The 121,896-nt window shown below is 40.7% G+C and overlaps 4 protein-coding genes across 7 annotated transcripts in view; 3 read left to right on the forward strand and 1 right to left on the reverse strand.

The window, feature by feature from the left end:
• The window catches only part of RASGRF2 (Ras protein specific guanine nucleotide releasing factor 2), a 240,674-nt gene extending 235,987 nt beyond the window's left edge, over nt 1-4,687 (forward strand). For both annotated transcript variants that reach the window (XM_039220115.1, XM_039220116.1), the window contains exon 27: nt 232-4,687. In XM_039220115.1, the coding sequence (XP_039076046.1) occupies nt 232-324 (93 nt within the window). In that variant the 3' untranslated portion in view covers nt 325-4,687. The remainder of the gene's footprint in view (nt 1-231) is intronic.
• A 3,258-nt stretch (nt 4,688-7,945) lies between these two features.
• CKMT2 (creatine kinase, mitochondrial 2) lies at nt 7,946-33,551 on the forward strand. Its single transcript, XM_039220113.1, has 10 exons — nt 7,946-7,971; nt 21,840-22,011; nt 23,324-23,522; nt 24,820-24,915; nt 25,379-25,600; nt 27,447-27,532; nt 28,400-28,523; nt 29,152-29,286; nt 30,666-30,791; nt 33,330-33,551. The coding sequence occupies exons 2-10, from the start codon at nt 21,860-21,862 to the stop codon at nt 33,447-33,449; spliced, it is 1,260 nt and encodes a 419-aa protein (XP_039076044.1). The 5' UTR covers nt 7,946-7,971; nt 21,840-21,859; the 3' UTR covers nt 33,450-33,551.
• Nucleotides 33,552-57,105: 23,554 nt separating this feature from the next.
• Nucleotides 57,106-63,474, forward strand: ZCCHC9 (zinc finger CCHC-type containing 9). 2 transcript variants are annotated; one of them, XM_039220111.1, is made up of 6 exons: nt 57,106-57,180; nt 58,292-58,701; nt 59,321-59,471; nt 59,700-59,792; nt 61,546-61,614; nt 62,880-63,474. In XM_039220111.1, exons 2-6 carry the CDS (start codon nt 58,318-58,320, stop codon nt 62,996-62,998), a joined length of 816 nt encoding a protein of 271 aa, XP_039076042.1. In that variant the 5' UTR covers nt 57,106-57,180; nt 58,292-58,317; the 3' UTR covers nt 62,999-63,474. The 2 variants fall into 2 exon arrangements, with proteins under 2 accessions (XP_039076042.1, XP_039076043.1); XM_039220112.1 differs by lacking the exon at nt 57,106-57,180 and adding an exon at nt 57,187-57,474.
• On the reverse strand, nt 62,284-115,685 carry ACOT12 (acyl-CoA thioesterase 12). Of its 2 annotated transcripts, XM_039220110.1 has the most exons (16): nt 115,559-115,685; nt 110,610-110,679; nt 104,432-104,492; nt 100,840-100,941; nt 89,582-89,717; nt 81,104-81,260; nt 78,990-79,109; nt 77,981-78,131; nt 77,356-77,411; nt 76,979-77,042; nt 76,206-76,289; nt 71,134-71,267; nt 68,300-68,428; nt 66,349-66,475; nt 65,936-66,088; nt 62,284-62,611 (listed from the first exon to the last, which is right to left on the reverse strand). In XM_039220110.1, the coding sequence occupies exons 1-15, from the start codon at nt 115,683-115,685 to the stop codon at nt 65,939-65,941; spliced, it is 1,668 nt and encodes a 555-aa protein (XP_039076041.1). In that variant the 3' UTR covers nt 62,284-62,611; nt 65,936-65,938. The 2 variants fall into 2 exon arrangements, with proteins under 2 accessions (XP_039076041.1, XP_039076040.1); XM_039220109.1 differs by lacking the exon at nt 62,284-62,611 and having other exon boundaries at nt 65,776-66,088.
• Nucleotides 115,686-121,896: the final 6,211 nt, after the last annotated feature.

The raw sequence follows: 121,896 nt of genomic DNA on the forward strand, positions 1-121,896 counted from the left end.
TACAAACTAAATGATAGTAATGGTGCCTGGGGTTAGGAGCTGGAAGGAGACTGGAAATGTTTGATTTTTTAAAAATTTTTTACAATGAGAATATATTTGTGATTTTTAAAAAGTGATATAACATTTTTAAGTGTCTAAGAGAAACTGCTGAAGAGTGTCAGATTCCATTCAGAAAATGCACGCATTGGTGTTCTGAAGGAATCAAAATCTAGGATTTCCCTGTTCCTCCAGGTCACTCAGTACCTGCTTGACAAAGCCCTCATCATAGATGAAGATACGCTGTATGAACTGTCACTAAAAATTGAACCTCGGCTCCCTGCTTGAAGATCTGGCCTTGCCCCTGACTCCGTAGAATTCTCATGGAAAGTGGGACGGACAGAACTGAGCCGTGCATGCCATGCCTCCCACCGTGCAGCGTGGACCGGGAATAGAGACAAAGCCAGTCTCCTTTGTCCACCGAAGAAGATGGAACCCAACTGGAATTCTGTCTCCAGCCAGGGAAGCCCAGCTGTTTGGGGTCAACGACAGATGCTTCAGACTTGGGTGGGAAGGTGAAACGATTGATCCTTAGTAAAGCTGATGGTACATTTTCCATAAGGGAATGTAAGATAGGAGATGCCTGGTAGCCAGTTTAATGAAGCAGGTAAGAAGGTGGATTTCAAAGTCGGCCCATGGTCTGTTAGAACTCGGGGGCAAAGATCTGTGGAAAAGGCCTGAGCTGCTTGTCTGGCACTTTACCAGCTTGGGTGCAACTACCAATCTTCTCCTAGGGTTTAACTGCTTCTGTTATGTTTCCTTTATTATAAGCTTCCGGAAAAGCTGAGGCTTCCTCTGCAGGGATGGGCCGCCACACGAGCAATTTCAGTGTACAGCATGTGCATGGTTTTCAGTGCATTCTAAATATTAACATTGGAGGGATGGCATGTTCTGAAACTGCTTTTTTTTTGGTCTTTAGGCAACAGAAAAGGAAAGACATGGTGAAAGTCAAGTGAACTTTAAAAGACAACAACTCAGTAGTCTTTGGCCCAGGGGGTTCCTGCGGGCAGGCGGCTGACTTCAGGCAGGGTGGGGCTTCCGCCTGGGGCTGTGGCGCCCTAGAAGCCAGTGCCCTTGGAGAGGCAGGGGCGGAGTTTGCAAAAGCTGCCTGCGCACCTCCCCAAGAACGCTGTGGGATAGGACAGAAGGCCACCAAGCGCTGTGGGGTTTTAGGCTGAGTGATCAGATATCCTTGAAAATTATCTCTGCACCTCGCTGTGCTTCTTCCCCGCCACCCTCCCCACAGTAATGTGGGGACCTTATTATTTTTTTTTTTTTCTGATTTACACACACCATTTTTAGGCTCACTATGAATACTGGCTGTGTTTTTCAAAATGTTGTTTACTGGGATTTTCCTTTTAAAATCCACACTTCCGTGTGCTGTTGGCAGACAGTTCTTCCCCGGTCATCTTTGTAAATTTAGGGATATTTATGAGTGAAAGTATTGGAAGTGTTTGGGAATGGGACCAACCACTCAACAGCTCGTATATCAGAAAACTAAGTGCAAGGGTTAGGGCTTCTCCCCTGTGCTGGGGAAGTGACCTTACTCTTCCCAGGACTGTTGGTTGTTGAGGAAATAGGGCTAGCTCATGTTTACCTCCCTCTTCTCTTCTCAGGGAGAGCTCTGCTTGAAAAGAAGAAAGAGAAACAAATACAGTTATTGTTACCTGAGCCTATTGCACCTGACATTTTCTCTTAGGGGCATGAAGTATATTGATGCGAACCCTGAAAAAACTGACCTGTCTACCTGTTTTCCTTCCTTCTTTGCACTTTAATTATGTTGTTAGAACTCATGGCTGATTAACAAATTGAACTTGCTGGCTTATAAGGCCCGGTGGAAGCGCTAGCGTTGATAAGGTACCATAGAGGTAGAGAATGTACATTTTTCCTGCATGGTAAAGGCCATCTCTGTACATAACTATATAGTGAAATACCAAGTAAGCAAAAGAAATTATTTATAATATTTGAAGACCATTCCAAAAATATTTTCAATAGCTCATATTAGCCAACACGGTAGCACTAAACCCAAGGAGGGTTATGTATGGATGCTTTACTTTTCTTTTTTTGAAAAGCTGCTTGTCTGTTCTCTTTAGTTTCAAATATAAGAGGTTGATGCACCTTGATGCATGATAAGAAGCATGGGTTGTTTGGATCCTAATAATGCATATCTTGCCATTTATTTCTCAGTGTTCAAAAACTGAGGGTTTGAACTAATATATGTCAAATTGCACCAGTCACCTCAAGGTCTTGCAGAAGAAAAGGAAAATAAAGGTTAACTTGCTGGCTCAGAAATATAGTCTTGGAAGGTGGACTAAAACCAGGAAAAATCAGTGACAGGACCGCACACATAGTAGTTTCAGGCAAAACAACATGCGGAAAGGTCCATGCGGTCTGCTTTGAGGTCCCCAGAGGGGAAGAGGTCATTCTGTGTGCACTTTGCTGGGAAATTTGGACCCTTATTTCTCTGACCCAAATGTTCCCGAGGCACCGCAGCCATTCTTACTAAAGAAGAATGGGAGCTAGAGGAGTTTCCAAAGGCTCCTTTCCTTTTGGAGAGCCAACCGAGGTGGTTTCCTCAACTAGTGACAAAGGTTTCTCGCCGATTTCCAGCAGAATGTTGGAAGCGCCCCCTAGTGGTCAGACATGGGCACTGTCAATTGCGATGGTGAACGTTAGCGTTTTATTGCGTTTTACGTCCCTCCTGGTTCCTGGAGTCTGAAGCCTTTGCTGGAGCTGCAAGAGAGAACCCCACCTCCAAGGAGCTCCTTTTGATGACCTGTACCGTTTCTGGACCATCTGGGAAGAGAATGTGCATTTTAAAAAATCTCAATTTGGTCATGGTTTAAATCCCCAAGAGCAGTTTGTAGTGCTTCTTCTGCTTGTTAAAGCACTCGTCCCCTCTGCCTTTCAGGCTTTGTATTTATTGTTGGAGTGTGCGCTCCCAGCTGTGTCTGCCTATATTGCATTGTATGAGACCCATTTCTAAGAGTTGAAGGCAGGTCAGCCTCTCCCAACCAAATAGCAAACACTTGTATTGTTACAGAATTAACCTAGAAAATCAGAAGTAAAAGCCAATTTCATGCTTTCAGATGAATACCCACATTTTGTACTGTCTGTGAAATTATCGTGGGGCTTTTAGGGGATGCCTTTGGTTATTAACTAAGACATCCACTTTTGCTGCAGGGGCAAATCTCTTACTTAAGCTGATGTATTATGTGACAGATTTAGGCATGAAGTAGAACGTTGTCACTTTTCCTTAGTGTTTGTCTGAAGGAATTTAAAGGGAGATTTTAAACTACTGTTGCAATGGTTTTGAGTGGCTCTCACACAAAGCTCCCGTTACTCTTGTTAGATTTCATACATCTTAAACTACTGCTTAAAAACAAGTGAAACTCACAGATACTGAATAACTCGGAAGAGAAAAATCCAGCACATCCCAATTTGGAGTATGTGGTGAGGGACCAGCACTCTTACTAAACTTTGGGTTGGCACTGACTAGACCACTTTTAAATTCTTAACTAAAAAGAGTAACCATAGAGGGGTTATTCCGTCCCCCCCCCCAAATCAATGCTTATTTTAAAATATTTTGTTTAGCTTTTCTATTCAAAGTTTGATTTTATCCCCCTGAAAAAAATCATTCTCTCTGCTTTAAATATTTTTTAATCCAACCTGTGAAGTTTATCATTTTTACTACTATTGAAATGGGGTATATTGTATATGGGATATATAGTATGTGGAATAAATAATATATTATTTATGACTAAAGAATAGAGCCAGGGTAATGCCCACAGCCAGAAGGAATAGATGAATGAGATTAATTTTCATTTCAATAAGATACCAGATTATAAGTTTAGATATTGACTGATTACAGATGCCACTACATGAATCCTTATAGTAAGACGTGAGTCAATGAAATCTGATCAGAGTGTCATTTTTTCCATGGCTGTGAGTGACTTAAAATTAAGGCAGGGCAGAGCTAAAGTAGAAAACCATTTTGTTGTAGGTATAAACACATGGGTGATTTGTAAAATTATTCATTTTGGCTACTACACAGCATGACACTAACATTAGGGTTGATTGTATTTGACCTCATCTGCTCAAGAAAAAGAATAGTTCTAGTTGATACTGAACCACAGTCTTTTGCAGAACCCATTTTGTTTATCCCTAGAAAGGTAGTAGTGAAAGAGTTGGACGAGGTGCCCTACTCATGAGTCCTAGGCCCAGATCTTCATCTGCAAGCTGGGAAACCTTAGGCCATTGCTGACACCTTCTTGAGCCTCAGTTTCCTCATCTGCAAAATGGAGCTAAGAGTGAATCCTGTGCTGCCTACCTCACAGGGTTGTCATCAGGACAAAATGGGTTAGACTGTAATCTGTAAACTGCTATCCAAATGTGAGGCAACATGATTACCATCCTCATCTCTCTTAGGCAGAGAATTATTTAAATGTATTTCTTTGTTATTTGTGTGCGCCTGATGGACAAACCCATGTGTTACTCTGAGAAGTGTATTGTTTGTGTCCAGTAACTTTGCAAATCTGCTGCCAATTGTGATTCTGACAGAGGGGTTTGTGATGTGTCCTAACACGTGCCAGGTGGGGTGTGGGTTATACCTATATGCAAATTAAATTTCGCCTTTCTTGATTCTCCAAAATCTCATTAGTCTCTTCATTTGATTCTTTTTGTATTTTTCTACCTAGTCTTCTTTGTAGCAATGGGCTTCTTCAGACATTCTTTTACTTCTAAGGCTCAGGGGAAAATAAAGTTTGGAAGAAGCCCATATTGTAGGCATTACAAGATCAGAGAATTTAAGGCAACCTCAGAAAAAATATCAAGGGTCATGGAGCCTTATTGTGTTTCTAGTGCTTGAAGCTTTCCTGTGACACCCCCAGCACATGTTTGACCACCTTTGACCGCTCCCAGGCACAAAGAACTCATTACTTGCCAAACAGCTTTGTTCACTTAATGGCAACGATGCTCATGAACAGACTGAGCGTTCAGGTGGACCCATCCTGGCCATCACTAGCTCCATCTGAGGCTACGTTCCTCACCTCTAAAATAAGATGCATATCTGCCCTTGGAATTACTGCAATGGCTACATGGAACAGTATATCTAAGAATACTCGGAGTATCTGGATGGCTCAGTCAGTTAAGCATCTGACTCTTGATTTCAGCTCTGGTCATGATATCATGCTTCGTGAGATCAAGCCCCACATCAGGCACTGCACTGACAGTACGGAGCCTGCTTGGGATCTCCTCTCTCTCTCTCTCTTCCCCCCTCCCTCCCTGTCTAAAATATATAAATATTAAAAAAATAAAAATACTCTAACTTTTGTCAAGTAGGTGCAGTTGTACTAATATTTGGAGCTGAAGAAAGCACAGTGCAGCTGTTGCACACAAGTGAGAACTGAAGTAAGAATTCATGTTTCTCCTGTTTCACCGGCTTCCTTTTCCAATTCTGAAATGAGCAATCCAGCCGGTGTGGATTCAGGAACACAGGTTCTTCTCATTTTATTGTTTGGTCATCCCACACAGCATTACCCTCACCTGCCACCACAGCCACGCTCCGGCTGGATTCAGGGATGGAAAAGAGAGCGATCTCAGGACATATTTCCTCTAAAGCAAGCGATATGGCATTTGCACGCCTCACTTCAGTTTCTGTCCATATGGCAAGAGTCCCTCACGTGGCCACACTGGCTAGCAGGTGTGGATAGAGCCCCTGAAATTTGAAGGCAGTTGGCGGTGATGAGAAAGGAATAATGGCATATGACAGGGATCATGTTTGAAGGATTTCTGGAAATGTGGGGCTTCTGTCAAGTCACGTGTAGAGAGCTTACCCCCGTCGTAAGCTTGAAGATGACCACATCCACAAAACAAAAGCGTCACCCCCTTTTCTCAGCAATGTGCCCACTTGTCCTCTTCCGACCTTAGTAAGTTAGTAAAATTACCCTGTAAAAGCTGAAGGGTTGAGGCAAGGGAGGGGGTGCTGGGAAGTGGGGGCGAGGGGGCACTAAACATCTATTAGTAAGGAATTGGGAAAAGTGAAGAGAGAAGGTTTCTCATTGTAACTGCCTTTCTTTAAACTCTGTATTTCCAGAAGCCTCATTATTTTTTGGATCTGGGATCTAGGTTATTTCAGTGCAGTTGGTGCCTGAACTGACTGGAAACAGTATGCCCACAAAAGAGCTATTTTGGGAAGAAATAAGCCTAGACTCTCCCTGCACCCCCCACCCCTTACCCCTCACCTCAACTCACAGAGCCTAGCCTTCTGAGCAGCTAGTCAGCCCCACAGATCTCCACTCCAGCTCACCGCCTGTTCCGGCGAGTGGGGTGAGGGTACGGGTGGGAGGTTCTCAGGAGCAGGAGAGGCCCCTGTCCATTATGTCAGAACATGCGAACCGGAAACTCTCTTTAGAAGATCATGCAATCAGTTTGGTTGGTCCCACTCTGCAATTGTTTTAATGAAATAACAGAAGAGCCTAAAAAATATCTGAGTATATCATCTGTAGAAAGATAAGTATCACTTTGTAAAAATTTCAATTCAGGGGCACTTGGATGGCTCAATCAGTTAAGCATCTGACTCTTGATTTTGGGTCATGATCTCATGGTTCATGAGTTCAAGCCCTGCATGGGGCACTGCACTGACTGTTGCAGAGCCTGCTTAGAGTTCTTGCTTTCCCTCAAAGTAAATCAATAAACATTAAAAAACAATTTTCAATTCCCTGTAAGCTAGGTCATAATGATAGCAGATATCTTATCTAAGGTATGAGCAATACACAGTAAAGTGCTTGAATCTTATGCGAGCAGATTGAGGAAGTTTTACACATGTATGCACCCAGTCACCTCCCAAATCAGAAAACTTTCCAGACCCCAGAAGGTCCCCTCATGTACTCTCCCAGTCTCTACCCCTTGCAAAGGTAAAATATTTATTTTTGCCGGGTTCAGAATGAAAAGAAGTGGAAACGGCAAGGGAGCCATTCCAGGTAGGAGGCTATTTCTAGGCTCCAACCCCTGCTCCGGGTTGGATCCTGATTAAAAAGGGAAAGAAACCCAGCTGGTGATGTGCGCCTGGCGTATAAGCTGGGTACGTGACAATCACCAGAGACCTAGGCAGCTCCCTCTGAAAGGTCAGGGCTGCTGCCAAACTCCTCGTGGGTCACTGCTATTTACAGTCAACCTTTCCGGTTTGGGGCGCAGGTCCCAAGGAGGGCTATTTTTAAGCAGGGATGTGGCCTGCAGGGCCTTCTGGGTGATAGATTAAACTGGTACCGATTGAAAATGAAATTGCCTAGCAGTTCACTTCAGATTGCCTGATCTACAAAAGAATCCTGATTGCTGTCCCTGAATCCAGGCCCTAGACAACAAGTTGGAAGACTCTCTGGTCCCTCGCTCAGAGCCTGATTAGCAGCTGAAGAGAGCTTTAGACATCTTCCTCTCAGGCCTCAGCTAGGGGGGCGGAGAGGGGGTCATTCTCCAGAGCTAGCCGGAGCCCCCGAAATGGCGCTGCTGAGGGAAGGTGGAAACAATCCCCTCCGAACAGGTGCGGCGGTCTCCCTGCCCGCGCGCGTCCACCGCAAAGCCGGGTGCTGCAGGGCTGGGCGGCCGGTCAGCCAGGCTGCGGGCCCAAGAACCTGGAAGGGCTCTGGGAGAGGCCGCCTCCAGGACCGGACTTGGGGGAGGGCAACGTTTGAGAAAGGGCAGGCGCTACAGAGAGCCCAGTGGGGAGAGTCCCGGGCCAGCGTTCAAGGGCACAGCTGTGGGATCCAGCGCCTCCTGACCTCTGGGGGGTGGGGCCGGGGGGGAGGAGAGACCGGATTGGCCGACGTGTGCCCCAGCCCCGCCCAGCCCGGGAGCCTTTTCAAGGCCAAAGCCCGCCAGCTTCCGGTACATTTCTCAGCTGTTTGCGGGCAGCGGGACGCGGGAGACTCCGGCTCCAAGGTCAGTGAGCCCCCCCGAAGCCAGGCTTCGCTCTTGCAAAGCGGGGGCATTGCAACAGCCGGTGTGAGGGGCCTTGTGTCCAGTGGGCCGAGGGCTGAGGGCGGGGACCCCGTAGTCCAGCGATAACAGTTCTCACCAGCGCTGCTCCCGCCGGGTGAGGAATTCGTGTGACTGCCTGGCTTCTTTAGAAGCCGTCGGAGAGGCTAGCTGCAGCCTCCCCCTTTCCCTGCACACAGGCGCAGGTGACCGCTCTCAGAACAGCTCTGTAGCGAGGTGTTGGTGTCTGCACATCGTGTGTCTCCTTGTTTTCGACAGCAAATCAGGAATTTTTCTTGATGGGAAATCTAAATGTCTCTGAATTTGGGACCTCAACCTTCAACTAATCCATTGGTTTCTGGGAATGGTTTTCAACCTCAGCGGCATCAAAACAGGTGCAAATCAGTGACTGGGGATAAGTGAGTGGAAAATGAACATTTTGAGGCCCTCCCAAGGAGCTAATTGCTAATTAACCCAACAGCTGGACCCAATTTAAACTGCTTAATACTACTGCTAAAGGTTCATTTTTGAAATCACTAATCCATTAATAACAAGCCAAGTAACTGTTTTGCCCCCAGTGGAAGTAAAAGTGCTGCACAATTGGCCTAAATGTGTTTCATCTCTGGCAAAATGTGATTGATCTTATTTGCTCGGTTGGCTCACAGAGGATTACTGTCAAGCCTGTTTTTGTCCCTTGAGTGGATGACATCTCTGCTTCTAAATGCTCTGGTGGGTTTGGAGAGTGACGTTCCAGAACAAACCCAAATCCTTCAGCTCTCCTCAGTGCTGTCCTTCAGACCTTCCTTCAAGCGTTACCCTGGCTCTGAGACCCCACACAGGATCAGCTAGAATCATGTGAGGTGGCATTTAGTACCCTTGTGACTAGGCTATGCTAGTTCAGCGGCTGTGCTGTTTCCAGAAGTGCCACTTGTCCTGTCTGCGACTCACACACTGTCTGTTTCCGAACCCTTGTCCTTGGTCTCTTTCCTCAAGGAGAAGAACAGAACCAGCATCAGAACTTTGCATGGGGGCTTCCTGGTCAAGCAGGCTCTTGGAGAGTAGATGGGTGTTCATTTCATAGCTGTGTGGGCAGTCCACTTCCTCCTCCGCATTTGTAGGTGCTTTTTCCCCAAAACCTCAGCCTTTATAGTTGAGCCTTCTGTGGGTTAAGGCTCCATTTCAGCAATGAGCACAAGTGCCATCTACACCAATGGACTCTGCCAGTTTCATGATCAAATCCTATCCTTAGAGATTAGGCCAGAGGCCATCTCAGTTCTGCTGACCTGGGAGGTTCAGAATATCGTGGGTTACAAGGTGGGATGAGAGATGGGGAGTCCTGGGTATTCAGAGGCGGGAGGAGGGTTGGTTCTGAGACAGACTATATCCCTGGGCCTCCATCTCTGCCACAGCTTAGAGGAGCCATTTGTCTTCTTGGGGTCCCACTGGGCCAGGACTCCTGCAGGGAGCCAGTCCTGAAGGTGACTCTTGGAGGCCATACCCACCCTCTTGCCTGGGCAGGGAAGGAGGCACCCACTCCTTTACAGAATTTCAAAGGACCAGATGGTTCCTAACTTAGAATTTTCTTGAAAACTGTTTACTTGTGAGAGGCACGACTGGTAATAATTCTATGTCTTCATTAAGACATTAAGCTACAGAAGGCCTCTGGTTTACAGGAAATGACTGTAAATATCTCCTGCTTATGACTTGCTACTTGCTGAATAGGACACATGTGACCAAAGGTGCCATGAAGGTGACAGTATAATCAGTGGTGATGAAATACCTTGACCCCTGTGCTCTCTGGGAGAATTGGGAGGGGACAGCCATTTTCTGCTGGCCTAGTAGACCGGCATCATGGGAATTTGTTCAGAGTATTTTTGGAGCTGGTCCAGCCCCAAGGGTGTGCTCTGTTTTGGGGTGTCTCTCTGAAACGACAGGTGACACGTGGTCCTCCCCTTGGCCTTCCACTGCCCTCCAGCCCCAAGGAGTCAAACACATGGACACCATGTACAGCTGGGTCAGAAATAACTCCGAGTCAGCAGAAAGGCACCTGTGGCATTTCTATCGAAGATATTCAGGGCCGCCACGAATCTCAGACTTGAGACAGGGACAGAACCCAAGGCTTCCACATTCCCGGATGTGACAGAACAGGACAAAACTCTTGGGCCAGGCCCCAGACTCCAAGTCTAGCCTAGGATGGAGAGCCATATCACTCTTGTGCACTCTGAGCAAAGGACTTAATATGGTGGTTCTTATTTTTTAATGGAGAGGGCAAGTAGCAACACTGTATTACTCCCTTTTGCTGTGATCTTGCACCCCACAGAGAAACCTCCCTGGCTTGAACCCCCAGAATTCCACCAGTTTTTAGCCGTGATCCTGTAAACAATGCTTCTCAAGTTTGGAGTCCTAGAGGTGTTCCAAGTGAGGGAAATAAGCCAACAGCTTCTATGGGGTGAGGGCCAGAGATGGCCTCCCTCCTCTCTGCAATCCCTACTTCAGTATAAGGCAGGAGAGAGGGAAGGAGAGTGATGACCAGCCCCACCTCCTTAGAAAAAAAGCAGGCCAGCTCAGTGAACCATGCCTGGCTGGCAGGCACGCTGGGCACCTGGTGTGTGAGTGGAGGGGACAGAGGAACGCTGACATCTGTGAAGACAAGGAAGGAGAATGGCTTGTCATATTCTGGGACTCTGGGAGGTCACATGCTTTGAGGTGATGTTCCTGTACTTAGGAGCTGTCGTGATAACTGCATTTCTGCAGTCTTGGGGGGTTCTGAATGGAGGGGTCTGTGGTGCTCCTGGGTCCTAAATCACAGGCGGTTTCCTCCGATTACTGCTCAGTGCATAGCTGCCTGTGAGGTGCTGTGGTCTGCAAGGAGCCCAAATCCAGAGCCAAAGACACACCTGGCTTCAAATCCCAACTCAATCAACATGCCCTGAGACCTGGAGCAGGTCACCTAACCTCTCTTGAGCCCTTGTTTTCCCCATCTACAAAATAATGCTTACTTGGTGGGATTGTTGCAAAGACTAAATACAATTTGTAGGACGCATGCATGGTGGTGGCTCACGGTAAGAGCTCAATAAATGGGGTGTGTGTGTGTTTAAAGACCATCACGTTTGACTGAGCAGCAGCGATGGCGGCAAGGACATCCCAGGTGGAAGGGCAGAGCGAAGGGTTGGAGGTGGGTGAAGCTTCTGCAGTGAAGGTGGTAGGTAGATGAGGGGTTGTTAGCTGTCAGGGGTAAGATCCCCTGAAAACAGGGGTCTGGAGAAGAACTTAATAGCCCAACTAGTTAAATCCATTTAGTGAACTCAGATGTTGGTTTTCAGAACATGATCAGTAGATCTGAAAGTACATACTGGGCTCCTTCTAGAATGTAGTCTTGTTCTCAGATTTCAAATAAAACAAAGGAAACATTTTAAGTGGTAAAAAAAAAAATTAAATGCTAAAATTAACAAATATTCAGAGCAGAGGCAGACCAGTGCCAGCTGAGATAATCAGTGGTAACCCTCCCATAACCTTAGGGTCATTAGGGAAAAGGGACGCCAATATATTCAGTGCTTACTGCAGCCTGTTGCTTAATCCTTACAACATTTGGGGAGAGGTCTCACTGAGCCCATTTTAGGGTGGAGTTGCTAAGACTCGGGCTCCCAGACCCAGTGGGGCTTGGGAATCACCTGGGAATCCCTGTTGACACGTACATGTGTTGGCTCTATTCTTGCAGAAACTCATTCAAAAGATAGAGTCTAGAAATCGGGATTTTGAACACACTTCATAGCTGATAAACATTTTAGCTTGTTACGTTCTTTAATCAAAAAGTTATATATGCTACTTTTACAAGTGACACAATACAGAGTTCTGTTAAGAAAACACTAATCATCCACTTCTTCCAAGTCTCTTGCTCTGAAGTGATTCTTTTAGCGGTTTGAATCATTAGTTTGAATAACCTTCAATACTGTATGTTCACACAAATATATGCAAATGCATATATTTCTACCTTTTTATAAAACTGGAACCACTTCTAGTCATTATGCAAGTAATTTTTCCCATTAACCTAAAAATATGGCATAGATATTTATCCAGGTTGAGTGGAGGCAGTTTTCACTAATTCTTGAATAGCTGTGGAATATTCCACTGTTTGAATGTGCCACACTTACTATGAGGGGTAGAACGTGCAACTCTTGATCTTGAGGTTGTACTTTCAAGCCCCATGTTGAGTGTAGAGCTTACTTAAAAGAAAGAAAGGAAGGAGAGAAAAGAAAGACCTTCCTTCCAGAATACCTCACAGGTATGTCCTGTTCAACCTGATCTTCCTGTCCTTGCTTGTCCCCCAAAGCTGCTCACAAGCCAAGATTCCGAGTCAAGTGAAATTCTCAATCAGAAGAAGTTCTCAGTCTACATCTGAGGCATCACTAAAGCACCCTGGGCTCCCCCACTAAGTATCTTGGGAATTCTTCCATCTATCTCTGTGAAACCTTCCCACCACCGTGGCTGAAGCCTAGAGAATCCCCTGCCCAGTTTATTCCAGGGCAACAGGACCATGTTTCGCTGCCTCTAGACCCCTTTCCCTTCACCAATTTAGCAACATGAGCCACAAGAACTTTTTTTTTTAGTTTATTTATTTATTTTGAGAGAGAGCACAAGCAGAAGAGGTGCAGAGAGAGGGAGAATACCAAGCTGACTCTGTGCTGTCAGCGCAGGGCCTGATGCAGGACTCGAACCTATGAACCACAAGATCACGACCTGAGCCAAAATCAAGAGTCAAAAGCTCAACCAACTGAGCCACCCAGACGCCCTGAGCCAGAAGAACTTCTAATGTCTTTCTGTCACTATTTGTTCTAGGGGTTCACTGAATCCTCACAAAACCTCTATGAGTAGGGCTTATGATTAGCCCCATTGTACAGGTGAGGAAACTGAACAACAGTTCTCAAACAATCTGTAGCAAATCTATGATTAATTTCCAATCCATAGAACACCAATACATTTGTAGAACACAGTAAGGCACAATTACTGGAAAAATAAAGACCCACAGAATACCAGCTTAAATTTTCTTCATTAAAATTTCTCTTATCAATCTGCCATAAGCATTCTAAATGCTTACTCTCAGTTTCTACACTTCTTTTGTCATGAAATGGTTTAACAGTCCACAGACCACACCTTGACAGCATTAGCCTGGAGCCAGCCTCCTATAAATCTAGTACAGTTGTTCCTCTGCTAAAAGCCTGTTGTTCGTCGACCACCTCAGAATCAAGTGCCAGGTTTCACGATGATGTTCTCTTTGTTCCGGCTTCTACAACTCTCTCAGCCATCACTACCTTGGCCTTTGACCTCCCTGGGTGTGCACTGCCCCTCATGGCTCCCTGCCTCTGCATGTTCCCCTCTATCTGCCATGTCCTCCTGGCAAAGTGACATCCCCAGAGTTTTTCACCTTTTCCAGAAAAATCTCCCTGCTCCTCCAACAGACTTGGGTCTTCTCCCCTAGTAATTCTCTTTGCTGATGTTTTGATTATAATGATCTGTTTTTACAATGATCTCTCTCACTCACTCTCTCTGTCTCTCAGTCTCTCTCTGCCTCTCAGTCTCTCTCTATCTCTCTCTCTCTCTCTCTCTCCCTCCCTTCCTCCCCCTACCAGACCATGAGCTTCTGGAGGGCAGCCTCAGTATCTGACACAGGGATTGATTCTCTAATGTTGTTCAATGGATAGACACACAGCCAGGGAGATAAATGGATGGATGCATACATGAGAGTCAGGGCTAGCTCTCAGGCTGCAATATGACCTTCTCCACTACATTCACATTTTGCATGGTCCACTCACTGAGGGGTTGACCTTGGCCTCATTCAGATCTGTCCCTGGAAACTATGGGTGTTTTGGAGTATAGAGTCACAGTTGTCCACAAATCAGGGGTTTTGCTTGAACCTTTGGTGGATAGAGTCACCAAAAATCCTAGGCAGATCCAGTCCCAGTTTAATTCAGCTCTCGAAATTTCAGGGCAATTATTTCCCATAGAGTCCCACCATAGCCAAAGTTAGGTTAGTGATAATGGCCCAGGCTGCTGGGTCCTCATCCTGATGATGGTTCTGGACCCAGATGTAGAACAGGGGTACAGTTAGCTTGATTCCTCTCTCCCTTTCTGCAGCTTTCAGTGGTAGATTAAGTCTCATGTGGACGGAGGGCAGTGGCTGTTCTCCCACCTGGAAGATGCCTGGAAAGCAACTGGTCAGAAAGAGGCAATGCATGCAGGCACCCACAGCTGTGTTTATGCACATTGGTGTGCAGTGTTAGTCATTGTTTCTGCTCTAACCCTTTGTGGTTTGTGACCTAGTACCAGTCAAAGGGCGGGCGAGGGCAAGTAATGCAGTGTAGCTGAATGGTGTGGTCCCAAATGTCTCCCAGGTGCTCCCAAGGGACTCTGGCTACCCTGGTAGAACACCTATCCCATGACTTGTAGCGGCCCCAGGAATGGTGCTGCTCAAGAGCATGGAGTATGAGAACAAACAAACTGCTGGCCTCGAATCCTAGGGGCAAGTTATGTTGCCTTTCTTTACCCCTATTTGACCATTTGTAAAATGGGGATAATAAGAGTATTAACTGGGATGCCTGGGTGGCTCAGATGGTTGAGCATTTGACTTCAGATTAGGTCATGATCTTGAGGTTCATGAGTTTGAGCCCATGCCATCAGCATGGAGCCTGCTTGGGATTCTCTGTCTCTCTCTTTCTCCCTCTCTTCTTCTCTCTCTGCCCCACCCCCCCCAAATAAATAAATAAATAAGAGCATCAACCTCATGAGTGTGTTGTGCGGATTAAATGGGCTCATAGGCATATAGCTCAGCACATAATGAGTGCTACACAGGAGTTTTCCCCTCAGACTCTGAGTTCTGTAAAAGCTGTCCCATAATAAACAAATATTTACCAAATAAAATAAATAAAAAGGTACCTATCTTTACCACGTCATCATCCTGTCTTCCCCTTCCCTTCATCACTGTTCACTGTGACTTCTCTACGCCTGAAGCATGCCAATGTCCTTCAGAGTGACTTTGACCCATACCACCTGACTACTTCTGTCCACTGTCAAGGTCTTCCTGGAGGGTGGAAGAGGCGCTGAATGTAAACCCCCGGTTCTGCTTCCCCTCAGGGGTGCCCAGAACGATGCCTGTGTGCTGGTTGGCAGTTTAGCCCCAAGTCCCACCTATGGAAACTTGACTGAGAGAACCATTTGGTTTCCCTAGGAAGCCATGAGGGACCAACACAGCTGGAACCGGCTGGCAGCTGCATTCCTGGGGAAACCAGGAGTTGGCTCCACTCAAACAGACTGTAATATTGTTGATTATTAAACTTTGTAAGTAAAAACGATCTTCATTTAAATGAGTACCTACTCAAACTGTATACGTGCTTTTCCTTCATCTGTGTGACCTTGGACTGTTTGTTAACCTCTGTTTTTGAGTTCCATCATCTGTGACCTGGGGCAGGATACTTGCTCCTTAGGGTCACTGTGGAGAAAATACTTGGTCCTTGGATGTACTTCCTAACTTTGATTTCCCCCCTTACTAATATACAGAAAACTTTTTAATAATCACAATTATGTGACAGTGAAATGAGTTGCTCTGGGAAGTGGTGAGATGCCCTGCTCTGCTGGTGTTGAAGGAGGGCTGAGCGGAAAGGGGTGCCTGCACTCAGGCTGGCGGCTGAAGTCCCTTTGACACTGAGTCACTGTGTTCATTATTTTAGTCAGCATTTATGGCAAACCTTCACGCACAGGCCAGTGGGCTTGAGAACCAAGAAACATTGTGACCTTGTCCTGTGACCATTGGGTCTTGTCTCTGTGAAGCATGGGATCGGGTCCGAGCGATGTCCACCCTCGGCCGGAGCCTTGCTGACCTCCGTGGGTATTGCCCCACATGTGGGAAGGGGAGAAAACAAAATGACTGCTTCCTAGTGAAAAAAGGAAAGAGCCCCTCCTTTTTTCTTAGAGCATTGTCTTGAGAAAATTTGTAAGTTCTTTCTCTGTCCCTTTGAGATCTATATAAATCTTACTAAGAGTAGACAAGGCTCCTGCCAGTTTTACAACCTAGAAATGCTTTTCTCAAGGGCCTGGGAGCCATCTCTTTGAAATGTATACTTCAAGGAAGATGGGCCCTTTCCTCCCAGTCTCAGGGGGATGGTAGTGGTTTAACTTAGATGTCAGGCTTCAAGTTGTAAACCTACCTGCTGTCATAGCAACAAGAGAAGCTTATTTTTTCTCTTGATGAAGGCAATCAGCTAACACAAATGGCCACCCATTTCAGATGAATTTAGAATGAGCTGTGTGTGACAATTGGTGTTGTTCTGTCCTCTTCCTTGAGTTTGCTCGAGAGCATGTATGCAATGGGCCCTATCCGCGTGGTTCAATGAAAGGGTGAGATTTTGTTCCATTTTTGCAATGTCTTTAGTGGATTGCTTGTGATATGTGTTACCGCCTGGCTTAGTGCAGAGTCGGCAGTAAAATTATTTTCTTTCTTGCCTGTAATTTGTGGAGAGGCATTTCTGGATGACAGATCTGAGTTAAATTTCCCCAACACCCCGCACTGGCTCCTCATCTGCCATCTCCTTCCCTACCTACCTGCTCGGTCAGAGGATTCCGGGTGGGAGGAGGAGCATGCATGTTAGGCTTCCTCCTCTGCTGGGAGGCTTCGCCTGGTATCTATGGGACAGCCTCTACTGAGCTCCCTTGGAAACAGCTGAGGTCAGGCTTAGTGCACTCCCAAGGCTCAGTCTGTTATGGCAAAGAGATCAGAGGCCTGCCCTGGGCTGCTGTCCTCATGGACAGCTTGTAGAGACCAGGAACCTGGGCAGGGAAGTCAGCCTAGTGATCTCACTTGTTTCCTTTTATGATAGGATTTCAAAAGCAATGGCTGAAATGGATGTGTTTCATGTAAGTAGACTTTTCTTTTTTTTCTTTAAGTTTTGACCCAGGAAGCTAGCTTACACAATTGATTCTGAGTTAGCTTGGATACCAGGCCTGGGGCTTCATAGCAAATTAAAATTGAGAAGTACTTGGGAGCAAAGGAGCCAGGCAAGAGGGGTAAGGTAATTATAGCCCAAGGTAAAGGGTCCATTCCCTTAGAACTACATGCACTGTCTGAAAGGACATCAGCAGGAAGCTGGTAAGATTTCCTCCTCCTGGAAATCAGGCAAGCAGTGCTCACAAATAATTAAGTCAGAGAAGAAATGTTTATTGAGCAGCTATTATGTGCAAGGATCTGTGACAGATAGGTTCCCATCCTTGAAGAGTTTAGCCATCAGCTGGGAAGACAATGCAAACATAATAAGCAGTTACTTAACATGCCAGGAGATCTATGACAGTTGAGTTCAGTAACAGGTGTCAAAAAACGTGTAGCGTACATGCAAATAAATGAGCAACCCACAAGGGCTTCGGAAATTGAGAGGGAAAGCAGTCACCTTGGGCTAGAGGGGCACAGAGAAGTTTTGTGCAGACTGATGCACCAGATTATGGTTCAGTCAGGAGAAAGATGGACAGTCAAGTCCAAACTGGAGGCGCAGTAAGAAGCAATACTTTAACCAAACAGTAATGGTTTTACAAAAACCTTGTACAGTTTATCCCATTATCACAAAGCCACATATAAGTAGCCTGATATTTTGAAATACATCTATTATATATATGTATATATTAGAATATTAGCTATGTGGTGTTTATATATGTGTGTCTATATTATATATTATATATAAAATAGAGATTGGTACTGAGATCTAGAGCTCTCAACCTGAAAGTCAGGCTGGGGCACTGTGTACAGGGCATTTGAGGCACAATGACAGTCCCTGACCGTATGTGTACATGGGCTATGTGAGATTTTGCAAAATTCCTCACGAGTTTATTTAGTTGACATTGCTTCTTTCCCCCCAAATAAGTCAGAATTCCTCTCCCAGGGAACACTGGCCCCTGAGTATCATAAAGCTGAGGGAAGGCGGCTTCTAAACTTGTGCTGCCTGTGTTCCTGTGCCGTCTGCTCAGCTCTCTGGCCTCACGTCCCCCCACTGTGGCCACTTAGTTGACACCCGCATTCTCAGGTGGATCCTGCCAGCCTCAGAGTGGCTTCTTACTCCAGCAAGAAACATAGAATTCATGTATTAAATAATGCTACCGAGAGCCTACCAAGTGCCAGGTGCTGTGCTGGGCAACGGTGACGCAACAGTGCGCAAAGGAACCCAGTTACTTCCTTGGGAGGTTTATTATGTATTAGGGGGAGATGGTCAATAAAAAAGAAAAGATAAAATAATCATAGGCGGGGATGAGTGCCAAGAAGGAAACAAAGAGGGTATTATTCAGAGACGCTGGGAATGATGCCTAATTTCAGGCAAGCTTTTAGGCAAAAAGAAGAGCAAAAGCCAAAGCCTTAAAGTGGATCCCTCTCCCCGTCGTGAGGGTGTCTGAATGCGGAGGCCTTTGTCCCTGGAGAAGCACCACCGCAGCTCTGTCCCCTCATCTCCTCTCTCCAGCCATCTCTTCACAGAGCAGTACAGTATGTTACACTACTGCTTGGGGCATGGAGAGAAGCAAAAACATTAAAAAGCTTTGCAAGAAAGCCTCGGATTTCTTTATGCCTCAAACTTTTGTCCTGATGGTTTCGCAAGATACACTGACTTATAAACCCCCGTGTTTGGAAACTAGGAAAAGCCAAATGGTGACCACTTTGGTGGACATGGATTATCTCTTACATACTTTTTTCCAGTTTATTTATGTCACGTGTTACCTACCATCTTGCTCTCTGTGTAAATAACAAATCCAGCCCCTTGTAAGCAGAGGCTTCACCTGCAGATAGTGATTGAGTAATATTTGAGACCTTCTGGGTAAGGCAATGCAATGTTCTGCCTGTGTAGCTTTCTTTAAAATATTTTTTTCCATGCTTATTTTTGAGAAGCAGAGACAGGGCATGAACGGGGGAGGGGCAGAGAGACAAAGAGAGACACAATTTGAAGCAGACACCAGGCTCTGAGCTGTCAGCACAGAGCCTGATGTGGGGCTCAAACTCACGAGCTCTGAGATCATGATCTGAGCTGAAATCAAGAGTCTGATGCTTAACCGACTGAGCCACCCAGGCGTCCTGAGGAAAAATGGTTTTAATGCAAGCCTGGCTCTGTGTGCTTGGGGAGCAGCTGTACTCAGGGTCCCCAGGCTGTTCAATGAGACCCTTGGCTCAATCTCACTTCCAAGTGTATCGATTGGGACCCCAAATCCTGAAATTCACTGTTTTTGTGTGCCTTGAAGAGAGAGCAACAGAGTCAAGGACATACGAATCTTCACTTCACCAAAACTTGGTCAGTTCTCTATGAGGAATCACAGCAAAAGCATTGAAGGCTTTGAGCTCCAGGATTGCTTTGCTTGCTGTACCCAAAGCCTCTGCAGGATTACTGGCAGGAATCCTATAACCTTGCTCAGACAAGAGTACAACATTGGAACTCTTGGGTGAAAATTAGCGTGATTTCCAAAAACAAAATCTAGATAGGATGATATTTCAGACATTAATATTTGGAGTCAGACACCCTCCTACACCTCATCCTCACAGGAAGGCCTTTGAAGACCACTAGTTGTCAGTTGGCTCCACACAGACCCCATTCCCTCGCCTTCCTCCTGACTTGTCCTTTCAGGGTGCCTGGGTGGCTCGGTCGTTTGAGTGTCTGACTTCAGTTCAGGTCATCATCTCTTGGTTTATGGGTTCAAGCCCCAAGTCAGGCTCTTCGCTGCCCGCACAGAGCTTGCTTTGGATCTTCTGTCCCCTCTTTCTCTGCCCGTCCCATGCTTGTGCTCTGTCTCTCTCAAAAATAAACATTAAAAAAAAAAAGATGTATCTTCTCAAACAGACTCTGATGTCAATACATATCTGTGTACAAGCAAATTAAGGAAAGAAAAATAAAGACATTTAAGTCAACCTCAGAAACAAATGCATTTCTTTGTTCGTCTGAACTGTCCTAGCTTATTGTTTGGCCCATATATTGTCTGAAAAGAATTTGAACAAAGCTTCTTTTGCTTTGATGAGTTCTCTGATAAATCTCAGAGATGACAGTATTGCCTTTTTGGTTAAGAAGGAGGCTGGAGGGTATGGATGCAGGTGAAACAGACCTGAAGGATGGAGGTCATAGTTGACTGCCCCACATGAGGGCCAGGAAAGCATCAGTGCAGTTCTTTGAGAAGCCCTCACCTTACCAACAGTAATAGCCCAAGTTGTGTGATGAGATTAATGTGGGGCCATTACAAGTTCCTAGTACATCTTTAAGAAATGAACCATTTCTCTTGCTTATTGATTACTGAAGTAATTTCTATGGTCTTTAAGACGTAGGGGATTCTTTTTAGACATTAGCACAGAGGAAAGGCTCTCTGCCTTCCTGGGCTAATGTTCAAAAACAATGTCCTAAACTTTTTTCAAAGACTATGGTGCTTTTGGCTGGAACAGTCAAGTTTCCCTATAGTATTGCTTAAAATGATGTTAGAGACTTCTAGGTGGAGACCCTGGAAGCATAAAAAGGCCAGGCTGATCCTAGTTCCCAAAATGCAATCAAGGAGGAAAGTGGATCTCCAAAAGCTGTTCTTTCAATTGTGTATAAGGCATGCCAAACTCACCTTATTAAAAGTCTGTCTTCCACTGGGTGGTGCAGGATTTCAGCCACAGCCATGCCTCTCTGCACCATCCAACCCAGCTAAGCTTAGAGGATCTTGAAACAGTGTCTCTGGAACATTCTAAAAATTAGGGAAAAAAATTTGCACTCCATGTATTTGGACATCACAGATCAGTATAATGAGAGAGTACTTAGAGTGACCTGCTCTATTGCTCTCTACTGAACAACCCACATTAAATAGCTCCCTGCTGGGTGATGATGGGTTTACTGGTCATTCTGATCTCTGGGCAACAGCAGGCACAGCAGGGTAACTATTTGAGCATGCACTTCTCTTGATTTTTATTCTGTGTTGATATCATATAATTATTTGTTTAGATGTATATATGTTTTCTCCATTATATCTGCATCTCAGGCTGTCCTTCTAATGTCTGTTTTTCTACTTCCTAAAGTATATATTTTAGTGGTTCCTTTGTTATCGATCTACTTGTTATTTTCATTCTCATTTTTGAAAAGGTTTGATTCTGTTGACTCCTAATTGCTCTTTGTGTGCTTGGTGATGTTTGAGAGCTTGTTGCTTGATCTTCATCTATCATTAGGAACCTAGTGCCTAAGCCGAGTGTACTTTCCTGATTATGCTTCCGCTGGAAGCCAGGGATTGGGGGGTCTGCTGGCCTTGGACCACTTTAGCTCCTCTCAAGGGTCCTAGTTCATTAGGGGAGTCACAGACAGAGCTCTCCACCTCACTGCTGGGGTCCTGATGCTAGTGCTCAGATGGACATCCATCCTCAGGATGACCCAAACCTCTTGGCTCATTACTGGGAGCTCTGACACCATCTCATTTAGTGTGAGTGGGGTAGGAAGGTAGATCTCAGAGACCGCTTCCCAGCCCAGGAACCTGTCATACTCTCCTCATTGTGCAGTGGCAGGGTCTGAAGGAGCACCTGGTGTGGCAAATAGTCTGAAGCAGAAGCCCTCTATTATTTATTTTTTCTATATTATTACTGGAGAAAATGGCATGGACTTGAGGCAGTTTGACATCCACACTCTCTAAAACTACCTGGATTTCCCCAAGCAGTGCGGATGGGTGTGGGCGAGAAACGAAGAAAGAGAAACACAGACTAAACCAAAAGAGAAGCAACGGCTCCTCAAGTTCTTTCTCTTGCCTGGCGACCTGTGCCGTGGTTAGGGTCCACCCCGTGAGGCTGTCTAATCCCGTGTCTCTGCTTCCAGACACTCATCCAAAAGGAAGGATGGCCAGTGTCTTCTCTAAGCTGCTAACTGGCCGCAATGCTTCTCTGTTACTTGCGACCATGGGCACCGGTGCCCTGACCACCGGCTACCTGCTCAACCGGCAGAACGTGTGTGCTGAGGCCCAGGGGCAGCACAGGCTTTTCCCACCAAGGTAAGTCCTATTGGTTTCAAAATAGCTCCAAGTGTCACCCAGAAATATGCTTTCTCCTGCCAGAAACTGTCAGCAAGGGTCCCTCTTTTTGCTTTCGAGAATGACTAAGTCACACTAACAATTTTGAGACTCCCTAAGCACGGTGACCTGTGGTGAGTTCAAGGAAGTACAGTATCATCTTTCCTGCCCAGAACTTGTGGTCTAGTTCGATAGCACTAATTAACCTTTACTGAGCATTTTTATGTGTTAAACACTGTATATGGAATGCTTATTCATCTTCGCATCCCTTTGTGATATAATGGAGGCTTAGAAAAATTAAGCAGTGCCCGAGTTCACATCACTAGTGTGGCCAAACGCAAGTCTTGATTCTAGGTCTATCTGTCACTCGCTGCTGTCCCACCTTCTGGAAAATGAGGCCATACTACTGCTGTGAAGCATCAGCGTTAAAGGACACTACAGATGGAAAGCGCAGGAGTGGCATGAAGATGGACATGTTTTCTTAGCTCTTGGAACCTTGCCATGAATGAGACCACACACACGGCATAGAGCTGGAGTGCAATACTGACTTGAAAAGATTCCGTACAGGCGGGAGGAGAGAGACCAGGAAGATCGGATGTTTTCCTCAGAGACATTCACTGGCTCTTGTGGGAATCAGAGTCTCTGAGGGAAATCTCATCACGCACCGTGTACCTCAGGAATTCCTGAAGATTAGTTGTGTTTGAGCCTGTGATAGTCCTGAATCCCTTATTCTTCAACCAGTACACATCCTAGTGAAAGATAGCACCTCTTTTCTTTCTTTCTCTGTACTGTTCCAGCAAATAAATACTGAACACCTATGTCCGTAGCCGGGTACTGTTCTCAACAAGGCAGGAGTTTCTGCTGTCCTGGAGCTTGCATCATAGTTAGGGGACAGATAAATTACTGAATTTTTATGTAGCTCCATCCGCAGGTTTCTAGCCTCTCTACCAAAGGCCTAAGAGACCAAAATGTGGCTGTTGTGTTTTAACAAAACTTTTGGGTTAAAAAAAAAGTTTGCATAGGATTTCCATTTATTTTGTCATTTTCACCCCGATCTTTATATGAACATAAGCCACAGCAGCCAGCATCATGGAATCCTTGAGCAGGGCCAGGTGCCTTTCTCTGGCTGTTCAGGGGACTGTGTTTTTCTTTTTTTAATCTGTCTTACTTAAGTCATGACTCCTAGCCGACTGGTTAAAGAGCACCTGGGGGAAGGATGGCCAGAAACAAAGCACTTTCCTAGGCCGCTTCACTCAGGCACTGCTCACTGAAAGCCTCTCTCGTCCATGTGCAGTGCAGACTACCCTGATCTGCGCAAGCACAACAACTGCATGGCCGAGTGCCTCACCCCAGCCATCTACGCCAAGCTCCGCAACAAGGTGACTCCCAATGGCTACACCCTGGACCAGTGTATCCAGACCGGAGTGGACAACCCAGGCCATCCCTTCATAAAGACTGTGGGCATGGTGGCTGGTGACGAGGAGTCCTATGAGGTAAAAGTATTGGCTGCTGATTCTAAAGTGGGGGGGATGCCCTGGGTCCCAGAGTCCTCCCCTATGGGGCCCTGCTCTGCCTGCTCAGGAAAGGTCCCATAAAGGGAAGCCAGCTTAAGCAGAACAGCTGGAATGTTCTGGACAAGGAGGTCTGTAGCTTCCCAGGGACAAGGCTTCCTTTGCTGCCCCTCTAGTATCCCACCCCACAGAGGAATGGGTTGCATGACAGCATGCTCAGGAATTGTCAAGGAGTTGAATTGGTACAGAAAAAAAAAATCTTGTAATTGGTGATGTGCAGTCACCAATACATTAGGAAATGGTGTGTTTGTGGCTAGAATTTATTGAGGAAGGAGGAGGGTCCCTGTCTTTAGTTTTGGAATTCCTGATTACACAGCCACTAGAGTCTTGACTACTGAATTCCCAAGTCTCTCAGAGAAATCCCATGATTTCAGTGTCCTCATCCTTGGGGTAGAAGCACAAAACAGTCTGACCCTCTGTCACGGCAAATTGCAGGAAGGCTTCTTTGCCCTCTTCTGTTGCAGCGAGCTGAAGGCACTCCCCTGGGAAAACAGCCATCAAGAGGAGGGAGGGCATCCTAAATAAACCAGACTGGTAGCTCACTCACATATAGCAGTGCACCACTCTGGGCTCCAAGCATTTCAAACTGGAGCTGGCTCCCTGGACCCAGCTTGCTTCCCCACCTCTGGCCTGCCCACTTCCGTTTCCAAATGTGGCAGGTACCCTGTTAGGACTTCTCTTAATGTTATTTTACTTGAAGGATCTATCTGTAGTTTTTATTAAAAAAAAAAAAAAAAAAAGATTTTGCACTGGCTAGTTTGGGCTGGGGGCCGATCTGTCAGGGTAAAAGGTTCTGGATGTGCTCTGACTGTTGCTTGTAGTGCAGTTGGCTTTGCATGAACTTACTATGTTGCTTAAAGTCTAGAAACTGATCGTCCCTTTTGACCACAAAAGTGCTTGTGGCAGCTTCTTTTATGTCAGAAAGAAGGTGGGTGAAAACCCTCAAATTTTTAAACACCAGATTTTCCTGCTTAGTGTTATGGCAGTGGGTTTGGCAGAATCCCTAGGGAGGAGGCATAAGCCTATTATCATTATTTTTTTAAACTATTATTATTGTAACCATTGGTCCACTCACACCCATTTCCTGCATGGTGGCACTGAGGATTACAGAGAAGGGCATCAACGCTGGCCCTGAAGGTAGAAAGGGGTAAATGAAAGGAATGACCTTGTAATAGATGAACGAACTGAAGAGGAAACAGGTGCATCTTCTTGCCTACAGGTATTTGCTGACCTCTTTGATCCTGTCATCAAACTAAGGCACAACGGCTATGACCCCAGGGTGATGAAGCATCCCACGGATCTGGATGCATCCAAGGTGGGTTGCAGCCCCCTGTCTACTTTGTGGGAGGCTGGCACTCCAGAGCCTGAAGTGAGGAGCACCTGAGAGGAGGGCTCTTCACCCTGGGTCACATGCCCCCTGCAGGCTCTGGGACGGCCCCCACACAGCATACTTCCTAGTAGGGCAGGGAGGAGGTCAGGAAGGTCCCAAAGTCTTTGTCTTTTTTAATTATTACCACCAGGGTGGTGGTGGTCACTGAGAACTGGAAGCCTTTCATAAAGTGGTGTTTTTTGTTTTTTGTTTTTAAATCCCAAACCTAGTGCGGTAAAGGATTCCAGATGGCCCTGCATGAAGTAGCTCTGCCCCTTGTCTATAAGGCCTTTGCTGCCATTATTCCAAAATGTGTCCAGCATGTCCCGCACAGTGCGTGAGGGCCCCTGCCGGGGAGACTGCAGGTTAGCGGGTTGTGGCCCTGGTGACCCCACCCTCTGCTTGGCAGATCACACAGGGGCAGTTTGATGAGCACTACGTGCTGTCCTCTCGGGTCCGTACCGGCCGCAGCATCCGCGGGCTGAGCCTGCCACCTGCCTGCACCCGGGCTGAGCGGAGGGAGGTAGAGAACGTGGCCATCACCGCCCTGGAGGGCCTCAAAGGGGACCTGGCAGGCCGCTACTACAAGCTGTCGGAGATGACCGAGCAGGACCAGCAACGGCTCATAGACGTGAGTGGCCCTGGCACCGCCTGGCCCTGCCTGGGGTGGGGACGCGCCCGGGGCTCCAGTCCGCACTGTGAGGCCTCACAGGGAGCTTGGTGGGACTTCATCTTGTTTAGTAGAAGGAAGGAAGAGGAGTTCTTAAAACTGGAGACCAAGCCACAGACATAGTCTGTGGTTAAAATCTGTACAGGGAACTCCAGTATGGAGTTGGTGGGTCGTGGACCTGTAGCAGGGGGTGCATGGAGGACTGACTGCCTTGCCTGTTGAGGGAGAGGAACAATTAGGTGTGGAAATCCTCCATGGACCTGGAGGATGGTCGCCATTGCCACACCCGAAGAAAGTCCTGGAAAGTAGGAAAACCTGGCAAGGAAATTACCCAGGAGGAGGGCTTGCCCTGACTCCCATTGGAGCCAGCTTTGGGATTCCTGCTGCCTCCACGAGTCCTCTACACCTTCACTGAAACCCTCCTCAGCACAGCTGAAAAAGGATGGCAGTTTCAAAAGTAACTTTTTTTAAAAAGTCTATTTATGTATTCAAAGAGAGGGCACATGAGGTGGGGAGGGGCAGAGAGCGAGCGAAAGGGAGAATCCCAAGTGTGCATAGCCCGATGCTGGACTCGATCCCATGAATGATGCCAAAATCAGGAGTCAGATGCTGAACCAGACTGAGCCACCCAGGCGCCCCTCAAAAGTAACTTTTAATTAAACTCTAAGGAAAAGCAGAAACAAGTATGTACCATTTTAGGACATGCAAGGCCACAAAACCGGTCCCACTGCCAAACCAGATGAACTAGCTTGCTGGTCTCTGTGGGCCACCGTCTCCTGGTCTCTGCAGCCATCAGGCCCACCCTGGGCTTGCTCTCTTAGGACAAGCCCAACTCTGCCTCGCGTAGCCACTTGGGGTTTCCAGCATCAGATCACAAAGCCTGATCTGTCTCCCGTCCCTTCCACTCAGAGATTGTAAAGGGACTTCCCTCTTCACATCCTCTTTCTTACTTCGATCTAATCATACTTCAATATATGATATCCAGTATTCATGTTCTTACTGTATACACACACTAAGAAAAACACCAGTCTCTTGACACTGATTTTGAGATGAAAAGTATACTGTTGTTAAAGGCACAAAGCTGGGAGCCCTACAGGTCAAGTCTGAATCTAGGCTCTGTCACTTCCTAACTGTGTGATAGTCAGTAGGTTGTTTTCTCATTCTGAATCTGTTTTCTTCACTCATTACACTCATTAAGTAAAATGATTATACTTGCCTCATATCATTGTGAGGATTGAAGAAACTTAAAAGCATATTAATTTATCAATATGTCAGCATAGACCTGGCACATAGTGACCATTAAGCCAATGATAGATATTTTTATTTATAAATTATAGGTCTATTACTTCATGGTGAAAGGAATGATAATAAAAGAACCAGGAATGCCAGACACATAGACAGTGCTGGCCGTGTATAGCAGACTTTTCAGGATAGGGTCCCTCACTCACTCCTACTCTCTCAATGCGTAGCATTGGTGCTGGTGGGGAAACATAATCCATAGTGATTAAGTATTGCTCTCTGGGCTCAGCTAGTGGTTTTCGGCCTTAGCTGAAGAGCTTTAAAATTCCCACTGTTTAAGCCACAGCCCTTAACAATTAAGACAGTATCTCTGGGGGTGGGGGGAACACAGGAGCTGGGCATTAGTATTTTTAAAAAGCCCTCAGGTTATTCCAGTGGGCAGCCAAGGCTGAGAACCACTGCCTGATCGACCTCAACCATTATTAGTTGAAATCTGGCCCCGTAGCACTTGCCCTTGGGTCTGATCTCATCTGTTTCTCCTTTCTGCTTTGTCCCTTTTGGCCTGCAGGACCACTTTCTGTTTGATAAGCCAGTATCCCCTTTATTAACATGTGCTGGGATGGCCCGTGACTGGCCAGATGCCAGGGGAATCTGGTACGGACGTAGCGTTTTCACATTTGCAGTGTGTGCAGAGGGTCTCCTTCAGATCACCTGTTTGTCCTAACCTGCAGCGGCTGTGACCTGCAGTTGACAGCATGCCTGGCTTCAGCAAAACGAAGAGAGTATTTAGAAATTGTGTCTGTGTATAATACCAAAGTATTGCGATGTTTCTAAGATGTGTAAGAATGTAAGAATGTTTGCTTGTTTGCATGAATTATGCATGAGAAGACTACTGTCAGGAAAAATTAGCTTTATATTATTTGACCTCACAGAGAATCTGTTTCATGATATTAAAACAAAAGAGCAGAAAATGAAATATATTGAGGATTTAAGCAAAACCCTATAAGGAAGAATGGATATCAAGTATCCGTGTATTTTGTCTTGACCAACAGTCCTCAGTCCACTTTGCTTCCTGTACTTTGGTAGGTTATGATGTTACTACCCAAAGGAGCAAAGTGTGTTCACGATCACTTGCTCAGTGTGTGTGGATAGGAAAAATCTTAGGCTGTAGGTTAAAAAAAAAAAAAAAAAAAAAAGTTTAAGCAGCACAAGATTTTGGTTGAACTCATTGGGCGAATACCCTTGTTAGTGTCAAAACCAAATGTTATCCATAGTTGAATTATTGTCATCCATTATAATCTTGTTGGGCAAAAATGTATCTGTATGGGTTAGAGCTGGCCTTATTCTTCATTATGTCAGGATAACATTTTATACTACTTGTTCAGGCACAATGGAAGAATTAGGGGCTTCTAGGAAATGAGAAAGTTGAAATGCAACAATCAAGCTACAGGGGTAAAGGGAATTTTCATGTGTTGAAACAAAGGTAGTTAATGTGCAACACCATATTTCTCTCTTCATTAGGCATAATTATGACAAGACATTTCTCATCTGGATTAATGAGGAAGACCATACCAGGGTAATCTCTATGGAAAAAGGAGGCAATATGAAAAGAGTATTTGAGCGATTCTGTCGTGGACTAAAAGAAGTAAGATGTTATCAGAGATTTCTGAATATTCATTAAAATAAAATCACATTTTCATTCTTGGAAGAAGACACTATGGTGAATTCCAAGATGGGGCTAATTTTTTCTAGGAATCATGGCACTTATGGGGGGTAGGGCTCTCAGCAGTGCTTCAAAAAAATCGGTGACTTTTTTTGTTATTAGTAAGTTCCTATGCTTCCCTCCCCAGTCCAGCATATTTTAGGGAAGTCCGTGGATCTTTAATTATTTGCCAGTTTCTTTAACAGTGTTCTTGGCTATTCTAAGCATAGAGACAGTACTGGATGTCACTATGTTCTTAAGTAACCTGACCACAGCCGTACCTGCTGAGAATTCCTATATTCTCCTATTCTTACAACAAAATAACAGCAACTAACATTTATTCAGTATTTAGTATGTACTGGGTACTGCATTCATTGCTTTACATGGTTCATCTAATTTAATTGGATTGGATCATTTTAATATTCTGACAGTTGTATCTTCTATTAAGGAAGTAATACAAATTTACCTAAATTTATTTCACAGCAGACATACAGTACACAAGTCTCTTCCTGGTGTCTGGAATGTACGGAGGAGATGAATGTTTAAGAACTCCATTTGTTCATTGTTGTAGGTCGAACGCCTAATCCAAGAGCGAGGCTGGGAGTTCATGTGGAACGAGCGACTAGGCTACATCCTGACCTGCCCTTCAAACCTCGGCACTGGATTACGGGCTGGTGTCCACGTTAGGATCCCAAAGCTCAGCAAGGTAATGTCACGTAGCCAACAGCCCTGTTGGGTTCCACCAGGATAAACTCAGACGTGACTTCTTGTTGAGGAAGAAATCGTCCCTGACTATTCTTTAACCCTTACTTTCTGCACCTCTAATAGAAAATACCAAGAAAGGGGGCGCCTGGGTGGCTTAGTCGGTTAAGCGTCCGACTTTCGCTTAGGTCATGATCTCGCGGTTCATGGGTTCGAGCCCTACGTCGGGCTCTGTGCTGACTGCCAGCTCAGAGCCTGGAGCCTGTTTCAGTCTATGACTCCCTCTCTCTCTGACCCTCCCCTGCTCACGCTGTCTCTCTCTCTCTCTCCTAGAAATAAATAAAACATTAAAAAAAAAATTAAAAAAAAAAAAGAAAATACCAAGAAAGGGTTAAATTTGCCTCAAAAGACACTTGTATCAGTTAGGACAAAAGGTTAAGTGCTGTAAGAAAGAGATGTGGCTTCAAGAACACAAAGTTTAAGTTTTCCTTCAAGTTACAAGTCAGGAGGGGCAGGCAGGCAGCTCCACCCTGCCCCTTCCAGCTCCTTCCATCTCTGTCTCTCTCCTGGTGTAGCGATTCTCACCCTTGAACCTGCAAGCTCAAAGCTAGAGGCCTGTAAAAACAGATAGCTTGGCTCACCTGTAAAATTTGCATTTCTAACAAGTTTCCAGGTGATATAAAGCTGCTGGTCAGGGAATTGTACCTGGGGGCCCATGCTCTGGCCCCTGCGAAGGGGAGAGAGGTTGTGTGTCCATGTAAAGATTTAAAGTCTAGGCCTGGAGGTGCACACATCACTTGTGTTCATTCCACTAGCAAGAACTTAGCTCGTGGTTACTTTCTCTGCTCCATCTGTGTATGAGTAAGAAAAAGGAATCTGGTAGGCAACTAATTTGTATCATAGCACAAGCAAATCAAGTACTTTAAAACAACTTAAGAAAATGAGCTTCCTACCAAAAACAGAATGAAAATTAATCCACTGTTAAAGAATTATGTGATGTGATTTAACTTCATGATTTTAATTGTGTCAGTAAAAACTATTATACAGATGAGTCATCAACTCACCAAAGCTGGCATCCCCATGCCAGAAGTGATAGAGAAGTTAGTAACAGCCCTCCTACCTTTTCGAGCTGTTTGACTTTGGATCAAGTTAATTCCTTTGAGCCTTGGTTTCCTCATGTGTGAAATGAGAATGGAAGCAATACCTACTTCATAGAGTTGTTATAAAGTTTAAAGGTTGTAGCACAGTGGCCTGGCACATTCTAAGTACACGTTTAATCAGTACTGCTACTGTGTCTCATAATACATCTTCTCTAAATAAATGTGCCAATGATGGTCATTCAGTTTTGCTTCTTATGACACTCAGTTGTGTCCCCTGCCACAGGATCCACGCTTTTCCAAGATCCTGGAAAACCTAAGGCTCCAGAAGCGTGGCACCGGTGGTGTGGACACGGCAGCGGTGGCAGATGTGTATGATATTTCCAACATAGATCGAATTGGTCGATCAGAGGTAACGAACATCTCACTTTCCAAACAGGAGCTAACAATATCAGCCCACGAGAAAAAGGGAATAGAGAAGTAGCCTAAACAGCCTTGCCTTATTCACAAAACTCAAGACCTTCTCTTTCTTCATTGAGACTGGAGTCCTGTTAGCATTTCATTCTGTAGTTTTATTCCTGCATGGGAAGTACCTGCATAAAGGTAAGCACAACACAGGCTCAGAATGTATAGGTGAGTAAAGGAGTTGACGGTGGAACTGGTGTCAGTGTCCCCCCCCCACCCCCCCAGAGGTATTCCAGCAATCTCTCAGCATCAGGACCTCAGTTATGCAAAAGGATAGTGGTATTTTATCACTGTCATATCAGAGAACATATGTGCTCTCTGAGGGTGGTAAAGTAGTGGAATTTTCTCTTGATTCTCAACTTCCTTAGGTGAAGGCCACATGCTTCATTTTTAGATCCTTGATAGTTTGTAAAATTTTATTTTGGGGGGCTAAAGATGGCAACATCTGCACTAGGTACAAAAAGATTGTGCTCACAGAACAATCTTTAAGATTCTACGAATACGTAGGATGAACAGCATTCATAAACTAGAGGTAGGCTGGGAGAGTGATACAGGAGCCGAAGCATAAAGAGCACACTTAGAGAACACGCAGCTAACTCGTAAGCAAGTACTGATCCCTGTAAGTCATACCAATTTTTTCAGGGTATAGTCCTAGTGAATGTATTATGCCCATTATTAATTTAAAAGCCTCTTCCTCTTACAACATACACATCTTAATAACTCAGTGGCTGGTTATTAAGTCTTTGCATTATTGATGCTCTTCTTCCTTGCCAGCTTTCAAATATTTCACTGCCTATTGGTATCCCTACCAATAAACTGAGAAAAGGGAAGGAGGAAACACTCAAAACACATCACCTTACTTGCTCCCACCTCTAGTAAAGTACTTGAGGAAGGAGGAGCTATAAAATACAGCTTCTGAAATTTACTGAATAATGTATGGTGTAGTGAATAAGGAAGATTTGGAGCCTAGGTCTATCTGCTTCTCATAGTAACTAGATTTTTATTGCTGGAAATTAAGGCAGCCCATCCCACTCTGTGCTGGAGCTGCCCTGGGGCTCTCTAAGCAGAAAGCTGTACCTTCCATTTTTTACAATGATTCAAATACCTCTTTTAAAAATGAAATTTAGTCATATTTACTGTAACACACTACTCTATCATGAACATTTTCTTAAAATATTAAGTATTCTTTAAACTTTTAATGACAGTTTAGTAAAGATACTCCATTATCTATTCAATGATTTTTTGATGCTTTATTTGACCATATTTATACAGAACTCTAACTGCAACTCTGATTATTTAATTAGGATATATTTTTAGGAAAAGAACTCCTAGGTTCAAGAGGAAGGGACCTTAGGACCAAAGAAGATTTATATCAAGATAGAGTCCTTGATTTAAATGAATATCAAGTGAACAAGAGAATCATCTCATTACAAACCCTCAAGAACACCAGGACAGGTCAATTAGAGAAGTAAAAAATATGTGTTTCAATGACTAGCTTTCTGACCGAACCCTTTTTTGGGGGCCTCGTGTCTATCATACCTAAGGTATGTTCAGCTATAACCATTAATAATCCCTTCCATCCTTGCTGTTCGTTCTTGAGTTTTTATCAACCATTTTAATGCCGTCTGGAATTAAGTAATTGATTACTCTGAGTTTGCATCTCTTTAGGAGCAGTGCAATTGATTAGGAAGAGGTTCACAGGAGAAAGAAATTCATAGTTAGATGTACTTGAATTTATAAAAAATAGTATTTGTGAATCAAAGTTCTTTTTTTTAAAACCACAAATTAAAATAAGAAGAGAGGGGCACCTGGATTGCTTAGTTGGTTAAGGGTCCGATTTCAGGTTGGGTCATGATCTCACAGTTGGTGAGTTTGAGCCCCACATCGGGATCTCTGCTGTCAATGCAGAGCCTGCTTCCAATCATCTCTCTCTCTCTCTAAAAAAAAAAAATAATAATACTACAGTCATTTTAAAAAAGTTCATCATAATGTAACTTACCTGATACAGTGAACACATGATTTAATTGCCAAACACTTGATTTCAGGTAAGTTTTCAGAAAGCTATCCACTATGTAAGTAATATCTGAACTACAGCTTACTTAGTGCTCAGATAACTTAGCAGCAGGTCTTAAAAGAGATCCAGGTCAAGGAACAAAACAAGAGGTCAGTTTAATTTTACTTTAAGTAAACTTATAGCAAAAGAGTCTGAGACACACATTAATGGTTTTCATATATTTAAAAAGTAGTAACTCTGTCTCTAAAATAATAAAAAAAAAGACTGAGTAATGCTGTAATAGATCTGCTTCTTAGTATCTCTGGCAATGACCATCAGATACCTCTCCTCTACAACACTTAACAGTTTCTTATTATTTCCCTCAAGTCCTTCTAACATGGCACTTTATTTGTCCTAGTATTGTTCTTGTTCATTAATGCCTTGCATGTGTCTTCTGCATAGATTAATTATTTGTCTTTTTCACTATCAAAGGTTGAGCTTGTTCAGATAGTCATCGATGGAGTCAACTATCTGGTGGACTGTGAAAAGAAGTTGGAGAGAGGTCAAGATATTAAGATCCCACCACCTCTGCCTCAGTTTAGCAGGAAGTGAACTTTCTCCTTTCCAAACTGTAAATAATCTGTCTGCTGGTATGACAGACATGAAGAAATTTTACTCTGAGAGTTTTTATAGACTTGGAAAAATGTAAAATTGTATGTCCTATCTTTACAATAAAACTCTCCTTAATATGTTTCGTTTCCCTGGTTTTTTAAAATCCTAAGGGAAAATGCATGAAATTACAAATAGTGGCAGGCAAAAGTGTTTTAAGGCACTGATAAAACATATTTCTAAAACTGTTTACATACCAATATAAAAACCTTCAATTCATCTAGATGTGACAATATCCCCACTAACAAAACTTTATGGACACTATTGGTAGATTAGCTCCTCACTTCCCAATTGTTTCTGGCAACTAGAGCAAGAATAACTTTAACTACACAAATGAAGACAGACAAAGGTTACTTACAGATGGATACAGAAAAGGAGTCAGCTACCATCCCTTTAAGTTTCTGACAAAGTCAAGACAAGCATATAAAAGTTTCAGATGAAACCCTGACTGGGGTTGTAGGCACTGGAGAAACTGAAGGCAAAATGAACGGAAATGGGATATCCTATGGAATTGGTTTGAAAAGCATATATGACTTCCTTTGGTTGGTCCTGAGGTGGAAGAAGGGTAAAAAAGTTAGGGAAGACTGCAGTCACTGACAAAGTCAAATCTCTTGGCTGGTAAGTTAGATTGTGGCTTGGCTTCCTAAACTGGATACTACAAACATTATGGGTTTAAGTAATATTGTCAAATATAGTCTGAAAATGTTGTGTTTGTATATTCTTAAGAGAAATCCAAAATTTGATGTCTGAAATACTGAATATGTGGTATAATTCAAAAACTTATTCCCTAGGCATGGATATCCTCGTATCAAATCTTGTTATGCTTTTACATCCATCAAGTGACGTATGAAACATGAAGTGGCATGACATAGGGAGAACACGGTAGCAAGTTATGAAATTGTACAACATTAAAAATTGTTAGCTTCGGGGCGCCTGGGTGGCTTAGTCGGTTAAGCGTCCGACTTTCGCTTAGGTCATGATCTCGCGGTTCGTGGGTTCGAGCCCCGCGTCAGGCTCTGTGCTGACTGCCAGCTCAGAACCTGGAGCCTGTTTCAGAGTCTGTGATCCTTCTCTCTCTGACCCTCCCCTGCTCACGCCGTCTCTCTCTCTCTCCTAGAAATAAATAAAACATTAAAAAAAAATTTTAGAAAAAAAAATTGTTAGCTTCAATGACAGGAATGAGATCAAATTCTACATTCTGTATGTGAGCACTGCAGATGCCACAGTAAAAATACAATGTGCTCATGCTAGTGCTTACAGGCACCACATTACTTTATGAATGGCAAAATGATATGTGGTAAAAATTTAGAAATTAGAATTTCTAAATTTGGAAACTGGACCAAATATAATTGAGGATATCATGTTAAATACCCTGAATGGGATGTGGTGGAGGGCTCTTCTGCCATATAAGGTCTGTAGACAGAGGAAAGATCAGAACTTCATGTATTAACTGGCATTCTAGGGATAGAAAGATAAAGGGTAGAGAACACAGTTATCTTGGCCAAGCATGTTGACTCTGTAGTCACATTGACTAGGCCCAAGTCCCAACTCTCCCACCCTGTGACATTAAATGATTTACTTTATCTTCTTCAGTTTCCCTTGTATAAAATGAGCACAATGGTAATGAATACCTCATAGCGCTGCTGTGAGCAGAGCACTGATCACTGAGAAGTGCATATAGATGTGTTCATCACATTGTATGTACAATCTGTAAGGGGTTTGTGGAAGAAGGCATAAAAACAAAGGAACCAATATTGTATTATTATGATAACCAATCTCTGAATAGCCCTGAAGCCATCCTTTGGGCAAACCAAGAGACCTCAACATCCCTCTTCTGAAAGGACTTTAGGAGAGAATAGGTAAATGAAGGCAAATGCATACAGCTAAAGAAACATAAGCCTACAGGAGTTGAAGAGACCTAACAACAGGGGCACATGTCAACATTATTACTATTATTATTGGAATAAAAGCTGAAAAGCAAGCACTGGCATAAAAATATAGGGATACTGATATAAAAAGGAAGCCACCCTTATGACCTAAACCTACACCACAACATTTACCAAAGAGTTAATACCTATTCTTCTCTATTCACAAAAACCAAAGAGGAAGGAAAAGTGAAATTCATTCCACAACATCAGTATTAGCCTGATATTAAGACCAAAGACACAAAGAAGAAAAGCTACAGGCCAATATGCATGATGAACACATACAAAACTCTCTGACAAACATGAGCAAACTAAATTCAACAATACATGAAAAGGATCATTCGTCATGGTCAAGTGGGATTTATTCCTGGGATGTACAGTGATTCAATATCCACAGATCAATGTGATACACCATAATAAAGGGAAGGATAAAAACCATACAATCATCTCAACAGATGTAGAGAAAGCATCTGACAAAATACACCGTCCATTCACAATAGAAGTTCTCACCCAAAGTAGGTTCAGGAGAAACAGACATCAACAGAGTAAAGACTTTATATGAACAACTGACAGCTAACTAAGCTACTTAAAGGGTGAAAAATGGAAAGTTTTTCCTCTAAGATCAGGAAGATGATGAACATGTCCACTCTCACTACTTTTATTCACCATAGTACTGGACATCCTAGCCACAGCAGTCAGACAAGAGAAAGAAATGAAAGGCATCCAGAGTGGAAATGAAGAGGCAAAACTGTCACTACTTGCAGATGACATGATACTATACATACAAAACCTAAAGTTCCCATAAAAAAACAAACCAGGAAGTATCAGAATATGTGAAATCAATATACAGAAATCTGTTGCACATCTACACACCAATAACAAAGGAACACAAATTAAGAACCATCCCTTTTACAACTGTACCAAAAAAGAACACACACCTATGAACAAATTTAACCAGGGAAGTGAAAGACGTATCCTCTTAGAACTGGAAGATACCATGAAAGAAATTGCAAGACTACACAAATGGAAAGATAGAACATTCTCATCAACTGCAAGAATGAACATCGTTGCAATATCTGTGCTGCTCAAACAACGTACAGATTCAATGCAATTCCTATCAAAACACCACTAGCATTTTCCACTAAACTAGAATAAATAATCTCCAAATTTCCATGAACCCAAAAAAGACGGTGAACAGCCAAGGCAGCCTTAAGAGAGAACAAAGCTGGAGGTATCACAACTGCAGATTTCAAGATGGAGAGCAAGGCTGTAGTGATAACAGTATGGTGCCAGTGCAAAAAGAGACACATAGATCCATGGAACAAGAAAGCTCAGAAACGAATCCATGATCAGTTAATCTACAGGCAAAGGAGACAAGAGCATACAATAGTGAAAGACAGTCAATAAATGGTGCTGGGGAAACTGGACAGCTACATGCAAAAGAATGAAAATGGACCATTTTCTTACACCATGTGCAAAAATAAACTCAAGATGGATTAAAGACCCAGTAAATCCTTGGACACTGGCCTCAGTAGTACATCTATGGTAGGTCGCATCAGGCAAATAAAACAAAAGTAAGAGTAAGCCACTGGGACCACCACAAAATAACAAGCTTTTACATAGTGAAGGAAGCCATCAATAGACCATAAAGGTAACCTACCAATATGTACCAGTAATATTTCCATTAAGGGGTTCATATTCAAAATAGCAAAGTACTTACACAATTAAACAAGAAAACAAATAATCAGATTAAAAGATGGGCAGAACGGGGCACCTGGGTGGCTCAGTTGGTTAAGTGTCAGACTTCAGCTCAGTGGCTCAGTTGGTTAAGTGTCTGACTTCAGCTCAGGTCATGATCTCATAATAGTTTGTGAGTTCGAGCCCTGCAACCAGCTCTGTGCTGACAGTTTGGAGCCTGGAGCCTACTTCAGATTCTATGTCTCCCTCTTTCTTTCTGCCCCTCCTCTGCTCATGCTCTGTCTGTCTCTATATCAAAAATAAACTTAAAAATTTAAAAAAAAAGATGGGCAGAGCACCTGAATAGACATTTTGCCCCAAGAAGACATACATATGGCCACCAGATACATGAAAAGATGCTCCACATCACTATCATCAAGGAAATGCAAACCAAAATCATAATGAGATATCACCTCATACCTGTCAGAATGGCCAGAATCACAAAGACAAGAAATGACAAGTGTTGATGAGGATGTGGAAGAAAAGGAGCCCTTGTGCACTGTTGGTAGCAATGTAAATGGGTGCATCCACTATGGAAAACTGGAGGTTCCTCAAAACATTAAAAATAGAAATACCATACAATCTAGTAATTCCACTACTAGCTATTTACCCAAAGAAAACAAAGACACAATGTTAAAAAGGTATATCCAACCCTCATGTTTACTACAGCAGTATTTACAAGAGACACGATGTGGCAACAGTATGTCAACGGACAAGGTAAACAGATTAAGAGGTCATCTATGCACACAACATAACATTACTCAACCATAAAAAAGAATGAGATCTTGCCCTTTGCAACAGCATGGATGGATCTAGAGTATTTTGCCAAGTGAAAGAAGTTAGAGAACAAGGAAATACCATATGATTTCATTTAAATGCAGAATGACAAACACACAACAATGAAAAACGAACAGATCTATAAATACAGAAAACAAACTACTGTTTGTCAAAGGGGAGGTTGAGTGTGAGTGTAAAATCACTGAAATAAGTCGTGTGGATTAAGACTTACAAACTTCCAGTTATAAAATTAAAAAAAAAGATGAAAAGTACAGGAATGAAAACATAGTCACAGGGGGAAAAAAGAAATTCTTGAAATCTGTATTACATCATCCCAAACAGCACAATTAACAGTAAGAATTAACAGATCTACAGCACAGAATGTATGGCGAATATCTCTTCTTTTTTGTTGTATTTTTACTTATTTGTCACCTCTGCCACTAGTTCTACTCATCAATATCAAAACTACATTTGCATTGAATATTAGTTTGCCCACAGACTTTAATTACCTTACCTACATTTGAAATTCCTGATTCATAAGGCTATTTGACCTTTACTATATTACCAGGAATTATTCATCTGTAACTTTCCTTTTTAAGACAAGATATTTATATCTAAAGACACGCATTTAATAACCATGTCTACAATGAATTCCTAATGCTCAATCTGGCATTTCAATTTTTGTTGAAATCTCCATATTCATTAAATATCCTTCCCTGACTGCTCCTCAGACAATTTTCAGAACATGTAACAGCATCTAAATTGGATAAGAGAACATTCTTTCTCCTCAAGCATTGCCAAATATTTGATAGATATAATCCTGTTTGCAGAAGTTGTGCTAAGTTATACTTCTGGCACACAAAACAAGCACATTGGCAATGTTATAGTGCAAATAAAAGATGTTTTATGTGAGTCTACTGAAAGAGATAGAGAGACTTATAACTATTAAAATTTTAGTTCAATGTCGTATTTCAGCCAAAGTAGTCATAGCATGCAAGTAGTTCCCATTTCCCAAGGTCTAGTTCAATCAACATTCATGAAGCAATGATATGAACAGAATATTGTTCTGAATCACAGGACCATTTTAATTTACAACATTCTTTGCATTTGAAGCAGAATGCAGAAAGAGTTGGCTTTGGCGGCTGGGAAATCATTCTGCTTCTCTTCCATGGGGGAAGAGAAACGTGTCCTTCTCCTTGACTTCTGTGCTGCCACAGCATCATCATAAGTATGTTGGCTCATGGGTAATTTGGTTATTCTCTCTCAGGCCAAAAGTCATACAGGAACATGTTTTGGAAGTGGCCATAAGAAGTTGTTTTGAACCATACTGAGATACCACCTCACGCCAGTCAGAGTGGCTAAAATGAGCAAATCAGAGAACTAGAGATGCTGGCGAGGATGTGGAGAAACGGGCACCCTCCTACACTGTTGGTGGGAATGAAAACTGGTACAGCCCCTCTGGAAAAAAGTGTGGAGGTTCCTCAGGAAACTAACCATAGAACTCCCCTATGACCCAGCAATAGCACTGCTAGGAATTTACCCAAGGGATACAGAAATGCTGAGGCATAGGAGCACATTGTACCCCAATGTTCATAGCAGCACTCTCCACAATAGCTAAAACATGGAAAGAGCCTAAGTGTCCATCAACAGATGAATGGATCAAGAGGATGTGGTTTATCTATACCATGGAATACTACATGGCAATGAGAAACAATGAAAACTGGCCATGTGTAGCAACATGGATGGACCTTGAGGGTGTTATGCTGAGCGAAATAAGTCAGGCAGAGAAGGACAAATATCATATGTTTGCACGTATAGGAGGATTAGGAGGAACTTGACGGAGGAACAAGGGGGAGAAGAAGGGGGAAAATGGTGGGGGAAAGGGAGAGAGGCAAACCATGAGAGACTCTTGAATGCTGACAAAAACTGAGGACTGATGGATGTGGGGGGGAGGAGGGATGGGCATGGAGGAGGGCACTTGTGGGGATGAGCACTGAGTGTTATGTGGAAACTAATTTGACAATAAACTATTTAAAAAAAAAAAGTTGTTTTGAGGTCAAAAGTTTCCCCTTAAATTCAGGCTCTGTCACTAGTCAACTATATGACCAAGGGCAATTTTTTTCCATACTTTTTCCTTTTTCAGTTTTTATTTAAATTCCAGTTAGTTAGCATACACTGTAATATTAGTTTCAGGTGTAAAATTTAGTGATTCATCATTTACAACATCCAGTACTCATTACAAGTGCCCTCCTTAAATATCTACCACCCATTTAAGCCACCCCCTCTGCCCACCTCTCCTCAGCAATCCTGTTTGTTCTCTACAGTTAAGAATCTGTTTCACGGTTTGACTCTCTTTTTCTCCCACATATTCATCTGTTTTTTAAATTCCACATGTGACTGAAGTTTTGTCTTTGACCTATTTTACTTAGTATGATATTCTTTAGCTCCATCCATATTGTTGTAAACATCAATATTTCATTCTTTTGATGGCTGAGTAATATTCCACATATATTGCATATGTATGTATACATATATACAATATACACATCACAACTTTTTTTTTTTTTAAGTGTGAGAGACAGAGACACAGAGAGCAAGTGGGGAAAGGGCTAGAGAGAGGAGGCTGCACCACCAGCATGGAGCCTGACATCATGAACCATGAGATCATGACCCGGGCCAAAACCAAGAGTCAGATGCTTAACCAACTGAGCTACCCAGGTGCCCCGATATACCTCAATTTCTTTATTCATCAGTTGATGGATACTTGGGGTCTTTCCATAATTTGGCTATTATTGTTAATGCTGCTATAAACATTGGGCTGCATATATCACTTCAAATCATTATGTTTGTATCCTTTGGGTAAATACCTAGCAGGGCAATTGCTAGATCATAAGATAGTTCTTTTAACTTTGTGTGGAACCTTCATATAGTTTCCCACAGTGGCTTCACCAGTTTGCATTCCCACTAACAGTTTAAGAGGGTTCCCCTTTCTCTGCATCCTCACCAGCATGTTATTTCCTGAGTTATTAATTTTAGCCATTCTTATAGGTATGAGGGGTTTTCTCATTGCACATTTGATTGGCATTTCCCTAATGATGAGTGACATTGAGCATCTTTTCATTTATCCATTAGTTACCTGTATGTCTTATTTGAAGAGATGTCTATCCACATTTTCTGTCCCTTTCTAAACTAGATTTTTTTTGGGGTGTTGAATTTTAAAAGTTTTTGCATATTTTGGATGCTATCTCTTTATCAGATAGGTAATTTACAAATATCTTCTCCCATTCCAAAGGTTGCCTTTTAAGTTTTTTATCTTAAGTCCCAATAGTTCATTTTTGCTTTTGTTCCTTGGCCTCCAGAGACATATCAAGTAGGAAGTTGCTATAGCCAACATCAAAGAGGTTATTACCTGTATTCTCATGGTTTCAGGTCTCACATTTAGGTCTTTCATCCCTTTTGAATTTGTGTATGGTGTTAGAAAGTGGTCCAGTTTTCTTAACACCACTTGTTGAAGAAATTATCCTTTTCCCTTTTGATATTTTTTCTTGCTCTGTCAAAGATTAGTTGACCACAGAGTTGTGGGTCCATTTCTGGGTTTTCTATTCTGTTCCACTGATCTATGCATCTGTTTTTGTGCTAGTACCATACTGTCTTGATCACTATAGCTTTGTAATATAACTTGAAGTCTGGAATTGTGATGACTCAGTTTTGCTTTTCTAGTTGCTTTGGCTATTTAGGGTCTTTTCTGGTTCCATACCAACTATAGGATTGTTTGTTCTAGCTCTGTGAAAAATGCTGGCAGTATTTTAATAGGGATTTTATTAAATGTGTAGATTGCTTTGGGGATTATAGACATTTTAACAACAGTATTTGTTCTTCCAATCCATGAACATGGATTTTTTTTAAGTTTATTTATTTTGAGTGAGCAAGCACATGTGCAAGCTGGGGAGGGGCAGAGAGAGAGGGCAGCATCACTTTGATTCCCAAAGCAGACAGAGACCCAGTAAAAAAAGAGAACTACAGGCCAATATCCTTGATGAATATGGATGCAAAAATTCTTCAAAAGATACTAGCAAATCAAATTCAACAGCATATAAAAAGAACTATCCACCATCATCAAGTGGTATTCATTCCTGGGTTACAGGGCTGGTTCAATATTTGCAAATTAATCAATGTGATACATCACATTAACAAAAGAAAAGAACCGTATGATCTTGTCAATAGATGCAGAAAAAGCTTTTGACAAAATACAGCATCCTTTCTTAATATACACCCTAGACAAAGTCGGGATAGAAGGAACTTACTTAAAATCATAAGAGCCATTTATGAACAGCCCACAGCTAATATCGTCCTCAATGGGGAAAAACTGAGAGCTTTCCCCCTGAGACCAGGAACACGACAGGGATGTCCACTCTCACCACTGTTGTTTAACTAGTGCTGGAAGTCCTAGCATCAGCCTCAGACAACAAAAGGAAATCAAAGGCATCAGAATTGGCAAAGATGAAGTCAAACTTTCACTTTTTGCAGATGATAGGATACTCTGCATGGAAAACCTGACAGACTCCACCAGAAGCCTACTAGAACTGATCCATGAATTCAGCAAAGTTGCAGGGTACAAAATCAACATACAGAAATCAGTTGCATTTTTATACACCAATAATGAAACCACAGAAAGAGAAATAAACAAACTGATCCCATTCAGAAATGCACCAAAACCCATAAAATACCTAGGAATAAACCTAAGCAAATGTAAAAGATCTGCATGATAAGAACTATAGAAAACTTATGAAGGAAATTGAAGAAAACACAAAGAAATGTAAAAACATTCCATGCTCATGGACTGGAAGAATAAATATTGTTAAAACACTACCCAAAGCCATCTACACATTCAATGCAATATGGCAGAGATCACCAACACCTGCTTTGAACCCTCCAATCAGGTGGTCAACTGTGACCCTCGCCATGGCAAATACATGGCCTGCTGCATGCTCTTCCATTGAGAAGTGGTGCCCAGGGGAGACTTGGCCAAGACTTGCTGAGGCCTGGGCTGCCTCGACCACAAGTTTCACCTGACGTATGCCAAACAGGCATTTGTGCACTGGTACATGGGTGAAGGCATGGAGGAAGGGGAGTTCCCTGAGGTCTGAGAAGACCTGGCTGCCCTGAAGAAAGATTATAAAGAAGTGGGAACGGAGTCCATGGATGGTGAGGATAAGAGTGAGGAGTTCTAGGGGTCCTGTCACCTGCAATGCCTGGGCTCTCTCCCCAGTTTTTTGTCTCTCATTCTACTGTTTCTCTAACCCCCTATAAGCGCAATCAGTGTCTAAAAAAAAAAAAAAAAAAAAAAAGAAAACCCTAATTACTCCATGTAAAAACTACTACAAATTCAGTAAGGTTGCAGGATACAAAATCAAAATACAGAAACCCACTGCCTTTCTCTACAGTAAAAATGACACATTAGAAAGAGAAATTAAAAAACAGTACTGTTTACAACTGCCTCTCCCCTAGTAATAAAATACCTAGGAAAAGACTTAACCAAGGAGGTCAAAGACCTCTAACTCTGAAAACTGTAAGACACTGATGAAAGAAATTTAAGATGACACAAACAGATGGAAAGATAGTCTATGCTCGTGGATTGGAAGAATACTGCTAAAATATCTGTACTACCCAAAGCAATCTACAGATTTAATTCAGTCCTTATCAAAATACCAACAGCATTTTTCACAGAACTAGTATAGTCCTAAAATTTGTATGGAACCACAAAAACCGCCAAATGGCCAAAGCAATCTTGAAAAAGAACAAAACTCAGACTGAAATCCCAGATTTCAAGATAAACTATAAAGCTGCAATAATTAAAACAGTATGGTACTGGCACAAAAACAGATGTATAGATCAATAGCACAGAATAGAGAGCCCAGAAAAAACACCCACAATTATGCAATTATTCTTTGATTAAGGAGGCAAGACTATGCAATGGGAAAAAGTCTCTTCAACAAATGGTGCTGGGAAAACCGGACAGCTACATGCAGAAGAATGAAACGGGACAACTTTCTTATACCATACACAAAAATAAGCCCAAAATGAATTATGGATCTAAATGTGAGACCGGAAACCATAAAAGTCGCAGAAGAAAGTACAGGAAGTTTCTCTGACATTGGCTGTAGCAATATTTTTCTATGCATTACTCCTAAAGCAAGGGAAACAAAAGCAAAAATAAACTACTGGAACCATATCAAAATAAGTTTCTACACAGCAAAGGAAATAATCAGCAAAACTAAAAGATGGACAACCTAATGGGAGAAGATATTTGCCAATAATGTATCTGCTAAAGGTTTAGTTTCCAAAACCTATGGAGAACTTCTAGAATTCAACACCAAAAATACAAATAATGCAATCTGAAAAACAAGCATTTGAACAGACATTTCTCCAAAGATGACATACAGATGGCCAAGAGACACATGAAAAGATGCTCAACATCACTCATCATCAGGGAATACAAATCAAAACCACAATGAGGTAGCATCTCATACCTGTGAGAATGGCGAACATAAAAAACAAACAAACCAAAAACAACTGCGGTAATAAGGATGTGGAGAAAAAGAAATTCTGTTGCACTGCTGGTGGGAATGCAAACTGGTGCACCCACTGTGGAATACAGAATGGAGATTCTTCAAAAAATTAAAAACAGAATCACCATATAACGCAGTAATTTCACGACTGGCTATTTACCTGAAGAACACAAAAGCCACTAATTTGAAAAGACATATGCTCCCCTATGTTTACTGCAGCATTATTTACAATAGCCTAATTATGGAAGCAGGCCAAATGTCCACTGACAGAGGAATGGATAAAGATGTGGTATATAAATACAACATAATATTACTCAGGGGAGCCTGGGTGGCTCAGTTGGTTAGGCGTCCGACTTCAGCTCAGGTCATGATCTCACGGTTCTTGGGTTCGAGCCCCGCATTGGGCTCTGTACTGACAGGCAGCTCAGAGCCTGGAGCCTGCTTCAGATTCTGTATCTCCCTCTCTCTCTGACCCTCCCCTGCTCACACTGTCTCTCTCTCTCTCTCTCTCAGAAATAAATAAAAAACATTAAAAAATTTAAAAAAACCATAATATTACTCAGACATAAAAAAGAATGAGAACTTGCCATTTGCTACAAAATAGATGGATCTAGATAGAGACTATAACACTAAGTGACATAGGTCAGAGAAAGACAAATCCTACATGATTTCACTATGTGGAATTTAAGAAAGAAAACAAAGGGAAAAAAACAAAACAAAACACAGTCTCTTTTAACTACAGAGAATAAACTGATGGTTACAAGAGGGGAGATGAGTGAGGGGAATGGGTGAAATAGGTCAAGGGGATTAAGAGCACACTTATCTTGATGAGCACTGAGTAATGTATAGAATTGTTCAATCACTGTATTGTACACCTGAAATGAATATAACACTGTATGTTAACTCTGCTTGAATTAAAATTTAAGAAACATACAAAGTCAGGAGATTGATACCCTGAAGACAGCGGAAGATGCAAAAATGTTTTTTAAATGTTTATTTTTGACAGACAGAGACCGAGTGAGAGCAGGGAAGAGACAGAGAAAAGGAGACAGAATCTGAAGCAGGCTCCAGGCTGTCAGCACAGCTCGAACCCAAGAAACATGAGATCATGACCTGAGCTCAAATTGGTCACTTAACCGACAGCCACCCAGGTGCCCCTAAAAGTGCTGATTTTAATAACAGTCTGAATACTACTCAAAGTAACAAGAAAAAACTATGGATGCACGTGATAAAAATGATAAATGATAAATCTCCAAAATATAAGAAACCACTCAGCTGAGCCCAGGCAACCCAAATAATCATAAAAGATAATAAAATGTTCCTCGTTTTAAGTCTTAAAAAGAAAAAGAGAGGACATTTTCTAATTATGTACATGTAAATCCACTAAGAACACTTAAAATTCTAAATATGTATCCATTTAGTAAGGTCAGTAAGAGGAAATAAACAAATACCTAACATTCCTTTCTCAGTATTCCATAGGACTAGTTGACAAAGTCTCTGGAAGAATTCAAAGGACAAGAGTATCAACTGCTTGGATCTGCTGGGAAGCAGATGCCATGGCAGGATTCACCATGAAAGTGCTGTATGGAGGGGGGAGCAGGAGAAGCACATGTGTTCAAATCATGACACTAGACAGAGGAAGACACGAAGTCCCAGACTACCATAAAGGTCCAGGAGAGTTTCATGCAGGCTAAGTCTTCATGCCTGTTAGAAGAGTCATGCATCTCCTAAGGCAAGAATGTGCCTTGCTCATTTATGGGCTGCAAGAAGACCACAAGAACCCTGGCCTCAGTTGATCCAGAGGGGCTGTACCTGGAGCTATCAGTCAATTATACCCCCTGCAGGAAAGGATCTCAGTAATATATTTTCATGGCCACTACCATCTACTCTTTGCATAACACACACTTACTTCTGGAAGAAGCTTCCTTCACTGAATCTCACTTTCTAATGGGAGATCTTACAAAAGGCAGGTTAGTGGTATGAACTAAATTCCCCATTGTTGCAAATAGTATTTCTCTTCAGCTGCATCCATTATCCATTCTAAATTTTCCTCATTTTCAACTATCACTTTGGCTGACATTGGTGCCTTATCTTCTGTGTGGGCAAAACCTTCAATCCTAAAGCCTTGGCAATTGCAGCCTTTTGGGATTGGTCTTATTTTACACTGTTGTAACAATACAAGGGAAAACCAGGAGGTACTCCGAGTACCTCCTAGTACCTCCTAACTTTTTAATGCGAGGAGATATGTAGCTGCTATTAACTACAAAAGAAGAAAACTTTGGTATAAATTATGGAGTATCTATTGTATTTAATTCAATAATCAAGGTAGAAATGAAGTAATCACCATCTCTCCACATTTAAAATACAGTTGACCCCCACATAATGTGGGGGTTAGGGGTGCTGATCCCTTGCAGAGTCAAAAATCTACATATAACTTTTGACTCCCCAAAACTTAATAGTCTACTGTTGACCAGAAGCCTTACAGATAGCATAGTCAATTAACACAGATTTTGTATAACTATTATGTACTCTGTTCTTATAATGGTTAGAAAAAAGGTCAAGAATATCCTAAAGAGAAAATACATTTACAATATCTGAAAAAAAATCCACATATAAGTAGATCCATGCAATTCACACCCATGCTATTCAAAGGTCACCTGAATTTATTATTTTTAATACATCTAGGTAATTACACATGGGCTTATAACTTCATTGAGATACAGACCATCTATGAAGGATGCTTAAAACCCTCAAGAAAAAAAGGTAAATAAATAGTCATCTGAGGATTAAACTAGAAAAATCTGCACATAATGGATATTAGTCATCTGGAAGATCAAACCAAAGAACTCCAAGTCTACAATCAGGGGATTCAGAAAAAGCAGCCAAATTATATTTTATCCTTTCTGCAACAAACAAAACAAACAAAAATCACAAAAAAACTACAAAACCTATGTGAAAAGAAGGTGAATGGTTATCATGGAATCTAGAAAAGGGGACGGTCATATCTGGTGGACAGACCTTTTACATCATTGAAGAAAACCCTTCCCAGTCGTTACTTATGTCTCAGTAGTCTGGTTTCCTCCTATGGTAGGGATGTGGTTAGACAATCTGATTACTTGCTTTGGATCCTTACATCTTTTGAGTCACTTATTCTAGTGCTGTAAAAATATCCATACCAGAGGGCCACTTGAGTGGCTCAGTCAGTCAGTTAAGCATCCAACTTTGACTCAGGTCATGATCTCACAATCTCACAGTTCGTGGTTTGGAGCCCAGTGTTGCTCAGAGCCTGGAGCCTGCTTCAGATTCTGTATCTCCCTCTCTTTCTGCCCCTCCTCCGCTCACACTTTGTCTCTGTCTCAAAAATAAATAAGCATTAAAAAGGGGCACCTGGGTGACTCAGTCGGTTAAGCGTCTGACTTTGGCTCAGGTCATAATCTCACAGTTCATGGGTTCGAGCCCCACACTGGGCTCTGTGCTGACAGCTAGCTCAGAGCCTGGCGCCTGCTTTGGATTCTATATCTCCCTCTCTCTCTGACCCTCCCCTGCTCACACTGCCCCCACCCACCTCAGAAATAAATAAAACATTAAAAAAAATATATCTATACCAGAAGTCAAAGATTAAAGAAGTAGCACAATAATCATCTATCTTTTCTGTAGGAAGAATTTATATTTGACAATGAGTAAATCAGTTTGAGAGATTTAATTATGGAATTGTAAAAGTAGGATTTAAGAAGATGTGGTACATATATACAGTGGAGAATTACTCAGCCATTAAAAAGCATGAAATCTTGTCATTTGACCACATGGATGGATCTAGAAAGTATAATGGTAAGTGAAATCAGTCGGAGAAAGACAAATGCTCTATGATTTCATTCATATGTAGAATTCAAGAAAAAAAGAATAAACCAGTTTCTTAATATAGAACTTGTGGCTGCCAGAGCGTAAGGAGGTAGAGCGGGGAGGCAAACAGGTGAAACAGGTAAAGGGGATTAAGAGTATACTTATGATGAGCACTGAGAAATGTGTAAGATGACTGAATCATTATGCTGCACACCTGAAACTAATATAACACTGTAGACTAATTTTACTTGAATTAAACTTTTTAGTTTTATGAATCTTAGAACTACAGTGGAAATGGAATGAACTGATACTATTATTTGTTTTTTAAGATATACATCAGACTCCTTACTTTTCAAAAAGGCATGTGACTCATATAGGCTTTCTGTATATTGAATCTGAAGATATGGGGAAGAAATGTTTTATTTTGGCATTTGCATAGAACTGAGTTGTATAAGAGCAGCCTGAAAATAGAAATCTTTTTTTTTTAAATTTTTTAAATGTTTTATTTATTTCTAGGAGAGAGAGAGAGACAGCGTGAGCAGGGGAGGGTCAGAGAGAAAGGGCGTCACAGGCTCTGAAACAGGCTCCAGGCTCTGAGCTGGCAGTCAGCACAGAGCCCAACGCGGGGCTCGAACCCACGAACCACGAGATCATGACCTAAGCGAAAGTCAGACGCTCAACCGACTAAGCCACCCAGGCGCCCCGAAATCTATTTTAAATAATGTAGATGAGGTTAAAAAAGACGACACCGGGCTCCTGGAATGCAAAAGCTGTGCTCCTGAAGACATGGGCAAACATGCACGGAGTAGATGTAAACACAGACATGTGATTTGCCATCATGGCTGATTACTGGGAACTCATCAGTACTGATGAGGCACTGACTACATTCTGGTGCACTTCAGTCAGAACCAGATTATACCATTAAAATTAATGAAGCACTACAAGACTTTAATGAGTAAAAGAGGGTTGGTTTTAAAGTCTTTTATGCATTTTATTCATTTCACAACAATTTAGTTGACAGTGCCATCACATCTCTCTTGTAAACAGGTAAAAAGTTCTAGTTACTAAAAGTTTTAAGTAACGCATTATATTCAACATACTCGCTGGCACGGTTCAACATTCATTTAAATGGTCTAATGCTTTAGCTTAATTAAAACAGATCAATTTGTCTTTTGCCATCATGTGTGTCTTGTAACAGAAACTAAACAACTGTTCTCTCTCAGATCCCAAATTTTCTCATTACACTGATGAGTTTTTTTTCTCTTTTAAGGTGCTAGTATCTTTCAAGCCAATAAGGCCCTGTTTTTTGTCTTTTCTAGAAGTAGACACATCATGAGTATGTGTGTGTGAGGGGTGAGGGATGGGGGAGGGAGCCCAAACACCTCCAAACAAGACTCCACTATGAGATTCAGAAGAATATTAAACTGGTGAATATTTTTCAGGTATGAATGTTTATTTATGTACCTGAAAAATAAGAATGAATTAGGCAACCACAGGAAGGTGACATGGCTTTATCTCTGAGTACAGGAAAGGGACCAGACATTTTAAATCCTGGACCAGTTTTGACAAACTTAATGTTAGTTATGCTCCCCTTAAGTTTTTCCCCACTGTAAATAACTATTACTGTGCACAAGAATTAGTACATAATTACTAGTACCATTCATAACTATCTGGGAAGCTTTAGAGCATAAAATGCTTAATAAATAGGATTCTTAAAAAATGCTTTGTTCTCTGCAAATAGTACTTTCTAAATTCAAATTGATAACTGATTTCTTTATATATAAGAAAGGGAAATTATACACAGGTAACTACTTGATGCTTAAATTTAAGAACTTCTTAAATGGTAAATAAAAGATGTAAAATTATCTGAGTTTCACAAGATTCAAGATGAAAATACTATTAAAAGTTAAATATGAGTTTTTAAAATTGTGGTTAAATATACATATTTATATTTATACATATATTTGTACATGGTATATAAAATGTACCATTTTAGCCATTTTTAAGTGTACAGTTAAGTGGTACTAAGCATGCTCACAGTACTCTGTAACCATCACCACCATCCTAGATAGGTTCTTAAAACAAATACCCAATACAGGAAAAGCATCAATATCTATAGATTGAAGACTGTAAACTCTGGTATAAAAGAAGTTCCACTATCTGGTTTGCTCTCCTGCTCCAACACACACTGGTTAGATATCTAAAAGCAACATATGCCCAATGTAGCTAATGGCCTATTTGAAAACTAGCTAGGGATATCCATATTGAGCTGCTTTGGGCACACTGGGACACAATTCCATTTGCCCTCCATTTATGCCTTAGGTATTACTGGCTTAAGTGCTTTTCTGGAGGTATGGACTGGTCAATTTGACTATATAGAGCTCACCATCGTATGGTCACATCTTCCAGAATATATACAACATGATTTTATACATATTCCTGGTCCATAAGTATTTCCTAAAATATTTGCAGGACCTTTTTTCCCCATGAACATTTATTTTCTAGGCCAAACCTTTTGGACGGCTACTTTTTTCCTACCAGGTGGTACTCTTAAATAAGTTCATCCTAAGTCATTTATGATATTTTACCCAGAGACTTGAAGGTAGATTATTTCTTATGTAGTTATCAAATCTGTACTACACATTTTGATCACTTAGTTATGTTTACTTTCATCCTTTATAAAACATTAGCTTAAGTTTTTCTCCCTCCGTCTGTGCACACAACTCATTTACACAAAGCATTTCAGCTTACTGGAGAGAATGATTAAAAGGAGTATGGCTTTTTTTTTTATTGACTCCTCTCCATCACCTCCCTAATCTTCCTCTCCAGCTCTCTGCAACACATTATATCGCGAAGTTTTCTAAAATCTCCCAAGAAGAATGAATTTATCTGTAATCTTTGCTATCAGTGTAATTCCCTCACTTACCGCCTTACCAGTGGTTTACAAGTCTGCATGCCTTACTCTTAAAGGTTGTTTGTTGCTGAATGATGTGGACTCTGTCATTTTTATGTATCTAGCATTTAAGAAAATATTGGCATACAATAGAGATCAAAAAATGCCTTTTTCCTCACCTACCCCATTTTATAGAATTCGATTTTTAACTACAGACCTCCCACTGCTCCCTCGGAAGGAACCACCTAGCGCCCAAATCAGGTAGCATTTCTTCAGACATAAGAGGAAGAGAAGTAAGTACTCATTTCAGACAGGAGAAACCTTACCACTTGCATCTAATTTAGATTTAAGTATTCATCTGAAGCACTTGACGTCATACTGCTAAAAAGCATGATGAGGAGCTCAGACTCAAGAGGTACAGCAGAAAAGGGTTAGAGCTGAGTCAGAGGGCCACATCCTTTTTGTGATTAATATTCCCAGTGCTATTCTTACTCATGTTTAAACAAAGGCTGTGGAAAAGATTCAAGCTTTTTCAGGGGAGAATACAGACATATTATTCCTATTCCGTACGGCTTAGCTGCCTCAAGCAGCTTCCATTAATGAGTTTCTCCTGTTAAACCTTTCAGGTAACTTCCCCCCCCCCTTTTTTTTAAGAGAGAGTGTGAGTCAGGGAGAGGGGCAGAGTAATAGAGAATCTTAAGCAGGCTCCACACTCAGTGTGGAGCCCGAATCAGGGCTCAATCCCATGACCCTGGGATCATAACCTGAGCTGAAATCAAGAGTTGGATGCTCAACTGACTTGATCCACCCAGGCACCCTCACTTCTGAAAGCAGTACTCCTTGTAACTTTGTCACTGAGAAAACCAGCAATGCAATTAAAGAAATAAAAATATAGGGCCATCTCCGTGTGCATGCGAGGTAATAAAACTGTCACTAGCACTGTGACTGTCAACTTCTCTGCCATTTCATTTACTGACCTCTAAGACAAGAATATATTTTTAAAGGCATGTATTTCTATAAATCTGTATATTTTGGAAATTCCCCTATGTGGTTTCCAAATTCTCATGTGTTAAAAAACTCTTTAGTAATAATTCTACGGGTGCCTGAGTGGCTCATTCGGTTGGGTATGTGACTCTGGATTTTGGCTCAGGTCATTTTCTCACAGTCATGAGACAGAGCCCTGCATGTGGTGTGGCATGATGTATACAGCCCCTCCCCCTCTCGTGAGCATGCTCTCACTCTCAAAATAAAAAATAATTCTAAATGTAATGCATACTCATTTAAGAGCATTTGTAAAGTGATACTGAAAGAAGAAAAAAGAAACTCCATTTCTTTCCTATTAGCCTTACTGTAAGGATTTTAAAGCAGATTAAATGACTGACAGATTTTGAAGAAAGTAACTCTTAGAAGGTCACTGTTCCGGACATCATTTTTATTTCCGAAAGTAGGGTCATTAATTCTTTTCCTCTCTCTTGCTTTATTTTTCTGTAGACTCTAAAGGAGTTGAGTGTCACTATTCTGAGTACTGCATTGGGTGCACATTTGTACTGTACATAACTTTTCCTCTATTTTTTTTTTTTTTTTTCTAAGAGAGAGAGAGAGAGACACCGTGAGCAAGGGAGGGTCAGAGAGAGAGGGAGTCACAGACTGAAACAGGCTCCAGGCTCTGAGCCAGCAGTCAGCACAGAGCCCGACGCGGGGCTCGAACCCACGAACCGCGAAATCATGACCTAAGCGAAAGTCGGACGCTTAACCGACTAAGCCACCCAGGCGCCCCTTCCTCTACATCTTATACATCTATACAGATGCACTGTATATTCTTTTTAAAAAATGTTAGCACAGAGCCCAAAGGCTTGAACCCATGAACCTTGAGATCACGACCTGAGCCAGTCACTTAACTGAGTGAGCAACCCAGATGCCCCAAAATGCAAACACTTTGATGTGGCATTGAAAAACACTTCAATTAACAAAATCTGGTCCCAGCCATCCTTTCTAGATTCACTATCTTCCATTCCAAATTATAGTTAAACAGCTTGTTTTTTACATTTATTTACTTGTTTTCAAAGAGAGACAGAGACAGAAAATCCCAAGCTGGCTTGGTGCTGTCAGTGGAGCCCAGTGCAGGATCCAAACCCATGAACTGTGAGATTATGACCTGTGCTGTGATCAAGAGTCAGACATTTAAAGATTGAGCCACCCAGTTACCCCAGACAGCTTGTTTTGAAGCTGCTTACACTGGTGTGAGACTCAGCTAGACGGCCACATCCCTGAGGCTGGGACTTTGACACTCGTAGTCCTGCATCACCTTGGCTTAGCCAAGCACCTCTCCCTCTGAGACAATCTAGTCAAGAGTGAAGATCCAAAATTCTAATGGGAGCAGTTCCAGTTTCAGGTAAGATGAATTGAGCACACTCCACCCTCTGTGTCCTACTGAATGCATCTAACAAGTATACATCAGCTATTTGAGGACTTAAAATAAATACTAGCAGGCAAATTATGAAAGAAGACCAGAATTCAAAGTATCACTGAACCAACGCCAAGTTTACATTCAGGATTTTTATCCTGGACATTGTGGATGTTATTTTGTATACACTATGAATTATTCTTCCTCATGGGGAAAAAAAAAACTTTAACAATTAACTTGTTTGGACTGGCATTATAGGCTTTGTCTCATTTTTTGTGGGTGGCCAATAAAATCTCAGTTCATTTCTTTAAGCCTCCGAGTTGGTCTTGTATATGTGGGGTCAGAGCCTAGCTCAAGACTTCACATTACAGAAGTAGAAACATCCTTTTCTCTCCCCTTCACTATCCAGGTATGGTTGTTACATGCTTTTTTTCCCCTGGTTTCTGCAACCAGAAAAATGATGGCAGACTTTCTTAAAAGTTTTTATAATTTTTTAACGTTTATTCATTTTTGAGAGAGAGAGACAGAGAGAGACAGAGAGAGAGACAGAGCACAAGCAGGGGAGGGGCAGAAAGAGGGGACACAGAATCTGAAGTAGGCACCAGGTTCTGAGCTGTCTGCACAGAAACCAATGTGGGGATTGAACTCACAAGCCAGGAGATCACGACCTGAGCCAAAGTCGGAGCTTAACTGGCTGAGCCACCTAGGTGTTCCGCAGGCTTTCTGTTACAGTTTTAACTGCTCATGCACTTTGAGACTGTGGCCCACTTTCAATGCAAAGACACACACACACACACACACACACACACTAACCCATGTGACAGTAGCTTCTTCAGATTTTGACTGCCCTCCACAAGGGTCTGCTTTTATTTACTCTTCAGAATCCTCACACAGTTGTGTTTTCTATTTTGCCCACAACTTCTAGTTATCAGTATGAGATATGGTTTGTAGAAATCGTCTATCATTGTAACTTGTTTGTATGAAACATAAAAGTGTATTGCCCATGTAAAAAATTACATTAATATAAATCAGTATCTGGCAATGGTCAGCTTCCTAAGCTGGGTAGTGTTTACATGACCTTGTTTTTTATAATTAGTTCGGATGTTTTATATCCCATTCAGTATGCATAATACACTTCAGTTTTCTAAAAATGAGGTACTTCAGCACTTCATAACCCAAACTTTAGCTCCTCACTTAACATTTACCCTGTGGATAATAATGTTATGAAAATAGCACATTTGTAGTAGTTCAATAATATCTGAATAGGTAAGGCTTAAGAAAAAGATAATCCCTTCAGTTGTACAAGTGAATACACCCTAAGAAAATAAAGTCCCCTATGGGCAAGGATAACTTAAGTCTGTTGTAAAGTGGGTTAAGCAGGCAGGCAGGCAAGCAATCCCCTGCAGCTTCAAGGTAGTGAAGCTCACATTGTTGACCTGGGATCTTGGTTCAAGTCCTGACTCTACCTCTTACTAGATGTGTGACACTGGGTGAGTCACTTCACCTTTCTGAGCTGGTTTCTTCATTGTAAAGTGGAGAAAATAATAGTACCTACCTCTCAGGATACTGGGTGATGTAGGCCATGAATATAAAGCATTTAGCACCCAGTACTAGGTATCTATAAAATCTTCAATGAAAGTTAGCTGTTATTAATATTTATAGGAATATTTTATTCTGAATCTCACAGGATTTATTTAATTTATTTAAAATTGACTTATTTACTCAATTACTAATCTACACCTGATGTACTTCCACAAAAACAATTTGAGTTCATGTTCCTTCATGGCCAGGAAAGGAGTCATTTTCTAATTTAAAATTCAACCTAATACTAAAAAGACAAGTTTTAGATGAATGCACCCTCTAGTGGTGTGCATCAAGTCCAAGTACCCGGCTTCTACAAAAGAAAATCTCTTTATGAAATGTCGCTAGGTTGGCGCTTAGAACCTGAAGTCAGCTGGGTAAGAACACGGTATGAGGATGATCATATAACTTTTAGGAAGCTTCCTCTCTTCAAGAGCTGGAGGAAATTTTTATTTTTCAAAACTCCCCCCACCACAAGACCTAGGATATTTCTGATATTCACCATACCCTCCCTAGTATTCCTACAGCATTGACTTTAATCTTTTCTCCTAAAGAAAATCAGGTCACTTTCTACTTTTCTGTAACTAGCATTGCAATGTACTTACTCTTCACTTAGTTAACAAAAACACACTGAGCACCAACTATATATACCGGGCAGTGGGAATACAAAAACAACTTACATAGAATTCACTATGCAATTACGAATCTGAAGTGTGTAAACAAAGACTGCCGTGAGTTTAGGACAAGGGATTGATCTATTGGGGGTGGGGGAGGCAGGAAGGGGTACAGGAAAGGTTACTTAAGAATAAAATGTGTAATGCCTTGAAGGTGAATTACCTAATTAGAAGAAAAGGAGTACCGTAGGAAGAGAGCAGCATAAGTAAAGGCCTCGAATAACAAGGTACATGCAGCCTATGAGAAACTGAGGAAAGACTCCTGGTCAAAGAAGGGGAAATTGTGCAGGGTGAGGATAGAGAAATAGGCAAGGATTTAATACCAAGTTAAGGTTGGAGCTCATCTTAAGAACAGAAAAGTATGAAAGGGATTAAAGCTGAACAATCTGATTTACATTTTCAAAAGTTCCCTCGGCTCAGGCATGGAAAAGGATTCCAAGAACTGGTGAAAATTGGATGCCCAGACCTGCTGTCAGTAACCCAGTTCAGATGGGATGAAGCCTGGCACAAGGGACGTAGCAGTGGAGATAAAGTGGACAGATACTTAAGGGGTAAAAGAGATTGACCACGATGCTGGGCATGAGAGTAGCAGACCTGGTGAACTGAGTGATGTGATCATGCCATTTTCCCCGACTAAGTACAACTGGTGGTGGTAGCTGTTTGGGAGAGGTTGTTGAGATACTGAATTAAGAGGCAAGGATTTTCCTCTTAAAAAGAACTTCTCTGACTACAAAGTAGAATTATTTCAATTTTAGTCTTAACTAAATTAATCACCGACTTCCACCAACTAGGGCCCTAAACGTTTTTTATATTTCTATCACAGTGACCCACTTCCACTGCGATAAGACTTTTACGTCTGCCTGGAAAGACCTTAACTCACTCCCGCCCCAAACTTCACCATATTTTTGCTTTTCAAAGTACAGTTCCAAGGTCACCTTCTCAAGTCTTGCCAGTGTTTCACACCGCCTCCCCCCAATCGTGCCGTGCATTTCTTCCAAATTGTGGGCTCCAGACACCACGGATTAAGCACTCTTCATCTGTGTCCTCGCTGTGCAGCGCGGCACCTTAAAACGCTAGACGTTCCATCAACAGTTACTCATACTCACCTACCCGCCCACGGAGAGACCCTAGCACAAGCCAGTACCTCCAGCTTGTCCCGCCGGAAGTGACGCGCTCTCAACAACAACGTACTTCCGGTCCTCACTTCCGACTCGGCTGCAGGGGACGGGCTTCTCTGGTTGGCTAACTCGGCTGCCCTGGAGGATTCATGCGCGGTAAGAATTTGCGCACGTTAGGACCCCGGGGGCGCCAGGTGCTGTGGGATCCTCCCGTTCGTTCCCAGGGACGTGATGGGAAGGCGCAGACTGACTGCTAGGCCCCCAACAGCCGTCAGCGCCAGATGGGGCTGGAATGCCTGGCTGGGCCGCCGGCTGAGCGCGCCGGCCTCAGCTGTGGGGTGCTCGCCTCTTGGGCTGGCGCGTACAGCCCTGCTGGGGCCCCCGCCGTGGGAGTGTGTTCAGCCGACTCGGCCTTCATACCCAAAGCTTCCCCCTTCCCGGGTCCTCTGGGTAAGGCTCCCCACATCCTCAACAGCTCCAGCCCTACTGTGCTAGTCGCAGGCTCTGCAGTGATGAGCGTGCGCGCGTGGTTTATACAGTAGTATGCAGCGTCTCACCTTTTTTTACCGGCTCCGCCTTTCGGCTTGAGTTGCGGGATGTTACGGAAGACGATAGCTGAGGTTTTAACCGCGGATGGTACACGGGATGCCGCCCTAAAAAGGGCGAGGCTTAATTGAAAATGATTTGAAACCACTGCGCTGGAGGTAGTTTATTCTCTGATTAGAAGGCCCGCATTATCACTTGGCCGCAAACACGTGTTTATTTTACTTGTCATTCTGTTGGGAAGACTTGTAATGACAAACTTTGCGTTAAGGACAGGGTTTCTGTATACTTAATTTGCTATGCAAATAGTTTACTTTGAACTGACAGACTACGCAAGAAGATGGGGAGAATGTAGACCTTGGACTTAAAGATACAACCAGCCGGGAAAACTGCAGAATTGGGAAAAGTAATTTCATTCACTGTATTACTATGTAATACATAGTATTTTACAAAGTAATTTTTTTCTTGAATTGTTTTACAGTTTTAAGCATTTATATACGTGTTTCTTTTGCTTTTGTGATAGCTTCTCTGGTAAGAGCTATATTTACTTTATATGCATATCTGTGCATATTATAGAACTAAATATCCAAATATCTACCTTAAGTAAAAAAATGTTTATAATAATTAAAGCATCAACATATGGGCATAATGTGATACACTCCGTATCTTTTGTTTTTTGGTTTTTTTTTTTAATGGTTACTAACTAGCCATGCTTGTCTTAAAGTTTGATAAGGTAACTTTGATGAAATCATGACCAGGTGGGCACGAGTTACTACCACACATAAAAAGAGACCTTTGGCTGCAACATCATGGGAGAATATGAAGAAGGGGTCCCTTGAGGGAGAAGGCCAAAACCTACCAAAGAGTAAACAACTTGAAGCCAATAGGCTCTCTGTTAAAAATGATACGCCTCACACAAAGCACAAAAAGAACAAAAAGAAAAAGGAGTACCTAAATGAAGATGTAAATGGATTCCTGGAATACCTAAGGCAAAACCCACAGATGGTTCGTAATGGGGAGAGGATAGCAACAGACAATCAGGAGGTAAGGGAAGAAATTGCCGTTGCTTTAAAGAAAGATAGTCGCCGGGAAGGAAGAAGACTAAAAAGACAAGCAGCAAAGAAAAATGCAATGGTAAGAACATCGCTTCTACTGAAATGTTACTTTGTATAAGCCAGAATTATTACTCATTCACACGTGTATATTTTAGCAGAGTATGGTTACAAGCATCTTTTTTATTTTTAAGTTTATTTTGAGAGAAAGCCTGTCCGCACATGGGTGTCCTCAAGGGGACTGGGACAGAGAGAGGAGAGAGAGGAGAGAGAATCCTAAGTAGGTTTTGCACTGTCTGCACAGAGCCTGACCAGGGTTTATCCCATGAATCATAAGATGATGACCTGAGCGAAAATCAAGACTCAGATGCTTAACTGAGTGAGCCACCCAGGTGCCCCTTTGCTTTTTTTTCTTCATTTTTATTTACTTCGAGAGAGAGAGTATGTGAGGCAGGAGATGAGCAGAAAGAGGAGAGAGAATCCCAGGCAGGCTCCTGCTATTATAGTGGAGTCCTACACAGGGATCAATCTCACAAACTGGGAGATCATGTCCTGAGCCAAAATAAAGAGTCAGACACTCAATCTACTGAGCCACCCAGATGCCCTACAAATAAGAAATGTTTTAAAGGTATTTTTTATAACAAGAATTGATAAAGCCAATACCGTTTTGTAACGTGGAAACTCATATTTTGTTTTCCTAGGTGTGTTTCCATTGTAGAAAACCTGGCCATGGGATTGCAGATTGCCCAGCTGCCCTTGAGAATCAAGATATGGGCACTGGAATATGTTACCGGTGTGGGTCCACAGAGCATGAAATTACCAAGTGCAAAGCCAAAGTAGACCCAGCTCTTGGTATGTTTTCTATCGGTTTTTGATTTGGTTAATGTCAGAAGTGGCCAGTAAGTAACCAACTGGTTTTTTTCTGGACGGAAATTGTCATGAGTATACCACTTGATATTTTGAAATCAAGATTGAACTGCAAGTTGTATTAAAAATAGGGGTTTTCAGAGTACTTATAATATGAATTACATGACTTGTTCTATACTGAGCCAACTTAACAGGAACTGTTGATCCTTACAGGTGAATTTCCTTTCGCAAAATGTTTTGTTTGTGGGGAAATGGGACATCTGTCCAGATCTTGTCCTGATAATCCCAAAGGACTTTATGCTGATGGTGAGTACTGTTAACTTTTTATGTCAGAAAAGGTCAATTATCATGCAGAGTTGTGATTTAATTTATACTCAAACAGTTTTTGAATTAATTGTTGAACAAATAACAACCTTGAGAATTTGAGTTATCAAACTATTCTTTATACTGGCCTTTATGTGTAATGTGAGGATGTATCAATCAAGTCAGGAATAACTAAAGTGTATGTTTCAAACTTTGTGCTTTCAGCATCCTTTGTGAGAGCAGGTTATAAATATCTACTTTTAAAGATAACATAAGTAAAGGGATTATATCTCAAGCTAATATAATATTTAAAAAATAGTGCTGCGAATTTAATCACAGGCTAGCATACAACTTTGGATAGATGGGCTGGTACACACTCTTCAACATTTGTAGTAATTTTTGTTTCTGAATGTTTTCCTTTGTCAATTGTCTAGCATGGAATCCTGTAACTTTCTTATCTTTAGCTCAGCTAACATTAAAGTCCCTAAAGTCTGTGATGTTTAAAGCTTTAAGGAGGAAAATTTCTGGTAATGTGAGTAGTGTGCTCATGTGATAGCTGGTACCATCAGATTCTAAACATCTCTTGTGTGTCATGTCCCGGGTTCCATGGGAGAGGCTGAATGAAAAGGCACAGCATTTGGAATCAAGGTGACCAGTTACAGCTCCAGTACCACCACTCACTAGCTGTGGGACTCTGGCAGAGTAATTTCTCTCATCTCAATTTTGTCACCTATAAAATGGAGATGAAGAACTGTATTTCATTGACTCTAAGATGAACATTATTTCATATTTTCATGTCCCTGTACTCAGAATGTATCATGCCATTGGTGAGTGCCATGTACAATAGTATAGTACAGTAAAGAACAGTACAGTAAAGAAGCCTAACCCTGGAAAATATACAGGTCAGACAACATGAGTAATGGGCAAAATGGCTTTGGATGGTTATGCACACTAACTAGATATTTTTAAAAAGTGCAGCAAAGAAAATAGATCACATAGAAGTGAGAATTCAGCCAGGTTTACATCCTATAAGGTCATTTTTCTGGATAAGTCACTTAACATTTTAAGCATGTCATGCTTAATGCTGACCATTAAGTAATAGTGTTTGACCATTAAGCTAATTTTAGAAACCACATGTGTTGTAATTCACAGTCCTGGAATGTTGCTTGGAGTAGGCAGAGAGGCAGTTTCATTAGGGTAAAATGCCTGGCAGATAGAAGGACTAAAACAAAAGTTAATTTCATTCCTTTTGTAACTGCTCACCCTTGTCTGACCTGTACAGATGAGCAGTGAAGCAGTGGGTCTTAACCTTTTTTGAGGTCATTGATCATTTGATAAGAACTATGGACATCTTGCTCACAAAACACATCTGGACACAACTTTTGCTTACAGGTTCAACAGTTCACAAATCTTTGCCTATCTAATCATGGTTAAGGTCTGGTCTTCTGTGCAGTGGCTCTTCGTCACTCCAGAGGACATGTACCTTCTTCCATTATATCTCTCTTCTTTTTCCCCCTTCTCCCCTGAAGGCAGGTACAAGAAATGGTAGGATAGGTACAGTTTAGTGCTCTGTGAGATCAAAAGGAATGGACAGTGGACTTATTAACTGGAATGGTGGCACCTGCCTATGTGCCTATTTCCAACTACCTATGTAACTGATGAAGTTGTGAGGACCAAGTAAGATAAGACAAGTGTTTTGAGACATTATAATCCCTTCAAGTTTGAGAGGTTTTCATTGGCTTTGTTCTTTCACTAGGTGGTTGCTGCAGACTCTGTGGCTCTGTGGAACATTTTAAGAAAGATTGCCCTGAGAGTCGGAATTCAGGTGAGATCTCTGGGCCTCCATTAGAAGGGGTTAGATTAGTACTCTATGTTTTTCTTGAATGTTGTTATGAAGAATTCACTGAGGTACCACGGTTTTAAGGCAACCTGGTTTTCTACTACAGTGATGACTTAATCATTTCTCTGTCAGGAGTAGACACAGTAGTAACTGAGCATTAGCTGGTATTATTAGGTGGAAAAAAAGTGACTATTAAGTCCTGGAGCACCTTGATTTTATAAAACATCTTATTCATTAACATTCATATTTGCCAACTAATGAATTTAATAATAAAGCCAATTCTGTTACTAAAAGAAAAATACTGATTCACTAAGAGAAAATCAGAAATATGAAAATAACTCCATATTTTTATGATTGCCATCCTCACATGTTTTGCTTTGTGTATACCTGAAGGATTCAGAGTTGGTTGTAAAAACTGCCAAAAATACTAAAATTGGGTAAGGTACAATATCTGACCAGATAAATTTTCTTCCTAATGAAATATCCTTGGTCACCAAAAACTTCATAAATGTTTGCTCTACCTATGGCAGATTTGGGGGGAAGTGGAGACCATTATTTTATTAGTTTACCTGGATTAGAATGATAATAATCTTGACCAAAAGAATGCAAGATAGGAGGATAGCGGTAGTGCTTCTTAGGGAAAAACACATTTCTTTTTATTTCAGATAGTCACAGTACTACCCAAGAAGTCTGCCCATTCTTACTTCCTACCCGAACATTTAAGTTTGAAAACCAAGAGTTCTTGTTTATGATTTTGCCTAGAAGAAGACCAACTTTGCTACATTAGAGGCAGGGAGACTGAAATGATGGAAGTGGAATTTGAATTCTCCCTCCTGGGAGGATTGCCACTTCCCAAATGACAAGACTGACAAGCAGATGTTGTATAATTTCACAGGTGGAATCTCGTGCATTTAAAACTGATGCTTCATAAGTCTTACTGTTTACAGATTCTTGGAATTCATTGACTCTGTAATGATGAACTCTGGGAAAGAATGAAAGAGTTTCTCATCAATTTCTGCATTGCAAAGCAGTTGCTGCATTTCCCTAATTGGGATGAGAAATTGCTTGTAGTACTCCGAAATCAAGGGTTATAATCAATTACAGAATTGCTCACTCTCCTTTAGTGATGGAGTCTTCCCTCCTTGTGATTATTCATGTAAAAACTAATTCCTTTGCTCAGCTCGCACCAATCTGGGTGGATGTATTTGATTACCATTTTTTTTTACATTCTAACTTTGATTCCTTGACAGATCGAGTGGTCACAGTTGGTCGCTGGGCAAAGGGAATGAGTGCGGACTATGAAGAAATTTTGGATGTGCCTGAACCACAGAAACCCAAAACAAAGATACCTAAAGTTGTTAATTTTTGATAATGATTAGTACTATCATTAGTTACCACCTCATTGTTAACCATTCTGAACTGGGCCTACCTCACAAATTGGAGGTGGGCACCCTTGGGAGACCTGTGTTATAGATACTAGAATGATGTGCCTATGGTCAGATAGTTTCCTGAGTGCTGTCAATTAGAGAGTGCCTCGATCACTGGAGAAAATCACTGAAGAAAAGTGTAAGATTTTTAAATTGGATTCTCTAAAAGAATATTTTTATCAGATAGAACTTAGGTATAAATAAGTGGTTATATACTTGATTGTAACAATTGTCTTTTTCTTAAAAATTATGCATTAATGTGAACCACCCTTAAACAAGGTATAACTGCTTTGCATTTAGAAATGAAGTTTGGTTATATTGTTTTCTTGGTTCAAAAGATCAATTTATTATTAGGAATTTATAAGTTGCCACAAAATCTGTATTTTTAAGATATTTAATAAAAAATTTATTTGCTCTTTACTTATTTTTCTGAATACCTCATTCTGGATTGAACTAGCCATTGTCTGTCTATGTCCATGTAATTCCTTTGGGAACACAATCTTTTGTTAATTCTAGATGAGATTTATTTTGGTTAACTTATTACTTTTGACATGAAGTACAAGTTTTTGAGGTAAAATAGAAGAATACCTTAACAACAGCTCTTTCTTTGTCCTTGATTTTCAAGAGAGAAATTCTAGCCAAAATTATTTTGGAGTATTTAACCCAAATGATGTCACTTAACAATTGTGTATCACACTCAATAGCATTTTGTTCACGTGTTTTAGATGAGTCCGGGTGAGACGGAAGTATCGCCATAATAGAGTTAGAACGCTAATCAGAGACCCATTAGCTTCTTTGTTGGATTTGATGAATACATGCATACTTAATACATGTATTTCACAAGGCTTAGGACTCCCATTGTACTGTTAATGGAATGACTCTAGTGGATTGTGTGTTTCATTTGGAATTTTACCTGATTGGATACATTTGTAACTAAAGGAAACAGCTGCGATTAGTTACTGAAGCTTCAAAAGCAAAATATTTACCAAATAAGAAAAGAAACACTTTTCTCTCTTTTAATGTCTGCACAGCTCAACAGTTCTAGTCTTAATAGGAGCTGTTGTACTTTTGGTATGAGAGGAAAACATGACAGAATACAGCTCAGCATCCCAGAATGTAAGGAAAGGAGTGTCATTTAAAAGAAACACACAAGTCATGCAGCTGGAGAAGGAAAGCAATGCTGCCTTAGTCATTTAGTCCAAACACAGCCAGATTTATTTCAACTGTTCTATCAGGTGTGAAGGACTCTGGCCAGTTGAAACCTGTCTCAAATGAGGAAAGCAAACTATTTCCCAAGTTCCTGATACATTCCTGATACTCTCTTAGGCACTTGGGATTGTGGCAGTGATGAAGAAAAGGCCATATGCTTTCTAATGCGGCTTTAGAATGGAGAGAAAACTTAGGGGGAGATGTATATCAGAAATACCAGTATATCAGAAAAATAAGATTAGATATAAAAACATTTTAAAAGTGTTTTGCTGAATCCCCTCAGACTTGGACATTAAGCACTCTTCCTTCAGTCCTTTGGAAAGGTCACCTCTTACAAGCTTATTCACTTGTCTATGGCTGACTCCTAAATCCATCTGGCCCCAATATCCTTGAATACACTTCCTACTTGGATGTTCCTCCAGTACCTCAAGTCATCACTGCAGTAATTTTCAAAAAATATGAATTCAAAGACCTACAACAGAAGTTGGAAGTGACTCAATTGTAGGAGAGGTCTGAAATTTTACCATACAGAATTTTAGTGTAAGGTAACTCCTTTATAGCTAATTTTTTCACTTTTTTAAAATCTAAAAATATTCTAAAAAAATCTTTCTGCTTCTGAAATGTATAGGTATTTAAATCTACATGTTCACTCTTACCGTATGTAAGTGTTAATACATATAATTGGAGCCTGGTCCAAAGTTCATGTAAATGAAAACCTGCTGTCACAGAATAAAAGTAATTAACAAACAGACCTAGGCTAGGTGAGTGGATGGTTTGGAGAAGGGGGTAGGCTGGGGAAGCAGAGGTAGAGATCTGATATACTGACAGCAGGATGTTCCTAACCTCTTTAGTGCTCTAAACTCTAATGGAGAAGTCCTTCAACTTTTAAATGCTGTCTTGTAGAGGAGGCTAACTTGACATATGCTGGTTTGTCTTACGAGTTAAGACAAATCACAGAGTAGAATAATGAATGCTGAAGTCTAGGGAATAAAGTGCTAATGTAATGGTTATGAAAGAAGAGCTCAGTTAATATTCTCTTTCTCTGCAATATCACATTGTGCAGGTACTTTTCTATGTGTATATATAGCAATAGATACTAAATTGGCCAGCCACCTTGAATATATGTTAAATGACACTAGTAAAGTAGTTCCTATTACTAAAATTGATTGAATTCCATTATGTTTTAATGTCTTCCTAATTTAAAGCTCTAAAATATGTAATACATCTTGTCAGATGCTCCTGACATACAGATATCTGCCATATATGGAACAATCCCACACTATTCATCAACTAGCCAACTTATCATCTTTGATCAGAACACATGTTTCATCTCTGTAGCCTAAACATGCTTATGATCATTTTAAACCATATTTGTACCATATTACAGAACACACAAAAATGCATATGGGCAGTTTCCACTGCCTGTGCCCCTGGGAAGGAGCAGAGCCACAGATGATATAAAACAGTTTTAAAGCTCTTTAAAGAAGACTAAATATCCAAATCACTGGTGTTTGATCTGAGGTGAATTTTATTTTTTAAGCCCTTCCTAACTGCATTTTGCTTAGGCCAATATTAAATTACTTTGTGGCCCGAAAGCTTGCCAAAGTGTCAGGGCTAAGGGCACTTGGAATTGAAAGTGGGAAATAAATTACAAGTAAGTGACAGTTTACCATTTAAAATCTGTTTGTCAGTCCATCATCAGTAGCATTCTCTATGAACTGTATACAAGACGCTGCTGTCTCTTCTATGGATTTTGACCAGCCACCAAGATTTCCAGCAAAGTAAGGAGAGATACTAGCAGAAATCTGGTTGAAGTATGATACCTGTTTCAAAAAGAAAATACATTATTTTAATTGTTTACTGACTTGGAGCTTTTTTGAGGAGCGGTCTGAATCTTGTTGGTATAGGGAAGGCTATGACCCTAATCTTCTGGGGACTTTCTGGAATGATCTACAAGCATGACCTCAGGATTCCCCTGATGTGGACACACATGACAGAATTACAATTAATCAGGAAATGTGGGTAAAATCTTTCTCTATATCGGCAGTAGCAAATTCATGTGCAGATGTTTCATCAAACTTACGGTACAGGAACTGCTGTCAATAGCACGGATGAGAAATCCAGCACATATGATTTCACTTCTGATGTAGTGTGGACGAGGGGGAACTGATGGCAGAAGAACCGACTTCACTGCCACCGTGTAAGTGCTTCTGAAAAATGAAAGGACACTTTCTAAGTTATTGTTGAGAAATGAAAACCGGTTGTTAGAAAATAAATTCCTAGAGTTAATTCAACTTATTTACATAGGTAAAAGTGAAAGTATGGAGACCCAGATCTTTGAGATGAGATGAGGGGTTTTCTCTGCATGAGAAAACATTCTCTATGGCTACATTCAAGGGCAGGGAAGGTAATAAGGGCTACAGGTGTTTTCTGCCTAAGAATTGCTTATACTTTGCATAACTCCACAAAGTGGAATCAACTTCCAAGCATACTTTATTATGCCTAATGGGTTATAATTTCAGGCTCTTATCCTTCTTTAATTAAAAATAAAATAAAACAAAATCCACTGATTTAAAGAAACTTCACACAACAGAGAACCCTATGAACTAGAAAACAGTCTTTCTCAGTCCACTCTAGCCACAGTCTGTTCTCATCCTGAAGATGACCACTGTTATTATTTTGCTCTGTAGTCTTCCAGACCTTTTTATAAATTATAACATTGATATAAGCAAATGCATACATAGATTTTTGTGTAAATATAATCATTTAATAAATATTGGTGTATAGTTTGATTTTTCGCCTAACTAAATCTTTGGAGGTATTTCTGTATCAGCGCCTTTATAGCTACTTCATCTTTTTTAATGATGGCAGGATGCCTGGGGGCTCAGTCGGTTCAACTTGTGACTTTGGCTCAGGTCATGAACTTGCCCTTCCAGACTTCAAGCCCTGCATTGTGCTCTGTGCTGACAGCTCAGAGCCTGCAGCCTGTTTTGGATACTCTGTCTCTTTCTACCCCTCAGATTATCTGTCTCCCTCTCTGACCCTCCCCCCATCTCATGCTCTGTCTCTCTCAAAAATAAACATTAAAAAAAAGTGATGGCATAGTACTCTGCAATATGGCTCTACCATAATTTATAAGATGGACCCTCAATTTCTATTTCTTTTCCATAATAAATGATACTATAATGAACATCCATGTGCATTAGTAATATTCACACATGTTCGATTATTCTTATAGGCCAGCACTGACGTTGGAAATTATGCTGGCCAGTTCCAGGTGTAGACTTAAGCCATCCTGAAAGCTTCTACTTCTTATTTCTTTGAACACTTAATCTTAGGACCCTTCCCTTTAGAACACAGACACTGTGCCCTGAGAAGTCCAATGCCCACAGAGATATCATGGACACACAGTCTGATTAACAGCCCTATGTGGCAGCCAGACATTGTAGATGTCTAGCACAATTGAGCCTTTATAAATTCTAAACCTATTCCCAACGTTTCCTTTGGTAGTCACATTGGATTTTTACTAATACTGGAAGGTTCCAAAGGTTTGCTAACTGTCCGTTTGATATGTGCATAAAGCATAAGGAAAGGAACTGCTTTAGGAATCTTGCATGGTGCTTTGCAAACAAGTAGCATTTAATAGATGATATTTTTAAATTATTTTTTTAAATGTTTTTTATTTATTTCTAGGAGAGAGAGAGAGAGACAGCGTGAGCAGGGGAGGGTCAGAGAGAGAGGGAGTCACAGAATGAAACAGGCTCCAGGCTATGAGCTGGCAGTCAGCACAGAGCCCGACGCGGGGCTCGAACCCACGAACCGCGAGATCATGACCTAAGCGAAAGTCGGACGCTTAACCGACTAAGCCACCCAGGCGCCCCTATTTTTAAATTATTAAAGGTCCATCTAGAAAAAATTCAGATGCATATCATTCAAGATCAAAAATGCCTATATTGCCTTATTTTCATATCAACTTTTTCATTTTACCCTCTTCTATAAAACATTAATATGGCACTTGAATTGCATATACTCACCCATTTTTGAGAGGTCTTCTTCGTGATACAAGTACTACCAGGTCTTTGGGTTTGTCACCATTCACTATAGGACAAGTGATATAATATATCTGATCACCTTCACTCACCCAGTTTATGACTTCACAGGACCTATGTAAATACAACAGCGAAAGAAAGGCCACGCCTTTTTCTACATGCTTGAATAAGGCATTCACTTCTTTTATTTCCAAAACTTCATTACTGAGGTCCACATTCAGTCTTCTATTCACATAACCATCCTGCCAAAGCCAGCATTATTTCTCAAAGTCTGTCTTTAGAAAGCTGTTTGGTCAGCAGGAATAATTATGTGTGTGATGGAGAAAATGGTGGCCATGTGATTCTGAAGTCACTGCCCTCAGCACTTCAGAGAATCGCAAAAATAGCATTTATAGCTGTTTGGCACAAAATTATTTTTCTCTAGAATCAGGTAATAATACTTGAAGACTAGTCAATTGTTTAGACATCAAGGAAGGACTCAGGTAAAGGAATATGGTACACTGGAAAGAGTACTAAGTTCAGAGCCAGACAACTTTATTTTTGAATCCCATGTGTATACTTCATATCAGTGTTATGTTAGACAAGTCACTTTATTTTTGCATTTGTAAAATGAAAACCCCATACCTATGCAGTTATTGTGAGGATTAAGTGAAAACACCTGGCCTGAATCACAATAGGTACACAAGACAAGTAAGAATTCATTCATTCCTTCATTCATTCAAGTTCAGTTTGGCTGGGATGTAAGGAGACATAGGTAACAGTAACACCAAAACTTAGGCATTGTTCTTGATAAAAGCTTTGTACCTACAGAGTATCTGCAAATATTGATGGAAGAAAATCATGAAATATTTCCTCTTCTCTCAGAATTTATCATGGTAGCATTAACCATCATGTATTATTCTGGCATCAATGCAAATGTAACACATGACCCCAAAGGTGTTTTACTTTAGTGGTATTACATTGTCTCTTACATGGTATTAATCATAATTAGGTTTAGGCATTTTATTTATTTTATTTTAAGTTTAATTTATTTTTGAGAGAGAGAGAGAGGGAGGGAGGGAGAGAGAGAGAGAGAGAGGGAGGGAGAGAGAGAATCCCAAGCAGGTTCCATGATGTCAGTCCAGAGCCCAATGACGGGCTTGAACCCAAGAACCATGAGATCATGACCTGAGCCAAGATCAAGAGTGAGATGTTTAACTGAATCAGCCATCCAGGCATTCCCGGTTTAGCCATTTTTTAAAAATCTTTTATTTATTTCTGAGAGAGAGAGAGAGAGAGAGAGAGTGAGAGAGACAGAGAGAGACAGAGACAGAGAGTGAGCAGGGGAAGGTTAGAGAGAGAGAGAGACACAGAATCCAAAGCAGACTCCAGGCTCTGAGCTGTCAGCACAGAGCGTGATGCGGGGCTCAAAACCACGAACCGTGAGATCATGACCTAAGCCGAAGTCGGATGCTTAAATGACTGAGCCACCCACGTGCCCCTAGCCATTTTATTTTATTTTTCAATGTTTTGGTTTTAAGAGAGAAGAGAAAGAGAGAAAGAGAGAGAGAATAAGTGGGGGGGGGGGGGGGCAGAAAGAGAAGGGGACAGAGGATCCAAAGCAGGCTCTGTGCTGAGAGCAGAGAGCTTGATGTGAGGCTCGAACTCATGAACCCTGAAATCATGACCTGAGCCAAAGTCATATATTTAACTGACTGAGCCACCCAGGTGCTCCCAAGACTTATTAGTCATTTTAAAAATGAGGGGCACCTGGGTGGCTCAGTAGGTTATGCATCTGACTTTGGCTCAGGTCATGATTTCACGATTCATAAGTTCAAGCCCTGAGCTGGGCTCTGTGCTGACACCTCAGAGCCTGGAGCCTGCTTTGGATTCTGTGTCTCCCTCTCTCTCTGCCCCTTGCTCGATCACACTCTATCTCTCTCTCAAAAAGAAATACTAAAATTTAAAAAGAAAAATGAGCTTCTACCTCATTAAGATTAGGAAGTAAATGGTAACATTTGATATAATAGGAAGCCCATCTCACCAATCCTTCCCTTTTAGCAAGATGCCCAGTGAGGCCTGGAGTGCTGTATGCAGCCCCAGGAGCTGGAACTTCTTGGAGGGGGCGTGATCTGAGTGTAATCAGACCCAGTGAGTGCAGGTGCCTTGCATTCCAGGAAAGGAGCGAGAATGGAGGAGGCTGGATTGGGGTGCAGAGGACAGGGAGTAACAGAAGGGAGAGACTGCAGCTGACAGTCGGCCCTGATCAGACAGGAAAAGCTGGCAAGGATGCCTTTGACTTCAGTTACTCACGCAGCTTCCTCTCAGCTTCTCACCAGGGAGTGCTGCTTCACAGAAAGAGAAGGAACCGCTAATTAAATATCCAGAGTGGAAAGTGGGAAGGCCAATTAGATAATCACTTCCTCAAGTACACCGAAGCTGTGAGTTAAAGTACAAGAGTGTGGAATTCAAAGCCTGACGGATCTGGGTTCCAATTTGGGTTCTGTTGTTTTCCTGCCTGTGCAATCTTGGCAAATCTCAGAACCTCTCCCTTTGAGTGGGAGTAATATCAAACTTGAAGAGTTGTTGGGAGGATTACAACAGATGTGGGTAAACCATGTCAACTCAATATAAATGCTAAATGAAGTATTAAGAAAATTTTTGTTTTTATGTCTCTCAGTAGCACTTGATGCAGTTTTCTGTGCAGGGCAAGTTTTAAAACATACTTTTAATTAAAAACAATGGGTCATATACTAGGCAATGGAGATGGATTGCAACATGGAGGCCATCTTTTACATGATGTCAGGGCTACTTAAAAAATATTTTAAATGTATTCTTACACAAAATGGGGGTCCCACAAAGGTCTCTTGGTAAAGTCAGACAAGAGATGATAAGTCAGGTGTGCTGGTCTTTCCACCTGCTTTTCAACCCAAATAGATAAAAGGTCATGCTCTTCCAGGGTATATATTTTTATCTAAAATATAATAACAAGAAAAAATAAATTACAAAATAAAAACAGATGTTCTGACTTTAAAAACCACACACAGTCACAGGCTGATTGTGCTACCTAGGGCATCTTGGAACCTGAATAAAGATGAAGCCAAATGATGGCAATTTCCCTTCAAATACTTGGATGTCTAGAGCTTGGACCAGGGTGTTGTCCTCTGTGCCCTCTAAACAATATGTGACACAGGTTATTTAACTACTGTGCAACGGTCTTCTCTTGAAAAATAAAGAATGTAAACCTTCCTCTTTTTATGTCTTAATGATATCTCCCTGACTCCACTTAGGAACAACAGAAAATACAAATGGGCTGATAGGCAAGTCAGTGCTTCATCTCCCTCCAGACAACTTGGACACTTTCCCAGGTTGTCAGCATGTCAACGGGACCCAAGCCACCACTTCTAGAACCAATTCAACCTTGCAAAAGGGTAGGAAGCACCATGTTTCTTCAGCACAAAGCATTCTTTCAATTGTGAATCACAAGGGCCCATACTCCTGAGAGCCAATTCCTGGTTTTCTAACGTTGTTATGCCTTAGATAAGAAGAAGCCTGTCTTGGGGAGCCCTTTGACATATACATAAACAATAATGTATTCCCTGTTACTCCAAACTCTCCTGCCATTGCACTTTTGATAATAATCAGAGATAACGTGCTCAGCTAAGAACACATTTCTATCCTGCTCATTTTCTCCATCTCTTTCAGGATGCTTTGAAGTTGGTGTTGAAATGTGCCATCTTATAATCATCCCCATGGCAACAAGCTGTGAGATGACAAACAAACAGAGGGTTAAGACTTCATTGCAAGAATCAAGCAGATGGACAAGTCAGGCTGTGAGGGAGAAAACCTTTATTTAAACATAAATATCATCAAGAAGAAAATGAAAAAATAAGAAATCGACTAAAAGCAAACTAGAAAGAGAGAGTATCAGTTCGTTTACACCATGTTAACTCTCCAGTTAGTTAACTTTGTGCTAAGACCATCTTTAAATCAAGCCCACATAGGACATGGCCTGGGCTGTGGACATGTGAAACAGAAAGCCATGGATGGGGCTCCAGTTGGGGGTTGAGACTCACCCCAACATGGCCATGTCTAACTTTGCTCCCTGTACAGAAGAAGTCAGAGGAGGTTCCTGGTATAAATCTTATAGATTTATAAGAAGGAAGTCATCTTATCAAAACTTGGTGGCCACGTGGCTCTAAGCCAGGCTTCTAGGGCTCTGTAGTCTCAGAGGGAACAAGGGCAGGTGGCCAGGGTGAATTCCTCACCTTGTGGCAGAATCAGGCCTTGGGGCAGTCATAGTCTACACTGATGGAACCAAGATGAAGAAGGATGTGATACTGGGCTAAGCACTTGTCAAGGGTTGAATTGTGTCTCCTCAAATTCATATGTTAAAGTTCTGCCAGTACCTCAGAATGTGACTTTATTTGGGAACAGGGTCATTGCAGATGTAATTGGTTAAGATGAGGTTATATTGCAGTAGGATGGGCCCCTAATCCAATAATGACTGATATTCTTATAAAAAGGGGAAATTTGGATGCAGACATGCACACTGGGAGAATGCCATATGAAGATGAAGGCAGAAACCAGGTGACACATTTACAAGCCAAGGAACACCAAAGATTGCCAGCAAACCACCAGAAGCTAGAAGAGAGGCCTGGAACAGATTCTTTCTCACTTCTTCAGAAGGAATGAACCCTGCCAGCACCTTGATCTCAAACTTCCAGCTTCCATAACTGTAAGAAATTCATTTCTGTTGTTTAAGGCACCCAGTCTGTGGTAGTGTTAGAGGAGCCGAAGGAAAGGATCATGGTACTTTTCCAGAAAGCTGCTCCCCAGGTCGCATTAACACACTGCTACTTTCTATCCTGGAGCCAAGGCAAACACCAAGCTGAGTAGCCACCATGAAACTCTGCCCTCACATAGCTTGCTACACTTATCCAGTGCGGAGTATATTATCAGATGAGTGAATGATACTTTGATCCTTCTCCCAGAAGGTGAAGGTAGCAGAAAGTCCTTCTAATTGCTCTGCTGTGGGAACCAATGACATTGATCCAGACAGAGCAGACAAGGAAAGGCAGCTGCTGGTGTTGATCTTAAACTCTAGTATTTTAGAAAAGCCAACTTCTGCTTAGTGAAAAAATTCTCCAAGACCAGCTCTTCAAGAAAACATGTTCTCCTTCATACTCAGAAGAGTACAGGTTAAATTCCAACTGTAACCAACTCAAACATTGTATCATTTGATATCAGGCAAATTTTATTCTATTAAAGGAAGCTGAAAGTAAGTAAGCTCAAAATTGCTAACATTTCATAATGTTATTGCTTTTTCATTCTAATGAGATTCCTTTTCATGGATTTAGATATCTTATACAAAGAGCACAAGAGGAAAAAGTATAATTTTAGAATTTTATACTGTCTGTTGACAAATATGCTATTGAGAAAACATTGTGGGAAGGAGAACAAAACTGTTTTTTATAGAGGCCTCGGTGGTAAGAGGAAGCGACCTTCCTTGCCCAGGAACCCCCAGGGGCGAAGGGGAGGAGAACTGGTCTGGTGGAGCTCTTCCCAGCTTCAGTGAGAACAGCTCCTCTGGTCTGTCTCCTGTTCTCTGTTTTGTTCTGTGTAAAGGTTTTCAAGTGGTACTTGCCATTCTGGCTTTCATCACAGCCTTTCCAGTACACTCTCAGCTGCTCCCTAAATTAAAAGCTACTCCCATCAGGTTAGTCTCCTATACATGCTGATTTCTACTGTAAGGATTGGACTCCCAACTCCTCACTGCCTAGAGAGGCCCTTTCATGCTCCAGCAATCTAGTTATACTATCTTCAAGGAGAAAAGAATCACCCCGCCTCCAAAGTCCTCTGTAAATAACTGTCTTGCTTTACTTTGTTGAACTGCCTAAGAGCTGACCTTTATGATTTAAATATTACAATCTCTCACTTGTTTATAAATTACCTTAAAGTTATTCTTCTGCTGTTCCATGTGTACATGTGATGTTATCCAAAGAGACCACAACTATAAGCTCCTTTAAGGTGAGGGTTCACATTTTGCCCCTTGTATTACTACTATTAACTCCAGCATCATACATAAGAATGAAATAAGTTAAAAGAATAAGTATTGCCCAATTTGATTACAAACATCAAAAATATTACTTTTGCCATTTAACTAATTTGTATCAAAAATAAGTATAGGCTTTAAACCCTGAAATAAATATGATTCCTAACACATAGTTCTAAGAATTATTCAACTAAAAGGTGACAGAAAAAAGTAAGAGAACTGTATTTTAAAATTAAAAAGGATACAAAAGCTTTAAAAAGTAGGAGAGGAGGGTAACTCAGAAAGGAAACAAAACAAATTTTTATCATAAATACAATCTAAAGAATCGGAGGGCTTCAAATTCAACAGAAATGACATAAGAATGTTGCTTTAATTATATAACATCTTCTAATAACTTTCTGTACAAAAATTAAGAATTAATTATTGATGGTTCTCCTTAGATATGAGCCAATACACCATTTATTAGTATAGATTTATTTCTACCCCTAAACTCCCAAAGAACTGAATTTTTTATATATAGGATTTCACAAAATGTCACTCTCTTCCTTCATTCCAGATGCAAGTTTGCCCTTTCCAACGCTGCTTAAATGCCAGCAATGATGCAAGAAACAGACTTCATGTTAGTAAAAGAAAAACCTTGAAGCATCTCTTATGAAGGCTAAAGAGAAGAAGATCATTTTATTATGCTTAACCTGTGTTTCTGCATCACTGAATTAAGCATGCAAGGAAACCTAACTGGATCCAAAGAGGGTAAGAGAGACCCAGAAAGGATTCACAAGTACAAAGACATACTAAAAGCCAACAAACCAGAACAAAACACTGACAAAAGGTCAAGGTTGAAAAAAAATCAGTAAAGCAGCATCTCAGTTTCCTTCAATTTTAGAGTAAGTGACCATATAATTTATTGTCCAAACTGGGACACTGAGGCATTATCAATATTTATGATAAAATATCAGATGGAACATGATAAAACGTCAGATGGAACGACCACTAATTATGATGGACATCCAGGACATATGGTCACCGTACTGTAGGTGCTGCTGCTTCACTGATGATGAAAAACAGTACACACTGAAGCATGAGCACACACTGCTGGCATTACTAAGCACTTTCTAAGTGCCCAGCACTGCTATGTCCTGGGACCATCTACAGCGGTGAGATAAATGCCTTAAAGTACAGTCTAGTTGTGGGCATCAGCTTCAAAGGGTCTCCTAACTACTTCTGAAATTAGATAAAATTATAATCCAAATGATATCTGTTTATTTAAATTTGATGACCTGCAAAATAGTGTAAAAGGTGCTAAGAAAGATGCAAAAAAGTCAAGACAGGGTTTCTTTCTTCAAAAGTTCATAATCTAGTTAGGGGAAAAGACTATGTGTAAAAAGTTAAATTACTACATAAGACGTCAACATCAGTTCAACGAAGCAGTGGAAGCAATGTCACAGGACGGAGCATAATTCATGACAAATTAATTTTGAAAAAGGAATTCCTAAGGGGGTTCCTCCAGGGAAGTCCCTTCAGTCAGGATGATAGGAATGGCTTTATGCAGAAGCATCTGTCCCAGTCTTGAAGCCCAGGTAGGAGTGAGGCAGATGGAGAGGAGAGACAGAGAGAAGTGGAATATGAGAACTGAGTTCAGAGGCAGGAACGTGTGGGGCGCCCTGGAAGACCACAAATCAACTGGAATGGAGCAGTAGATTCAGTGCTGGAAAGATACTTGCCTCTTAGAAATAGTTTCCCAGGGAGATTTTTTACCTTCTTAAAAGCAGCAGTAGGAGGAGAACCACCACCAGCAGCATATGGCAACTTTTATTTGCAACGGACAGCAGGCTGTGCACAGACCTGGATGCCTCCTACCTTTTCCACAGCACTGGTGACCTCCCAACCACTCTTGGCTGCCAGGTTTTTGAGAGCCTCCACATTGGCGTTACTCAGGGATACCTAAACACAAATATCGTAAAAGCCGAGAGTTCAATCCACAGAGATGTGATCAGATAGTTTCTGCTTAGAAAATGGGAACTGTTCAAGCCAAAGTGACAATGCTAATCTTACAACTAAGCTGTGGTGACATATGACATAATTTGTCTTGAACACTCACTTCGGAATTCAGAGAAAAAAAAATGAGGCCTGCATGCTTAGCAAATTAGTATTGTTTTAATTTCTGTCCTGAGCAAAGACAACATAACCTTTCTGTAAGACTTGTAATCAAAGTGTAATTAGCACACTTAGATTTCTTTTTATAATTTATGGTCAAAAACCTTAAAATGACTAATACTGTGTGGCTGTGTTATAAAAATGCAAGCTGGAAGGCATGTCTTTTCAGCATCAATCACAGTGAGACACCAGATTTCAGTGTCACACTGCTTGAACGCATTTAAGGGCAGACCATTCTGAGTCTGTAGTTTGGAAACTGTGCATGTAATTCCGACAGTGTTCGGAAACTACTAGTTGGTAACCACTTACTAATAGTTTGGTTTTGTTTCATTTTGAGATGACTGGTTGATATAATTTAGCTTTTCATCTAACCTGTGTTGGCACAAACTGAATCAGTTAAACATGGGAACTTTCATGTTTATGATGATGTCCTTTTCCATCTTTACACGGAGAGCTCCAAATCATAAAACTGTTACCTGGTTGTTTATGTCCCATTGTACACAAACTGGCACTTCTTCTTTGTGGGAAGTAACATATTTTCTGGGAAAAAATTAAAATGTTAACTAACACGTTATAATAATAATGTTATAAATAGTAAATAAAGTTTTCTTCCCTGCATTTGGCACACAAGTCAACATGACACTTTCCTGAACTGAAATCAGCAATTTTAAAAACTGCTTTACTAGTGGAACAATCAAGAAAAAAATTTCTGTCACAGTTAGACTCCAGTCAGAAAATATCAGACCTTTTCACTTTACATTTGTGAGAACACACACCCTGAGAGGGGCTCTTTGTTGTATAATTTGTTAGAGAAGAGAATGTGGCCTCAAATCCTTACACCCACATCCCTTACCTGCCTAAGCGAATTCTCTTGCGTGCAATAGCTCCACGATACCGTCTAAAATCGTCCTTAAATAAAAAACAAAGTAAAATCAATAAATTTCTAATATTTTAATGCTACAATCCTTGAGTCCCTCTTGCCAAATTCAGTTGAAGGGATTAGCTGGGACACACATGGTGTGCTGTGTGGACTGCACTCATCACCCACGAAGGGCAAGTGCATGGATAAAAACAAAACCTTTACAGCCCTTTTCTTTCCTTTGTTAAAGTGGTGACTGTTACCATTTCTCTTATCAGAATTATACATACATCTCACTAGATGTAAAGAAGCAGGAGAAGAGAGTCAGAAACAGGACATGGAAGATGATGTGCTATCCACAGAGGCACGTAGCTGAGCAGAGGTAAGGTCTCCAGGGCCTCTATCATTCTACCAAATGCTTAGAGTGAGCTGGGTGTAAAAAAAAAAAAAAAAAGAAACGAAAAAGTCCATTTTACTTTGTGATGTTAAAAAAAAAAATCAAAGAGGAATAGCCTTGGAAGTTGTTGCTGGTGTGAGGAGATTCTGCATGGAGCTCTGTACCCACCACTTCTCCCAGAATAAGTGGTCTGATTACTGAACTCATGTGCTAATAACTGACCTTTGATATGGGCTTGATTCTGGGAAATGTGACCAGTTCTTCCTTATCATCGACAGCATTATAAATGAGAAAAGCACTGTTGATGTGACGGCCTTGGCCCTTAGACCACTCCTGACAGTCAAAGGCTTCCACGCGCACTCCCACTTCGACACTGCAGAGGGCGACACAGAACTGTGGGCAGAGAACCAGAGCGTGTCAGGCCTCCTCTGCCCATGCAGCCACCACCTCTTCTGAGGGAGGAAAAGAATGAGGGCTCTGGGCTTTTCTCTTTGTCATCGCAAATCTATGCAGCTGTTAAAACTCATTTCATCAGGTTGATGGATCTGACGTACAAGCCCCTGGGAGTACTCCCACTTCACTTTCCTCCCAAGTGGAAAAAAGGCCAGTTAGGAAATACTTTATATACCTGCATGAACATATTTTGGTAATGGTGAATGGGGGAGTTAATAGTGCCAAAGTCAAGTTTTCTCCCCTAAAAACAACAGTTCCATATTAAAAAGCATTGAACGCTAAAATTGGATAGGAAACATAGATGCTGTTTTTCACATTTTAAAAGAAAAAAAAAACCCTGAAATTAAATCTTTTCATGTGTACCAAGAATAATAAAAATAACTGGGAAGTGGTTTGGACTTCATGGTGATAAATAACAGGTTCATTAGGAGTCAGTTGACCATAAAGTCACCAGGACTCTTTTGAGAGTGAAAAAAAGAGTTAATAATTATGACAGGTACACACCAAGACTGAACTGGGCCAACTGGGTGTCACCCTTATTATGAGACAAAAACAAACCCATCACAATTTACTAAGTGCAAAGAGACTCCAAGCAGAAAACAGAGTTAAAATGAGTTGTTTGTAGATGTTGAAGATTGAGTGACATTAAAAAAAAATTAGAAGGAACTTGGTTACTTAAAAGTTCTTCCTACACTCACCTCTAAACTGAAAAAACAAATTATTCACGTGCAAGTTTGAATTTATTCGCAGTAGCCTAAGAGCACTAGAAATGCTTTACCAGGTCTGAAATGTATTGTTGACAATGGCATTGAAAACAAGCCGATCTCCAACAGCAGATGGTCCCCGGAACTTAAACATATCCACAGACTTCAGAAGTGGGTGTGCCCGACAGAGGCGGCTGGTGAAACAAAGGGAAGAGAGGAGGAAGAGGTCACTCTCCACAGTATTTTCATGAACTGCTGATTTGCTTAACGAATGCTACAAATATTCATTTTTTTATTTTATTAAATGCTTATTTATATTTTGAAAGAGAGAGAGAGAGAGTACAAGTGGGAAAGGGGCCGAGAGAGACGGAGAGAGAGAATCTGAAGCAGGCTCCAGGCTCTGAGCTGTCAGCACACTGCCCGACTCAGGGGTTGAACACATAAGCTGTGAGATCATGACCTGAGCCAAGGTTGGATGCTTAACTGAATGAGCCACCCAGGAGCTCCTCAGTGTGCTTTCTAAATAAGTATCTTTTAACTCTTTTAAGAATGAAATGAATAACTTGATTATGTATGTTGAGAGTGGGTCTGTACACTCCCTGCAAGTATTTTGGGAAATACCATGTCCCCAAGCTGGGGGGTCTTTACTGAGGTTTTTGGTGCTTCTGCTCTTGTGGGGACAGTCCTGCTCTTGTTTTGTTCCCTACTTAAGTCCCTTTGAAAAACAAACTAAAGTCTTCTGTCCTCATGTGAGGGTTCTGTTCATTCTGACAGCTCATGACCATAATTACAGGAAGTTGTGACTCCCAGATTGGAGGGGGGCACAGTGAAGGAACCACCAGCTGGTGCTATTCACACTAGTTTCTTAGCTTTATAGTTAACTGAATTCACTCACATATCAAAAGATTATTTTCCCCTACAGGAAAATTACTTGGATTGCTACACAAAGCCTGAAAAGCTACAAAGTATACATTTTACAATTGTGTGTGTGTGTGTGAAATTTTGAAATATTTGTAAAGTATATTTAATCTTAGAAAGTTACTTTTGTAATTTTAGATCCCCACTGTAGTCATTCAATTACTTAAAGGAATTGTGGCAACACTAAGTGAACAGATTCTGCCCTAGTTAATTATATCGTAAGCCTTTATGATAGAACAGGTTCAAATTCTTCATTGCCGTTGAGAAAGACACTATCATTTTAAAAACAAGCTCTGTTATTTGTGCATAATTACACAAAGGATTACTACAGGTTTCTAACTATAGTAACAATTATATACATACTCATAATAGCATTCTTTAAATTTTGGGAAAAATGAAATCTTAACAACTTTCTATGGTTACAAAAATGTCACTAGGGCAATTCCTGTCCAAATGCATTTTAGAATACACAGTGTTCCTTAAAACTGCTCAACTGCCTACATGGTTCCATTAATAATAAAATAGCTTTCTTTGAAACTGAGGAGTACTTAAGTATTCTTCCAAGTTCCTCTCTTTCTCATCTTATTTTTCAGTCAGTCCTTTGGCCATAATGATTCTAACCAGCACCTTCAAAGGTCCAACCAAATTGTAAACTGTCTTTTAAAAAGTTTGCAACTTGACTGTTTTTAAGTGTAAAGGTTGTCTTCCATTTCTATTCTGCATCCAGCATGTCATAACTATCATTACAGAAGCTGCAGTATTAAAAGATCACCATTTACAATTCAGAATAAAGCACTAGAACTATCATTTCATTTTTATTTTTGAGCCAAGAACATAAACATTCACCTTCAAACAAAAGGGCAAATTAGGGGTGCCTGGATGGCTCAGCAGGTTAAATGTCCAACTCTTGGTTTCAGCTCAGGTCATAATCTCGTGGTTTGTGAGTTTGAGCCCTACATCCAGCTCCACATGTGGAGCCCTCTTGGGATTCCCTCTCTCTCATTTTCTCTCTCTCCCTCTCTCTGTCTCTCTCCCTCTCTCTGCCCATCCCCTACTTATGCTCAATCTCTCTCAAAATAGATAAAATATGAAAAAAAAAGGATAGATTAATCCTAAACTAAACAAATAAATGGCTTATCTTCTCATTTTAATAAAAGGCAACACTCTCCTCTCCTTCTCTCCTTAGTCAGCTCAATAATCAGGACTCAGACCCTTTCTAATTTCTCCCCACTGGACACAACATCAGACACCAAAAGTCAAAGCCAAGAACCTTGCAGAAATAGTGGCCACAGTCTCCATCCAAGCCATAATTTGGCCACCAAATGTATTTCCATGATGGTTTGCATGGGGTGGGAGGACAAGTTCAATGCTCTGAACGGCAGTGCTGCTTGTAGAAACCATTCCTTCCTCTTCATCACAAATGGGATCTGAAAGGGGGATGTAGATATTAATACTGGTGGAGTTAACTGCACAACCTTGGACTATGGCTTTTTATTCCTACCTGCACACTTAACTCATGGGATTTTCAGAAAAATTAAATTATTCCCAAAGACTTAAATCTCCTGAGGAAATAAACAGGTTTGATTCTCAAGAGTGACCTTCATAATGGTGGATATTTACAGTGAACTGGATAGCTGATTAGAAAGGCCCTTTTAGAGATTGTATTCCAATCTATCTTACAAATCCTTTGGAATTTTGATTAAAATGATTACATTTAAACTTGAGTTGTTTGGAGTGGAGAAGGGACAGATCAGGGTGGGGAGAGTCAGAAAGAAATTTGGGAGTTAATGGAGATGTTACTAACTTGACAGTGGTGATGGTTCTATGGGTGTACACATCTCAAAACTTATCAAACTGTGTACTTCGAATATGAGCACATGAATTTAGGGCATATCAGTTATTATTTGTATTTATAATAATTATTTATTATGTTATTTATAATAATTGTATTATGTATGCATATTATTATTTATGGCACATCAATTATACCTGAATAAAGTTGTTAAAATGAAAGGAATTTGAGCTATAAAGGACCACGGATACAGAGTATCTGGAATAGTTTGCTCTAGTATAAACTTCAGAATGGGAATGTGTCCTCCGTGGTTACTGTTTTGCAGTGAATGCAGTCAGGAACAGAAATGGCACAATGAGTTGTACTTCTCAGTGTCCTGCTTCCTTTGAATCATATCTGCTTCATTTACAGACAATTTGGTTTTTACTCTCAACAATGGAGAAATCATTTACTCTGGATGCAAAGCAGTAAAATGTATTCAATTATGTGCTCTTGCATCATCTAGTGACTCCTCAGCTAGGCCTAATCTTGTGTGCCTTTGTTGAGGCGGTAGAGGGAGGATTTACAAATCAGGGGGACCATCTCGGTTGTCCTGTCAGAGGCAGAGCTGAGTTTGAAGTGTAAGAGTACAGATTGGGCAGCTGTTGGGAAATGGGAATGGGGCCATTCTTGGCAGTCACATATAAGAGAGAGAGAAGTGTGGCTACAAAGACCTGAACTGCATTTGTTCATGAGATTTTTAGATATATAATTAATTGACGGCCTTTTAATTCTTTTCCCCTTCATTTTGCTGATCATTTCAGTCTTCTACTTGAAAACGTGTCAGAAACTTCCAGAAACATCCTAGTATAAAAGCCCAGGAGCGCCTGGGTAGCTCAGCTGATTAAGTGGCCGATTTTGGCTCAGATCATGATTTCAAAGTCTGTGAGTTTAGGCCCCGCGCTGGGCTGTGTGGTGACAGCTCAGAGCTTGGAGAGTGCTTTATATTCTGTGTCTCCTCTCTCTGCCCCTCCCTTGCTCACATTCTGTCTCTCTCTCTCTCTCTCAAAAATAATTAAAACATTTTAAAAAATAAAAAAAATAAATAAAAGCCCAAATCCTTCTCTTGGCTAGGGAAGTCCTTCCTTCCTTGTCTGGTCTGTGTCTACTTCTCCAATCTCAGCTAGTCTGATTGCCACTATTACCAATCTCCTCCCATCATATTCTTTCTCAGTCTCTCTCTGTTCTAGCTAGGAGGGTCTTTTTTTCAGTTCTATACCTAAGTACTGTCTTCAACATCAGGGCATTTGCACATGTTGTTCTCTCTACCAGTAGCACTACCACTTTCTTCTACTTACCTCTTATCCCCTATTTTTATAGGAAAGTAAATTTTACCACTCCAAGATATGCCTCTTTGGCATGTTGCTTCTTTTGGGCTCATTATTTTTAAGAAACTATAGATAGAAAAGAAGCTCTGAAAACCCAGTAGGAGGTATCCTTTAGTAAGAAACATTTATGTGTATAAGAAAAATCTCTATTTTTAAGGATGTTTCCCTTGCTGTACCAGAAAGAGGAGGATGACTCTGAATCTAGAAATTTACCAGAGAAGACAATGACTTAAATCTACCTAACAACCTTATCCTTGTTTACTCTGCTTTTTTCAGGAACCTCCCAAAACAGACTCACCACCTCCAATATCATCTTTTGTCTTTGGCTGAAGATGGTATTTAAGGTGATAGCTTTTGCCATTTCAATTAGTTACTCATTTTTTCTGGATCTCTCCCATGTATACAGGCAGTATACTGTAATTAAATTTTTGTTTGATTTTCTCCTGTTAATGTCTCATGTCAATTTCACTCTCAGACCAACTAGAAGAAGCTTACAGAGTAGAGTAAAACTTTTCCACCCCAACACTCATGTTGGCTCATCTTAGTCATCACTTCCTCAGGAAAGTCTTCCCAATTCTAACAGCTAATTCTCATGTATGAGCTCACACATGCACCTTTTTTTACAATGATACTTTTATGTTTCTTTGTGTGATCTTTCTCTGACCCACTAGATCCGAAGCTCCTTTGGACAAGAATTGGTTTTCTTTTTAAATTATAATATGATTCCTGAATCTGGGTGCTTAGTAAATATTTATTGAATGAATAAATGAATAAATTTAATTTTCCTGATTTACTCCAAATTCATAGTCCTTGCTTTCAAGAGAATTTTCTAGATAACAAAATATACTTATGTACACTTTTGTATGTTGTTTGCTAGAATTCCTACTGCTTTGCATTTTTCACTTAAACAATATTATAGACTCTTCAAGCTTTTCCAGTTTTGTGCGTGTGAAATATCTTACATTGGTTATAATTTGGATTTCCCTGATTAATGAGGTTCATCATCTTTTCATATGGGTATCAAACTGTCTCATTACCTCTGAATGAAATGTCTATGTCATTTGCTTCAAATGCTACTTCTCTCCCATTATTTTATCCTTTCTTTCTGGAACTTTGATTAGATGCATTTTAGACTTCTTACTCCTTTCTCTATGTATCCAAATCTTTCATATATTTCCCATTTCTTTGCCTATCCATCTTCATTCTAGGTAACTCCTTCAGATCTATCTTCTAGTTCCTGTCTTATCTGCTCTTTAATTCATTTGCTGAGCTTTAAATTTAAATTATGATATATATTTTTGTATAGAAATCCTCTTTGTTTCTTTGTCAAACTTTCTAGGTAATTTTTTTTTATTCCTGAATAATACTTTTGATTCTTTTCTTTCTTTTTTAAAATATTTTAATGTTTATTTATTTTTGAGAGAGAGAGACAGAGTGCAAGTGGGGGAGGGGTAGAGAGAGAGGGAGACATAGAATCCAAAGCAGGCTCCAGGCTCTGAGCTGTCAGCACACAGCCCGATGCAGGGCTTGAACCCACAAACTGTGAGATCATGACCTAAGCCAAAGTTGGAGGCTTAACCAACTGAGCCACCCAGGCACCCCGATTCTCTTTTATTTCTTAAAATATATTAACGTTCTTACTTAATATTCTTTATACGATAAATGTAGTAATTGTAGTCCTTGTGGGCCTCCTCAAAGGGGCCACTTCCTCAAAGCACCTTCAGAGGGTGCTTCCTCTGGATTTTTGTGACTTATTTATTTTTATCTTTCAGGATTTTTGACTAGGAGTTCATATTCCTTGTATCTGTATCTGTGGGAATTCTTGAGAGCTGGGCTTAAAGTCATTTCTCCAGAGGTTTGCATTTGTGGCTGCCAACCACCTGGGGGTACTATAACACAGTGCCACTTCACAGTAAATTTCACTTGGTCTGTTTCAGTCCAAACAAGTGATGTGAATTCTGATACCAAATCTACATAAGAACGCACTTGTGATTGAATTCTCAAAGAGAAATTGAGACTATTTTCCCTAGGGTTAAAGCTGAAATAGGAAAACATCCCTACCAAAGCTCTTTGAGGATTGGGATTTTTCCAGATGATTCACTGAGAGTATTGTTTTTTTTAGGTTTGCAGCTCTGTATAAAGGTCTCTGATCTAACCTCCACCTAACATGGGCCACTGGCTTTGTTTCCTAAGCCTATGCAGGCCCATTAAAACACAAGTTCTAGGTTTTCTAGTAACTACAGAGTCCTGAGAAAATGCCAGCTTTTTTATCTCCTTACACTGCTGCATTTGTATTTTCTAATTATGTCTGGACTTCAAGATTTTCTCTTATTTTTTCTGCCTGTTGAGATGTGTTGGAAAGATGTTTGTAAATATTTTATCCAGAAATTTTAGTTTGTTCTACACACCAAGTCCACCACATTGCTGTAATCAGAATTGGACTGCTTCCTAAAGAGATCTTTAAAAGGCACATGAAATTTTCAATCTTTCAACTTTTTTTCTTTTTTTTTGCTATTACTGACTTTGTTACATGATGTCCTCTTAATATTTAAAACTGTACTGATTGAGTGTTTTAGGTTATTATCTCTTGCTTTTTTTGTTCAAAATAAATGTAACTATCTCTAAAATACACTGTTAAATGAAAATAAGAAAAGTGCACTGATGTTTGAATATTGTACTCTGTGTGTGTGTGTGTGTGTGTGTGTGTGTGTGTGTAATATTGGTTGTCTTTCAAGATAGGAAATGGGTAACTGGGAGATACTGATGATAGAAGTCTTACTTTTTCTTTAATGTTTATTTATTTATTTTGAGAGAGAGAGAGGGAGGGAAAGAGAGACAGAGCACATGTGTATGTATTGGGGAGGGGAGAGAGAGAGGGAGACAGAGAATCCCAAGCGGGCTCCACATCATCAGTGCAGAGTCTGACGCAGGGCTCAATCCCATGACCATGAGATCATGACCTGAGTCAAAATCAAAATCGGGACACTCAACCAACTGAGCCACTAAGGTGCTCTGGAAGTCTTATATTTTAACTGAATGCCCTCTTACACCTTTTGAACTTTCACCCTGTGCATATGTACTACCTATTTCTAAATAATTTAAAATAATAATAAAAAATTGAATAGGCCATATATTATGGAAGACACTGTAAAGACATAAATATAAGGCAATTCCTTCTTTTCTGAGGGATAACTTTAAAGAAAAGGCTACTCGATTCTTATAAAGACATACATGGCATACACTGGGATACAAAGAGGTGGGTACTAGGGCAGGCCATGTATGCATAAGCATGTATGCAGAAATATACTGAGTACTGGTGACCTCAGTGCAGAAGCATGCTTATTTATAGATAACTCCCAATCAGTGAAGAAGTATAGCTTTCCTAGGTGTATACTCAAGCATGGTAAACAAACTTCACCCTTTCTACAGGCTTCCAAATAAGAGTATACCTGTCCAGAGGTCAATTTCAATACTTGTACTTTGGATGTTCTTTAAGCATTGTGTCATCATTCTGTTTGGACAATTTTGCATTCATTCTACAATTTCAGGTCAGGAACTTTGACCTGAATTAAGGTCATTTTAGCCTTAGTTTTCCTTCTCATAACCAGAGAGGATCAACACAGAATAGTGCTCATAAGGATTTGATTTTTTACTAAAAAAATAATTAAAATGCTCCAAGTCTGAAGTCTTTTCCTACATATATATACAACCAAGCTTCCAAACAGTGACTCAGTGGTACAAGAACACATATGAAAGAAGTTCTGCTTTTACATAATCTAATCTCATCTGTTTCCCTTTTGTTCTGAAAGCATATGATTTTGACTCAAATTTTTCACTGTTTCAATGATATGCATTTCAATCACACAAAATCTTAAAAGAGATTTCAGCTAATTCTGATATTACTGTCAATGTTAGAACCCTGAGTTTTCTAAAAACATGGTTCAGTAACAGAGATGATCTAGCTATCTTTCTTTAGAATGTGTTGTCCAGTTCAAGACAAACTCAAGTGATAGTGTAAGTTGGGGGAAAGGCTGAGGGAGTGGGAGGTAGGGAGGGAAAGAGAGAGAGAGAGAGAGAGACAGAGACAGAGAGAGAGAAAGAGAGAGAGAATCCTAAGCAGGCTCCATGCTCAGCACATAGCCTGATGTGGCACTTGATTCCACAATCCTGGGATCGTGACCTAAGGCAAAATCAAGAGTCAGACACTCAACTGACTAAGCCACCGAGCTGTCCCCAAAAATCTATAATTCTAAACTGAACCAGGCCTGTAGAGGTGATCTGCCCAACTTCCTAACAAACTGAAACTGAAGTCAATTACGATCATTTTACTTCTACGTGTGAATGGCTATAGCATGTGAGAATGACTTTTCTATTCCCAATTCAGTGGACATTTTTTTTCCTCACTTCCTGGAACACAGATGATCACTCATTTCTTCATGTAAGTTTACTCCCTTGCGTTATGATGCTAGTCTCTCTCGTTCTGACTGCATCCCTCCCACTTAGTCCCTCTAGGTCTTCTTTATAGATTCATCCTCCTCCTCTGATCATCTCTTAAATGGCCATGTTCTGCAGGTTCCACTCTTGGCTCACCACCCCTGTACCTCTATGAGCCCTTCCTGGGTGACTGTAGGTACTGGCGTCATTTGAATTACCATTTGTAACCTGCTATGTCTCAAATTAATCTCCTCTGTTTGGTTTTGTCATTTTGGTTGTTCCACAAGCACATCAGACTAAACTGAACTCATCATCCCTCTCATCAAATCTGCTCCTCTCCTGCCCCTCATATGCATTAGTCAGTTAATGATACTACCATTAACTAGTCAGTTGCTCAGACCAGAAATCTGAGAGTTACCCTGAACTTCCTCACCCATCATTCCATCAGTGACCCTATTCTGCTGATCTGACTCCTTGAATATTTTTGGGCTTTCCCGTCCTCTCTCTACTACCATGGCCTGGAGTAGTCACTCCTCACCCTTTGTCTGGTCTCCTTCCGTCTAGTCTCTTCTCTACACAGAGTGACCATATTAAGTGCCAGCTTCATTATGCAACAACCCTGCCCAAATCTTTATCAGCTCTCTTCAAGGAAAGAAGAAAGGTTAAGGCTCTAAGCCTCACCTAAGAGAGCCTCCATGACACAGTCCTATATTTTCATGTCCTGCCTCCTTCCACCTTGAATTTTCCTTGTAGTTTGCCCTTGCTCTCATGGTTCAGCCACTTGATTATTTTAACAAAATGCATTTAAAATACATTTTGGTAAAGAGACCATCTTTACAAAAGGACAGACTCTTCTCAGCATAGTAATTTAATGATGAAGTCTTCATTTCTTCAAAAGTAGCTTTGTGGGATGCAGTTAAACGTCAGGACTCCTGAATATGCCTCAGGTCATGAACTCACGGTTCATGAGTTTGAGCCCCACATTAGTGCAGAGCCTGCTTGGGATTCCTTCTCTTCCTTTCTCCCCTTCCCCCATTCCCTCACATAAGCCCACAGGATCTCCCTCAAAATAAATAAATAAACTTAAAAAAAAAATAAGTAGCTTGGTAATGGGCATTGTCTTTTAAAAGGTCTGCAAGAATAGCAGCTTTTGAAAACCTTTTTTGCCAAACCAAAGGTCATCTGTGAGGTTGTCCCCGGGCCATGATGATGTCATGCTGGGAAGAATAAAAGCCCCCACACACAGGTCATCCCTGCTTCTGCCTTTTCTCTCCCCTCATGCCTCTATGTCTCCTCTTCTTCCTTCCTGTCTTTTAATGTTCTCATTCTGATCCTTTCTCCCCTCCTTTCCTTCCTCTTCTACCAGTGTCTGCCTTTGGAGCCCAGGAGAGTTGAACCTTCTATGAACTTCCTGTCCCACTGCTGGAAGCAGAGTGGCTCAAGCTAGACCACTCTACTTCCCCTCACCACTTAGCTCTCCCTGAAAGGTCGTCTCCCCTGGGGCTGCAGGAGATGGGGTCAGAAGTAAATGAAGGGCAGGGGAGGGGCAAAGTGGCCCTTTTTTCCCTGTCATTCTGGCCCCATAAGGCCTCCAAGAGCCTGGGGGTTCACAGCCAGAGAACTAAGACATTCTGGCTCATCAAACACAGTGTTATTGGGAAAAGAGCCAGGAAATAGAAATAGAATCTTATCACTTCCATTCATAGCCCCTGTGATCTTTAGCAAGGCTCTTCATGGCTCACTTTCAGTTTTCTCCTCTGTTGGTATCATAAGCAGCTCATATCAAGTATCTGAATGAGAGATTGCTTAGTAAACTGTGAAGCACCAGAGGGATATATCCCTGCGCTGTTGTTCCTTCATTCTTTGATCACTACTGAGCACGTACTTACTAATAAGGACTGCCTGGCCCCTGTCACCCTTCTTTCCTCTCTCCTCCCCTGGAGATCCTCCAATTTAAAGAGTTCTTAGATTTCTGCACTTATATTTTGAATTGGCCAGACCCTTCCTTCTCTAGCCATCGAGTTTGTTGGGGAAGACATCTACCATTGCCAGCACTGAACTGTAATAACAAGGTGAAAATAAGCGTGCTCTAAGAAAGGACCCCTCTGTTTGTCATAGTCATGTAATTAGAGTTTCCATAAGTAGATTTACAGACCATCAAATTCCCTATTTTCTTTCATCAAATTTGTAAAGGTATCTTCATGATGTAATCGAACTTTCCTTCTCTCTGAAGCCAGATTATGTTCCACATGATCTTGCTCAGTCAGAAGTGTGACTGGTTTTAAATGAATCTAGGGAAGGAAACACATTTATCTTCATTGCCTAGTTAAATTAAAAAAGCACAGCATGGATTTTGCAAAACAAATGACATGTTATACTGTTTTCCAACTCAAAGTAAATAGAGTATTTCTGGGGACACCTGGATGGCTCAGTCCATTAAGCTTCCAACTCTTAATTTCAGCTCAGGTCATGTCTCATGGTTTTGGGACTGAGACCTGATTTGAGCTCTGAGCTGACAGTGAGCCTGCTTGGGATTTTTTTTCTCCCTCTCTCTGCTCCTCCCCAGCTTGAGCTCACTCTTTCTCTCAAGAATAAATAAATAACTAAACTTAAAAATTTTTTAAATGTTTATTTTTGAGAGAGAGACAATGCATGAGCAGGGAATGACAGAGAGAGGAGAAGACAGAGAATATGATGCAGGATCCAGGCTCTAAGCTGTCAGCACAGAGCCCAACGTAAGGCTCAGACTCATGAATTGTGAGATCATGACCTGAGCTGAAGTCAGATGCTTAACCCACTGCGCCACCCAGGTGCCCGGGAAATAATCTTCTTTAAATAATCTTCTTTAAATACATGATATGTACATCTCTTTTTTCAGTAGAAAGGCCTAGTCCTGTTAAGTTATAGCTGTCATTGTGATGTACTCTTACAGTATAGTTTTTTACATACATTTTAGTTTTTCTCTGAGTCCACGGGAATGGCACTTCCTCTGCCACAGGCGAACTGTTGTTCCAGTGGCAGCCCCTTCCCGGTCTCTAGATACAAGAGTGCTATCACTCATCTCCTGATCCAGAGCAAGATAGTTAGGGTGGCTCTTTTCACCATGACCCTGCCATCCCAGTTTTCCTACAGCGTGTGAGGGACTGAAGTTATCCCAAGAAGACTCTGATTCTCCCAGGGGCAGGTGGTAGAACCAGGAGGTTTTTAGAAAATTGCATTTATAAAGTTAAATATCATGAACATTTATTATTTTGTTATAAAATCATCTGTGTGCATATTTAGATTGTTTTCAGTATTTTGCCACTAAAACAATGCTGCATCAGGGCACCTGGGTGGCTCAGTCCGTGAAGCATCCGACTTGGGCTCGGGTCATGATCTCGCGATTCGTGGATTTGAGCCCTGTGTGAGGCTCTGTGCTGACAGCTCAGAGCCTATAGCCTGCTTAGGATTCTGTGTCTCCACCTTTCTCTCTGCCCCTCTCCCAATTTTGTGCTGTCTCTCTCAAAAATAAAAACTAAAAAAAAATTTACCTGCTTTGGATTCTGTGTCTCCATCTCTCTCAGTCCCTCCCCTGCTTGCACTCTGTTTTTGTCACTTAAAAAATAAATAAAACACTAAAATTTAAAAAAAAAATGTTTAAATAGACCATTTCTGGATGTTTTACACATGTTATTTGACTAAATTTTTTTCTTAAAATATCTTTAAACTGAAAAAGTCAATATAGGCTTAATTAACTCTTCATATAATATGTGCTTTAAAGAGTTTCCCAAATATCAATTTTCCTTGATTTTTAAAATTTTCAAGAGGCCCACAAAATAAAAAATTCTTCAAATTAATGAATGAGGAGATGAACTTTGAATCCACTGAATTCTTACTATGAAATGTTTTCTACTTTTTGCAAAATTAAGAGCTCAAAGGAGGGAGAAATAAAGATGTTCTAGAAAGGAAAAGATCTGAAGCCATTGGAAACCTTACAAAACCTGAGAGATTGGGAGAAAAAGGACACAGAATCCACTGGGAAATCCTTCTAACGGCTACCTCAAGAAAGAAGCCAGAGTACACAAGGTGGAGAGTCCCAAATATCACTACGAATAGGAAATAAAATAACCAAGGTCCCAACAAGAGAGACCAAGAGATACCATTCAAAAAACACTCTCTGAAAGGATAGGCCCTGGACAGTCAGAGTCTTCTTGGATATAGCAGCGCTCATAGGTACAGAGAGCATAAAAGGTCTTTAAAACCAACAAGAGCCGGAGAGCTAACTAAAATGATGAAATGAAAGAGCTCTCCTCCAAAGAAACTCCCAAGAAGAAATGACAGCTAATGAACTGCTCAAAACAGATATAAGCAGCATAACTGAACAAGATTCTAGAATAATAATGGTAAAATTAATAGCTAGGCTTCAAAAAAACATAGGGGACATCAAAGAAACTATGGCTACAGACAGAATGGAAAATAAAAATAGGCATGAAGAATTAAAAAATGTGATAAATGAGATACATAATAAATTAGAGGCCTCCAATGCACAGATTGAAGAGGCAGAAAGGAGAATAAGTGATTCAGAAGACACCATTATAGAAAAACAAGAAGCTGACAAAAAAAGAGACAAACTGATCCAGGAACATGAAAGAAGATTTCGAGAGCTCAGCGATACGGTCAAACGCAACAATATCCGTATCATAGGAATCCCAGAAGAAGAGAGAGGGAAAGGTGCTGAAGGAGTCCAGGAACAAATTATAGCAGAGAACTTCCCCGACCTGGGAAGGAAGTAAATGTGGAAATACAAGAGGCTCAGAGGACTCTCCTCAGACTTAACTTGAATCGATCTTCTGCACGGCATATCATAGTAAAAATGGCCAAATACAAGGACAAAGAGAGAATTTTGAAAGCAGCTAGGGAGAAAAGGGCCCTAACATACAAAGGGAAACCTATCAGAGTGGTGACAGACCTATCTACTGAAACTTGGCAGGCTAGAAAGGAATGGCAGGAAATCTTCAATGTGATGAACAGTAAAAATATGCAGCCAAGAATCCTCTATCCAGCAAGCCTGTCATTCAAAATAGAAGGAGAGATAAAAACCTTTCCAAATAAACAGAAATTGAAAGAATTTGTCACCACGAAGCCAGCCCTACAAGAAATCCTGAGGGGGATGCTCTGAAGGAAAGGTTGCAAGGAACAAAGATACCAGAGACACCACCACAAACATGAACCCTACAAAAGATACAAAGACTCTAAACCCACATATTTCAATAATAACACTGAATGTAAATGGGCTGAATGCTCCAATCAAAAGACATAGGGTAGCAGAATGGATTAAGAAACAAAATCCATCAATATGCTGTCTACAAGAAACTCATTTTAGACGGGAAGATACCTTCAGATTAAAAGTAAGGGGATGGAGAAATATATATCATGCTACAGGAAATCAAAAGAAAGCCGGAGTAGCGATACTTATATCAGACAAACTGGACTTTAAATTAAAGACAATCACAAGAGATGAAGAAGGGCACTACATAATAATTACAGGGTCCATCCATCAGGAAGAACTAACAATCATAAATGTCTACGCACCGAATATGGGAGCACCTAAATATCTAAAACAATTAATCACAAACAGAAACAAGCTTATAGATAAGAATGTGCTAATAGCAGGGGACTTTAATACTCCGCTTACAGCAATGGATAGGTCAACCAGACAGAAAATCACTAAAGAAATAATGGACTTGAAAGACACATTGGACCAGATGGATCTGACGGATATATTTAGAACTTTACATCCTGAGGCCAGGGAATTTACTTTCTTCTCAAGTGCGCATGGCACATTCTCCAAGATAGATCACATACTGGGACATAAAGCAGCCCTCAATAAATATAAAAGAATAGAGATCATACCATGCACACTGTCAGATCACAATGCTTTGAAACTTGAAATCAATTACAGGAAGAAGTCTGGAAAACCGCCAAAAACATGGAGGTTAAAGAACACCCTTCTAAAGAATGAATGGGCCAATCAGGCAATTAGAGAGGAAATTAAAAAATATATGGAAACAAATGAAAATGAAAACACAACAATTCAAAATCTATGGGATGCGGCCAAGGCAGTCCTAAGAGGAAAGTACATTGCTCTCCAGGCCTATTTCAAGAGATTAGAAAAAGCACAAGTCCAAAATCTAACAGCTCACCTAAAGGAGCTAGAGGCAGAGCAACAAGAACGCCCTAAACCCAGTAGAAGAAGAGAAATAGTAAAAATTAGAGCAGAAATAAACAACATAGAGACCAAAGAAACAATTGAACAGATCAATGAAACCAAGAGTTGGTTTTTTGAAAAAGTAAACAAAATTGACAAACCTCTAGCCAGGCTTATCAAAAAGAAAAGAGAGAGCACCCAAATAGACAAAATTATGAATGAAAATGGACTTATTACAACCAACCCCTCAGAAATACAAGCAATTATCAGGGAATACTATGAAAAATTATATGCCAACAAATTGGACAACTTAGAAGAAATGGACAAATTCCTAAACACACACTCACTACCAAAATTCACACGGGAAGAAATAGAAAACCTGAACAGACCCATAACGAGTGAAGAAATCGAATCAGTGATCAAAAATCTCCCAACAAATAAGAGCCCTGGACCTGATGGTTTCCCTGGGGAATTCTACCAGACATTTAAAACAGAATTAATCCCAATTCTTCTCAAGCTATTCCAAAAAATAGAAGTCGAAGGAAAACTCCCGGACTCATTTTATGAAGCCAGCATCACTCTGATTCCCAAGCCAGACAGAGATCCAACAAAAAAAGAGAACTATAGGCCAATATCCTTGATGAATACGGATGCAAAAATTCTCAACAAGATCCTTGCAAATCGAATCCAGCAGCATATCAAAAGAATCATCCACCAAGATCAAGTGGGATTCATTCCTGGGTTACAGGGCTGGTTCAACATTCGCAAATCAATCAATGTGATCCATCATATCAATAAAAGAAAAGATAAAAACCATATGATCCTGTCAATAGATGCAGAAAAAGCATTTGACAAAATACAGCATCCCTTCTTAATAAAGACTCTCGAGAAAGTTGGGATAGAAGGAACCTACTTAAACATCATCAAAGCCATCTATGAGAAGCCTTCAGCTAACATCATCCTCAACGGGGAAAAACTGAGAGCTTTCCCCCTGAGATCAGGAACACGACAGGGATGTCCACTCTCACCACTGTTGTTTAACATAGTGCTGGAAGTCCTAGCATCAGCCATCAGACAACAAAAGGAAATCAAAGGCATCAGAATTGGCAAAGAGGAAGTCAAACTTTCACTCTTCGCAGATGACATGATACTCTACATAGAAAACCCGACAGACTCCACCAGAAGCCTACTAGAACTGATCCAAGAATTCAGCCAAGTTGCAGGGTACAAAATCAACGTACAGAAATCGGTTGCATTTTTATACACCAATAATGAAGCAACAGAAAGAGAAATCAAGAAACTGATCCCATTCACAATTGCACAAAAAACCATAAAATACCTCGGAATAAACCTAACCAAGGATACAAGAGATCTGTATGATGAAAACTATAGAAAACTTATGAAGGAAATTGAAGAAGACACAAAGAAATGGAAAAACATTCCATGCTCATGGATAGGAAGAATAAATATAGTTAAGATGTCATTACTACCTAAAGCACTCTACACATTCAATGCAATTCCAATCAAAATTGCACCAGCATACTTCTCAAAACTAGAACAAACTATCCAAAAATTTGTATGGAACCACAAAAGACCCCGAATAGCCAAAGTAATACTGAAAAATAAAACCAAAACGGGAGGTATCACCATCCCAGACTTCAGCCTCTACTACAAAGCTGTCATCCTCAAGACAGTATGGTATTGGCACAAAAACAGACACATAGACCAATGGAACAGAATTGAGAACTCAGAAGTGGACCCAAAAGTATACAGCCAACTGATCTTTGACAAAGCAGGAAAGAATATCCAATGGAAAAAAGACAGCCTTTTTAACAGATGGTGTTGGGAGAACTGGACAGCAACATGCAGAAGAATGAAACTAGATCATTTTCTCACACCATGCACAAAAATCAACTCAAAATGGATAAAGGACCTGAACGTGAGACAGGAAACTATCAACACCCTAGAGGAGAAAGCAGGAAACAACCTCCTTGACCTCCACCGCAGCAACTTCTTACTTGACACATCCCCAAAAGCAAGGGAATCAAGAGCAAAAATAAACTGTTGGGACCTCATCAAGATTAAAAGCTTCTGCACAGCCAAGGAAACAACCCAGAAAATTAATAGGCAACCAACGGAATGGGAAAAGATAGTTGCAAATGACATATCAGATAAAGGGTTAATATCCAGAATCTATAAGGAACTCACCAAACTACACGCCCGAAAAACAAACAACCCAGTGAAGAAATGGGCAGAAGACATGAACAGACACTTCTCCAAAGAGGACATCCAGATGGCCAACAGACACATGAAACGATGCTCAGCATCCCTCCTCATCAGGGAAATACAAATCAAAACCACACTGAGATACCACCTCACGCCAGTCAGAGTGGCTAAAATGAGCAAATCAGAGAACTCTAGATGCTGGCGAGGATGTGGAGAAACGGGCACCCTCCTACACTGTTGGTGGGAATGTAAACTGGTACAGCCCCTCTGGAAAACAGTGTGGAGGTTCCTCAGGAAACTAACAATAGAACTCCCCTATGACCCAGCAATAGCACTGCTAGGAATTTACCCAAGGGATACAGAAATGCTGAGGCATAGGAGCACATGTACCCCAATGTTCATAGCAGCACTCTCCACAATAGCTAAAACATGGAAAGAGCCTAAGTGTCCATCAACAGATGAATGGATCAAGAAGATGTGGTTTATCTATACCATGGAATACTACATGGCAATGAGAAACAATGAAATCTGGCCATGTGTAGCAACATGGATGGACCTTGAGGGTGTTATGCTGAGCGAAATAAGTCAGGCAGAGAAGGACAAATATCATATGTTTGCACGTATAGGAGGATTAGGAGGAACTTGACGGAGGAACAAGGGGGAGAAGAAGGGGGGAAATGGTGGGGGAAAGGGAGAGAGGCAAACCATGAGAGACTCTTGAATGCTGACAAAAACTGAGGACTGATGGATGTCGGGGGGAGGGGGGATGGGCATGGAGGAGGGCACTTGTGGGGATGAGCACTGGGTGTTATGTGGAAACTAATTTGACAATAAACTATTTGTAAAAAAAAATGAAACAGAGAAAAAAAAAGATGTTCTAGAAAAAGGTATCATGTACTAAGAGAGATTTCTAATTTGGGAATTTCATCACGCAGTGAAAACACTGTCTAATAAGCAAACTGAAAGAATCAATAGGTCAGAAAACAGCTTTAACTGACCTCCAGAAACCTGGAAATAAGGTGTGACAGAACAAAGGGTTCAAGCTCTGCCATAAAAGCTTGTCTGGTGACCTGCGTGCATGAGGAAGTCACCCTCCAGGACCCTTAAAGGCTGGCACTGACCTTCAGCCAAGAATATGAAATAGCTAAGTGATTCACAACATGCTCTTCCAAGTCTAAAATTCCTCTGGAGTCCCTTGTCTAATTTGTTTAGGAATATAGAGACTTGATAACTTACACTGGTTTAACTGTACACAGCCCTGTTTTAGGTGTGTGACCAGTAGGGCATAAAAGTCCACCTGGTAAACTTGTGCCTTGGCTCTCCACTCTACAGATGAAGCATATTTTGTATAACTGAAAGGACCCTGACAATGAAAAACAGAGAGCTTTCCCCCTGAGGTCTAGGATATCCACTTTCACCACTTCTATCCAACATGGTACTGGCAGTCCTAGTCACAACAATCAGACAACAAAAAGAAATAAAAGGTATCTGAAATGGTAAGGAAGAAGCAAAACTCTCACTATTTGCAGATGACATGATACTATATGTATAAAACCCTAACTCCACCAAAAAAATTACTAGAACTGAAAAATGAATTCAGTAAAGTTCCACTGTACAAAACCAATGTACAGAAATCTGTTGCATTCTTATACACTAATACTAAAGCAGCAGAGAATGGAATTAAGAAAACAATCCTATTCATAAATGCACCCAAAACAATAAAATAGCTATGAATAAACTTAACCAAAGAGGTGAAAAACCTGTACTCTGAAAACTGTAAAACACCGTTGAAAGAAATTCAAGACCATGCAAAGAATAGAACAGAAAACTCGGAAATAAACCCACAAATACATGCTCAATTAAGCCTCAACAAAGAAGGAATGAATATACAGTGTAAAAAGACAGTGCATTCAACAAATGGTGTTGAGAAAATTGGACAGATACATGCAAAACAATGAAACTGGACGCCTTTCTTTCATCATATACAAAAATAAACTCTAAATGGATTAAAGGCTCAAATGTAAGACCTGAAATCATAAAAATCCTTAAAGAGAGCACAGCAAGTAATTTCTCTGACATTGGCTACAGCAACAGTTTTCTAGATATGTCTCCTGAGACAAGGGAAATAAAAACAAAAATAAGCTACTGGGACTACATCAAAATAAAAGGTTTCCACACAACAAAGAAAATAGAAAAACTAAAAGGTTACCTACTAATTGGGAGAAGATATTTGCAAATGACATGTCTGATAAAGGATTAGTATCCAAAACATATAAAGAACTCATATAACTCAGCACCCAAAAAAACAAACAATCCAATTAAAAATGGACAGAAAACATGAACAGACATTTCTCCAAAAAAGATATCCAAATGGCCAACAGACACATGAAAAGATACTCAACATCACTCATCCTTAGGGAAATACAAATCAAAACTATAATGACATACCACTTCACACCTGTCAGAATGGCTAAAATCAACAACACAAAAAACAAGAGGTGTTGGTGAGGATGTAGAGAAAAAGGCACCCTTGTGCACTGTTGGTAGGTATGCAAACTGGTAGAGCCACTGTGGAAAACAGTAGAGGGGGTTTCTCAAAAAAGTAAAAATAAACCTATTCTAGGATCCAGTAGTAGCAATGCTGGGTATTTACTCCCAAAATACAAAAACATTCATTCAGAGGGATACTTGCATCCCTATGTTTACAGCAATATTATTTACAATATCCAAACTATGGAAGCATCCCAAGTGCTAACTGATAGATGAATGGATGAAAAAAATGCGGTATATACATATGCAGTAGACTATTATTCCACCATCAAAAATAATGAAATCTTGCCACCTGTAACTACATGGATGGATCTAGTGTATTACGCTAAGCAAAATAAGACAGTCAGAGAAAAGGCAGATACCATATGATCTCACTCATATGTGGAATTTAAGAAACAAAACAAATGAGCAAAGGTTAAAGAGAGAGAGAAAGACAAACCAAGAAACACTCTTAATTATAGAGAACTCTACCCAGGGGAGCTGGGTGGGTAGATGGGTGAAATAAGGGATAGGGATTAAAGAGTACAATTATGATGAAAACTAACAATAATAATAATAATAATAATAATAATAATAATAAAGGAAAAGAACACAGAGAGCTATGCCTGGAAGTCTTGAACTTCTCTGCTGTTTGCCTGTGCTTTCTTTCTCTTGCTATGCAACCTCTTCTAGTTTAGCAAGGCCCTGCACAAGCATACCCTATGGTGTTCTGTGAGTCTTTCAATGATCCAGCCTATACAACTGAGGAATTAACTAATAAGCCTAGTTAACCACTGCCTGTCTTATCCTGGAACTAACTCACTTTGGACAGAGATGCAGGTAGGTCTGTTGGTTCACACCAAACCAGTGACTTTTTGTGGCTCTCTCTGTGATGGGCCCCTCAACAAGAACATTACTAACTGGAAAATAACTCGTTTGGGAAAGCTGTTTTACAATAAAGGTTATCTGAGACGCCTATTATGGTAGCACCATAAGGCATCTGACTTCCCAGAAATGCTTTCAGAAAAAGGTTCTTCAGGCTCAGCAGAGGCTTAACTGAAGTATTACTATAATATTCTTATTTCATGAGTCCCTGAAGTCAAAATGAAAAGTCTCAAGCTTGGTAGTCCTCAGGTTCTTCTTCATGGGAGGGACAGGATGGGGATATGAATTCCTTTCTGTCACTTTCTATCAGATATCGAAAATCTGCAGTCACCTCCATAGTCTCTCATTCTCTGGGTCTGGAGATGTGGGGGCACTCTGGGAAACAACAATGGTTTGCAAGACCTCAAACCATATCTCAATGTCTTAATTTTAATGAACATGAGATCCCTGGCATGCTTTGGCAAAGTACAGATTCAAGTTCCTATACTGGTGATTCTAAATCAGTAGGTGTGAGACATAGCCCAGAAAGCTGCATTTTCAATAAGAGCTGATAGGAACTTCAGTTTGGAATAGAATGCCCTTGGGCGATGTGAGTATGTCTTGTTGAATGTCTAATATTGGATGGAGACTGGGAGAAGTGTCTTGGTGCACAAAACTCTGCAGGGACACTTGCCACCCAGGCATCAGGGGTGACTAAGCCAGGTCCATCTATCTCTTTGCCTCCTGGCCCACATAAGGAGAAGCTGGTGAGTACTGCTTTACTGTCACCTCTATTGGGTACAGAGAAAAAACAGCTTTGTCCCAGTTCTAAAGTTAAACCCAGGCTGAGGAAGAATGCTTTTGCAGAGTAAGAAGTACCCCTTGTTTCAATGTAGAACTAGGAGAAGCTACTATGCCGAAGTCTGGAGTGATCCTTGCAGTGAAAGATTTAATTCTAAATTGGGTTATTACATTTAGACTAAATGGGGACTCTCTCCCTGATCCTGAAAAGGAAAGTCAACAGATAATGAGTAAATCCCAGTAAAGCCAGTAAATAATGAGTAAATAACAAGCAGCTCTGGGCCCCTAGCCAGGCAGGCTGGCTGGGCACACACACACATATCAGAATAATGTATTCATTTTAAGGTTGTTTTTACTCCACATGCCCTGAAGCTTATTTCTAAACTTCAATAGTTCAGCCTCTTTGACATTCTTCTTCAGGTACAACAAATGCTTGGACCATAATATGCAACTGCTTACTAACTGCTCTTGCTTTAAAAAAAAAAAAAAATTGAACTCAATTTTGAGTTATATTACCACAAAAGAAAAGAGCTTACTCAGTAAACACTATTTTTGAGAAACAGGTGCTTCATCATTTTAAACATAGTATTTTTTCCCTCTTTAACAAACTGGCTACAACTCCCTTTCTCTAAGGTACTTAACACTGTGTTACCAGAGAAGGACAACTTTTACAAAAATATTAGTAGATAACAAATTTTGGGAGAGCATATTGCACAGTAAGAAGAAATGTCTTTTTTCCCAGAATAATTCTGATGCAATTGTTACCTGAATTACAGGCTAGATACTTCTTCACACAGAAAACTTACCTTCTCTTTTCCAACTGGTTTGGCTACAAATGTAGAGAAAGCCACACTAACAAGTTTCTCAATACCAGTGAGCATGTCCTGTACTATCACCTTGATGCTGATCTAAAATGAAAAGAAAAATAAATAAGTAAATGTTCAGCCATCCAGATAACAGATGTGATCACAGCAATAAAAATTCAGTTATGCATTTCACTGTTCTTTTGTTTTTTAATGAAATCAGCATTTTAATTTGTTTTTAAGCAATACTTTTCTCTCAGTGATGTTTCATAAAATTAAAACATAACTTTTTTCCTGGGGCACCTGGGTGGCTCAGTTGGTTGAGAGTCCAACTCTTGATTTTGGCTCAGGTCATGATCTCATGGTTAATGAGCTGACAGCGTGAAGCCTGCTTGTGATTCTCTCTCTCCTTCTTTCACTGCCTGTCCCCTGCTCATGCTTTTCATCTCTCTCTCAAAATAAATAAACTAAAAAGACTCCTTTTTTCTTATAAAAAATACATATTTGCCGTGGCAAATTTGGTAAACATAAAAACAGATAAATGATAAAAATGGAATCTGATTACCCAGAGTGAAACTTATTAGTAATCTCACTACCCAGATTAATAATCACTAATGTTTAGGTGAATTTCCTTCTAGTTTTATGTGTGTGTACATATGTATATAAAATCATCATACTGTATTTACAGTTTTATGTCATAATTTTTAAACCTGGCATTATCTGACAAGCATTTTCTAATCCCGTTATTACTATACATGCTTTTGAAAACGATATATTAATGAATGCCTTGTAGACCATTAGAGAGCACTAAAGAGATGTACCATAACTTTTTTTAATCTTCAGTCTCCAACTTTTATAAACGAGTTAACACAGACAAACTGCATCATGTTATTTGTAGCTTTGTCGCCTTTTTCAGAAATTTTATATTTCAGGAAGAGAAAGAATGTGGCTAGGACACTTTTTGGTGACACTAAGGTATCCCTGTGGGAAACGGTCTGAAGCTTAGGTCCTGAGGATTCCACTTTGTAAAAGTATTGGTAAACTCAGGAATCTGTCATTAGATTTTGGCTATGACACACTTGCCTCACATATCCCTGATATGTAACACTATTTTCCTGGACTCATGGGCAACCTCAGGCCTCTTAGTTTAACACTGTGTTATCAATGACAGACAACAGCTGTTTCTACATCTTCACCAACTACCTCATGTACAAAAATAATCAATAATCCATAATTCATTTTACATTACTTACCTTATGAATGAAAACAGATATCTGCATGGTAACACCCAAGTTAACTTGATGGTGATTAACCAAATTTAAACCATCCATTCTCAACCCCACAATCCTGGAGAGTTTAAATGAGTTCCGAACACTATCTTCTGTTAGAACAGTTAACTTAGTTACGTATGATGACCAAATGTCTCAGAAACATATACAAGGGGGATTTTCACTTTGTGTCATGAAAGAGCAGGTCAAACTGGAATTACATCCTGCAAAAACAACTAGAAAACTGACCCAAGTACAGGAAGCAACCACTTTCACACAGAGGATCACAGACAATGTAGAACTGTCATTCCTGAGAAGAGGGAAACAGATAAGAGGAGCACTTGAATTTCTGGGGCTCTCATCCAGAAGTGAGTCCCAGAGTATGACCTAGGAGGGGAAACTGAACCTGCCTGAATTGAGGAGCCAGAAATCAAGGAGACTAAGGCAGCTGAGATTTGTAGGCAATTCCAGGAAAAAATGGAACTACAAAAGGAAAGAATTCCAAAAATACGTGCATAGTCCTGTTAAGTGTTTGGGTTGAGGCCAGTCTGAGCATGCACAGGGTGGAAGTTTACAAGGCCAGACAAGAGCACCGTGTGAGGCAGAAACGATTCCTGGGGAGTGTAACATGAGCAATCCCAAGAACTCATGCAGAACTGAGAGTCTGGTGTTCCCGCCAACCAGACCTCACTGAATACAGAACATATGGAAAGACCACAGAGGACTTCAACTTGGAAGAGGGGCTAAATTAGGACTAGTCAAGGCTAGGATTACAGATCAGAAATCTGTGCTTTTAGAGGTGCCTGTATGGCTTAGTCAGTTAAGTGTCTGATTCCTCATGTCAGCTCGGGGCATAATCTCATGGTTCATGAGATCGAGCCCTGTATCAGGCTCTGTGCTGACATCTCTCTCTCTCTCTCTCTCTCTCTCATTCACTCAAGAAAAATATAAAGATTTAAATAATAAATCTATGCTTTTAAACTCACTGGGTTTTTCTTTTCTTTTCTTAGCTTTTAGTCAAATTTCCTTTGGAAATTCTAGCTTGTCTCACGAATAGGAGGAAAAGAAGCACTTATCCATGTTTGGGCTGAATATAAAGTAGAGTGCTAGCCTGCAGTAGGGAGGCCAAGCCCAGAGGCTACTGTGTGGCAAAGGTCTGGAGCCCACACCTGAGAAAGAACCATCACAACTGTTGCTGACAGAGCTGGCTTTTGACACAAACATTTCCTTTCTGATTTCAAGTGTTTTATATTCTGTTCATACGGATACTGGGGAGAAGTGACTAACTCAGGGTAAAGCTGTCACCATTAGGCATGGTTATTGCCAAATAGTTCTGTTGAATAGGAATGTGGCCTTATAATTTGGCCTTATTTTGGAAACAGCTTGGTTCAGATGTAATTGGTTAATTTGGGGTCATACCAGAGGGGGGTGGGCTCCTAGTCCAATGTGACTGATGTCCTTATAAAAAGGGGGAATTTGGACACAGACATACACACCCTGAGAACACCATGTGAACATGAAGGTAGAGATCAAGGAGATGCAGCGGAAGCCAAGACAAATCACCAGAAGAGAGCACTGGGGCACAATCTCTCACACAGCCCTCAGAAAGAACTGACCCAATGGACTCCTTGATTCAGGACTTCTAGCCTTTAGAGCCATGAGACAATAAATATCTGCTGTTTAGGCCTTCTGGTCTGTGGTATTCTGCTATGGTGGCCCTAACAAACAAATACAAGTCCCTACATGTCTTTTGTCCCCAAAGATCAAAGGGACTGCTGCTAACCAACTCAGAAGTTGCAAAATGGGATCCAGTAACTCCTTTCTTGCTAGTTTAACTAGAACAGAGATCTCAAAAGCTCCTGAGAATGTTGCATTCACATTTATGGTAAAGAAAATAAAACCGAGTGGATGAAAAAGAAAAATCTTCTAAACTTCCCTTCTCACTTCAGTTATTCTTTCAAAAACTAGTTAATTATGGGGCTAGTTTCCAGTAGAGGGTGAAGAGATGGAGACCAAGTAGAGTCAGAATAATTAAGAAATAAAACCCATGGCTTGTAAAGAACCAAGAGAGTGTCCTTCTCCCTTATATGTTTACTTCCTATGTATCCTTTTATATAAAAATAATGCATTGCATCACATTTAATTTTAGTAGAAGAGTTGACTAGGAAACTCAAGGGCCTTATCATTTATCTGTGATACTGACTACAGGTTCAAGTGCCTTCCGAAATTCGGAATCTCATGAACTCCAAATTATACCAGGCCTCCTGCTCTGCCCTCTGTAGAAAAGAGAACACTGAGAAGCAGAAGTCAGAAAAGAGGTCTCTTACCTCCATGCTTGTGCTGAACGCTCTGGTAACTTTCGCTTTGATGGTTATCACTTGTCCAACTCTAGTTAAAAAAAGAGGGAGAGACTTTAGTAATCCTAGCACATCTCATTTCAGACCTAAAGATTCACTTAAATGCATATGCAGCCCCTCCTTATCACGCTGATAATGATTATGCATGAAACTTGAGGTTAATGATAACAGAAAGAGACAGCTCTACAAACAGATGCCAGTCATTGTAAACCACATGTATGCTGGCTGACTACTTCTATTCAAACAGAAAGGAGCCCTCGCATAGATGGTGTGCAAAATGACTTCCACAGTCTGCAGCAGATACTTTGATTATATCACAGCTATTTCCTTAAGAGAAGTTGAAACAGACAAGCAAACCTATACAAATGACATTTCTTTTTTAGATGTTTGTTAACAAATAAATGGAGAAACATACAAACAAGCAAGCGAGCAAATTGATCAACTTCACAAGGTTTACGTGGACCCTCAGTGCTGCTGGATGATCCATTCAGTCTTCATGATTACAGGGATTCTGGTCATATAGTCTGAAGTTGTTCCAACTTTCTGTGTTCAGTCCCCCAGTTAATTTTGATCTTTTAAACTCAGCAGAAGGTAAGGGTCTTCCTAAGGTAATCCTCCTCAATTTTTCTCCCTTACTTTCAAACTTGAACTATATTCTCATGTTTCTTCTCCTTATTCTGTTTCAGAGGAACATTAGATCTCTTTCAGACCTCTTTCTATACCTGCATCCTTGACCAATCCCCTTGTTACCTCTTCTCAGGTAACAAGCCACTATGGCCAGTTTAGTCAGCTCTTTCCTCATTTGTACCCTCATCGTCTGCCCCTTCCCGGACTCTCCTTGCCAGTCTATGAAAATGTCGAAGCCTTCTTCTTTGTAAAAACGTTTCTCTCAGGTCTATTCTATATTAAATTTTTCTCTTCTCCATATTCACACTTCCTAAAATACTCATTTCTTTTCCTAACTCACAGATTTAAGAAATGTATACTGAGTTACAACTAGTACTGCCATTAAGCTAAAACCTCAGGATACAGTGATGAGTAAGCTGAGGCTCCTGACTTTAAGGAGACCAATCTTCACTTAGGACACCAGGATGTAAACAGACGAAGTGCAATGCCATGAAATTTTTCAAAAGAAAGGATCTAGTATTACAACGGCAACCATAAAAAGAGGCTGATTCAGAAAACTGGTAAAGGGGTCACAGAAGAGGTGACATTTGAGATGGGTCTTCTGCCGGAGTCTTGCTCTAGCTGGTCCAGGGGTCCCTGAAGGATGGACGGTGTCAGTGAGTGATGAGAGAGGCACGAGATTCTTTCTGTTCACCAGCCAGGCCTCTCTGCACTGTCTGAGACTCAACTTTATTTTATGATTAAGTGTTTGGGGGACGGCACAAAAGTAGCATTCTGATGATAAATTCTTTGATCAGTAAAAACTTTCCAGAACATTGATATGCATAGGTGTATGGGGAACAGACCAGAAGTGGCAATCAAATATAAACAGATGGTTTTAGTGTAGTAAAAGCAAAAGTTAGTTCTTTGTGGCCAGGGTCAATAGCCTGTTTATTGCTTAACTGGAAGTATTAAAAACAGGTTTTTCAGGAAACTCAATGTTTGTTCCCATAACCATAAAGGAAAGCATCTAAACATTAGCCACAGGGTTTATAGTTCCTATAACGTCATCCATGCCTAGGAATAGTACATCAGTCTGTGCCAAAGTTATTATTTTATTAATGTAAACCTGAAGGCAAAAGCTGACCTTTTTGTGTCATAGATTACTTAGTCCTGATCACTATTTCCAGATACTAAGCATCAACGTTTTTCCAAGCTACAACGATTTCCTTCACAAGGTGCAATCATCACATCAGGGCCAGAGTAAGTCACTCCCAATAAATCAACAAGGCGCATTGGGGGTTGGTGCTCAAGCAGAAACAACTGAGCGGGGGTAGATATCTGCCGCCATCTGACAGCAAGAGCTTTGCAAGCTTGCCTTAATCTCACAAGGAGTTTTCTCAACTAGTGAGTTCAGGAATGGCTCCCAACAGTCTTCAAAGATCAGGATTTTGCCAGGTGCAGAGGTGTAAGGGTTCATTTCCCATTTACTTCTCAGCCGCTGGAAGCCGGCTTTTGCCTCCACATCTCACTTCCAATCCCTGTCATTTCCTAAAAGCTAAATCCACCATCTTACTTCTTTAGTGTCTTTCTTCAGGAGGCTTTCTCTTCCCTTGGATTCCAGACCAGTGTTCTCTCTTCTGTCTCAGCTTTTTTCACTGATTTCTCTTCCTTAATCCATCCCTTCATTGTAGACATCATCTAAATTCCTGTCCTTTATCTTATTCTCTTCTCACTTCACCCTCTTCCTAGAAGACCTTATTCTTCTCCATGATTCTGTAATCTCTATAAAAATGATTTTCATATCTCCATCTTTAGCCTGGACATCGTTCTTGAAACTCAGAGCCATAATTCAAAATTCTCTCAACAGATTCAACTAATAGTTACTGAGGCTCTACTAGACTCAGTGTTAGCTACCTCCACACACATTCCCAATTTAACTTAATCTAGCACATGCAAACCCAAACCAATTTTCTTTTTTTTTTTTTTTTTCCTTATATTTATTCCTTTTAAAGTTCCTTGCTCTGTTTGGTAAAGTTTCTAGAAGCGACTTGCAGTAATAGTGCCAGGCAGAGTTAGAGTCCCTCTCCAAAGCTACTATGATATTTTGTACTCATCAACTACTAAAATGTTAGGCTTCTCTGCCGGGCAGATTTGAGAGGGGAAAGCAGAAGCTACTTGTACTTGTTTCATGTACCTGCCCTGCCTTTAAAACCAGGAGAATTCCACAGAACCTGGTTCTCCACCACACCAGTCTCCCGACACTGAGTGTCAAATCAATGGAATAATGGAAATCTCAACTGAATAAAACCAATTTCATTGCATGGCATTCAAGGTCTTCTGTTACGCAGTCCCAGTCCACTGCTGGGATCACCTCTGTGCAGACCGGGCTCTTCCTGAGCAATCTCTGCTCCTTTCAGCCTTGGCGCTTAGGTTCTTACAAGTGCCTCATTGTGCGAAATCCTTTTCCTATTCACCGGATAAAAATCTGTATCTTGGCTAAGGCACACATCAAATGCTACCCCTCTATGGTAAAATTCTCGTTGATTCCGCAGTCAAAATGTGCACCTTTCAGACTACCCCACAGAATGGAGTTTGTATCTCACCCAAGGGCTGCTTTCTATTCTGATGATTATGTGTTTGTCTGACTCTCACCAGACTGAGTGACCACTCCAACTTCAAAATTGTGCCATAATCAAATATTCATACATCCTGTTGAGTTCAGAGCAGTATTTGTTGTATAGGCAATAAATATTTAAGAATTTTAAAAATATCTGATGTGGTTTATAACCAAATGTATGGTTTTTTGTAGGTAGCTTTCAACTTTCTCCTTTTACAGTTCAGGTCCCATGTAAAAAATTCAAGAAGGTCCCTTTCTATGATGTTAGTGGCCACAAATTCTTTTTGATAACACAAACACAAAATGGCATAAAATAGCAGACCCACATTTCAGTGATGAGGTTACCAGTTAAGTGCAAGTTACAGAATTTAAGTTTGGAAAATACAGAATAAATACTTTATTACAATACACTTTTGGAATTCCGAAATTAATAATGGTGCTTCACCTAATCCTACATAAGTTTGGATTTATAGTAATTTGTAATTTTGCTGATATACAAACACCTATCAATTTTTTCTACTTCAGGGAAAATCATATAGATAGAATGTGAGCTTAGTCAAGGGTCCTTTATCTGAATCTGTGAGGCTCTAGAATGTTAAGAGCTCTTTCAGTGACACTGCAGCTGCCCTATGAGAACAAGTATTGGGAAATGTCCGGTAAAAGTTGCTGATCACAAAAACAGTAGCAGTGGGTTGGGAAACGCACTGGATTAAGCATAAAGAGATCCAGACTCTAAGCACCCTCTGTCCCCTAGCTTGCTTGGGGCATTAGGCCTCAGCTTTTCACTGATACAAAGAGAAGGTTGGGCTGAACTATAAAGGTCTCTTCATGTCTAGGATTCTAATTTCTACCAGAAATTTCTTCTTTGTCAGCTTTAAAGAAGTAATTTCTTTAAGCATGTGGTTTTATTTAACTTAATTTTGTTTGTATCTAAATAAATGAATACCAAACAGATAAATGTAAACAATACGGTTGGAGAGATAAACTGAGCATCTCATTGGATAAGACTACTCAGGGCTTGAAAACCATGCGAACCACACCCAAAATCCTTAAGAGCCATCGAAGACCAGATGGTTATGGTCTTCCTTTTCCTTATGAGTTATGTTCATGTCTTCAAGGATCAAGATATTCAGAGAAAAACAAAAACAAAAAACAAGGATACAAACATAAAACCATATAATCCTCCTTAAAAAACCTATATAACCCTAATTTATTAAGGTTATTAGTATAAACTATTTATTTTTTAAATGTTCATACTTATTTATTTTGAGAGAGAGAGCATGAGAGGGAGAGATGGGCAGAGGGAGAGAGAAAGAATCTCAAGCAGGCTCCCCGCTGTCAGCACAGAGCCTGATGTGAGGCTCGATCCCACAGACCACAAGATCATGACCTGAACTGAAATCTAGAGTCAGATATTCAACCAACTGAGTCACCCAGGCACCCCTAGTAGAAACTCTTTAAACAATAAATAGTTCTTAATTCTTTTCACTGGAAAAAAACTAGAAATAATGACCAGCCCTATATAAATAAGCACATTTTCTGCCCAAATTGTGATCTCTACCCACTATTTATTTTGAAGAGATTTATGACTAAAGTTTTGTAAGGAAATGTAAAAGATGAGCCCATCTTGTCATAATTGAAATGCATCAAATATGTGAAAGTCCATGAGCTTATAATGATATTAAATAAAGGGAAAAAAATTAAGCTTGTCTTTCCTGGACAAACTTTACCTAAGGGTAACCTAGTAATTAATGAGGTAAAGAGTCTCTACACAAATATTTCAGAAAATAAATGAAGAACAAATGATAGGATTAGCATAATACCATTTTTCCAATATCTAATGAAATAATGGGTCTAAGTAATGATCGTTAGACATTATGTGCTCTTGACAAGAACTAATTTTACCAAAATACCAAACCTTTCTCAGACCAATTTTTAGATGTAACTATCATTTTACAAGATATACGAAAGGTAGGTGAAGAGGTTAAACAGGGACACAATGAGCAAATACAAAACGTAGTAAACTCTATAGAACAAATGACCAGGTTTCTTAACAAAAAAAAAAAAAAAAACCTTAGAGAAAACAAGGAAGGGAAAATTTTATGTTAAAAGACCTATCAACCATATTCAATCCTGATTCAATAAACCAATTGTTTAATTTTAAAAAAAAAAAATCTTTGGAGATCATTGGGAATAATGATTTCTGTAAATGGTATGTTATTACATTATTGCGTTTTCCAAAAGAGCCCTTATCATATAGAAATATATAATGAAATATTCACAAATGATGCCTGGGATTTCCTTTCACATAAATCTAAGTGTGTATGGGAGTATGGAGAGGTAGTGATAAAACAAGAATGTCCATAGTTGATAATTATTGAAGTTAAGTGATGGTCCTTGGGGATATACTGTACCCTTCTCTCTACTTTTGTGTATGTTTGAAACATTTGTTAATCTTGAAATTTTCTACAATAGGAGATAGTAAAACACATACACACTCCCACACATTAAATGTTTTTTATAACTTAACATCTGTACTCAGATGAATTAACGTTCACCCAACCACCTAATGATGAAATTCACCATAACAGACACACTTATTATCATTAATTATTCTTCTTGTAGAGGAAGGAGCCATTAAGAATCAGCTTTTAGAAATCCAGTTCAGCTTCATACCAGAATGCATCTATTTGTTGAACTATTTCTCAATAAAATCGGAAGTATGAATTTCCACTTCAAAGTGTTTACTAAAAGTAAGCTTCACAATTACTATTTTACTGATTTACATTAGGTCAAATGCTATTTATTTAATTTACAAATTGGATCACTGACTCCAAATAAATAAGCACAGGTAATGCAAATATACGTTGCAAATGAGCGAGTAAGCCCAGGAGAAAGGTGTGATAGAGCAATGCCACTTACCTAGCTGTCTCCTCAAATCGTATATCATCCACAGAGGCTGTAACGCAGGAAACCCCAGCATGTTTTTCAGCTTCAAAAATTGGTAAAAATGTGTTACATTAATAGTTTAAGTATTTCAGCATAAGGGAAAAAGAATAAGAGTTAGATGGATTTATTCTAGTAATCAGCCTCTGGTTCAGTGAAGTACCACCATGCCCACACTTATAGATGATCCGGATCGGTGACAGTTCTTTTGCTCTGTAAGTTGTACTACTACTGAATGGAAATTATTGTATTTTCTTCCAAGTTTTAACTTACATGGTCTTTGATTTGAAATTCAATACCAATACCTAGTATATCTAGCTACTGAAATAGCAATTTTAGTAAGTTAGTGCCAATTTTAAATATTTTGTCAGATACTACCCTTCTTTTGTTTTAAAAACAATGCATCAAGCTGATTATATTTAGACCACTTAACAAGTATAAGCACTGAATAGTATGGGAGACACTCACATCAGACCCCAAATCAGAAAGCAACATCTCTTGAATATCAGAGAAATATTCAGCATCTATTAGGTATTTAGTCAATATTTATTGTTCATTATTACCAAGTTCGGTATGCAGTAGTTATGTTGGAGAGGAGAGTATTAAATAGGGTGGAAAGCAATTAGGGAAGAACCTTGCCTATTTCTATATTCCATGCCTGAATTTAATTTGTTGAGGTATTTTTTGATTGTTGATTTTGCTTTATATACAAATATCAGAACTTTTTCTCTTTAGGAAAAATGCTGACATGTGCTTCTGTCAGAATTTGATTTTGACGAAAAGTCAGTTAAAACAAAACAGACTGCACACTGACTTTTTAAGAGCTTTTAACCTCATTTTAAATTGGGAGACCTCACTCTTGCTGTCACATCATGAAAAAGAAAGAGACAGTGCATTCTACTGAAGTTGTATTCTTTGTGTGGATTACTTTAACTACAGTATTAATTGATAGTGCCAGGTAAAGAGACATGAGAAAATACTCCAGAGCAGCTATTTAGAGTACTCTTCTCTATAACCTAATTTGTAGAAAATTGGACATTCTGGTTTTACTAGTTGGAAATAACTAGCTGTTCTTTCAAACATGCACATAATACAAACTGAATGACCAGAAAACTAACCATAGTCAGTGTGTGATTGATGGAGAGGGGATGATTGTCTTCCCAGCTATAAAGTTTAGTGAGAGAAAGGGAATGTAAAAATATCAGACTTTAGAAATACTCAAAGTAGGCTCAACTGAATTCAGTGTATCAAACATTTGTTAAATTCCTACTGATTACCAAACACTGAGCTGAGTCAGTCTTATCTCTTAACAAGTCTGCTCAGTGGCAATTACAGAGCCAGCTATAGAAGGTGCCGTTTTAGAGCTTAAGATTTCCACAGAAATGTGTACCTAATACACATTCATTCTAGTTACCTGACACGAAAAAACAGGATGTTGAGTTTATAAAACTATTCTTGTTAAAAAAAAAAAAAGTTACCCTGTATGCCAATATGAGTGACCAATTTTGAATCACTTAAATGATAACCAAAGCGCAATAATCAATAAGTCTAAATTTTTTATTTTTATGTATTTTGATTGTATATATCGAGTATCTATTATGTATATGTAGCACTATCTTAGACTGCATTAGCGATCATGAACAAATATTATAATAATAGTTGCCATTTATTAAACATTTATTATTGACCAGGCACTGAACTAAGTATTTATGTATGTCAATTACATGAGGTTGGTACTGTTACTAGTTTCATTTTACAAATGAGGAGATCCAGGCTTAGAAAGATTGAATGCAATGTCCTCAATAGTGATTTTGACTATGGAAGCAACAGAAACTCTCAGAAAAGACCAACCAAGGAACACTGTCCAGAGAAGTGCTTAGCTAAAGATGGGCTTCAGATGCTCAATAGCCATGGTTTACACTATAGACTTTAAAGGGTCATTAAATTAAAACTAAAAAATAGAAATATGGGGAACCAACACAGGAACACAATTTTTTTTAAATGTTTTTATTTATTTCTAGGAGAGAGAGAGAGAGACAGCATGAGCAGGGGAGGGTCAGAGAGAGAGGGAAACAGGCTCCAGGCTCTGAGCTGGCAGTCAGCACAGAGCCCGACGCAGGGCTCGAACCCACGAACCGTGAAATCAGGACCTAAGCGAAAGTCGGATGCTTAACCGACTAAGCCACCCAGGCGCCTCAGGAACACAATTTTTATTTGTGATTATATACAATTGTTTTTTTTTTTTTTAAACAAGTGTGTCAGATATTAATTTGATAGGACCAGCTTGCTCTGGTTCTTGATTTTGATGGTCCTTCATACAGTATGCTAATAAAAGTGGAAAATCTCTAAAGCTATTACTGATTTCCTGGGGAAACAGATAAGCTGGAAACAGTATGAGCACATAGAGGAGGAAGTAAGGTAGAGAGAGGTATCAGGAATGGATGACTCCTAGATTTTTGACTTGTGTTACTGGATGGACTGCATGCCATTCCTAAGAGAGTAAACCCTGGAGGAGATTCAGAAATGAAATAGAGAAAAAGGTGAGTCTGTGATATTTCAACATAAGAAATGAATATGAAGGTTGGAAAATGACTCAGATATGGTTTGAATCCTCTAAGCTTAAGGAACTACCAGAAAAATAGGACTACTGACAGAAATGAGGTTTAATGCCAAAATGATGGTGAACATATTTAATTTTTATTTAAATACTGAGAAGATATTTCAGAATCTAGCAGTGCCAGGGGGTTACAGCAGAGCCTTAGGTCTATGACTGTGATCAATATTTATCATACTAATGTGCCTGTAGAAAAGCACTGGTCAACAAGGAACTCTGGTTGAGAAAATGTCAGGAAAACCAGTTTCTGTACTATTATTACCATAGAAAGGAAAGCACTATGGTGGAGCATTTCTCTGCCACAGATTCTGTTGGACCTTAGTTAAATAATGTCCTTTGCTTATGTGATGCTTCTCACCACAGAGTGTTTAACACAGGTATTTCCATGTTTCCAAACTAACTTTATAATGAATGTTTCTTTAAGGCTGTATTATTAGTAACATAGCTATTAATCTAAAGCACTTGGTAACCAATTGAATCAGTCTATGGTCTGAGTTTCCAAAGATGTAAAAAGGCAGACACTTTTATGACAATTGCAGCACAGCAATTGTTTATTCATTACAGGACAGAAGCACTAAATGATCATTTCATTATTCACATAATGTATTCAGTTGCCTTGGTAATAGGCGTCATTTTTATTAGCAACCTCAATGATTTTTTATACTTGTTTCCCTTAGATGTGAATTAATTTTACATTTATGCTTTCATCATTTATGTTATTATAATCAACTTCAAATACTGATAAAAACTGTTAAGAGAGAAACCAAACAGACCTATCAACAAACAGAAAACAGAAACGAACAGATTGGCATAAATATATGACTAAATCTTTTGGACAGCTAACACACAGGGGATTAGAAACTCTATTGCTACTTAGTGAGGAAAGCGGGTTCTGTCATCATCTGAATTTTACTTTTGTCCTCTGTAAAATAAGAATCCTAAGATACATGATCTTAAGCTCCTTCCAGCTCTAGGTTTTAATCCTAACATATTTTCCTTCACAATATACCTTTGCCGAGTCTGTTAAGTGCCTTATGCAAAGCCTGACTTCATTTTAGAAATGAGATTCCAAGTTTTGGACCCATTCATCATCAACCTACCTATCCATAAAAGCAGAAGGTTTTTATTTAGCGCTTACTAAGCACTAGAGAACTAGATTTACTTACATGTGAATTGGCCAGGCAGAAAATAAAGAGGTGAAGAGATCAACACACAAAATAATTACAGACTTTGCTAGGGAGTATGAAGGAAATAAAAAAAAGGGCATTCTGCTAAAACTGCAGGAAGGCTACAGATGTAAACAGGTGGTCAAGAAAGGCTTCTCTGAGGAAAGGCTATTTAAGCTGAGATGTAATGCATGGAAAGGGCAAGAGAAGAACATAATGGCAAAATCAGAAGCAGGTGCAAAGGTCCTGAGAGGAGACAAAATAAGGGTGTAGTAGCAACAAACTGAATGCAGGAGCAGATATAAGAAGGGAGTAATCTATCAAACTACATAGTAAAGAGATTTGCAAAACCGGAAAATAGCATGCCTTTAAGCATATATTTATTAGTGTTGAAAATTAGTTATTTTTCAATAAAATTATGTCATGGGTTTATTGTTGTTCTTTTTCAATGAATCCATTTTAAAAGATTTCGAGGGGCTCCTGGGTGGCTCAGTCAGTTGAGCATCAAAGTTGGCCCAGGTCATGATCTCAGGGTTGCTGAGTTTGGGCCTATCATCAGGCTCACTGCTGTTAGCGCAGAGACCACTTGGGATCCTCTCCCCACCCCAACCCCCACCCCTCTCCGTGCCCCTACTCAGTTTGTACTCACTCAAAAATAAAGAAATATTTTTAAAAATAATAGAAGATTTTGAATATGGTCAGTATCAACAAAATAAGCCGCATAAACAAAAGCTCGGGGTCCTCCCTTATTTAAAAGGGGTAAAGGAGTCCTAAGGCTAAAAGGTTTGAGAATCACTGGTCTAGGTCATTTCCGGTGTTGCATGAACCACCTCCATCCTTGGGGTCCCCAGCTGCTCACAACTGTAAATACCTCCCCTCCCCGCCCTTCTTCGGTCTTCTCAAGGATCCCGGGTCCAGGAACGGTGCGGGCTGCGGCGCCAAGCGTCTGCTTCCCCACCGGGGTGGTCTCGGGATGCACTCGTGTCCCCACCGCCACCACCCCACATCCCGGTATCCAAACCCGTCCGCCAGTTCCCACACACGTCGAGGCCCCCCTCCCCCCACTACCAAACACACGCCCGCCACCCCGGCCTCCCGCGCTCCGCTTCCGGCCCCCCACAGCGCCGGCCCCGTGGGCCCCCTACCTGCCAGGCAGGCGGTGGCGTCGATCCACTTGAGCAGCTGGCCGGCGCTCAGCTCGCCGCGCTGGTTGGCGTGCGCGGGCTGGACGGCCTGGCTCATGCGCACCTCGCCGGGCGCCGGGCGCGCCATAGCGGGGAGCCGAGGGCGTCGGGCCGCGTCGGTCAGCGCGGAGCCCGCGCTCGCTCGGCAGGGCGCCGGCGCCGCAGCCCCGGCCCCCACCCCCGCGCGCCGCTGGCCGCCCGGGCTCGCCCGGGGCACTGGGACGTGGGATTTGAGGTGCCGCGAATATCGCGAGGAGCGCGAAAGAGAACTCTCTTCGGTCTCAGAAGCCAAATGCGGGGCCACCGAGGTTGGCAAAGCTGGACGCAGCCCGAGTCTCGTAACTGTAAAGGGAGGACAGCAGTACTTAGGTCAGAGGACTGTGGAGAGAATTAAATGAGGTGGTGTACGTTACTCGTAGCGTGTGCCTGGCTGAGGTGATGCAGGTGTTTGCTAAGTAAACAAGTAGTGGGGTTAACATCCATCTGAAGAACTGGGAGGTTAAGGATTGATCTGTTAAATGCTGTCCAGAGAATGCAGACATTTTGCTTTAGGAGAGTGACTACCTTTTCTTGCCCCCTGGCTGTACCGCCAGGTAGAGTGGACACTCCTCAAGCCCTGGTTCAAAATACACCTTCTGATCCTTAGGATGTTACAATAGCTCCTCCAAACCCTTTGTTATTGATCAGTCTGTTTTGAAATTACCCCCACTGCCAAGCAAACACAAAGTGCTGATGTTTGCAAGCACATCAGAGTCACTTAACAAAGAAAGGCAATCTTTTGGTTTTAATCTAGAGAATTTAAGATTAGAAACTGTCACCTCACTATTCATGATCCCAGCAAATCCCAAGAGACTCTTATCTTTTCAGGAGACAAGATCTAGAACATTAAATGAGAATTTTCATTCTCATCTGTTAACACATAAAAGCGGTTACACTTTCTAGAGCTGAAATCAGTGACTTTACAAAGCAGTGCTCATTCAGAAAAATAGTGACACCAGAAAACCTCTAGCATATAACAGATTCGTGGGTACGGTATTGTTAGGGCTGGCTGCACCCAGGAGACCATTTGCAGGTGAAGAAATGGAAGCCTGGAGAGATGAAGCGACATGCCAGGCATGCGACTGACATAATAGGAATAGCTAAGAAAGTTGGAGCAGGTGGCTTGAACTCAGGACTCCCGATTATCCAAAGTAGCTTACCACAAAACCTAAACCCTTCCAACAAATTGGTGATGCTTTCTCATCCCTGTGCAGCTTACTAAGCCTCAGCCTAGAGACATTGGAATGGGAGATTCTGGTAATTCTGCTTCTCTTTTTAAAGATGTTTTCAAAGAGGTTTCCATCCCACGTAAGTATACATACAAATTGGATGCTTTGTTAGGCAAGGATTAAGTTTGGCTTTTATAAAAAGCAGAAAAATGACTTTTTGTTTTAATGTTTTAAATGTTTTTATTTATTTTTGAGAGAGGGAGAGACAGAGCATGAGCAAAACAGGGGCAGAGAAAGAGGCAGACACAGAATCTGAAGGAGGCTCCAGGCTCTGAGCTATCAGCCCAGAGCCCAGTGCGGGGCTGGAACTCATGAACTGGGAGATCATGACCTGAGCCAAAGTTGGATGTATACAAATGACTTTTTAAAACAAAGTAAAACCCATGCCTCCAAGATGGTTCTCATATGCAGTCATATACTTATTTCAATAACAATGTTATGACTCATATCACCCCTCTTTGGAAAATGCCTCTTGAGTTCTTAAAACCATTTTTGGCAGATCATAGTATTTAGTACATATTCATTGTTCACTGATAACTTCATGGGAGGCACTTATTAATGTTGGGCTTGGGCCACATGACTTCCTCTGGAATGGAACGCGGGGAGTTAAGGGTGTGCCAGCTCCAAGCCTAGCCCTTCCAAGCACCACATGTTCCTGTTCTTGGGAATGTCTGACTTCTGCCATGGGGAGATTTTATGCCTCAGTAGCTTTCCATATCAGCGTCTGGGTGCTGTACTGAATTCACCTATTGCAGAACCATGCACCCAACCTATAGACTTGCAGTGTGAAGCTGAACTGCCCAGCAGGCAGGCAGACTCATGAATGAGATATAACTACTTACTGTTGTTATGTCCTGTGATGTGGGAATTATTTGTTGCACAGCCATAACTGATGGTTACATGTATGGATTTCATTTATTAATGTTTTAGGAAATGTATGAAGTGACCAAAAATAAGGTTTGTGTCCTGTTGGTTTTATTATTTTGGGTTCAAAAATGGCGACTAACGTAGTAATATTATATATGTGTTCATTTCTTTGGTTTCCTGTAAACTAGAGGAATTTTAAGCATAGGTGTGAGAAGGTAGCTTTCCAAAGGGACTATCTGGAAGGGGGCAGCTTGTATCCGCATATGTATGTGTAGGGATGTTTGATCCAAAAACAGATGAGTTCACACACTCACTATTGTGTTTTCTGTTGTGTATTATCTCCTATTTAGATGTCCTTTGATTATGGTTTCATATCTTTTGTTGGTTTCTCACCGATTTTTGTTTTCAGCCTCTGCCTGAAACTACTATTCTTATGTTTTTCTGAATGGTCTCTTTTTCTCCCACACAATGAAAATGTCATCTGCATGTGTGAACATTTGCTATATCCTTTATCTGTCTGTCAAGGATTTTTGCTATTATGTTTAAAGAAAAGGCTTCCATTTCCCATTTCTGTTTAGAGCCATCTTTTGAAGACGAGCAGAATGTGAAGCCAGCTTGATTTTAAAAGGTCACACACAAGAGCAGGGAAGCAGATCAGGAGGAGTGTGGAAAGTATGATAATCACTAGAATAATGAGAACTTCTTTAGAATGTTGAAGTAGGGAGGAAACTCGACAGTCTAACCCCCTCATTCTGGAGATGAGGAAATGAAGTGTTTGCCCTGGGTCACATTGCAGGGTAGTGGTCAGGCTTCTAGAAAACTGAGAACAAGGGACATAAAATATAAGAAGAGAGATGGAAAAGAAGTGCTTCCCCAAAGCATATCCACCAAACAGAATTTGAAAGCAGTTTATCTGGGAGGAAACTGCAGAGAGCATTGACAGGGAAATCAAAGTGTGGTCCCCAGACCAGCAGCAGGGCCATTCCTAGGAGCTTGTTCGAAATGCAGAATCTCAGGCCCCATCGCACACCTCCTGAATTAGAATCTGCATTTTATTAAGACTCTCATGTGAGTCATAAGCACATTCAAGTTTGTGAGGAACAGTGTAAGTTACCCCTCCTGGAGACAGAGGAGCTGGAGGATAAAGACTTCATTGACTAAGGGCTGCTCTGGGGAGCATTAACTTCCTAGCATTTATGCTGACTGCAGGGCAAGAGTGCTCAGACGGAGCTCTGCCTCAGTAGTCATTAAGACACTGACAGTTTGTACTGGGCACTGGCATAGTGAGCGCTCAGGGAGTTCAGGCAAGGCACAGGAAGCCATGACACTTACACTGTGCTGAATATCAGAGGCAGCTGGGAGTCTTTTCATTTTAGGAGATGAATCCCAGGCAGAGAGTTTGGTGGCTCAAAGAATTTCATGTGGAGATGAACTTTATTAGTTATCAGACCCTATCTCTACCTTTGGTATGTTACGAAAGGTGTCACGTCAGTGTTTTCAAGTTCAAATTCCAGTTATAAGGATGCAGTTCAAAGTTTAAATACAGAGTTCCTAAGCAAAAATTCTGGAATGGGCTTTCTTATAGTTCAGTTGCCAACTTTTTCCAGGGTCTCTTCCTCTTCTTTGCTCCTGGACCCTACTCTTGGGATCAGTCTCCCTTGGGGACATTGGACTGTCCCATTTAGCACCTGGGGCCTCAAGCCAACCTTTCTCCTGTTTGTCCCTGTGCTTCCAGTGGTCCCAGCTCTCAGAGAGATAAGCGGTGTGAAACCTGGGAGTCACCTAATGCATGTGGAGTGTAGCACTTTATTTCATTTGAACAAAAGCCGTGTATATAGAGTCCAGTTGTTTCACTTCCCCCAAATTGCTGGGCCCCACCTACATCCTAGGCACGATGAGGGACTACAGTGATTGTTTCCAAATATTGAACCAGGCTTGCATCCTAAAATAAACCCCTCTTGGTCATGATGTATAATCCTTTTTATATATTGCTGAATTCTATTTCCTAGTATTTTGTTAAAGGTTTTTATATCTATATTTTTGAAAGCTCCTGGTCTATATTTGTTTACTTTCTTGCCTGCTTGCTACTGTCTTTGTCTGGTTTTGATGTTCCATTCATAAAGTGAAACAGGAAGCATTCCCTCTATATTTGGGAAGACATTGAGTAGATTTGGTGTTCTTTAAATGTTTTCTAAAATTCTCCAGTGAACCCATCTGAATGCTGGAGATTTTTTTTTGATAGGTTTCTAAATTATGAATTCAAATTTTAAAAATAGTTTTAGAGCTACTTGACTTAGTTGTTTGGTATGGGGTGAGTTGTGGTAGTTTCTGGCTTTAGAGGAACTGGTCCATTTTATCTCAGAGACAAAGGTAGAGATTGAGCTAACATCTGATGGCAGAGCCCTCCTATCTCTTCTTGGCCCCTGAAGCTGACCTTCTTTGCCTCTAGGTTCACTCAGATCCCTCAGTCTCCTACCCTCAGCATTTCCTTGCTTTCTAAGCTGACTCTTAACTAATGCCCTCCCTGGGAGTTGCTCTCTGGCAACATCCTCTGGCCCTTCCCAGGCATACTGAATACATACTGAATCAGAAACTGTGGAGTAGGGGCAATGGTCTGTGTGTTGGAACAAAAATCGCATGTGATTCTGTTGTACACTAATGTTTGCTGTAGTGTCTTTTGTTAAAGGGATAGAGCTCTCATCGCAGTCTTTTCCCAAGCATGCATTCAGCTTACCAGGGGCCCTTTACAATCACTAAAGGAAGCAGTGATGCAGGAGAAAGAGTCACAGTCTTGGTCCAGAGAGATGTGTTTGTATCTGAGTTGGACTCTCCTCTTACTGGTGTTGACCTTGAATATGTCACTCAGCTGATGTGAGTTGAGAACTCAAGCCCAGATAATTTTCATCAACACTCATAACATGCTGCACAGCCATGTGAAGTGTGGGGACTGTTACAGTTGCCATTTTCATAGATGAGGAAACTGAAGCAACTTGCCCAAGACCATACAACGTAGAGTAGAGCCCGAGTTCAAACCCATTAGTCTAGCTGTTTTCTCAGCTACTCCAAAGGGTGTGCTTTTTCTAGTCTATGCTACTTCATTCATTCATTCATTTATTCATTCATTCATCATTCAATTCGTGCACATTCATGAGTGCCTGATGTGACCCAGGGATAGGTCTAGGCATTGGATAAATGAAATGGTATGTGAAACAGATGGAGTCTCTGACTTTATAGACTTCATAGTTTACTAGGTAACATGTGAAAGTGCGTCAGAAACACAAATAATTCTAATAAGGATGAGGCAGAATGATAAATATGGATGGAAACCAGCTGTGGGTAGCTCTTCCAATTATATCCTTCTGCTGGCCATTTACTAGACTAAAGGTCAATTCTGATTTGTGTCTGTGTGTTTTAAATAGTCACAAACTTACAGAAAAGTACCCATACAAATGTTTTCCCTGAAACATTTGAGAGTAAGTTGCCAACTTGAAGATCTATTACTCCTAAATAATTTAGTTTGAATTTCCTATAAGCGGGGCATTCTCCTGTTTAAACAGAACACACTGTCAAAGTGAGGAAGTTAACACTTACACCTTATTACCACTGATCCTCAGGCTCATTTCTGTTTCACCAATGATCCTGAGGAAGACAGTGTTTTGTGTTACAGTGAGTTGTTATTCTGTCTCTTCCCTCAGCCTAGCAGGAGTCTTCAGTCTTTTTGTGACTTTCATAACCTTGCCACTTTTGAAGGTTCTAGGCCAGAATTTTTGTAGACTGATCCTCAATTTGGGTTTTTCTGATGTCACCTTGTAGATCAAGTTTATGCATCTTCAGCAAGAATGTCACAAAACAATGCTGCATTCTTTCTGCATCTTATCAGGTAATGCACACTTTCAATCTGTCCCATTTTTTATGGTGTTCACTTCTAAAAATATTTTTTTAAGTTTATTTATTTTGAGAAAGAGAGAGAGAAAATGAGGGACATAGAGAGGGAGAGAGAGAGAATTCCAAGCAGGTTCTGCACTGTCAGGGCAGAGCCTGACATGGGGCTTGATCTCACAAACTGTGAGATCATGACCTGGGCCAAAATTGAGAGTTGGATGCTCAACTGACTGAGCCAGCCAGGTGCCCCAATGATGTTCATTTTTGTCACTTGCTTATGGT

Source organism: Hyaena hyaena, unplaced genomic scaffold (assembly GCF_003009895.1).
Source record: "Hyaena hyaena isolate Hyena2069 unplaced genomic scaffold, ASM300989v1 scaffold_862, whole genome shotgun sequence".
NCBI classification, from domain to species: Eukaryota; Metazoa; Chordata; class Mammalia; order Carnivora; family Hyaenidae; genus Hyaena; species Hyaena hyaena.

Excerpts from the sequence above, each read along its gene's own strand:
- ZCCHC9 (XM_039220111.1), top strand. The coding sequence starts at position 58,318 with ATGACCAGGTGGGCACGAGTTACTACCACACATAAAAAGAGACCTTTG. Across the intron at positions 59,472-59,699 it reads CAAAGTAGACCCAGCTCTTG|GTGAATTTCCTTTCGCAAAA; the intron begins GTATGTTTTCTA and ends TGATCCTTACAG. Across the intron at positions 61,615-62,879 it reads CCCTGAGAGTCGGAATTCAG|ATCGAGTGGTCACAGTTGGT; the intron begins GTGAGATCTCTG and ends ATTCCTTGACAG.
- ACOT12 (XM_039220110.1), bottom strand. The coding sequence starts at position 115,685 with ATGGCGCGCCCGGCGCCCGGCGAGGTGCGCATGAGCCAGGCCGTCCAG. Across the intron at positions 104,493-110,609 it reads CGATTTGAGGAGACAGCTAG|AGTTGGACAAGTGATAACCA; the intron begins GTAAGTGGCATT and ends TTTTTTAACTAG. Across the intron at positions 66,089-66,348 it reads TTGACAGCAGTTCCTGTACC|GTATCATACTTCAACCAGAT; the intron begins GTAAGTTTGATG and ends TTTTTGAAACAG.
- CKMT2 (XM_039220113.1), top strand. The coding sequence starts at position 21,860 with ATGGCCAGTGTCTTCTCTAAGCTGCTAACTGGCCGCAATGCTTCTCTG. Across the intron at positions 25,601-27,446 it reads ACCAGCAACGGCTCATAGAC|GACCACTTTCTGTTTGATAA; the intron begins GTGAGTGGCCCT and ends TTTGGCCTGCAG. Across the intron at positions 29,287-30,665 it reads GGATCCCAAAGCTCAGCAAG|GATCCACGCTTTTCCAAGAT; the intron begins GTAATGTCACGT and ends CCCCTGCCACAG.